Raw genomic sequence first — 130,318 nt, 5'->3', positions numbered from 1 at the left:
TCCTTAAGTTGTGTTACTTGTTGTCCTCAGTTCAACCAATAGTTCTTCTATTTTTTGGCTTGAATTTTAAGATATTTTTTAAAACTTGAGCAGTTCTCAACCCCAGTCTTAAAGTACAGTGATTTGAGTACTTCTCACTTTGTAATTTGAATTATATGCTGTTTGACAGCATGTATCTGAATGTACTTTTCAGCATATGGCTGGGTTGGGAGAGGATTGGTGGGTCTGACAGTTTGGTTTACGCTGGCTAAGAACTATAGTGAGCAAGTGTATTGATAATCCTCGTTACTATCACTGCTCTAAACATGGACTGTGAGAGTTGCTAAACTGGCTAATATTTGCATCTTACTCTGTCATATGCCCTTTTCTGAAAAAATCTATGGGTGCTAGCTGAAAGTTAAGGCTGGCTTGACCTCCATGTAAATAATTATCTGAGATTTCTATGAGATTTCTGGTTACTAGAAATTAAAACTATTCATTTGGACTGCCACCAATCAACTGCTCTTAGCTCTCTTGAGATCTTTGTTTTAGCTGCAGGTTGGCTAAAAGCTATTTGTGTTTCACTGTCTGGCTTTGTTCATTAGAAGTACTTGTTTCTTCAGTAACTTCTGTCTGGGTACATAAAATCTAGCTGCAAATAGAGCTGAGCTGAGGTCATGTGAACGTGGCATCTGCCCAGGAACTTAGCCTGGGGTCCCTACTGGCTGTTGCTGCTACTGCTTAGGCTGAGTAGACTCTTAATTGTTCCTTATGCAAGTGTGTTTTATGTGCTCTGTGCAAACCTTGATATATTTTTGCTCTCACCTGTGTATATGATGTATCTGCTTCCTGGGTTGTGCTGTACCTAGGCATGCTAGACAGGTTTACTGTCTATCATTTTGCTGTGAAGAGTATGGAAGGTCTGACATTTGTGTGGGTAGACTTGAGAGAGGAATCCTGGGGTGATTGCAAAGCACTGAGGAATAAGCAGCTCAGGTCACTGAGTTGCATAAGTCACCTTGGCTCCTTGGTGGTGGGATGATGAGAATAATTCTAGAAGTAATATATCATGTAGTCAGCCTACAGAAAGCCACTGGAGTAGTCTTATGTTTAAAACGTTATCTGAGGGCCTATGGCAGTAGGTAGCAAGGGAACACCTGCAACTGAGACTTCTATCTGTGTGTTCAGGGTATAAAATAGGTGAGGGAGTGATGAAATGTGGCCGAACTCCATCAGTGGAGAGTTTTCCAAGAGCAGAAGGAAAGGGAATGGGATTGAGATGGACCACTCCTGAAAAACCTGTCCTACTGCAGGACTTCCTATGATGGCCTTATCCCAGGCGGTGTCTCCAGCTGCTCTGAGGGATTAACAATCCTTCACCATTGAGTGAACTGACAGGCTGAGCTGGCTGCCCTGTAGCTTGGGGAGGAGAAAGATCTCGGATGGTCAAAGCTGACACACAGTGTATTTTTGATGCCTCATCTGATCATTGGCTGTTATACCAGTGTTTTTCCTGCAGAGGCTAACAAGGGTTTTTAGTGTGAATGGTAGACCTTCTGGTTGATGTATTTGCAGAAGTTATATAGAACTTGAGACGTACAGCTGAGCAGTCACCTTCCAGATTATGAAGGCTACTGTGGACTCTTAATTATTGTAAGCGAAGCTGTCTTATTCGCTCTAGAGAGAAAGGTTTACTAAACGATTGTCTCTAGTCACATTGACTTACTGCCTATGGAAAAACTAATTTGGCATATAACTTCTTGTTGATCATAAGGCTCTAAAGCAGAGCTGACTTGAATAGTGGACTTCAATGGGGAACTAAACTGGTAGTCAGGTTCATCAGGTTCAGCGTGGAGGGAAAGAGTGTGCATTCCTAATGAGTGTATGTTTGAAGGTGCAGAGCCTGACACGGGAGGAACCAGGTGCAGAGGTTTCTCCCTTTCCCAGCTTGCTTTGTCATGGGCACGCTCACCAATGGAAACATGTGGAGCCTATGTGTTTTCTCTTCAGTAGAAAACTTGAGTTCTGGTGGAAGAGGGTAGCCTAATCTAAAAGGCACAATTCAGTTGAAGGGGGAAAAGCCCCTAAGGTTTTTAGGCTTTTTTTGATAAAATATCTTTACGACAAAGCTAGAAAGTTGTCAAGGTATTCTAACAGGAGGACATCACAAACTGCTCGGAGGATAAAAGTCCTTTCTCCAAGTAGATCAAAGTAGCTGCACCAGAATTGCGAAACTGGGAGGTATCAAAATAGTACAGGTTGTCAGACAGGCTCTGCCATCCCTGCTTGCCAGGGCCTGGGCTCTCCTATTTAAGTAATTTCCACAACAAAGTGGACATCCCAGATGGGGAGACAAGAAGACTTGCATATATTTTTAGTGTAAATGGTGTTCTGGTAAGATGGGAATAGCAGTGTTGATGTTAGCGCCTTTAACGTACGTTTTGTTTTAAAGCTTAGAAGTAAGTCCATCTTCTGGGCTGCAGGCAAACCCTGACGTTTGTATTTTGCAGATAAATTCCACAGTGACTACTTGACACTACTGGAAAATGGAAGTGTGTCTTACTGTAGAGCTGTATTTTTACCATGTTTTTCCAGTGTGATACATGAAACAGAAGATCAAATTACCTTTTTGTTTCTATCTGTGTTCTGTAGCTGTGGCTAGAGATGTTGATCTTGTACCCTCAAAGCAGAAATGAAGTCTAGGAAGTAGCTGGGGAGAGGAAGAGGATAGCGCTATGAAACAACTTCACTGAGTTCTGAATCCTGAACTTCTACAATTTCTGGCATTCCTAATTGTTGAATGTAAATAATTACGCCCTTCAAAGAAGGAAAGGGAACTGAATGGATGTGCTATTGGCTCATTTGGTACAGAGTTGTCTTTTGGAATGAGATGTCATAATGTGCTACTACCTGATTTCTGAATGCAGCATACCAGCATCTTATTCACTGCTTATGTTTGGGGTTGCCTTGCAGTAGTCTTGGCAGAAGGTAAAGCACTAGAGAACATTATGCACCACAAATCCCATGCTATTTTTCTTATGTATAGCTTCCCACCAAGAGTGGATCGGATCATGCCTCAGAGTCCAGACCTGAACATGCATTGATCATTAATACTGTTGTATTAGTAGTAGCTCTCTCAAATAGCAACGTGATGTGCTGTATTTGCTAGAGAATGGAGGTAAAGCTAGGAATTTGTTGCTAAAATTGTTCCTGATTTTCTTGATGTTCTTGTACTAGTTCTTTTATATTGGTTTGAGGAACTGGCCTTCGCAATCACATACACTTGCAAAAAGCTATAGCCATATGGTGATTGTATGATAGTCTGTACTCTCACAGCTCTGTTAGCTACAGACTGTATGCTAATACCTCTTGCCTTTTCCCCAACATCCTGATTCTGTTCTGCTTCAGAAGAAAAAAACTTCCTCCATGCGTTTCATCAAGCAAAAGGCAGCCGAACAATTGTTCTGTTACTTCACAGCTCCCTGCCAGTTGTTGGAAGACAAGCAGCAGATGTCTTCCAAAATGCAAAAACAAACCAGGCAGAATGTGATTATCGTAGCATCTTAATGTTAGAGCACAGTTTTTTGGCCTTTACCCCATATCACCTTCCATAAAGAGCTTCAGAAATAGCACTGAAGCCTGTAGTATGAGTATCGGTGTTGTAGGCAAACACTTCCAGATAGCAAATCCTTTACCTGTCTTGAAGAGCAAAATAATATTTTTCAGCCTAGTTACCCAAAGAAAACGGAAATAGACATTCGCTAGTGCTGACACCCCATATTAACACTTGAGCTTTTTTCCCCTCCTTTTTCTTGGAAGTAGCAAGAATTTTTAATTTCAGTACCTTTGATGTAGGTTGAAAAGAATGGACTGATACCTTGGCATTAGACTGTCACTCAGAATTTTGTAGAAGTAAACCAAAGATATGTATGCAACTTTTAACTCTGTGTCCAGAGATGTTTAAGATAAGAGATGCTGTTTTCAGCTCAGGTAGTGGTGCTCTGTCCCTAAGATTGAAATAACCTTGTTGTGCCAGGATGAGCGCAAATGCAGATTTTACTCGTAAAATTGCAGTTTTACTACCGTAACTTACTCAAGGGTAAACTTTTTAGCTCAGTCGACAGTGCCACGTAGCTGTGTTCATACTTGGAGGTGCTTTGCTAGGTCAACGTACTGGTGCATAAGGTAATAAAAAGCTGTGAACATAAGCCAAGTTCCAAACAGACTACTGTTTGGGAATCCGCATCCTGACAATATAGTCTAAGGCTAGGGGGGCCTGTCGGGGGTCTGCCAGTGCAATCCAAAAAGCTACGCTGCCTGGTTACAGTGCTGCCTGCTCCCATTTCTGTGACAGGTACACAGCGTGCTCTTTGGAGCATGAGAGGAAGGAACGAGAGACATGAGAAACGTAACTGAATACTGTTAGGCCTCAGTTTGTTCTCGTTGCTGACTTGTCTGTTTTCGTCACAGACTGTAGCTACTAAGCCAAACATGCTTGGCTCCTGTTTTTGAGCCAATGCCTTAGCAACCTGAGGTGAGCATGACCCGAGGTTTTTTTTTTTTTTTTACCCCAAAGGGCAGTTTATTCTTTGTATTTTGGTCAGACGCTGTTACATGAATAGAAAACGTCAAGTGTCACTGTGGCAGAATCTGAGGGAGCGTTTCAAGCTGTTACGCTTCTCTATTACAAGAAGCTCCATGTTCCTTGCTCTCGGGGATGAAGTCAGAGCTTGTCCCTTCAAAATCCAAGTGATCCCCAAAATAAGTGGTTAAATAATGCCTTCTTTTCAGTGAGAGGAGCATTGTCAGAGGTCTATATCCCTTTCCTGTGGGGAATCCCCACCCCTGTTATTTCTCTCCTGTCAAGACTCTTTTGAAAAAGACAGTTAAGAGATCATTGATAGTCATCTTCATGATATTAGTGTAAATCCAGAAGAGGTTGACAGAAGTCAGAGTTCTGGATTTAAGGTAGCGTTTGTGATCCAAGTATGCTGTAATCCCCTTAAACTAGCCAAAAAAGGCAAGAGCTGACAGATATCTTTCCCACCCTCAAATGCAGCCCAGGAAGCATGTCAGTACCTAAATAACAAAAACCTAAGACATTTCAGTAGCTAAAGCTGTAGTTTATCAAAATTTCTCTTCCCTCAGAGATGAGTCGTTCCTGCTTGGCTCATCCTACAATGAGGTTTGTCAGGCATAAATTAGGTTTTTGCATTGTGATAGTTTAAATCCCTCCCCCCCCCCCCCCCCCGCCCCGCCATGCTCTGTGAAGTTACTCTTGTTTTTAAAGCAGGTGGCTCTGTAACAATTGTAAGCTTGGAAATTAGTTTACTGTTTTAGAAAGTAATCACTCTTGGAGTGGTTCACCAAGGAGGATATTTAACTGAATCCAGCAGCATTGCTTTATTCTCTTCTCTAAATTTTGCAAAGATGAAGAAATGCCCTGGGTGGATCGTTGTGTATGGTTAGGTAGAGCAAAAACAAGTAGGTAACCCCCAAATTTGCAGTACAAATTTCTATTTAATGTCTTTTTTCCAAGACACAGGTATTAGAATGCAAGCAAAATTGTTTACAACAGTGGTCAGGTAGTGTGGTTGAATACAGCTTTAGCAGTCATTGTGTAATCTGGAGCTCTGTGAATCCTTTAAAAACATAGTTAAAGCTTAAGTTGATACATTATGGTCTACTCTTTTTTTCTTCCCTTCTCTTCTTGTCTCTGTCTTTTGCATCCTGCCTTTACAGCCAGCTGCACTTCATTAGCCTCAGTCTTAGGTCTTTGCAAGGAACTGTGAAATCTGAGGAACTCAGATAAGGACACAAGTGGTTAGATGTACTTTATTCTGTGATGCAAGGTGGATGTGAGCTTGCTGATAAAGCAGATGTTACCAGGAGATGCTAGACCCTCTGTACAAATACCCTTGTGAATATGATAAATTTTGGTAATGTTTTAAGTGATGTTATTGTCACCCTTTTGAATTCTGTAGAGATGAAACTTTAATTCTGAGTTAGCGTCTAAAATGTTACCTTTCAGTCTTGCTTCATCAAGGATCAATTTGCTGGCAGTTTGCATATGTGATGCACAGTCAATTGTGAAGGAATTGCATTCTGGTGAAACCAGTTGTCTTCAGCCCCTACAGCTAGCTGAGACACCTCTCTATTTCTGAAAGCTGAGGAAGTGCTGTATCTTTTGTAGCTCAAAAGTGATCAGGCAGGAAAAAAAAAAAAAAAACACTTGAGTCTCTCTCTATATCCTTGTAAAAGGCTAAAAATTCTTATAATCCAGTTTTAGAGCATCAGGCTGCCTGTCAAATTAAACCTGTGATCTGGAATAGCGTCTAGGCCCTGAGGTTGTCTTTGTAGAGCACAGATTCTGTAATCAGCAATTCAAAACCATGATACAAAGCTGAAAATGATCCTAATAAGCTGTATATAGAATAGCTTTCCAATGGCTGAAGCTATGAAATAGCTTTGCTCTTAACTCTGCCAGAAATTGAGTGCTTCTCAAGGGCAGAGAAAATACCAGTCAACTTGCATGCGTCCTGGTGAAAGAGAACGAGCAAGCTACATTTCAGATCAAATAAATAACAGAAAGCTACTTAGGGCAAAAGCTTCCTCTCTTTCATGTGCTGGAAGACTGTCAGAGCTGTGCATGTAAGTGGACCTAAAGAAAACTTTCAGAAGAACTAACTGTAACACTTAAATTATGTTTTTCCTTTTCTGGAAAGATTCTGTGACCTTCTGAACATTTCCTACTGTATTTCCTATCTTCTGTGTGTATGAGAGAAGAAGAAAATATGAATGAGTATGCTGGTTTCAAGTGGTAGGGGATTTTCAAGAGAGACGGAAGGAAGGAGGAGGCAGTAGGTGGGTGAGAAAAAATGAGGCAGAAAAACGCATAGCATCTAAATGAAGCGCTGCATTCTACATGTACAGAGCAGGCCTGGTAAGGCTATGCTACTGGCAGGAAGACCTGTTGTTACCTGTGCTATTAAGACTTCAGTTAGCCTGAGGAGAAGTCTGACTCTGAAGAGCTAGTGTGCTGCTTGACCCCATCGCAAGATAATATTCCGTACCAAATGCTTCAAAGAACGTGAACACAACAGCTTCTGGGGAGAAAAATTGGCAGGAAGGCAAGTAGAAGCAGACTGAGACACGCTTCTAACAAACTGTGCTTAGAAACCAATCTGTTCTTTATTGTTCTCCAATGAAGGGATAGAATATAAATGGTACAGATGGCCTTGAGGCCTGTGATAATACAGTATCTATATCTTTTCCAGTTTGAGGATTAATCTCTTTCATGTTGTTCTTGCAAAAAAAAAAAAGGATGAGAATACATTAAAATTCTGAAAACACACATGTCAAAACCTCAGCTTTGGGAGCAGAAGATTATTTAGGCAGGATAGGAAATGTAGATTTAATTGAAAGAGCAAATTTCATTTTCAGTGCTTTTAAGTTTTGCTTTGCTCGACCAAGATAAAAATCTAAGGTTGGAAGTTCTTAATATTAAATCCCTCCCCCCACCCCAGTAATTCAGTCTGTTCCTAAAGTGCTTGCAAAGTCAAACCTCCCTTGCATGCAGTACACAGAATTTGGAGATTTTTTTGCAGTCATCCTCATAACAGATTTGCTTGTCTAGAACCATAAGAAGTTATACAGGTCTTAAGTGTCATATAAGTGCAGCGTACTGATGAATGAATGGAACATTATCATCCCATTCAATGTAAGAACGAACACAATGTTCTGTTAATAGCCCATATGCGTTCTCACAAAGTTAAATGTTTGAATAAAGGTCGTATATGGAAGCAGGATTGGGTGTTGTGCCATGTACCTTAACCACTCTTCACATCTGCAGAAGGGACCTTTGCTCTAAATATGGTTTCATATTGTACAGTTTGACAATAATTTCTATTTGCCTGCCCTGGAACCTTATTCTGACTAGCCTCATGTATTAGGCAGACCAGAGAGCCAGATTCAGCCATTAAGTAGTTTTGTTCCTCCTGTTTATCTTGTTTCTTTTTTAAAAGAACATCTCATCTCTGCTTTGTCTTGTGTCAAATGTGAAGCAAATAATCACGGGTGAAATTAATCAAAGTAGGTTTAAATGTGATGTGATTTTGTGTGGTAAAAATTGTCTTGAATGTCTGCGTTTTCAGTAGGATGGCTAATAGGGACATCTGCTGGTTGGTACTCTAACAAAATAACTTTGAATCTCACTGAGAACAAGATCTTGCTCTCAAAGAGGTTAATGACTTGATTCAAACTTCCAAACACCCATGACTCCTTCTAAATTATCTGTATAAGCTTCTTCATACTTTATATTAATTCCTGACTTTGTAACAGAACTTATTACTGTAAAAATAGAGGACTGCTTAACTATAAATTTAAGCCCCATTGAAATGACAAATGAGGTGTTTGATCTGGGAATAGTGTTACCATAGGTTAAGCCCCAATCTAAAATTATATTTTGAGGAGGTTTGTCGATAAATCTGTCAGATCATTAAATAGCAATTAGTGTTAAAATTCATTCTTGCAAAGTCTCTGCATTAGTGACATTGATTAAAATCACAGCAAAACAAGCTAAATAGTGTGACATACTAAGATTGTTAATTCTTATCTTTATATTCAAAAACATTTCCGACGTTATTTTAGTTTTCTATTTTTACAATCATTGTGTACTATGTGTAACACCTCACACAAGAACTGTATTCTTGTATGTGTGCCTACTTGCCTGTCTGTATGTCGTATATGTGGCAACTAGTTAAACGTATTTGAAAATTACTGAGAGGTTATACTATATCCACTTGAGTTTGTAACAACCAATTTACGGAATATACTAATAAATGCATATAAACATGCTCCTTGTTTCTGTATGTTGAAAACGTGCAGTTTTCATCCTAAAAGATCACATTATATTAAAGTACTTTACACCTCTACAGTAGTAATCTTATGTAAATTACTGCATAGCGGTCTACAATACTCTGCAGATACGTTCTGCTGGTGCGGCTAATCACAAGTCTGCCGCAAGCCTGTGGCAAAGCAGGCTTGGTCTTGGTTTCAGCGGTGTTTAGAGCAGCATACTTAAAGCAGTAGCCCTGGTCATTCTCTTGTAGTTCCAGTAAGCAGTGGTAGCTACTTGCAGACGTAATGGCAAACATACTATAGACTACAGTTATCTCCTGAGAATCTACTGATCTGACCATATCCAATAACTCTCCTCTCCTCTGCCTCTAATTTCTGTTGTCTCGAACAGCATAGTCCTTTCTGCAGAAAAAGCAGGATGTTACATACTGCCTATGGGCTGCTTTGACCTTTTTGTCTTCTAAACTGTTTTCTACTTTTTTTCCCCTTTTGAGAATTTGGCAAATGAAATGACAGAGATGGATTTCATTACAGGTGTCTTGACTGAAATTATTTATTGCTTAGCTATTAAATGTGGCCACAAATGTCACTGATTTATGGACCCTACTAAACCACAAACATTAGGTGGTGAGTACCAGGGGTGCTGCTATGATGTAGAAGTCATTGTGTGTGGAGGGATCAATTTACTTCTAGCCAAAAGAATGCACAAGAGCAAAGCAATAGTGTTTAATCTTTGCGTGGATCAGAAGTGTTCTGGGCTAATTCCTTTTGTTGGTAATTCATTCTACCTTTCCACCTTTCTGTTTACTATTTTTAGTGGCTGTTGTGTTCTATTACCTATTTTAAAAGGAGGGCAAAGATCATGGACTGTAGCATTTCATAACGGATGGATTTAATTTGCCTGTAGGGAAAGGAGGAAGTTACCTCCTCTTCTCTGAGAAAACTAAGACATGCCTGCAACACTAGGAAACTATAACTTGGCGATATGAGGAATAGAGCTGATGCTGAGTGTTTCCTGCAGGCCGCTGGGGTAGGAGGGAGTCCTGTTATGGTATTGCTTTAAACCTGTGCAGCTTGTCGCTCCTTTGGCTAAACTTGAGCGCTGTCTAATAATTCTGTAATCTGTTGTAATCTTGTTAAGTTCTCCTGGCAAACTGTACTTGGACTATACCAGGAAGTGGCCTTTTATCTGTAGGGTCCAGTTCTGCTTCTCCTTCCCGTGCTGAGTAGTGGTCTGAGTTGCGCACACCAGTGGGAACTCTTGCTTGCATAGCTATGTTGGCAGTGCCCACTGCTGGAAGTGTTGCCCATGTTCTCCGAAGGAGAAACTTGCTGTTGATATAGCTACATCCCTTCTACGTGGCGTCAGTGTGGTTGATAAAGCATTATTTTGTCAGCGTGGGGGTAGGTAGGCTGTTTTTTTACCCCTGTGTAGCATGTTGGCTGTGTGATATACAGTGTAACTATGCCAGTTAAAACTACTGAGCCTGACCTTTTTTGTGTGTGAGGGTCAATAGGCTTCAGCTGACTGTTTCTGAGCAACCTATTGCTGAACGTTAAGGGCAGCAAACCTTGGCCCACTCTGAAGAGATGAGAAAGGATTCATCATAGATTGGCCATTGAATGCTGGATTTGTAGTAAGAAATGCAGTGGAGTGCAGCTTTCCTGCTGATATCCCATCCACTTATCTTGCTCAGCATCAGTACCAGAGCTGGCAGCTCTCGGGTTACCTGGAGAAGAGGGTTCATCAGAGCCCTGGGGAGGTGGCAGAGACAAAGGCCATAGCACCAAGTTGGGACCCTGACAGCTACTGAAGGGGGATGGAGTTGCTTCTAGAGGCTCATCAGTGCCTCAGATAACATTATGCTGTTGTGCAACTTGTTTTTGTTAGTTTTGGATGGTGATAAATGTCTCTGTGCCCCTTGGATGAACAGAATTTTACTTATGGTCCAGAAATGAGGAGAAATGGCCTGTTTTCCTCCTGCATGTGTCTCTGGTTGCTGTTCGTAGCAGTGATGCTTCAAGGTGAGAACACTTCTTGGTAGCTAACTGTTGCATTGAGTTTTACTTTACTCAGATTAGGAGCTGGTGTCCAGATGTGCATCTTAACACAGCTGAGCTTCAGAGGATTCCTTCATCTGTTTTGTTTTACTTTCTCTCACTGATGTATACACAAAATGAATGATACTGTACAGCCAGATCTAAATGCTTTTTGGGAAGCTTTTATTTGTTAGGATTTCTTCTTAGAAAAGTTTGCTTTGAACTCTTAATTAGTCCAGAAAGTCAGTGTGAGTCACTGAAGAGTGCAATACTGCAAAGCACTTGCTGCTTGTGTTGTGCCAGCTGGCATTTGTGCAAGCCTTGTGAATGTTGCAGTCCTTGCCCTTTGCTTACAGAGATGTGTGAATCCATCTAAAGGTAATACAGGCATTCTGGAAAAACTTGATGGGCAAAGTAGAGTGGAACAACAAAAGTATTTTAAAGGATATGTTTCAGTGGATTGTCCTTAGTGAGTGAAAAAAAGTGTCCCCACATATGCAGTTTGGGAATCCTTCACCAAGCAATTGACAGTGTTACTCCAAATATATGTTCATAGATCCTGCAGTTGCCAAATTATGAAGAAAAGCAGCTCAGAATTTTTGAGGTGCCTTTAAAAAAGGGAATCCTGAAAGCATGAATCTGTCAGTGCTGCATTTTGGCTTATATCACAAGTCCTTAACTAGGAGCAGTTTTGACTTCAAACCTCGGTTTTAATTTTAGTTTGGCAGATATGTGACTGTTTAAGTCAATCTCTCTGTGCTTATGAAAGAAATCAGACAAACAGATAATGATATTTATCTCCCCACCACCACCAAAAAATACATTCCTCTTTCTGCTGCTTTTTTTGAAGATACATATTAAGTGGATGTGAAAAACTGAAGTTTTTAGCTGCTCATTTGCCACAAAATAATATTTGTATTTAAATAGCTTCTTCAGAGTTATCATTTAATCCAAAAAACAGACAATATTCTGCAGTATATGGATGATAAAGTATAGTTATAGTGTAAAGTATAGTTTATAGTTATAGCAAATGCTACTTGAAGCGCTAGAAAGAAGGTGTTTTCTGATGATTACTCAGTGCTTAATCTGATGTACTGAACAAATTTGTTATCTAGCTGTAGAATCAGCCAAAGGAAAATACGCTCACATGCTGTTTAATGAACTGTTTGAAGACTATTCAAACGCTCTAAGACCAGTAGAAGATACAGATAGAGTATTGAATGTCACCCTTCAGATTACATTGTCCCAAATTAAAGACATGGTGAGTAAAAATTACTCCATTTTCTAGAGAGGTGCAGAAATCTATGTAGTATCTCTAAACTTTAGAAAATGTGCAGGTATGAGGATGGAAACTTTTGTTGTTTGGAATAGGAAAAGCGACTTACATTTTATTGTGACAACTTCAGTAACGCTTTCCTAGTAAAACAATCTTAATAGGTACTTAACCATTTACAATACTAGGATTTCCATTATATGACTAGAAAACTGACAGCTGCTGAGTTGTTAAAACTTTTGTAGCAACAGTTAAGTATTGATATTGCATCAATACTTAAAGTATTTTTCTTTCTATTAAAAGTAAGTACAAATAGTAAAAGTAAATTTCTTTCTATTTTTTTTAAGAAATTTGGTTCTGCCAGACTTTGCTCTTAAGGCAAAAGAGAAGGTGTATGGAAGAAGGGAAAATCACTTCTGTGACTTCTGAATTACAATTTAAAGGCCTCCACCAGCTTTCAGAGAATCCATTGAACTGAATCTGCTAGCTATTTTGTTTTCTTAAGCTGGCAAAAGGAAATTCTTAAGATACTGGAAGCCTTAAGCAAATGTACTTCTATAACAGGGATTAAAGCTAGGGAGGATGCAGGGGAAAGAATCCTCATATAAGGAGAAAGGGTTGGGATGAGAAAGTTCAAATGTGTAACCCCCCCCGTGCACTGTATGGGCATATGTACCTGTCTGAGAGGTACTGCTTTTGCCTGCCAGTACACTGGCCTATTTTGAGCACTACTTTATGGCTATAAAACAAATGCTGTCTGTATCTAAGATGTTCCTTTATCACCTTCACCTATAAATATTTCTACATGTTTATGCAGGATGAAAGAAACCAAATTTTGACGGCTTGCTTGTGGATTAGACAAAGCTGGCATGATGCATACCTCAAATGGGACAAAGATAAATATGATGGGTTGGATTCTATCAGGATTCCAAGCAGCTTGGTCTGGAGACCAGATATTGTCTTATATAACAAGTGAGTGTAGCTGAAGCTTTGTTAATATTTGGCTAAAGGAGGGAGTAAAAGCAGGACCCACGGAATGTGAACTTTCATCACTTCGCTTTGCATTAACAAGAGGAATGTTTGTTGTCTTAAGATTTATTGTTGATCATCTAAATATTTTGCATTAAAGCCATAGACAGGATTACTTGACTATTGACTGTGTGGCACAGCAAAGCTGTTCAGTGTGACAGAAATTCAGAACATCCTTCTCCCCTGCTGGCAGTTTGAAGTGCTTTCTGCTGAGGCTGCTGAAGAACTCTGGAAGATTGTGTGTTCACAAAATGGTGGTACATGCTCTGCTCTCCCAGACCAGTAGTAAACAGCAGATTATGATAATCTTTGGGTGGATTTTGTATCCCAGCTGTATCCTTTATGAGGTCAAGCACTGATGTTTGGCACTCATCTGAGTAATTATGTATCTGCCCAAAAATGGGTATTACTACCCGTAAATAATAGTTAATAGTGAGTCCCTGATAAAATTCAGTATAAATAACATGATTTCAGAAGCATGCTTTTAATAGTCTGATGAGAGGATTTTTTTTCCGCCACAGTAAGCTGTCACGTATCAGTTTGTCATTTTTCTGTCTCTTTTAGGGCTGATGATGACTTTTCAGAACCAGTGAATACTAATGTTGTGTTGAGATATGATGGAAAAATCACTTGGGATGCACCAGCTATCACAAAGAGCTCATGTGTAGTGGACGTATCTTATTTTCCGTTAGACAACCAGCAGTGCAACGTTACATTTGGGTCCTGGACCTATAATGGTAATCAGGTAGATATCATCAATTCTCTTGATAGTGGTGACCTCTCTGACTTCATAGAAGATGTGGAGTGGGAGATTCATGGCATGCCGGCGATTAAGAACATAGTAACTTATGGCTGCTGCTCTGAGCCTTATCCAGATGTGACGTTCACACTGATTTTGAAGAGGAAGTCGTCTTTCTATATATTTAATCTGCTGCTCCCTTGCGTTTTGATCTCTTTCCAGGCCCCACTGGGATTCTATCTCCCTGTGGACTCTGGGGAGAAAGTGTCTCTGGGTGTTACGGTGGTTCTTGCTCTGACTGTGTTCCAGCTGATGGTTGCAGAGATCATGCCTCCCTCTGAAAATGTGCCTTTGATAGGTGAGCTTTGCACTTTTTTAAACATGACTTACTAATAGCAAGGCTTTATGTCGGGGAAATCATATGTCACTCATGTCTTCTGAAAATATAGATGTACTGTGTTTCTAAAACCTAGTGAAACACATAATGTGCGTGGAATTTTTACAGGTATATTGAAACTCTTAAAGGTTATCTTGTATCTCTTTTATATAATATGTTTGGTAGCTATATCATATTTATTTATTCCGTATAGTTAATACATTTAAAACAATTTCATGACTTCTTGTGGAAGGGGGGAAAAAAAGGTAGGACCAGATTACCAAAAGCAAGTGAGAGAGCTATAAGCACAAGATCATACTCTGTAAAGATCTGTTCCTGTCAGATCCAGACAGTTAGATGACCTGGCTGGGACACTCCAGGGTGACATCTGGCATTTATTACATTGAATTAACGTCTGGGAATCTGTTATGCTGATTTTTAATGCCTTTTTGTTCAGAAGATCCCCATGTGGACTCTGTGGGATAATGAAAGATATATTCAGTGCTGTTCACTCTGTCTTCTGCCAGGATCTTCCTCCTGTCCCTGACTGATCTGCCCCTGTTGGGGTAGGAGGCTGCCTGGCTCCCCTTGTGGGAATTCCAGAGGGCTGGGCACGCTGCCTCCATGCTGGTTTCCCACTTCATTAAGATAGTGCGGATCTTATTTCTGTTCTTGTTACTAAGTTGTGTATGTATATGATGACTACGTGGTATAATGGAGATCAAAAACTGGTCAATGAATAGGACTGCATTGAATGATTTTCCCACACCAGGAACCACCGTTTCCACCCCGAGTGTGGGCTTGCAGCATCTGAGTACCTTCTCTACCCTCCTACTGCACTGTCTAAATTAAGAAGCCAGGACCTAACCCCGGTGTGATTTATGTATATCCTCCTCCTTTTTCTTGACATCCTTCCTAACCCCTTTGAAAACTGGGGTTACATCAAACTCCTCTATGACACATCCTCCTGTTTCATCAATGCCAGCTCTTTTCTCTTTTTAGCTGCTGCTGATTCTGCACTGGCTGAGGACCTGCAGATGCTAAGGAGCAGCAGAGCAGGAGCTGGGAGCTGCATCTTTGCATAGCCGCAAGCCACTGTAGGTTAGCTGGTCAGCTATGTTCCCCTTCCACTGTGAAGGGCAATGGCCGAAGGTCCCAATTGGTGTGCATTGTATTTGTTATCAGTTCCTGGCCAGAATGAGCCTCCTTGTTTGGACTAGCCATGTTAAAACCTGCATAGTCTTGAAGAAAATTCAAACAGGCAATGGAGCTGCTCTCTGCCTGGCTTCTTAGCTGTCTGTGTCCTAGCTGTGTGTGCCAATAACGTGTGGAAATTCATAGGCCTATGTGAATGAAGAGGCATGCATCTGCTGCATGTGGGGTCCATCCTCCAAGAAAGGATTATTGTAACTTTGATTAATACATCAGGAAGCAGGATTTCTAATGTGCCATTTGAAGATATTGATACGGGAAATTTAGAGATCAGGAAAAGTGTCTCCTGATAAACATTGAGTTGCTTTTTGAATGTTTGTGTTTTCTTTTTCAGAAAAGATGGGGTTTGGCCTGCAGATATTTACTGTTTTGGTGCAATGGTCATTCATCTGATAGAGGCATGCCAGTGCCAGAGTATGTTTTTACTTTAATGATCTGTTTTTAAGTGATAAATTCAGGGCCCTCTAAGTACAGAGTATTAGGGTGAGTAAGAAATACGTTTCACTTGCACTTACGTTTAGAATTGTTGTGAGATTTTTATTACTGCCTTAATTATTTTTAAGGATACCTTCTTTAATGTAGCTTTGTTTTATGTTCCAGGAAAGTATTACATAGCAACTATGACTATGATCACCGCTTCCTCTGCACTGACAATCGTTATAATGAACGTCCACCACTGTGGCTCAGAAGCAAAGCCTGTCCCGCAATGGGCCAGGGTGGTCATTTTGGACTATATGTCAAAAATCTTTTTTGTTTATGATGTAGGTGAAAATTGCACAAGTCCACAAAGAAAGAAGGAACAAGAACGTAAGTTAGAAAGGGATGGCAGGTGTCAGAGGAGGCACAAAGCAGGAAGGAGTCACCTTTCCAGTAGAAATGATGACCTCAAGGAGAAGCTGAATGGAAATTCAAATAAAAGCTGCGGAATTCATGGTGAAAATGTTGAGGACGCTGTTGATTGCTGTTCCTGTTACAAAATACTGATAAAAAATATTGAGTATATTGCTAATTGTGTTTGAGACCATAAAGCAAACCGGGCCAAAGGAATTGAGTGGAAAAAGGTAGCAAAAGTGATGGACAGGTTCTTCATGTGGATTTTCTTTATCATGGTGTTTTTTATGAGCATGCTGATCACTGGGAAAGCAGCTTAACTGAAGATCTGAACACACTTGTTTTTGGGAGTGGAAATCTACATGGTTAGTTTGTTTTTGTGGAGCTCTGCAGTGGGTGCTTTTGAGCTCCTTGTATCTCGTATTCTGTAACGATAAACAAATTGCTTCTGTAGGCTAGAACAGTGTAGCAACAGAGGACATCTCTGCAGGTTGTAACTTGGCCAGCCCTTCCTCTCTGCCAGAACAAAACTGGAGTATTAGATCATGGCAGACCCTGGAAATTATCACTTCATGGCACTGTTGTGTTTCCCTCCTTTCTTAGCTTGTCTTCCTAAGTTATCTTTCTGTTTTTGCTCTCTGGTCGTTGTTCCTATCAGTTCATAGACTCTACCTGTCTGTTAGGCCTTTCACTTCTAATGCCATTCAGTTTACTGAATATATGATAGTTACCTGGATTTTTCTCTTAACCGTTTCCTGCTGCTCAATATTACCCCATTGTCACCACAGCTCTGGTAATCCAGATTTCTAGGATTTTTTTTCCTCACCAAGCCACAGGGGCCTCTTTTCCATTCTTTTGCTTCAGTCTCTAAATACGCTGCATCTCTTGCCTTTCCTTGATGTCTCATTCCTCTGGGCATTTATGCAAAGTGGGCCTTTAAATCCTACTTGTGAGACTGCTGAAGCATGGAGCTGTGACTTTTGTCTCTTCTCATTTTATTGACCCTCACCAATGTTCCCCCCATGTGTCCCTTGTCTACTCTTACATTCTCTTTAATACTTAACATTCTTCCAGACAGCTTACAATTTGAGGTCGCTGTGTGCGTTATCTAGCAGAAAAGCATGATCTTACAGGCTCGTTAAAGTAGTGTCATAATCAACGCACTGACTCCTTGCTCAATACCTTTAGCACTTGCGTACACAAGTGCTTGCATCACTGACACCACCACCAATGCTCTCTTCTGTGTGTTAATTTCTCTTAATCTCCTCACACTAACGGAGCTCTGGAAGCTGTCTCACATGGTAAAGTGAGAAGCTAATACCCTGGGCAGATGAATTGCCTTTACAAAGCAAAGATGAATTTTGAAACCATGACATTCTGGATGCAGCGGGAGAGGCAGAATGATGCTGTAACGGATCCCAGTCAAAAGTTCATGTGATAAAGCTCATGTTTATAATTGTTAGAGTTGATAGGGAGCACACCTGTGAAGCTGTAATTTAAGGTAGTGAGGAGTCAAAATGGCAAAGTGATGCCGTTGTTATGCCCAAATTTATTGGAAGGAAGGGATTTAAGGTTGCTATTCTGTAAATGATGCATTGAATGCTTAATGACAGGTTTAGTCTTTTGTATGGAATAACGAAAGCTGAAAGCCTATCTGGATTCTCATAAATAATGCAAAGCTTTGAAGTCCAAGTTCTAATGTAAAGATGAACTGGGTAGCTAGCCAAGAATAAACTCAGCCTGTGGAAAAAGTCTCAAGTGTGTTCCCTGTATATTATCAGTTCCCAGGCAACTGGGGCAGCTTCTGTGAATGGTTCCTTTAGAAAACAAGCTGTTTGTTTTCACTGTGTGGAAAAATGGTCTCACCTATTTATCATGGAGTTCAGGGTTTGAGGAAACTGATTTGTTTTTTTGTGGCCGGAAAAGATGCAGTCCCAAAAGCCTGAGGAATGAAGTATTTATAGATAACATTAAGGTATTCAGAATGTAAGTCTTCAGAATGGAAAACAGATGAGTGAGGGTGTGTTTGTCCAGTGTCTATATGTATGGCATAAAGAGTAGAGAGAGTGTTCACTGTTTCTTCTAGTATAGTGTTCAGATGCATCAAATACAGGAAGTGACTTTGGGGGAGGCTGACTGTACAATGTGTGAGAAAGAGGAACTCCTTGCAACAGGATTTGTGAATGGTAGAAGGTTATATAGATTTAAAGAGTCGGGGGGGGAAAAAGGAAAGAAAAAAAAAATCTATCAGGGATACCACTAAATACAGTCCTGAACTGCTAAAAACTGGGAAAGTATTTTAAGGAATTATGACTGCATGTCTTGTGCTCTTCAGCAAGCATCCACTGGAGACAGGTTCCAGATTTAGTGAGACCTTTGGTCTGACTCAGAATGGCTTTTCTTAAAACTCAGACTGTGCCCACTCCTTTCTTTTCAAAATAAAGTACAGCACATGTGCATATAGTTGTGGACTTTACATGTGTTGAAATCATACTTTGTATTTTCCTAATCTATTTTTGTTGAAGATCTGATAGTGCTAAAGAATTCTCTTCCTTTATAGGAATATGATCAGCTTTGAAAATTATTCACAGCTATTTTATTAATAACTACACTTACTTTTTTATTACTTTCAATTATTCCTTGGATGGCTTCTTTTGTTTGGATAATCAGGCATTCTCAGGCATTTTTCTTCCTTTGTCTCACTTGTTGAATTGTCATCTTGTAACAATCCCTTTCCTGCTTTTACTTTGTAAGGGCTTGATCCAGTAAAGAATGTGAGCGGCAGATGATGGACGTGGTAGAAATTGGCACCTGAATTAGTTGTGAAGTTTCATGCCAGAACCCTCAGGTTCTCAACTTTTGACTTGAACACTTGCAAGAAAAAGGCAGCGTGGTTCTATGTGGCTGTGCCTTAGAGAAGGCTGCCCCAAACTCCATGCTACTGCAGCCATATTGTGGTGGTGTGACATCCATAAAGCTGAAGCTGGGTAGAGGAAGGCAGCAGACACATCGATGCTGCAAAATAGTGCTATATGAGGTTTGCAAACTGAGAGTAAGGAAAAGGAAAAAGTGATGAATAATGAGGTGAAATATGTAAAATTACTCAGCCTTCACTCAGCAACTTTGAATGTTCACTGGAGTGCCTTCTCCCTGTGGTTTAGCTACCTTCTTTCGGCATCCCACTCACTAGGGGGGTGGGGAGCAGGGCAGCTAGGCAGCCTGTGGCTGTGGGTGGGCTGCCAGCAATTCAAACGCAGCTCTTGCCCAGGGGCTGTATCACAGCAGCAGGTCTGTTCTGGGGTAGAAGTTACTGGCTCAGTCAAATTTCCAGCTGTGGAAGGAAGCAAAAAGGGACTGCTAAAGGCAAGATTGCCATCTCACCTGGTGTCAGTCATGTGTCCAAGCCTTGTGATGAAAAGATGGGGCGCCGAGGAGCTGCTGTCACCCCCTGCCTTTAAGCCAGTCCTACGTTCCCCCTCTGCTCAGTTCGCAAAGGTAAATGTCTAGTGTCTCAATTGTATGGAGATATGTCACTTTTACAGTCTTGAAGGCTGGCTGTCTCTGGGCTACTTGATTACTCTAAGTTTCTTCTAGCACTTATGTATATTCAAATCCACTTTCTGTCCAGCTTGCCTACTTCTCCACAAGAAAGTTGAGACGCGCTTTCTCCATAGGAGGTCTGACATGGTTCAGTGGTGTCATGGATCATGGTATTTAAAGGTGTTGTATTGTAGGTTGTGTCCATTTTGTTAAGCCGAGTAATGGTTTAGATGAATGCCAATAGTATATCTGTAGTGAGTGAAACTTTTGTTGCTTTTTATCTACTGTTTGTAGTGTAATTCTCAACAGAACAATGGTGGTGAAACAGTCCATTGCAATGATGTTTCCTCGTGGCTGAAGGATGGGAATTTTTCTTAAACACCAACATCACTCAACTAATAAAGTAAATGGGCCTTTTACCCTTTGAACTCCTAACCAGTAGTGTAGTGCAAATGAGCTCGGGGATCTGGTGTTTGAATATCAGCAAACTTGCCCTTGGCTAAACTGCCCTAATTCTACTTTTGAAAACAGAACCTCTGCAGGGTAGTAAGAACTATCTGCACTATAAAAAGAGCTTTTTCTAAACACCCTGGAGTGTTCAAAATGGAGCGGGTTGGACATTGCACAGCAAAGCTGAACCTGTGTGTGATTCTCAATGGTGCTTCAACCCAAGTAGTCTTGTTGTGGTTAGGAGCCTTACACTGAGACTAGTTTCCTGAGATACTGGCAGTAAACCAGACTCGAGTTCCTGCCTCATGTGCCCGTGCCTGACTTGCGATTGCCTCTGCTCCATTGGCTGTGCTGCTTCAGCAGTTTGTGAGGCTGAAAAGTGGATTGTTAACATAGTTAAGGACTGGGGCCAGCCAGGGTGAGGGGAGCAGAGGTGAAGGGTGATAACGGATCCTTCTGTGTCCTTCATAAGGTGCTGCCTTCCACAGCAAAGCTCCTTGTGAAGACAGTTCCTCACCTAAATCCTGATACCTCTAGGGGTCGTACAAGTGCTGTTTTGGTTGCCTAGGTGCTTCAAGGCTGTTTGTGGGAATTTTTTTATAAATGAGAAAAGTTGCTATTCTTAACCCTAGATGTTCCAGTTCTTTCTCCAAGTGATGTAGACTTTGTGCCTTGTTAGCATGGTATCTTCTGCTGACTTTTTGTTGAAGGTCTAGGTAAAAGAACTGTGTCCTGCAGGACAGTGTAGTAGCTATTGTTCTGAAAGGCAGTTTTATCCCCTGAGAAGATAGGCTTTGGTTTATGCTGTGATCCGGAGGCCAATAGTCTTATAAACAAAACTGATTTGATTTGAATTTAATTTGTCATGTCAGTCCTCAAAGTACTGGGGAATGGAAGTTTTGTAAGTGGTAGAGGCTGTGGGCCTGCACCTGGTCAGGACAGTCTGGCATGCTGCTGAGACCTACCAAAGAATGCATGTTGAAGGCAGGGGGCATTACAGCAGGAGGAACTCGCTTCCTGGGCCAGGTTAGCCGAGATGTGTCAACTTAGTTTGTAACCAGTTTCAAGGAGCTTGGAAGAATGGGGGCTTTGCGCAAACGGTTTACTCTTCCAATGTCTTATTTCTCTGGATTGAACTATCTCCTTCCTGTCTGCATTGCTTCTGAATTCAGCCCTCTTTCTCAGCTAGTCCTTTATGCTCTCTTCTTGTAGTAGAAGAATCCTGTTGTGATGGGTAGGGCCATAATGTAAGGCATAAGAAGCTACTTTAACATCATGGTACTGTTACCTGTCCCCTGTGAATGTGTCACCTTGAGTTCAGTAGCCATGGATGTTGACTGGATAGGGCAACGTCTGTGATATGGAAGAAAGGAAGAAGGAATATTTGCTCTTAGTATTCCTTTACAGCTAATGTGCTCTGCTCATTGCACGCAGATTAGCATGAAAGGATATCCTGTCTGTGAAAGAGGCTGTCTACAGACAGCTAGGCTGAGAAAGGGGAAATCGTTGAAACAGTTCAATAGGTGGATTTCAGAAGATGGACACATTAGTAGATGACGTTTGGGACAGTTGTGAAGAAGCCAGGAGAAATGGAGTGGGATGCATCATAGAGGCTTTCCTGCTTGCTCTGGCTGGTTGCGTGGCTCTGTGCCCCGTCAGACTGCAATCGCCTATTGGAAGATTCCTGAAGTGTGGAGACTGTAAAACTCATATGAGGTAGCAGAGATAATGGGACTGGCAGTTTGGTCCATTTCAAGTGACCCACTTGTTAAATCACAGCCTGGTCCTTGCCCATGTTATAACCTTGCTTCAGGACACCTTGTTTCTAACTGCATCTGTCTCTGCTGCTTGGAGGTGGTACTCCTGAGACCAGCTTGGCTCGCGGTTCCTTCCTTCCCTCAATCCCTGAGGGGCTCGGACCTGCAGATCTCCCTGCATGTGTGAGAAGGGAGCAGGTAATCCTTGAATTTGCCTTGAAGCAGATCTTGCTGAGAAGGCAGAATGGCTGAAGATGCAACCAGGCAGTGTCATAGGTCTAGGCATTTTTGCCTGAATGATGGTTATGGGACCTGCCTGTGATCAGATCAACTCAGAAGCCTACCAAGATGAGCACAGCTTTACATAGGGCAAAATACATTCTGTTCAGCACAATGAAATACACTTGTCTCTTATTACTAGGTAAGTATTCTTCCATATGATCTGGCTCATAGAGGTGGTGATTAGTACAGCTTAGGCCTGGAAATACTAATGAGCAGCAAACAAGGGCTGTGGCTTAGCAGGTCAGCTCAGGGAGCAGACTTCTATTTGTGCAGGAACAAAGCATAAATCACTGTTCATTTCCTTTACGCTGTGGCTGTTATTGTTACATTGCTATTTGGTAGCTTTATTTATTTATTTTATTAAAGAAAAGAACCCAGCCAGGACAACGAGGTAATTATTAACTACTCATATCTGTATGAGTATGGATTTAAAATTATTAAATATGTTAAATCTGCTTTTTAGTAAAAGAATATGTATTAAGGGAACAATTACTAGTCTCAAATTCATGTTCATACATGACATGAGAGATTACAAATGAAAACCTCAAAAGAAAGATGCCTTGCAGAGATGCAGTGGGACCTAAAATTGCTGTCTTTGTGCATGGATAGTAGTGCTTTATCGTAGAAAGGAGAGGGGCAATGGGCAGATTCACAGTGTTTTGGCATGTAGTTTCATTGAGATGCCGTAGGATATTAGAAATGAAGCACCAAAATATTATAGGTCTGGGTCATGGTCCTGCTGATACTAGTGTCCCGAGAGTGGGCCTCAGTCCTGCAAGCGTCCAATGGTTTTCTTGCAGTGACTTGCTCTGGATTCAGGGTGAATACAAGACAGAATGTGGAGTCATACCATATTGTTCCGTTGCCTAATATGTTTAGAGGGTTGCTTGGCCAGGACAGTGTATATCATGTTAATGCCTTCCCTATTTCTTCTGCTTAATGATAACTTTTTATTCAGAATTGATAAGAAACAAAGCATTTATTGAGTTTAGAGAGGTGGCACTTCTAGAAGTAGAGCATTGTGCTAGAATAGCTGAATAGGTGCTTTGGCTAAGTTAGTCTGCAAACAGACTACGTGTACTGTTCGTGCTTTAAATCTGGATCCATTATGACTGCTGGCACTTGTGGGTGCCTAGTGTCTTGGAAGTGAAGCCACTGTTTTGGGGGTGTCCCATTTTGGGTGTATGGAGTTCACCTATAGCTATGCAGTTTTCACGCGTTGACCCTTCAGGTTCATGCAGGTGTAATAGCTGAATAAACAAACACAGACAATTTGTATTACAGAGTTAAAGACTTCTCTTAAAATGAATTGAATCTGCAGGGAAAGGGAATAGAGATGTACTTTAATCCAGAAGAGTTCTCTGTGGGAGAGCAGTGGGAGAGAGTGTTCCACAAAAGAGAGCCTTGTTAGAATCTCATTACCATTTACCTGGTATGTAAGCCTCCTCTATTTTTATTGCTTTTATGGATTGATATCTCACTGTAAGTAATATCTCTCCAAAGAGCCATTTTATCTATGGCAAGTAATTTACTTAATTGCGTGCTATTGAGAGAAAAGGGCTTCATTCTGGTACCAAGTTAAAAGTTCCAAGGTTCACTGCAAAACTGGGTGCAAAAGTATCTTATCAAGGATCTATACAGTCATTTGTAGTTTGCTCTTGTTCCCTTAAATACTGTCCAGCAACTCTAGATCCTGGATGGAATAAGTGGGTTCAGTTTTATGACCTCAATATATAACAAGTATGTTATATTGCACAACTCCTGTGAGGAGATTGATAGTAATTTCTTTCAATTCAAATGATGACTGTAGCTTGCCATGGCTATTATACAGCTTTTATCTTGCTTTTTCTGCTTCAACCTCACTGTCTTAGCACATAATAATCCTCTAGCACTGCTATGGGTTAACTTTTTTGGCCTCTGAATCTCCTAATTACTATTTGTAAATATTCCTGCTGGTAAAGGTCACAAAAATAACTTGACCTCTAGCTCAACCTCTTGGTACATCTCAGTTTATGAAAGGCAGCGTAGAAGTCTGCTGATTAAATTCATTATTCTTCTGAGGGTTTCATCAAAAAGACTATTTTGCCTTTGTAGTTCACTTCCATCTAATTTTTTCATGACATTTGAGGCTTGGGTTAGGAACGTCTAATCACAATCAGATGGTAGGAACAGCTTTGTCAGACCTAAACCTTACTCTGGATTGTTGTATAGGATCCTCCCTGTTCGTGAGACTGGAAACTATGCTGCTGCCTCCCTGCAACTTTCTGCCTTTGCTAGGAACATCTCTGGACTGATGAAATTGGAGCAGAGCCTTTAAAGTAAGACAATAGTGTTTCAGTGCCTAACATTGCACCAGTCGGCATTGAATGTTCACTCTAGCCCCTGTGGACAACTCATGAAAGTGAGCCTTTGAGAGTTTTGCTTCCCAGCTAGGAAATTCACTGCCTTAAACCAACTATTCCTGTTTAAGGGATCCAGTAGTTTGCTGTCGTCCTAAAGCCTCGAGTTGCCCTGCTTCTCATTAGCCTTTGCTCCCATATGCTGTAAGTGCATTGGGCTGTTCCTGCTGCTTCTCCTGGAATTTGTACTAGCAGAGGCCAGTAGGGCAGGCAGAAGTAAGTTAATCCCCAATTCTGTAGAAAGGCCTATTGTATGAACTGTTTGGAGCACAGGTGGGGAGAGGATGTGCAAAAGTGGCTGTTCTGCCTTGTCATTTCTGCACAGTCCTCATCAGCTTACCCATCTTTGCCAAGACGGTTCTGCCATGTTTTCTCACTAGGGATGGCATTGCAGAGGTAACATCGCTGCTTTTCTGGATCTCTTGCAGGATATCTGATGGTTGCCTGCTAATTGAGTTTTTTTTAATTTTGTATTTTCTTTTAATTCCCCTCCCCCCTCACCATGTGGGCAGCAGGATTAAGCCTTTGTCAATGCTGAGAGCCTTGACTCATTTCTAATGTCAAGAGCCAGTGTGCTGTCCAGTTTCTCAGTCTGGGTTTTCCTTGGTGCTTCAAAGAAAGCCACCATGCCAACTGTAAAATGCAACTCATGAGTACAAACTAGACTCCAAAGTACATTTATACCTATACAAATCCTTCAAGAGGCAAGATGCAATCTGTTATGTTAAATGGGGAGAGTCCTCAAATGCTTATGAGTTCACTGAAGATAAGTAACGCTTAATATGTATGTATCTTTTTCCGCCTTTGAAGCGCTTTGTAGGTATTTATGTACTTGCAGCAGTGACTTAGCTAGATGCTAATCTGTATTGTTTTACATCTGGGCAATACAAATAGCATGAATTGCCCAGGACTATGTGGATGCATTATCATACCTGAGTTCAGACGGTGTAGCCAGGGCCTCTGATTGCACTGCATGTACTCTGCCAGGGTGCTCCAACTGCAGCACAGTGCCAGATCCAAGATGTCCCCAGGTGGATCTCCCTTTGCAAGTTCAGCCTGCAGAATTATGCAGAGCATGTAGAGGAGGAATGTGTGCTGTAAAAATCTGCATCTGTTGTATTGGGAAAGACAGACTTCAACTATCTCCCCAAAGTGTGTCTCTTAGCTTGTTTGCTGCATTACTTTTTGGGGCTGAGTATAAATGCAGTGATCAGATGAAATTTAAAGCAGCTTTTCAGGCAGCATGTGGTAGAAGCTGGGGCAGCTTTAGAAATCAAGGGTCCCCAAACAGGATCTAAAGGCAACATCCAAAATTAGTCTTTAAATACATTTGCCTGCCTTCCCTCTCTAGAACATATCTCAAGGGGCGCCTCCAGCTGCTGTATCTCTTCTGTCTTTGTTTGCTCTCTCAGTGCATATCATTTTCCTAAAGCCCAACTTTATGGCTGCTCTGCTCCCTTGTTTCCCGTCTTGGAAATCATTGGCACGGTTTCCCAAGTACTTGATCATGGATAGATGAGATGCCTGACTGAAGCCAGCTTCATTTCACCTTATGCAGAGTTATGATGCATGGTATACTAGATGCATGAGTGCTACTGGGCTCACTATATCCTTTGCATCTGCTTCATCTGTGCAGGTTATATTCCTAACCTGAAACATTTCAGGCATGATCTGAACAGCCTGAACAACTATGGTAACTTTTGTCATTGAATATGCAGCTTGGTTTACAATAAAAATAACTTTCTGCGATATCAGATAAGTATTAAGCTTTAATTGTTCATGTGAGTAGAGTGTGGCTGCTATTTCTCTATACACTAATCTTGAATTACTTTGTGGAAAGTAGCTCTTTCCTCTGTAATTCCTTCCTTAAAATCAATGGCAACAAATATGAATGCTTTCAGAAGTGCTAAAGACCTGATTTTCAAGGGTTCATTGCCCTATACTGAGATTAGCGTCTCAGTTTTTGTTTGTTTTTTTTTGTGTAACCATCAGAATAAGGGCTAAATTTTCAGAACTGCTGATCATCCACTTGTGGATCAGGTAGCATGTCAGAGTGAAACATTGATAGTCTCCCAGTTTATCTCCAAAGATAGATGCTGTTCCCACCTTTTTGGTTTGCTCACTTTGTGCATGTTTTGGAAAATGAAGTTACTTTGTTTCAGGCACAGGAAAGTCACATATAGTTTAACATACAACATGCATGGGCAAAATAGAAGGTTGTCTAATCAAACTGCTTTTTTTTGCTTTTTAGAGGAGACTGTACTTGGAAGGGAGATCTATTGACAGTTGCTAAATAAATGGAAAGTATATTCATCTCAGGAAATCCCCTGAGCTGGAAATAATTGGAGACTAGTAGGGTGCTTGAGCAGAGTAGGTGTAACTTGTGCTGCACCTGTTCTTCCCTGGCCATTGGCATATAGTGGGCTAGATGAGTCCTGCATCTGAATCACCACAGCTGCCCACATGTTCTGATTGGGCAGCTGCTAAAATCACAGCTGGATCTTTTTGGGGTAACATTCTCTGTTACACTATAAACAGCATGGAAGCAAATTAATGCCATGTCCCTGCTTCTTCTACGCTATTAACCTTGGGCTACTTTGAAACATCTTTCCTAGCATTCTCGATAGTAGCAACCAAATTAGATAAAATTAAACTACTTTGTGTTATGGCCTTCCCTCAGCATGTGTAGAAGCACAAGAGTTTTAAGTAAGCAGAATTGTCTCTTTTTTGTCCAACACCTCCCCCCATGCTATATTGGGACAGAATGGCCATCTCTATATGGGCAATGTCCAATCACAATCAAATTTCGCTGCAAACAGTCACTGACAGATAGCAAGCTGTCATCTAATAAGCTGCCAGGGTAACTCTTCTTACCACAGGGGAAGTGTTGGCAGTTCAAACTTGCAAGACCGATTTTACAGGAGCCTGGAGTGAAGGGATAAGGCTGTAGTATGGGGGCTGATGCTATCGCTGCCCAGTGCTGCAGTGCTTGTTCACTCTGTTTGTCCTGCTTGGGATTCAGCTCAAGTGGAAGTGTCTGAACAGCTTTTTGGCAGAAATCTTACAATGATTTGCCCAACTTTGTCACTTGCTAGTTCCTGTATTGTTCTATAATGGTATTGGTTCATCCTTGATGCTGATCCTTGTATATCTTTTAAAAGTTATTTCTAGCTTTCATCAGTTGGAGCCTCGCATGTTTCTGAAAGTATTTCTGAGTCACTAATTGTCCAAAATTTGCTTTCTTACCAGAAGATTGCAATCTGCTTTATTTACCCTCCAGTTATATTAGCTTCTCTCAACCTGTCTCTGATTTTTGATCAATAGATCCTATATCATTCATCCAAAGCTTTTGTCTAGGCTGATCAAAGTGTAAAATTAAAATGCTGAATCACCTTCCTTTTCCTTAGTAGTACCTTGCCTCTGGAAAGGAGGGCCTGTTCCTTGCCTGTTCTCCCTTCTTGCATCCTTCCAAGCTTAATCTACTATTAAATCTCATCTGTCTTTTGGGTTCCTTGTCATTATCTTGATACAAGCAAAACCCCGATTACACTGAATTTCAGTGTTAAAAATATTGGATGGTAATGCTTTAGCTAGCCCTAGCATTTCTGGAGTGAAATAATTAGTTACACAAAGCTACCTTTTGTTCTTTTGTTGACCTCTTGGCAGGTTTTTCCACTGCACATTCACTCTTTTCCTGGTTTTATTAAAACAGTAACTTTCATCTGTTGTTTTGGGGAGGTGTGTTCCCACATGCACTTATGTGTTGGCCTTTCCCTTCAAACATGATGGAAGTAGAAAACTTGCAGGGGACGACATCTGAGACCTCTAAGCCTAGTTCAACCTCCATGTGATTGTCCTACCCCATCATTAGCGTTAATGCTAATTAGCATTAACCCCATCAAAATCCAAGGAAAAGGTTTCTGGAAAAGCACATAGATACAATTTTGTAAGATAATGAGTCTGCGTTCCCCTCCTTTCTACGCACTGTGGGGTTTAAACCCTTTGGAGCTTTTGGTTTTATACAATTTAGGAGTAGGCAGGTAGCAATTATTACTTGGGGAGGGGAAAGTTCTGCTAAGATTAAAATCCTCAGCAGGAAAATATTGAGGAGCTCTAGGAAAGCATGCTAAGCCTGAGTTATAGTAGTGCTTTTAAGTTTATAAGAAGCCATCGCAAGGCTACTCTGAAATAATCTTTCCAGCAGACACATTCTCTTTTTTTCAACATAATGTGTGATGTCAGGATGTTTTAGTTGTGTCGTCTTAGTCTTGCCTTAAATTTCTTAATTCATTGAGTTATGAGTATTTAAGAGTACTATATGCAATTGCTTGTCTTATATTGCACAGACCGTTTTGGGGGTGTTCCTAAGTTTTGCCAAAGTCTGACTCTAAAATGCTCTCCCCTTTTAGCTTTACCAAAGCAAAGAAAACCATCCCCCATTGTCAAAAAAAGTCAAAAAATTTCCCATTATTATGATAAGATCAGAAGAAAATAATTCTGAGAAGTCTAAACTTGACCAGTCAAATCACACCTGAATTTGATGCACAGAGGAGTGAGGCCACAGGAAACACCTTTTGGTTCTCCTTAATTTTTTGTCTGCTGCTTTTCCAAAAGTAATTTAATCTCCACAGTTCACTTCTGCTAGGCCAGCTCCTCCTGCAAGCTTTGCTTTTTATGAGTGAGAAAACATTTCTCAAGTTAACTGGAGTCAAACTTTTAAAGGGTTAGGGGGTGACTGCAGTGTCTGGGAAAGCCCTATCAGTAGGATCCTGCGATGACGACAACAAGAGAAAGCGCGGTCCTTCAGGGGCTGAGCACTTGTGTCCAGGAGCAGCAGCACTATTGCAGGAGGCAGCACTAGGACCTTTCATGGGAAGGGAGAAGGGTAGAATGATTTTACCTGCTCTACTGGCATGAGAGAGCTGCGAGTGCTTGTTCCTGTGCTGCGTTCTTCACAAGCGTGCTTGCCACAGGTCCCTGGGCCTAAGCTTTGAGAAGATGTGTAACAATTATACAAGCAGCAGGGAAGGATCAGAAGAGCAAATGAACAAAGGCCGGTGAAGCAGGCGGCAGAGGAAATACAGCTGGGCTTCTGGCAGGGAATGTGAGCCCTCTCTTTGCCCAGAAGTTACTTTTGGAAAAAAAATCTACTGGCAAGAAGGCATGGGAGTAGCAGAGCTGCTGGTAAATAAAAAGGGCTCATAGCAGGAAGTACTGGAACTGAGCACCAGAAGCCTCATGGAAGAGTTATAGCACCATTACTAAAAGTGGCATTTCAGAATTTCATATGTAACTTGTTTGCCCCACACAGGGTTTTAACATTGCTCATCCACACTCCCCTGCCTGCTCCCCAGCCGGGGAGTTGCTAGTTGTCTGTTCCTGAAGCACCCCTGCCCTCTGCCTTGCCTTGTGGCTCACTGCAGGCTGAGAGGGGAGCAATGTTGGGGATTGTTCTTGGGGAGCGTGGCCGTGCTGTCCGGCTGGGCTGGGTGCTGTGTGTGCTCCCTTGGGCTGCGTGGGCCCTCCTCTCTGAGCTGCAGGGTGCTCGAGTGAGTGGCAGCTTGTCCCCTGGTCAGGAGACTCTGGTAGCACCTGAGACGAGAGGCCCTGCTGTGGCTGTGCTGACGCACAGCTAGTATTTCCCAGGAGATTGCACTGGTACCTTTAAAAAGGTACTTTTCGACCTCAGTTATTATCTTGTTGTGGTTTTCTTGAATGCTGAATTGACCAGACTAGCAAAAAACTTTAATCAGTCTAATGTTGCTAGAATATGGCAGTGCAACCAAACAGGAAAAAAAAAAAAAAGAAAAAGCTACAGTTCTCAAATCCTTGAGCACAGGGGTAATGTTAAATGTTGTAAAAGAATCTCCTGCTTAGTAGTAAAATCTCTCAATATCTGTTGCTCCATTGAATCATCGTGGGGAAGTCCTGCATGCTAAGAGGAAAATCCTCCTGCGTAACCTTGTGGGCTTCCTTGTGAGGAAGGACCTAAGGGAGAGCAGTTCATAGGCTGAGCCCATCAAGTTTCTTGTGTATCTTCTCTTTCCATTGGTGTTTTCCCAGGTTTGTGTTCTCATCTCAGTGCTGACTGTTGCATTTAGTGAAGAGACTCCCACTTGTGCCCTTGCCCCCATGGCAGCATTTCGGAGGTGCAGGCCAGCATTTACAGTGCTCTGGCTATGTGCCTGTCTTAGGGCCCGGGGAGGACAGGGACGAGGCGGCCTTTGCTGCTGTGCAACAAGGTGCTCCGGTGTGGAGAAGTCACGGAGTTCAGCCTGGCCGCTCCACGTGAGGGTTGCGTTCCTCTCCTGAAAGGGGAAGTGATTCACCAGATCGCCCAGCAGTCGGAGCGTGTTCCCAGCCAGAGCCGGGGGCGGCGGAGGCTGCGGCACGCTGCTCAGCTGCCCCCAAGCCCTGGCGACGATTTGGTTGCAGATCTTGGAGGTGCATGGTGTTGCTTGTTCCTGGGGAAGGCAGAGCTGGGTCCCTCCTCTCCTGCGCTGCTGGGGAGCTGCTCCACAGCCCTCCATCTGCAGCTGGCCTGTGCTGGCTCACCCTGCCCTAGGACTATGTAGTGCCCAGCTCACCTGGCACAGGGCTTTCATTTATAAAGCCTGTCATATTCTAGAGATGAAGTGAAAAAATTTTAAAGTCACTGCTCTCCAGGGTGATACAGTGTTAGGTAACTTTCTAACTTCTTTACGTGGGTAATTGCTGTTGCTTTAACTCGAGGAGGAGATTAGGGAGCTTGACTTTGGGAAAGCTATTAATACTCTGGTTGCAAAAGCAAATGGTGGCTAATCCTCATCTTTACATGACTGACTCCCTAAATGTCACAGCCAGAGGGAAGTAGCAAAGCTCACTGAGAAAGTTTTAAAGCTAAAGAAGAATATTTGATCACAAGTAGCTACCTTTTCCCAGCCTTTCCTAGCTTAAGCCTCCCCCCCCTCCCTTTTTGGGCAAATCATTTACTGCAATTTAGTGATCACAACCACATGAAGTTCACTTCCTTGTGCTTAAAAAAAAAAAAAGGGGGGGGGGGAAGAATTAAATGTCTCAGTTTATCTTTCCACACAGATCACGTGGCCGGAGCTGGTTGTAAAAAGTTGAAAAACGAGTTTAAGGTGCGCTAAGTGCCAAGTGCGGTACATTTCCGTATTCTCTCTCCCCTGCATATCATGCACAAAGACACCACAGAAAGACAAGGAAGTTTGCTTTCTCAGGGAGTGGAGTTTTTTTTTTTTTTTAATTTAAAGCAGGAGTTGTTATTCTTGAATCTAATCCTTTAAGACCTCACTGCTGTCTTAGACCCAACCCCAAAAGGAACAGGCTGAGAAAAACTCTTGCTCACCGATACGAAAACCTGAATGTGGAACAGAAATCAGACACCCAGCTTGTAACAACAGTTGGGGAGTGTTTCAGGAAGCTACGCAGGCAGGATACACATCTCAGTTACCCCAGTGAAACAAGTAAATGGTACTTGAGTGCAAAACAAGACCCTTGTGCAGGACATGCTCCATCACTCCAAACAGCGACAGGGTCTCTGCAGCCTCGGGCCAAGCCTTGGTGGCTCAGGGTGCCCTGGCAGTGCCTGCGAGCACGGCCATCAATGCACTCACCGGCCCTCACAGCTGGGCTGGGGAGCAGGCGATCGAGAGGGCTGAGGAACCCCCTGCCCCAGCACTGAGCCCCTGCCTGGGCACTGAACAGGCTGGCATGTTGGGGAGTTCGGCTCCCACCCTTGCACCTCCTAGGCAGAGGTGAGGCACATAGGGGTAGGGTCGGAAGCAGTTGGAAACTCTGAGACAGGAAGATGCCAAACAGGACTTGCTTTGTGTTGCTAATTACCAATAGAGAAACTATAGCTGCTTTGTTTAAATGGCTCCCTTTTTCCTTATGGGGTGCTTGTGCAAGGCTTTCAGCAATTTAGCTTTTCTTGCAAAAGCTGTGGAGAGGAAACGTGCCCCACTTAAAGAGCCACTTTTATTGGCACTTCCAAAGAGATACCACAGTATTTAGAAAATGCTCTCTGATAGCACAGGAAACGTAGCAGGCTTGTGCCTGTTGTCCTCAGACCAGACCCCAGAGTTTCCTGCTTCTGAGCTCTCTAACCTGAACTAACCCTGGCAGCTGGGAAGTGTTTATCTGTTACTTTTGGGCAGCAGCAATGCTCATGAGAGCTGAAGGCATGGTGACACCATGCTTAGCTGAAGTCTTTACTCCTGGTGGGGGTTAAGCTGAAACGCTTATTCATGGGTGAAGTTCTACCCTGTTGCAGGACCCAGCCTGAGGTCTGTGGTCCACTGAAATCCTCCTATGCTTTATATGAAAAACAAGTGAAACCAATGAGACAAAGACATTGCTAATTACAATGTATTGTGAGTACTTTATTTGCAATACAACTGACAACACCCAGTAGAACAGGGTATTGACACGGTCTGGATTCAGGGAAAGCAAGTGACATGTTCTGAATGAGCCTCTGGTGGTACCGGCAGGGAAGAGGAACCCTTGTTCCTGAACCAAGATGCACTTAGTACTGCACCTTTGACGTCTTCAGTAATGATGCCTGTAATGATCTTACTGGTAGTGATGATAGTGGTTACCTTGCTAATATGTGACTGTTCAGTTTCAGAGCTGTTCAGAAAGCATCCCTCTTGCTTCAATATTTGAATACAAAAAAAATTTGAACTTCAGTCACTTTGCATATGTGTATTTGACTGTTCCCATCTCCTGCAGAGAAACAGATTTTCTGTGCTGTATGTGCTATTCAGTATATTCTTTGGCAAAAGAGAAATAAGCTGTAGGACCCAAAGAGACTGATAGAAGGACCCTGAGGAAAGAATTGTGACTGGGGATGGAGTAGGAGGTCTCACACAGGTGAGTTCTGCCTGCTGTCCTCACCATCTACCTGTAAGAGAGCATGTGTAGAGCTAGAGGGACCACCTGGTCTCAGCTAAAGCCAGTTCAGCTTATTTCCATTTTCAGCCCACTTTCTTCCCCTGTGTGTATTCTGGGGAGTGCTGGCTTAATGATTAACATAGTATCTATCAGCAAGAAACCAGATCACCCTTTCTGTGTGTCTCCCTTCAGACCTGCTCAGAGGAAAGGGAAAGCACGAGCCAGCAATGTGCCCTTGTGGCCAAGAAGGCCAATGGGATCCTGGGGTGCATTAGGAAGAGTGTTGCCAGCAGGTCGAGGGAGGTGATCCTGCCCCTCTCCTCAGCCCTGGGGAGGCCACATCTGGAATACTGTGTCCAGTTCTGGGCTCCCCAGTACAAGAGAGACATGACACTCCTGGAGAGAGTCCAGCGGAGGGCTACAAAGAGGATGAGGGGACTGGAGCATCTCTCCTATGAAGAAAGGCCAAGAGAGCTGGGCCTGTTTAGCCTGGAGAAGAGAAGACTGAGGGGATCTCATCAATGTGTACAAGTATCTGAAGGGGGGGGGGTGACAAGGGGATGAGGCCAGTCTCTTCTCAGTGGTGCCCAGTGACAGGGCAAGAGGCAGTGGGCAGAAACTGAACCACAGGCATTTCCATCTAAACCTGAGGAAAACCTTCTTTCCTGTGAGGATGACTGAGCACTGGAAGAGGTTGCCCAGAGAGGTAGTGGAGTCTCCTTCCCTGGAGATATTCAAAACCCGCCTGGATGCGATCCTGGGCAATATGCTCTAGAGGACCCTGTTTGAGCAGGAGGTGTTGGACTAGATGATCTCCAGAGGTCCCTTCCAACCTCAACCATTCTGTACGTAGCCCATGCAGCCGTGTCACTACCCTTCTCAGTGCATAAGATATAAAAGTAAATAGAGACAAATGGAGCTATTTTTCTGCCTTTTGCAGAACTGATGCCTGCTGACCCAGCCAGTGTCCTGAGTTTGACAAGCCAATACTGAGGAAAAACACTAAGCACAGCCAGGTGCATCAATGGAGGCAGACCTGCTCTGTACACACTCCAGAGAGGAGCACTCCAATGGTGAGAGATGTGTGTCCAAATTAAGGGCACAAAACAATCTCTTCCCTGCCACAGCCTGGCACCCAGCCTTATCTGACCAGCTTTCCCTCAGGCCAAAACCTCAAGCTGCCAGCTCATCATCACAGTGTCCCAAATTGTCTGGGTGATATCTGCAATGCTTTTTCCAAGTATGTCTCTGCTAGTAGGTTGTCAACTGCCATATGACTCAGGCTGCAAGTTCAAGTCAGACATACTGCTCTTCCTCACCTTTCATTTTTGTCACGTATGCCAAGCCTGATACACTTTACCCAGTGCTTCTTGGAGCTCATCTGCAGTGTGAGAGCCTTTGGGTGTGCTCCAGGGCTTTCCAGAGCACCGAGCAGTTGTGGGATGGCCAACAGCATCACCAAGACACCACAAGAGGAGAAGTATCTCTGTGGAGCATGGAGCTTTCCTTAGTCCCCTCAAGCCATGGGGCTCAAATGAGGAAAGGAGGAGGTATGGATACAGAGATGGATGGTCGGTCTCTTGGAACCAGTTACTCCAACAGTTTGGGTGATAATGAGAAATTACCCAGCTGATAAGTAGAGGGGTAACCTGATATCAGGAACTTGCCTGAAATCGTTGCTGTCTTCCTAACAATTGTTTCCTAATTATAGAGGCCCAGTGATAGTACTGGTGATCCTTTCCCTGAAAGAGCCAGTAAAAATGATGCCCACAAAGGATGCTGCTTCCTTGTCCTACATAGTACTGGGGCCTCAGAGGTGAATCCTTGACCACATAAACAATGCCACAGGGCAAGATGATCAGGCATTGTCATGCCTTGGTGACATGATCTACGATGAGGTGTTGGTCCTCCCCAACAGGTTGTTTGCTGTGACCTGCAGAGCCGTGTTGAGGAAGCATGGAGCCCTGCGAGCGCTGCGGCTCTCCGCTGTGGCACCGTTGCTGCTTGGGAGGTCACAGGAGGGAAAGGGCCTCCACAATTGCTTGGATCCACGTGGCAACTGCTCAGTATAACTGTGGCCCTCTGCATCCTGCACAAAACCTGGTGGGCCTCTTTCTGCCTGGAGTGAGCTCAAGCCTTGGGGGAATCCTTAGCTTATTCATGTGACTGGAAAGTCCTCCTGGAAGTGACAGCAGCCTAAGAAAGTCAAAGACTAGCTAGATTAAGGATGCCATGTGTATAGTCAGTATGTGTGTGACAAATTTAATGAGTAATCTCTTGCCATTGGATATGGTGCTGAGTGATTGCAAGATATCCTGGTCCACATCCTACAGATTTGTTACAGGATTAAGAACCACTTATTGTAGTTACTTTTTTAAAATTTTGGAACAAAGGAGCTACTAATAAGTGTAGGCTATTTTGCCTCTGACTGGTTTAAATGCAACTCTCTTTCTCTGCTGGTTTGTTTGAGGTCACTTCTGTGGCTTGTGTAGGTTGTTTGCAGTTTTTTCATGCTTCAGTAAGATCCTTTGGCTTACCTGTGGCTTCCCACTTCCCACAAGTGAGCAGATAGCAGACAGTGGTTGAGCTAAAAAAGTACATTGTGACACTGGGAAAATGTACAAAGAGGCTCAAAGTGCAGTCAGACTTGTTCACCTCTGGAAAAAAATTAAATGCGTTTCCTAGTTTAGAAGGGGGGTGGGGGGCAAGCATATTGTGATTCAAAGTGAAACTATGGTCTTGGGCACCCAGACCGCGAAATACAGCTTCAGTGTAGTGACTACCATGCAAACTAGTTGTGTAAAGAAGCAAATAACAGCCAGGCTGAGCATAAACCCACAACCCGAGGAGAGTTTGTGATCCTTGCCACTACAAATGCCCTGGGAAACGATAGTAAGATTTTTTTAATGTGGACAAGAGGACAGGACCCAGGCCCAAATGTGAGGCAAACTGTCAGTGTTGATCTACCCTTGGGATCAAAGGCCAGTGTGGGGAACCCAGTGCTGATGGTGACAAGAAAGTGCTGGGAAGGGAAGCACGGTGCCCTGGAGTGTGGTTCAGAGCATGGGTCTGCATGCAGCGGGTCAGAGCACCCCACTGACCCAGACTGTGTTGGATGTGGGTTGGAAACGCATGGATGTTTGGTGCACATGGGAAAATCTGAGTCCATATGAGCTGTGTTTCCTGCAAAAAAGTTTTCTAAAGAAGAGATTGATTCCTAGATTGAGTCCTTCATTAAGAAATTGAGTCCTTGATTGCTCACCTCCGACATGCAGCATCTGTCAGAGTTTCGCCTGAGTATGGACTGCAAGATAGAGCTTCTGTTGTCTTATATTAGAAAACCAGTGAACTCCAGTTCTGGCCTTCTGGTTGGAAGAAAAATATGTGATCTCATTCATCAGCTTGACAGGAAGTATTTCATATGGAAGTATTTGTACAGGTCAGCCTATGCCAAATTCCTAAAAATGTCCATATTCTCTTTGCTCTTTGGCATCTTGAACACATGAAACTGTGTGATGTAGCCTGCCTTTGTGCCCAGAGAAAAGGGGCTGCTGGAGCCACAAAACAGTGTCTTTTTATTTTTTAACTTACAGCTTCTCCTTGCAGCACTGCTCCTGCCATTTCATTGCCAGGTAGGACTTATCTTAAACTTAGTCAAGTGTGATTCAGCATTTAATTGACACAGTGGAGCATAAAACCTGACTTTGCTGACTTTTAGATGCACAGCAGTGGTAGCTTCTCCTGTTATGAGGTAGGTCTGGGTTTTATTTATTTTACAGGTCAGCATGATGGGTCAATTCCGTGACTGATGTATATAAAAAGGCATGCCGATCTCTATCAGTAGCTGCTAAGGACCTAACAAGAACATAGTTGTAAGATGTTTAACAACAATTACAGAACATATCATGGGTATAACTTTTCAAACATCAAAAATGCATTTTGCATATACTTTGAGCTCTAGGGCTTATATAAATAAGCTGTTGCAATATCAGAATGGTGTTAATACACTTGAATTTCTTGTTAATCTGTTCATGTAGGCACCGTACCACAATTGTGTTAATGTGTGTTGTTTCCAGAAAAAGGTCAAAACTGGTTTTAGTTAGCAAGTTAGGTTGATAACAGCCAGAGAGGTGCATGTCTGCTCTTCAAGATCATCAAGAAATACGTTCAGAAAGGGAAGGGGATCAGCTCGGCAACCTTCTGAGTTTCACAGTGCCCAAGGCCTCAGAATACCTCCTGACATTCCCAAGGCAGCAAGGTCATCTTAAAGACACAATTGCTGTTCACTGTATTGTTTATGTTAATATCCTCAGAATGACTTGCGTGTTAGAACCTTATGATGGGTTAATCATTAATTAAGATTTTATAAAACTGAAATCAGAAACCAGCAATATAGGAAAATGATAAATTCTCTTTTAAAGTGTCTGTTTAAAAAAGAAATAGAATGCGGTGTAGATTCATTTTCATCTTGGATAACCTGGAGGAAGGGGAAGAGGAGAATTCCATGAGAGTGCCGGGGACATTTTTTAGTGTAGCACAATCCTTCAGCTCAAAAATCAAAATGCTTGATTTTTGTGGCTTGTATACCTTAGCTCTGAACACCTGTAAAGAGCCATGGTTTGAGTTTCTTTTTATCCAAAGTGAATGTAGGTGGATGTCTAGTGCTTGGGAACACTGGCAACTAATTGTAGGGAAGACATTAGTCTTCTTATTTGACTTGATGATTTGTCTGACAATTGAAGTCTTAATGTGGCTATATCTCCTTGAAAGCTGTTTTTAGCATCATGTTGGTTATCCATTCCCTGAGCAACATAGATTGACCTCATATAGGAAACGGTTGCTGGGACACACAGACTTACATAAAGAAACAAGCAAAATTAGAGCACTCTCTGTCTCTTTCCCCCTCCACTTTTACCCCGAGTCCTACAAGGAATAAAAAAAAAAAAAAATTTGTTTCCGTTTGCTAGTACTAAAAAAAACTAGGGAAAACTCTCATGATTAGTACCCTTCAGGAAACCCAAGACACATTAAGCACAAAAAAAGTTGCCCTTATTGTAGAGTGAAAAATGATGTACCACGAGAGTAGGTTGCAGATAGTTTGCTTTCCTGTGAAGGTTGTAGAAGATAGTGCAGCATTTGTTCTGGTCTTCTCTTAGCTGGTCTTCTGTTTTCTTTTGATTATTCAGTAGTGCTAGTCCCTGTCTTAATGGCCAAGACCTCTCACTTCTTTTTGTTCTACCTCAGGAGTTTAATTCTGCTCCCTCACACTGCTTTTCTCCCAAGAGTTGGTATTTTCAGCAAATTTTCTTCCAAGGGATTTACACTGAGGAAAAAAACAGGGATTATGGAGGACTGCACATACTGCCAAAAGGTACAGTTTAGCCTTCTATATAAAAAAGGACTTGTGTTTGAAGGCTGAATCATGCAGGGATGAAAACAATATGCCGTTTCCCCTTGATGGGGCACTTCAGTGCCAGCCTATGGTGCTGCAGTTCTGCACCAGGGACATGCAACATGCAACAAAGTGCCCAGGGTTTTGTGCATGGGGTGAATGGAAAGCATGGAGAGACACCAAGCTCTGTTCTTCCATCCACATCCAAGTATAGACTCTGAATTGGATGTGAAAACAAATGTAGGTTGATCCTCGCCCTGCTGGAAGAATGGCGATGCTTGCTGGGCAGGGCTCTGTCCTCAACAGGGGGCAGACGAAGGAGGCATGGGGACAGCACATCTCCCCTTCCCACAGGTGCCCTGCTCCCCCCCCTGCCCCAGCTCTCAGGGAGGAGCCCGAAAGCCCACGCAGTGCGACATCCTCTCCTGGATGACTCAAGCTGGTGGCAGGGTGGTACAATGAAATAACAGTCTCCATTTTTAAAGAATGCTTTATTCACTACATCCTAGAAATGTACCGTAAATGGAGCAAGAACTAAACAAACTCAGAGGCTTCCAACAGTACAGAGAACAGAGATACAATAAAACACCTAAAATATCTGCTCTTTTGAGAATAAGGCACGCTAGTTTTTTTAATATATATATATATTTTTTTTTTTTTCTTTGTATAGTTTGTTCTTAACCTAAAGATGTTCACATTTCAAGTTATTAGACTTACCTCAGTAGTAGTGTACATGAAATGGTTTAGAAACAAGTATAAAAGGCAGAGGCAGGCGGGAGACTCAGAGCTACCTGGCTGGCTGGTGCCCAGGGGCTGCCCGCTCTGGCCAGGGCATGAGGGGCCAGGACACCTCGGGGCTTGCCATGTTACATTAGGGTGTCCTTTCTATTCCTGTCACTGGATAAAAAGTATAGGTAAGGTACGGTGAGAGCGGGAGCAGTGGGTTACTGGCCCAGGGCTGGCGGTGGCGGGGCGCTGGGAAAGGGATCGGCAGGGTCCCCCGTGCTGGACCGTCCTTCCCTGACCCCAGGGTGTTTGTGCAGAGCGGACGCGGCGCTGGGCTGGCCCTCGCCACCAGCCTTTCGTGTCTGGCCACGCGAGGCCTTAGCCAGAGCCCCAACGTGTTTCGGGCAGCCGTTCGTGGCCCCTGGCCGGGCACTGCCTGCCTCCGGCGGGTGCTGCTGCCGGGCGCGTTTCCGAGGCTTCCCGCAGGGCTTTGCCCGTTTCGCCTCCTCTCGCCCTAAAAACGGGCCGGGCCCTTGGGCTAAGGTCTAGGTGCGTTTTCAAAAGCGCTGGAACCCGCAATAAAAGTCTCCTGGAAAGGAGCATGGAGGGACAGAGTCCAATTTAATGGTTAACATCCTCACAGTGCTTTCGATAATCGTTCGATAGGTTTAAATAGAGCTCAGCTTTGCTGACTAAAAGCACCTAAAAAACAACTGCTCAATTTTGAGGCAAGAAAAATACATATCAAAAGGTCACTTAACTGACTCGGACATAATCTGGAAGTGGTTCAGTGGTCAAAATATTTCTTTACATGAAACCTTCAGTTGGTATTTGTACCATAAAAAGGAAATTGTTTACTCACTCCCTGCTTCACATCTCATTTCACTGGAGTTGTGTTTACAGAGCTGATGCACTTCATAAAATGGGCAAGATATTTCTTTAACATTTTACTATATTTTACATTCACTGCACTACTAAATAAAAGCCTTTAAACAGGCCACAAAACACTGCAATAATATATTTACTTCTTAATAAAACAAACTTTTTTATAACATTGAAATAAAATGTTTTTGTTTTGTGGCAAACCACATACCATGTAAATTTGCAACATAAAATGACTTTAAAAATGTATATTTAAAGATATTTACAAGCTCTATTTCTTAAAATCTTTGGGTCTAATCACTCCCATCCCTGATGTGCAGGCATAACCCCAGTTAATGAGAACTGGAATTAAGTGTGGAAGGGAGGGTGGGAGGGAGGCTAGCCCTGTTTTATTAATTCCAATATCACTAACACCCCTAGTACCTCAGAAATTTGTCACGGAACATGATGAAGCTATAGGTAAATAACGCTGTACTTCCTGTTGACAAGAGCACGCTCCGTCTTGCCTACGACAGCATACATTCTCTGTCACTACAACATATACTTCAAAGAATAAAATAAAGAGCATTTAAAAAGAGCCTAGTTTTTATACTGGATGAAGATCTAAGTCAAGACACCGTACGTGAAACATCAGATACTCATTTCTGCATGTGCTCCAAGGCTGAACTTCTAGTAGCTTCAATAAATAGAAAATCCAGTTGTTAAGGAAAACTCAGAACCTTTCCTTTACTTAACGTAAGCCTGCTAATCACACTAGGAAGAAGTCTGTGTGATGAGGCTTTTTTTTTTCCCCAAAAAGGCAATATTAGTTATTTCTCATTCCCAATAATAACAAAGAGACTGTATTAATGCCAGCACAAAAATGCAGAGGTCTTGCACATTTTTCAAATTGCACTTTCCAGTATAATTTTTTAAATAAGATACAGGTTGTTTTTTTTCTTTTAAAAAATTCTAAGGTATGCATTCTTTAAATATTGAATATATTCTTCAAAATATATTGTTTAAACTTTCCCTAGCTGCTCAGGTGGGCTTTTTAATATATAGCTGATATATTATTAAAGGCACTACAAAATAGACATCTCTGGAGTGCAGAAGTTACTAAAAAATAACCTTCATACCACAAATATATTGAAAATAGAATGCTAAAAAAAAGACCATATGCGATCCCACTATAATGCATATAAATGCATGTAAGCAGTGGGCTGAATGCATCGAGGTCCTTTAGAAATGTATGAATACAGGCATGTTAAATTTTAAAAATAGCCTAAAAAAATTAGTGAAAACTTCATGCGTATAAAATGTTTCAAACATATTCTTTAACGTTCTTCACTTTCAGGTTCTGCATCAGTTTGCTGAGTCCAAATGTTATTCTTTTGCAGTAGGTTCTTTCTTCATAAATAGTAAAGTGTTCCTTCAGTGTTTGTTTTTCCTCCAGCCTCTCTCGCTGCCAGTCTCAGTACGTCTGGTAGACGTCGTGGATCGGAACCTGGATGGTGGCGGCCGGAAACGCCTGAGGTATATAGCCGGCATATCCTCCGTAAGCGGCCGCCGCCGCCGCTGCCGCGTTCTTCTGTAGTGTGGCTATCGTCGCCGTCGCTGCGGCAGGCGCCGCGAACGGCACGTAACTTGTCCCGTAAATCCCGGCGGCGGGAATTCTCGGCACGTTGGGAGCCATGGTGTACACCGGCGTTATCGGGCGGCCCTGGGAATAAAACCGAGAGCCTCTTAAGTTCAAAGTGCCACTGTTCACACAGCCTCCACCGAGCAAAAAGTTACCCACCTTCCTGGCAACGTTTCCTTTCAGTTTTTAAGGGGGAGAAGGATACCCATGAGCAGGGATCAGGGGCTTGACTGGTGGAAGGAGCTAAGCTGGGGGCCAAGCTGGTCTGCCGGGGGCTAGCAACACCTTGGGAAAACTCACAGGTGTGCTTGGGCTGTGGGTCCCGGCGCTGGGCAGAGGCGGAGGGTGAAATGAAGGCCCACGGCTGATGCCACATCCCGGTGCACGTAGGGTAAGGCTCGGCACTGCCTTTGACACCCTGCGCGCCTCTGTGTCTTCCTGTCCTGCCCTCACCATGCTTTGTGGCACTCGTTTTCCTTCTGCTCCATTTGCATCCTGCCCCATCACATTTGGCTGCTTGTGCAATTGCTCTGAGCTGCCTTTTGCACAGCCTGCCAGTGTCTCGGCCAACCTCCTCAGCAAAGTGTCCCTCCCCCTGAGCCTTATACCGACTCCTGCTGGCTCTCATACCAAAAATCCCTATTTATAATTCCCACAGCCCTTCCTACACCAGCTTGTTCTTGTCAATCCAGCTAGTCAGGAGTGGTGGTATTTTGAAGCACCCAACTCATGCTGGGCACCGTTGTCCAGACCCTCGTCTGCCCTGGCAGATGGTGCCAGCAGGGCTGTGGTGGAGCTGGAGAGACAAACTGCAAACAGGCTCCTGTTGTCTCGGGGAGAGGGCCAGAGCATGTCTCCCTGCCGGATGCCCGTGCCCCTGGCAGCACTGAAAGCACGGGGCAGCAGCAGAAACACAGGCAGAGCCCCCTTGGGGGCCTGTTGCCACCTCCAGCTCCCTTGCGATGCTGAACGAGTCAGTGGACGTCCGCCCTGCATGCACAGTAATGCACCCCTTGGCCTGGCAATGTAGGGGAAAGAAATTATTGTGTGGTAAACCTTTTGTGGCAAACATCCATTTTGCACATGATGGGCCTCATACAAGGGCATCCCTTACCCTAGACTGGGACTCAGACTCTACTACAATACAAACAGTGCATGTTAAAAGAGCAATGACTTGCAAACGGTTTGTAGCTACGTAATTGCACAGTGTAACTGTAGCCTTATTAGTGCAAACCTTCTCTTTTACATTTTATACTGTCAGTGTAAAATAATGGAATTCCAACTACAGAAGAGGAGTGATTACCTCATAGTCCACCTAACCCCAAAGGTTTGGACATAATATGTGGGTGCGTCCGCCCCAAGCGCTCTGCACTCCCACGAGAGGATTTGGGGCAGACACCTGCCCTGGCTGACTGCTCCTCGCCAGGCACCTGCGCCCGCCCCGGGGGGAACAGCACTGCGGGACAGCCAGCACAGCAGGTTTTCGGGCTGTGGAGAATGAGGCCAGCAGGCTCTGGGGTGACCTCTGCAATTCTGCTTAGACGTGTCCAGATAATGAGAGGTAAAGGTCCAGGGGGCAGGAGCATACAAACCTGAAGCTCAGTAGGCAATGAGGGGGGGGTCTCCAGTCCCATCTACGGAAAAAAAGGTTTTAATATGGCTTTATGGCACTTAAAATGCCATACTTAAAATTTCCACTTGCTGAATGACAAAAATCTCCTAGAACAAGAGATTGTGAAGGAAAGGTTGAAAGTGCGTGCCTTGTTGCTGGACGAGAGCTCTATCACTTTGGGGTCTGTTCTCTCCCTCCCAGGCTGCAGCACCCTGCAGGAAGAGCAATCGTCTGAAGTGCAGATGTCTAAGATATGTCAAATGGGCTGCACTTTAGAAATGCGTCTTCTTCTCCTTTGATATAGAGAATGGTTTGGCTTTGGATACGGGGGGATGGTTTGAATGGAAAGGAGGCTACTCAGATGCAGCTCAGGCATTGGCTCAGCTATCAGATACAACCACTAAGTAGACATCTGAAGTTATGTGAGGTGAATCTCACTAGGTATCTTAGGACAAGGGAAGAGGGAGAAAATAAAGTGTCTCTGTCACAGGAGCATGGCCAGATGTAGGCTTTCCACCCACCCGGCTATGTGGAGCAGGACATGAGCACTGAACCCACCTGGAAGGGGGGAGGCGTTGAGACAGCTGGTATCACAGCTGCAGTGGCGGCGGCCGCAGCGGCTGCCACACTGGCTGGGTCCTGCTGGACGGCAATAGGGTTGATGATGTGCTCGACTGCATGGATTTTGCCATCTTCCATCATCTTGGCCGGCGGGGCAGCCTGAAACATGGAGTACTGGGCCCCAATCGCGGGGATGGCCACTAGGAGAGACCAGATACATAAAGCTGTTTTGGGCAAGAGCCTCCAGAGCTTCAACTCAGAGAGCGAGCAACCCTCCTGCCAGGGTACGCTGGCTCTCCCGCTGCAGTTTTGGGCTGCTCTCGCTGCACCACACAGCTGTACGTGCTGGGCACCTCTTCTTTCTGCGCAACTGGTGGTGCGGCAGCAGAGCCCATGTGAACCATGTGCAGGGATCAGCTTGGTGCCGTGCGCTCTGCCCGTGCATTTCTCACACTCAGCCCTGGGCCCGGGGCCACTCCAGGACGGCCATGCCGATGCCCTGCCAGGCAATGGGCGCTGTGCGCCAGGTCTGTGCAGCCCGGTCTGACCACTGCCATCCTGCAGTTGTAGAAGTTGCAGGCAGCAACTGATCTAGTCTACATATTGTCCTTTGGCCAACGCTGCAAAATATCCACTATTATATCCACTATTATAATTATACTATTACGCCTTTCGCAGGCCTCACTTGATAAAAACATTTTATCTTGTCTTTCTGCTGCAGGATCAATCTGTTTAATGGCACTAAAAAATAAATTGCTCTTAAGAGAATTTCCTCTCAGGCCAAAATAGGACAGCATGAAATAATTAAAGCTTCCAGACAAAGGGAAAGTGCTCTCATCATAATGCCTGTGAGTTCAAAGACAGTGAATTTGTACATGCTCCTAAATGGAGTTTGGTGGCACCGCTTAGGGAAGAACTGTACTTTGCTGAACATTCCCAATAATCATATTTATAATGCCATTTTTGCTTCCTAATGCACATTTCAGTTTTCAGTTCATGAGCCTTTCAGCACTAAGGTTTGTCATAAGGAAAACTGAGTGACTAACAAACGGTGGATTAAGTGGTGATGTTTGCATCTGTGTGAGCTGCAGCCAGTAAATCCCAAGTGAAACCAAATTAGCATGTGGTATTGTTTCGCTGGGACAAAACTTTGCAATTCTGCCTATGAGAATGACAGATCCCAGCAAGCAGTAGTCTCATTTTGGTCACGGAAACTGCAGCAAATGATGATCAAATCCTCTCTTTCAGGCAGAGATTTTCCCACCGATAGCATAATGCTGTTTCCTCCAGTGGAGACCTCTGCATGTGAGCGTTTCCTGTTCTCCTTCATGCCAGTTCCACGTGGTCAGCTCAAACCAATTTTAGCACTGGGTTAATTAACCTGCGTAATTTCTCACTGCAGCAAAGGCCCCATGCTCTGTTCTGCAGTAACTTCTGGCAGAAAAGCGGTAACAGGCAGTTGGGGTATGGGGCGATGTCTCAGAAATCTGCAGAACTTTTTGCGCAGAGAAAGTGTCTCAGCGCATGAAAGTTACTCTAAACAGTTGGAAACCTTGCAAAGTCAGTACATCTCAGCTCTTCCATTCTGGTAACGTGATCTCAGACTAATATCCTTTTAATACAGAGGTAAGGCTGGCAGGTAATAACTTTTACTAGTTCAGCTGATCTGGTTGGAAAAAACAGACCAGGACACTCTGTGATTGGAGTCTGTGCTGAAACTGCACGAGAGGGGCAAGACCAGATGAAAACCTCTGAATCTGAACACGACTGAAGTGTAGAAACATTTAGACTTGAGATTCAGGCCTTTCTTTGGTAGTCTAATGAGTTACATAGGCCTCAGAAATAAATACTCAGTTAAAATAAAGTGTGCATTTCAAAAATCAGTTTCAAGCATCCTTTAGTGATGCTTGGAATTCCTAAAGTGTCTTTACAAATAAGCATAGCGGTAATATTTTCTGATTCTGAGTGGACAGTGTTCTCAGGAAATCTGAAGAGAAAGGTAGAATTATTGGAAATCTTCCTTTGAAAATTGCTGTCGTCTTTTTAACAGTGTTCCTTTTTCTCTAGACCTTTCTTTTCATTTTATCATATCCAGCTGTTATGAAGGGCTCTTCTTTTCACAGCGTTCCTTAGGTGCAAGTTACAGTTTCCACTGCAAGTTATATAGTTTCCATACAGCATGAAGCATGTTCTAATAAACCACTGCAGCTTTGTTCTGACACCACTTAGATTCTGCAGTTATCATTACACGGAGAGAGGAATGGAGAGAGCAGAGGACTTCTCGGCTGGTTGGACATAGCTCGGGAGAGGGGAGAGCTCCCCTGCGGTTTGCTGCGCGGCCGCAAATGGGACCCGGCGCTCTCGGCCTTGCACCTGCAGCAGGGCCGACCCCAGGCTGCCGGTGGGGATGGAGGAGCTCTGTGTTAACCGAGGACTTTCCTGCCATGGGAAATCCCCAGGTCCTTTTCCCAACCTAGTCGCATCTGAGAAATGCTCGAGGCCAGGCTTGTGTGTGCCAGCCGTGGCGTCCCCCTCCCCATGGGCCAGGCCAGCCCAAGCGCGCATACTGACCTGCACCAGGCTTAATGGCCACCGGACTGACGGCGGGTAATTCCAGACTGGGCACCAGCTCGTATCCTTTCTCTTGCTGCTTTCCTTTGCCTTCGTGGTACCTGCTATAAATGCCACGGCCGGCAGAATATCCCCCCAGGTAAGAGCCTCTGGGGCCGGGGGCTCGGTTGCCGGCTGCTCCTCGCCCTCTGCCTCTTACGCTGCCTGCTTGTAATAACAACAGGAAAGAGGGTGATGAATAACATACAGCAACAGCAATGCGGGGAGTACTGACAACACTGAACTGAAACCTGGAGGCATATGCCTAGAAACAGGGCTGCTGAAATTAGTTTGACCTGAATTTTACTGACTCTCATGAAAATAGAGCATTTGGCCTCACCAGAAGCACCAAATGGAGCTATGCAAGTTTTGGTCTTGATATTTCTGACCGTTAAGACATTAAGCATTTATTCATACCACTCTCATGGCCAGTTTTAGGGGTATAACATAGGCTTTATAGTCAGAGGCTCCTCCAGGGGTGATTTCTACGTGGTAGGAACTAGCTTCTTCTCAGCTGTCCTCCAAAGGAGACCTTGCCTCTCAGCTGCCTGTGATAGGGTCCTTCAGAGATCGCCGTCACAAAGCTGAATCTGCCCTTTAACCAACATTGTCCCCTTACTGAATATCTTTTTACTGGTGTCTTTTGTTTTCTCTGCAATTTTATTAGTAAGTGAATATTCTCCATCTCCAGAAATATCGCCTCTATTTGTGTTAGCAACTCCACACGCGTTACGACAGTACTTTGGACATTGTGGTATTAATGCACTCTGTGATGGCCTAATTGTACTTTTAGACTTGTCAGTTAACTCATTTGTAGTTCATTGTAAATACAAATCTGGAAATTGATATATTGATCAGATATATAATATTTGATCAGCCACGGTTAAAAATATTTGTTTTTTTATGTGGGTGCTTAAAGAATATATTCATGGTAAACTGCCTATTGTATGGAAACACACATTAAGGATCTCAGGAAACTATAATTCCTGTAAGTACAGGATAATTATAACACCAGTTATAGCTGCTAGGGCTTTTTTGAATAACTTATTTTTGGTTAATTTGTAATATTTGCAATCCATAACTAATTAAATTAGATGTAACAAATTATTTTGCACTCATATGGCCCCTTCTGCTCGTAGTTCTTAACAGTCTTTAAAGGACGCAGCACTGCTGCCATTTTAATGCAGCGGGCAAATGACGCCTGGAGATTTCCCAGCTAAGGTTTTTCCCATCCAAAGCACTCCCTTTGGATGGCCAGCCTTGGGATGCAGGTTTCCCAGGACCCACCTCCAGGCGAAGGCAAAGGGAGCACCCTTTGCCAGGGCCTCTGATGCTAAGGATCTAGCAGTTTGGAAGGAGGCATCAGAAACTGAAGTCCCTGGACTGTCCATTTGCCCAAAGTTAGCGCAGCACTCATAAAAAGCAGATCACTTTCTTTCCCATCCTGTGCTTAAGTCTTTTAGCTCATTTTCAATGCCTCCATTATACTGGTTTGTACATTAGCAATTTTACTACATAAATACAGTCTGCACAGTCATAAATTAAAATGAGACTGATCATGAATACAGCAAAAGGAACTGTAAAGGAGTGTTTAAGAAAAAAATGAAAATCGTCAGCTGTTATCTGGCTCAGACAGGCTTTGGGCCACCCTTGCCTGAAATCAAACCAGCCCATCACATCCCCTAGCTGTGCTTACTAACCTTTCACAAAGTAATCTCTGTTGGGACCGATCAGGGCATTGTACGGATAGCCATAATACGCTAGTGTGTACGGATCGCAAGAGTAAACATAATTGGGTTGCTGCGTTACTTCGGGGGTTGCTGCTGCCCCTCCTTTGGCTGCTTTCTGGTAGCGAGTATATTGCTCCTTGTCTACTGGCTTGGCCAAGGTAACCTCCAGGCAGGAACCTTCCAGTTCAGCACCATTAAGGTTGTTCATGGCGTGAATGGCGTCTTCCCTGGTTGTAAAGTGCACAAAGGCATAGTCACGTATTTTTTTCACCCGCTCTACGCATCCAGGGTTAAACTGCCCAAAGACTTTTTTAATGGTGTCCTCTGTGGTTTCAATCATTAAATTCCTCACATACAGGATTTTAACAGTCTCCATGACATCTTCATCCACATCTATCTCCGGTTCTGCCCAGTCAACAGCAATTTGATGTCCCCACAGCTGGATCCTTCCAGGCATGAGTTTCCTCCTGGCCATTGCAGCTGCTCGATGGCTCTCGTACTCCACAAAGGCGAAGCCTCTGTTCTTCATCTTGTCGGCCGCGCTCGCATATACGATAACATCCAGAACGCCTTCTGTCACTTTGGCAATCTCTTCCAGGATCTCCTCTCTCTTCTTCATCTTGGGAATGCCTCCAATGAACAGCCGGCAGTTATCCACACTGCAGCAAACCCCGAGCAGCCTCCCGGGGCGGATTTCGTAGTTGTTCAGTTCTCTGACAGCACGCTTGGCCTCATGCTTTTGCGTGTACATCACGAAGGCATAGCCGCGGTTCTTCCCGTCAAAGTCCATCATCAGGCGCATTTCATAGATGCGGCCGACAGATTCAAAGACGGGGACGAGTTCATCTTCATAGACGTCACGGGGGATTTTGCCCACAAAAACTTCGCAGCCGCGAGGAGGGTGCAGGCCCTCCCAGCCGGGAGGGGGACCGCCGTACTTGCGTTGCCCGTTCTCCTGAATCATACTATATCCCGTACGCTCCATGAGTGCCAGCAAAGCGGCCTCGTTAGGTGCACCAGCTACGCCTTCGGGAACTTTAGTAGTGGTCACGTTGGAAGAATCGTTGCTCATCCTTGCAGTGGAGTCCTCAGCAGTCATGATGTCAAAATCATTCAAAGCCTGATAAAACCTAGGCACCGGAGGAGGAAGAAGGAGAACGTAAGTCAGAAACTGTTAGCTACCAGGATCCCACCTGCTCCCTTTTGTCTTCCTGCGGCTGTTCTGTAAGTTCATTTTTCAAGCTGGGAATAAGGCTGCAGAAGAGCAGGAGAATGCACCATACCACCCTGAACGTTTTACTGCAGGGAGAGGTACAGGGAGGGGAGAAGGGGACGAGGACTGTGGCCATGCAGCCTCGATTTAGGTGCATCCCCTCGCTGAGGGAGTGTGAGGGGGGATGCCAAGAGCTGCTGCTGCAGGAGGCTGGAGTTGCATGAACAGCTGCCACCAACCACCCCATATCCTTCCGGGGGCTTGTCTCCTCTTTGATGGGCAGGAAGGAATTAGCACTAGTTGGGAAAGGGGAGATGCTGTTATGGAGCCAGCGTTTCCCACCTTTAGAGCCCTCTTCTCCCTCTAAGTCATTCCTCAGTTGATCTTTCTACTCCTGAACAGCAAAGTGCCAACTCCACAGGGAAAGGTGGGGGATGCACATGAAGCACTAGGTGTGACTCCCTTTTGATACCACCTCCTGGCTTCTGTAGGCTTTCAGAATAGCACTTGAGTGGGAAATAATAAATATATTTTAAATTTGAGGAAATCAATTCTTGTTCTCTTATGCAAAGAGCAAACTGGCAAGCTTCTGAGACGTCCTGCTCTTTGTGGTACAATGTCTAGCATGTTTTGTCTCCTTCATGATTGCAATATGACTTCACAAAAGCTGAAAAGAAGCACTCCCTTACTGCAGGCCACTTGCTTTAGAGCAGTCAGCCATCACAGCCTTGCAAGTCAGCAAGGGAAAGGCAAAATTCTGAAATCTCATTCTGCATTCAAGTACAGGGAGAGGGTGGGAAATATAGAAATACAGAAGAAAGATTAAAATGCTAACTACTACAACTGCAAGATAATGAGATCTCTTTCTGAGCACAACTTAAAAAACACCAGACACTTTGGGATTCTGAGAGTAGTTAATTCATTGATTTTTAAAGCTGGAAAGGACCATCAGACCATTTAATATGAGTGACTGTATATGACACGGACCATTACATTTTATTGTTATTGGCATATTGAGTCCTATAACATTTATCTGAGTAAATCATATCTTCCAGAAGATATCCAGCTTTGATTTTAAGGCAGCAAGAGCTGTAGTCCCTACCACTTCCCTTTATGGCTTGTTTGGTAATCACTCTCTCTGACAAACAAGCAAACCATATTTCTCATGAGAATTTGTCCGGCTTCTGCTTCCAGCTAGGATTACTTGTTCAACCTTTCTCTGCTAGATTAAAGAGTCTTTCAATATCTGTATCTTTGCCTTTTGATGATATTTAAGCTGTTTAATCAAGCCGCAACTCTGTCTTCTTTTTAATAAACCTTTCAGACAGCTCCTGAAGACTTCATCATCAGGCATTTTTTTTCCTCTAAAATTGTTTTCTTGGCTCTTCCCAAAGCACACTCTATTTTTTCACCTTTGCTGCACTCAGGGATAAAATCATGCCTCTCTCTTCTCCCCATTTCTCTTACATAGCCAAGGCCTATTTCTCCACACCTTCTCACTAGCAAACCATACTCAGTTCTTTGTCTGCTCTAACGCTAAATCCTTTTCCGTGGTACCACTTGCTGGTGTATATCCCATGGGAGCATGGGATATACACTTAGGTATATCCCAAGGGGACATGCCTTGCATGTGCTACTCCTAAATGCCAAAACCTTGCATTTGGCCATAGTCCAACTGCCTTTTAAGTGGATCCCACCTACTGAATGCTGCATCATTGTCCTCTCCTCGTTATTATTTACAACCTCATCAACCTTTGCATCATCAACCAGTTTGTTTGCCATGATTTTGTATTTATGATCAGTTTATTAATGGAACTGTCAAAGGGCACTGGCCCCAGAAAAAAAACTCTGCAAACCACCAAGAGAAACACTCCCTGTCTGTGTCTGGCAGGCTTATTTTCTGTAAAAAAGGATGACGCTTCAGCCAGATGTTTTTGTTCCATGTAGTAGAGCAATTCAGTGTGACACAGGTTTCTCTCTGTTCCACAAGGACTCTGAAATGAACCCTTTGTTAGAATAATTTGGCCCTTTTTAACGTACTGGTTGCCACACAGGAAGGTCTATTACACACAGGTAGGGCTCTATTGGTAAAGTAGGTTCAAGTTCACAGAAAGTTGTATACAGAATTTAGGCAGCTAAGTCTGATTTTTATAACCCACAAGACCTGTGTATCTCCTTAGTGAGCTTAGCACCTCAGAATGTTTTCAGGAAAGTCCTTGAGCTGCCCAGAATTGTGCTTGCCTATATCCAGAAATGCCTCTGTCCCAGCCAGGTCAAACACTGTTTTCGGCTCTTAAATGCATTTGGGAATGAGAAACTGGACCTCTCTGAGCCTACATGTATGAAAAGACCCGATCCTGCAGGTGTGTTTGGACCATGATGACTTCTGGTGCACTGATGACTTCTGGTGCAGCGCAGCCATTTTCATTTAAAAATATGGAGAGCAGAGGGGGAGGCAGAGAAGGTGGAGAGACAGTATTAGTGATGGTGATGTCCAGGCAATGTTTTTCCTTTAGAAAATGCCCTTTCTGTGAAGTCAGGTCTTCATGGAAGTGCCTCAGTTACGACAATTTCTTGTTTTAAAATGTTGTTTATAAAAATGTTTCTCTTTGATTGAAATGTTCCCCCTTTTTTATTTTACATCATTAAAAAAATTAAAGCAGATTTTCATTTTTCACTTGACAACGGTGTTCCTAAAAATGTGACTTCATCTTTCCTTAAATGAAAGCAAAGCTTGTTAAACAAACACTTTGCTGAATAATAATTACTACCTTTACACTGGCCACCTGTTGGCAAGAGAATTACTTATCTTCCCAGGTTTAGGTAAGTTTAAAAATGAGTCATTACCATCAGTTTTATGTCAACTTGTAAAATAACAGTCTCTGTATTCAGTGTCTGCATGGATCAGTCACCCGGGCTATGGCCTAGAAAGCAACAGACAGGCACTGGGAGCCTGGAGAGAGGAGAGATGGAGCAAAGCCTCCCCTGCCCCACCAGAAACGTGCTGTTAATTCAGTCTGGGCTTACGGTGGCGGTTCAGGAACTGGCTGTTTTCCAACACTTTTGCACTGCAGCCAAGGCTCCCTGCCTGAGGAAGATGATGTCTAATGGTGAGAGCACTTCAAGCTGCTGCTACGTGCTCATGGCCACTGTAGCTGCAAATACTACTGTACACAATCTGTGCTGGTGAATAATTAAAAATTCTCTGTGAACCTAAAATGCCTTTCATCCCTGTGTAATCTATAGGGAATCTAAATTCATGATCAAATATGCTTAATTTTTTCTGTGCAAGTCCAAAGACCCTGGTTTAATGGATATACGGTATCTAAGACAGTTATAGAGCCAACAGAGTCTTACTTGATTCAGCTAAACACACATTTAATAACATTCACTGCCACATGACAATCAACACCTTCACAACATTCAGATATCATCTACCTTGATGAGAAAAACCACAAGCGTGTCCATTCTGAGAGCCCTCTCCACCTGCTGATACTACTTTATAAACCAGGCTGCCAGAACAACTTAACCGACTCATGTCAAAAAACAATCACTCTCAAGAAAATTGTTTTCAAAATAACCAATTTTTGAAGTGTTCAGCCATACCTATGCATTTTGTTAGTCCACACTAAACTGGTCATGAAAGCTTGCTACCCTGCGTAGCTGGACACAGGGCATCAGTGAATACTGGGAGTTGAGTGGTATTGGTAATGCCAGGCTGATTTGAGTATATCCATAAAGTGCGATTAATGCTGAGAGACGAAGCAAAAGTTTAAGCTATATTAAAATGTACTGCCTTATGAAATATAAGAGCTTGATTTCTAGTCTCTGAAGAGGAAAGTGCACATGATCTCAATGACAAAGATTTGTAAAAGACAGATAGACAAAAGTATTAATTCCTAATCAGAATGGCTGTACTTTGGAGACAGCTAGCTAAGTTTTAAATGACTGCTTATCAGGAGTGCATTAAAACTGTGGTTATTATAGCTATTGCTATATTGTGCATATCATATCTGAAATGCTAAGAACTTAAAACAACAGCAAAAAAGCAAAACAGGCACTGAAGCTCAAACAGTCAAAACAAACTACACTATAATTTAAGAAATAATACCCACCTAATCGCGTTTGTACCCCAAACACCCCATCCTGTGCAGCTCAAAATAGTAATGCAGGAATTTGCCATTGTAGCATCCTGCTGAATTAGGATGGCTTTCACCCCATTCTGAAGGATGTGGAACTGAGGCAGAAAAGGCTCCCGTGGTTTCCCTGGGGAGCCTTGGGTGTTGAAATCAGACCCCAGGAGAGCTGTTCTGGTGTCATACACTCAAAGCCATCTTTCTAAAAAATAGTTATCCTCTATCCTTTTCCCTAATCATTGCCACCTTTTTTAGCCATTTAAAATTTAAGAAATTACTGAAAAACAAACAAATAAAAATTTGGGTCCTTTTAGGGGCTCAGTGGCATCTCAGTTATATTTCTGCAGGATTGTTCATGCCCCCTGAGCAGGCACCAGCGTTCTGGGTGGCCAGGCGCCTTGGCTGCTTTCCGCTGTCCTTTATACCCCCCATGACTAATTACCAGCACATCTGTGTAGATACTGAGGCACCCATCAGTATCCAGGTATAATCAGCATCTAGGAAACTAAAGACGGAGGAGCTTTGTGGCAGGACTTTGACAGGATTTCTCTTTTGGGAGTAAGAGATGTGGGGCTGGGTTTTGTCCATGAGAACCACATCAGCTGGGATGAACAAAAGACTGTGACATAAGGTAATCTGATAAAAAAAGTTCAGAGGAGAAAAATGGGAAGTCATGGGTGAGGGTGTATGTGTGTGTATGTGTGTGTTTTGGAGGTGCAGGTATGTGGAAAAAAGCAGCGGCTCCCACCATTTAGCTCACCCATGCTGTTCATCCTCGTAAACACCTGATAATCACCTTGACTGAATGAATTTATTTTCCATTCTCTGCTCTGTCACCCACCGACTTCGGTATCTGACATACGAGCATAGCCCTGCTTGCCACGGGAGCAGCCCTGTCTGCCGCCTCCTCAGCATCAAACTTGTAGCGGAGGAAAGAAGCTGAACAGGCTGTGAGCGATACACTGAAACACTGAAAGATTTTCTTCAGTAGTGCAAATCACTGTTTAAATGTTCAGTTTGCTTGGTGGTAGTGCTAGCACATAACATACAAACTGGAAGCACTTCGATCTCTGTCAGTCTGTGCCTGGTGAAAGACTTTCTCCCCATAGCGTGATTCCTTTTTCAGCTTGTTTGTCTAACCTTGAACTCCTTCTTATGGCAAACTTCATTAATAAGACTGATCCGAATCTTTGTGTCCAAGCAGTTGAAGCAAATACTCCTAATTTTTCCTGAAACATGATTAGCTTCTTTTTTACTCAGAAAAAGCTGTAAAGATTGTTGGATTTTTCTACACGTTCCCTATCGCATTAAATAGATTCTAACTTCTATCAGGATATTAAAAGCGCGACTCGGAAACCTTTCAGTTCAGCTTAAAGGACTCTCCCTTACTGCCAGGTGAACTTTCAGAAGGACACGTTTCAGTGAAACCATTCAAATTTCACTTCCTCTTTCTTACAAAAGTCTCTTCCCCACTGCCAATCAGTTGTGTGTAAAGAGCACTTGCCCTAAACATTAATTATTTTCTTTTTCATCTTTTTTTCCTTTTACATGACAACTCAGAACAGTAAATGGGAAATGTTGCCAGTGACTGAGCTAAGGCATACCGTGAATGGGTTGGCTAATAAAGGCAGATTCTTTATTAAATGCAGTGCCTCGATTAGCAAAAATGCAAAATGCAAAAATGTAGGGCCAAATTCTGATGCCCCTTATGCCAGGCCAAAGGCAAAGTGAGGTGCAGGCAGCAAAGCAAGGCCCGGGAGCTCCCAGCACTGCGTGCCAGACCTCGATGCCTGGGGGCTCACTGCTTTGATCACGAAAGCAGACCGTGAAACGGGGACTACTGCTGAGAGGGGATGGCCTCTCGGAAACAAAAGTCCCCACCGCTAACCTTCCTCACCGCCCAGTGGGAGCAGGCACCACCAGCCCCCTTCCCCAAGGCTCTCTCGTCCCTCTGTGCCTTTCCTTTTGCCCCCTTCCCATGGCTAAAGCAGTTAGGCCTTTGCATCTTGGGGTGGCCCCTGCTGCTGAGAAGGTTTAAGGCCAAAGAAACCAAATGCCTTCAAGCATATTATGTGGATCTGCACCAGAAGCAACAAAAGAGCAAGCAGAGAAACTCTGGCAGCTGATATCCATGAAGTGGGCACAAAAAAGGTCAGTTACGTGCTGAGAAGAGAGAGAAGTGTAAAAGGCAAATGACTGCATGGTACGAAGTAAGGCAATCCCTGAACTGAACATATACCTGCGTTCCCAGGGCAGTTTCACTGTCTTCTGATGCAAAGAAGGTTAGTCTTTATCCCTTAAAAAAAGTCAGTCCATATAGCATCTTACCCATGGGCTTGTACGACACTCCACATGACCCTAGGACGTTACGCAGCCACCCGCACCGCTGTTGAAATGAGCCCCTCGGCTATGGTGAAACAGCGTTTACAAACGCAAGGCCCACAGTGGCGGTGAGCATGTGTCCACACCCCACATGTGCTCTGTGGAGGATTTTGTCCACGATCGTGTTTAATTCATGCCTCCAGTTTTGCATTACGTTAGATTTAGTGGCACCGTGTGTCCCCCTCTACGGTTGCAGAGCCATGGGCAGTCACAGCCCACGGCTGGGGGCTCACACAAGCGGGAGGCAGCTAGAGACCCCCGTGACACCGCTGGCTCCACGTGACCCTCGGCAGCTGCTCCATGACCAGAGCCTTGTCAGCGTGCGGAGCATCCCTACAGCATTTCTCCAGATCCTCCCCCAAAAGCTGTCTGAGAAGAAGTGGAAGAGCGAGAGGGGTGAGAGGACAGGATGGAGACAACTGCACCTTACCACCACGCTGTACCACTCCTCTCGCCAGAGACTGTTTTAAGTTTTAGGCCAAGTTCTCTTAAACGCTGTCATTTTTCTGTAGACCGTTTCGGGCACTTAGGCTGCAGTGTATACATTCCTACTGAGATTACACAACGGTCCTTCATGAAAATATGCCAACCTGCTTGCTTTGAGAAGCTGCCACAGTTTTGCCTTGTAAGCTGCAACTCCTGTCATTTCAGAAAGGAGGTCAGCCACCAACATTTTAACTAAATGCACTCTGTTGACAGAGTAAAATGTCAGCTACTGTTTTAAGTGTGACCTTTCTACTTCTTTTAGTTAAAATAATAAGGCCAAATAGTAATCCTGCTCCTGACGTTCTGTAGTGGCCCTGAAAGTACTGCTACAGTTAAAGCTTACTATTTTTAAAAGCTGACTCTTTGCTAATGGAAGTTTTAGATGTATAAGATATATAATAATAACAACAACAGCTAACTGTGTGACTTTACCATAAACATCAAATAAGTACAGAAATGCTTTTGCTGAAAACACAATTTGCCTATTTACATATTTCTCAGCTGAACAGCAAAATGAGAGGAACATGTCAATTGAAAATAATGCAGTGGCATAAGTATTGCTTCGAATATAATGTGCAAGTTACTTCTCCTTTCAAATATAACTGCAGTATCATTATACATCTTATCTTTTTTGGCAGGACTCATTCATTTGATATGTTTCATTTGCATAAACGAGCTCCACAAAGCCGGCTTCTTTGGCTTTGTTTAGTAAGGACGTGTCTGTGACCAGCCATGATGCGTATGACTGCAGAAAACAGAGATAGCCTACCACTACTACCGACACAGCCATGGCAGGGAGCTTACATTCAAGGTGCTCCTTCCTAAATTAGTGGTGAAACAGAAAGTCCCACCCCTTTTACAAACCCGCATGACATAGCAATGGGGCCTGTAATGCTCCCTGCCTGCCCTTGTGCTTCCTGCTTTGTCCCCTGGTCGTAAGCAGCTTGGGGACATCCTGCTGCAGGCAGCTTCCCTGCCTTCCCTCCATGTGCCTAAGAGGAGGGGTAAAAAAGGGATCAGATCTTCGGTGGAAAATCCATGCTAAGAGTTTGCCTGACTCTAATTTAATTCATACTTTAAGGGTCAAAGGCTTGATCCCAATGTGGTTTTCAAAAGAGAACAACAAGAGCTGGATCAGAGCCTGGATCCTTACCAAGCTGTCACTTATGAAATGCAGAAGTCCGAAGCTGAATCTTGTCCTGTATGAGGGCAATCATTTCAGCATGGCTTTTTGGCCCGTGACCTTTTCTGAACGCCATTTATATAGGAAAGAGCAGGTTTCTAGGAAAAAAGTCTTTGTTCAGTAGAATGATGGATGATCTCTTTGGACATTTAAGAAAAAAAGGAGTGCTTGAGACCAACAGGCCATGGTAGCTGTCTACAGTGTGTCAGACACATTGCTTTACCCACAGCTGAGCTGGATGAAGAATTTGCCCCAGCCTAGTTTAAACATTTTGAAAAGGTGGGTTTTCCTAATCTGGATCATTTTGGCAAAACGCTATGGAGAACGTGCTTAATGGCATCAGCATATCTGAAGGGGCAGGAACATCTGATGGCAAGAGACCTGATGAGCAGCTTGCGACAGACAACTTGGGAGAGTAATCTCTTAGCTCAGACCAGCCCTGGTGACAACAGCACGTCTGTCCGCTGTGTCGGTTATCCTGCCGCTGGCACAGTGGATTCAGGAAAGTCTAACGCATTACACGTTCTCACAATCGTGTGCGCGCCTGAATTAAGGCACTTGGACCTGTCCAGCTCTTCCCAGGTGGGCTGGGAGAATCCTTTCAGCTCAGGTGTTGCATGTGACCAGGGAGATGCACATGCACCGACATTTGTTGCTCACATCATGCTGCAGGTATGCTCAGGTATGAACACATATAACAGTGGGTCTCTGCCCAGGAGAAGTATTATATTCAACACAGAGAGAAACAATGCAAAGTACCGCAGGGCTAGTAAAGACTCACTTTGAAAACAGGGACTATAATGTTAACAACAACTGAAAGAAGTAGGATGTAGGGCAAAAGCATTTTTTATAAAAGCATCAAAACCACAATTGAGATAGATGGAGAAGAAAACTGAGGGAGAGAGTAAATGAGATGAGAAAATGAGGAAAGAAAACAATGGATGGATGTAGAGGAAGAAAATTCACAGGATTTTGAAGGTTTGTGCAAAGACAGAGGAGCCAGGGACATGACAGAAGTGGCTCACAGCTTTTGGTAAAGTCCAAAGATTATTTCAGCTACCTCTCCTTTAGATAGATTGGCAAGGGAAGAAACAATGCCTGGGAGGATTAAGGTAGAGTAGCAAAGGCCAACACAACAAAATACTAAAGGCTTAGTGCTTATATGAGGAATGGTCATTTAGAAGAGAAGAGCGGTTTAGTATGTTTTGAGGACGTTTTGGTAATGTTACAACACACACATTTTCAGTTTTAACAGATTTTTTTATCAACTGTTTTACATTTTGCAGCTTTGTCTTGGGAAAGGGGAAAGACCTATATAATATACACAGAGGAGGGATTCGCTTTCCTCCTCAGGTTGTGATGGGAGTTTCATGTTAACAATTCAGTGAGGCACACAGCACCAGTGCCATGCTGGAGAGATTTACTTCAAGTGTAATTAGGTAATACTTAATACATTTTAGCTTCTTAGTAGAATATACTCCTGCAATCCACTGCAATATTTAAAAGTAATGTCTTGCTACTATGTCTAGAAAAAATTAGAGCTATTCCCTCCTCTGGGCTAGGCTTTTCCTTCAGTCATAAAAAGTTTTCCAGGACTGTAGGATGCTCTAACCTACTAAAGCCATAGGCTCACTTCTGGAATTCCCATTTCAACTAACAGTGGCTGTAGATATATTGTCCTTGGGACCTCAGCAGGGGTCTTGACACTGGCTTCAGTGGAAGAGTCCATACTTTAAGCTTAAACTTTAAATTTACTCTGGTCAGTTAGTGTTGTTCACCTTATACTGGGTGGGTTAATGTTCTGGCCTTGAGAGGCAGTTTTCAGCACGGAGCTACTGCAGAAGAGGTCCATGCACTAAATTTAAGCCATCTACTAAGGCAAGCCAATTGTCAGTTGCTTAAGTTTGTTCTAGGTGGCTCAAGGATGCTTAAAATGGTTGGTTTCCTTTGAAGCACATGAAAAATGGTTGGTTTCATCTTTTGATAAAGTGTTCTTTGGGATGGTCCTGCTCCTTTCAAAAAGGAAGAAAATGTAAAGAAACAGAAGAGGGTGAGATTTCCATCTAACACTACTCCTGCTGATAGCAATTGTAAGACTCTAACGGCTTCCATGAGGATATATTTCAGCCATTGATGAGCAATATGGAAAATCCCATCTTAAAAGTCTTGCAGAGACAGGTTATGTCCCCCAGGCACTACCCAAGAGCAATGTATTTGGCTAAAAAAATTGCAACAACATTGTTGTAAATATTTTCATCTATGTCTTCCTCCTTTTTACAAGGAAAACACCTGAAAGCATTCTGTACATTAATATCCTGAAATTGTCCAAGTACAAACTTTAATTCCAGTAAGAGAATCGAGTGCTTGATTAGGCAATTGAATACAACTTCAGACTAGGATTTGAAGGTTAAACTTCTTCCTTTCCTTATTTTCATCACTGTCATGAACAGCATTAAGAACCACAGACCTAGTACCTTTAGCTGTACCATACCAGTTCCCTTAGCCATATTAATCTTATGCCACTGTAATTTTGTGTACGATATTAAAATAATAATGGAACTGAAATTATGATTTCTATACAAAACAGCTCACTTTGTATTATGCAAACTTCCCGCCTATCCTATTTTCAACTCTTTCTGCACCCTCTTAAGGCGTATTTTATTTGGAGGGTGATGCTACCAAAAATTCGACTTGCATTATCCATAGGCATTATCAACGTAGAGGAATGAACATTCACAAGAAGGAGGCACTTGAACCATCCGTTCTCCTGGCCTGGAAATTACTAAAACAGTACTCAAGTAAAAGAATCTAAATTTGGAAAATGACAAGCCAGATAATAAAGTAAGAAAACTTTCTGAAGCCTAGGTTTTTACCTCATGCCATTGTTTTTTGATGATCACAAGCAAGAATTCTGTTCGTGCATAAACGGTTTTCTCATGGCAAGAATGAAGTGACAGTGGCCAAAAAGTTACCCATACGTCAAAGCACCACAAGCACAGACCATCCTACAGTCATCCTACAGTTGTCATTTTTCCTGCTTTTACATGTGTCAATGGATTATGTATTTCTTGAGTGCTTTTCATTTACTGCAGTGCCAAACCAGCCATCTTAGTTTAAACCACTTCTGAAGAAAGTGTGGGTAAGTGTAACCCAGTCTCCTCCCTTATTTTATACTGCTCTTTGCCGCAAGTCATTCAGAACTTTGTCCCAACAAGTGGTGTAAGCTGTGTGTTATACAGTTGATTTGCCCCAGCTCTGTCTTTTACACTGTGCAGCTCAAAATCATTATATAACTCTTAACTCTTTCAATAGGACCAGTTGCTGGCTGGGTCTGACGTTATCATCCTGCAAGATATTGAAGCCACACGTTAAGGAAAGCTGAGAAGATGGGGAATGGGCTGTGTACTCCTTATCAGCTTTCCAAATCAGGAAACATAACCCTTCGCTTCCCCCCAAATTCCCATATTTCAGTCTAGTCAAAGTCTATTATTAACACTGTCAGGCAGGAAAATGCGTGACACTTAAATAAAGTGCAGTGTAATCATTCAATATGGAACAAGCATTTCCTATTGTAGACGAGTCTTATTTAACGGGAAAATTCTTTTACAGAGCGTTTTCCATGAATGCAATGAAATAGTGTTCTGTGCAGAGGTTCTCATGCAGATAAGTGTGCCCTCTTCCCTAGTCGTCTGCTTTAAAAAAACATCCATTCTAGGAAAGGAAGAAGAGCTTCATATAGGCTGGACTATGAGGAGCTTGCAAGCTTTTACCATAAAAAAGACAGGAAAAAGGATCTTTTGCAATTTAGCACCGAAAACAAAAGCAGGCTCCTCTTTTAATTATTATATAGGAAAGATGAGGCATTCACCTATCTCACTTCTTACCTCTTGGAAGATATATCTTATATATAAACACAGGGATGTAATTCTATCATTGAAAATGTCTACAAAACATTTTGTTGAACTCTGTGGCGTAGGGATATGTGTGCATGTGCTTGTGATTTTTTTGTGTGTTTCTGTCATGTAGACCACTGTCCATCTGTCTGTCTGTCTGTCTATCTATCTGTGTAAACATTACATTAAAATGTTCCACCTAATAGTGCAATCAAAAGTGTCTAAAAGGGGTCCATAGACTACAGTTCCATTTTCAGCCTTTCTGATCTCATTTTTTCAGCTAATTCCTATAGAAATTCTAGAATTAAACATAACACATACTGCCACTTAATACAAAGTCTACCTGCTTAGTTGATTTTACAACAATAAAGCATGGTTTAAGACTTTTCAGTTCACACTAATCTTTGGCACTACTTTTATTGCCACATTCTCGGTTTCGTATTTACCACGTGAACGCTACAACAAGAGAGGGGCCCAACACGCAACTCTGATTTCAGCAGGAGGGAGCGATTTAAGGGAAAGCTGAAAGTGGCCTAACTTGTTTCCTCCCCCTCAGGTCACAGAAATGAAAATCAGCATAAAGCAAACCACAACTGCGATGTGAATGTGCACTGTTGAAAGTACATTAAACTCAAAACATTTGGCTTAGTCAGTGACTGCATGTTTTTTTCTTTGTGCACTGACATTTGACCCTTTTTATAATATGCACCTTGCACCACTGAAACCCAGTTAGTTATTTATTAAACTCAGGTACCAATGGCTGACTTGTACATATCATGCTTTTAACTGCCTAGTGTTGCCTGTGAGCGGAGAAGAGGGGGATGAAAGGCAATCTTCTTTGCTGTGAAATTCTGTCATATCGGCAGAACGAAGCTGCAAAGTGCAGCAATTTGTGTCTGACCTCTGATCTAAGAAGTTTGTATAAACCTTTGAACCCTTGGATTGAAATCGAGAAACAAGGTTTACAAGTACAAGGAAGAGATTTCCAGTACTTGTTACCTCTGCCCAGGGTTAATATTATAAATTAAAAAAATGTTTAACCAAGGCAGGGACTCTCTCAGGAGGCAACGTTCCTGTGTTGGGCTAATTCAAGAGCATCTAAGCCAAGTGAAATTACAGTTCAGATGGAAATACCTGTGATTTGGAAATGAAATTTCTGTGCGTTTCGGAAAAACAATGGGATTTGAGACAGATGTTATTTGAAGTTCACTTTCTGCTGAACTGAACCGGGACTTTTTTTTTTATTAAAAGCTGAAGACAGAAGAAAAGCAATATTTGAATCAGTATAATTTCTTCAACAAGGAATGGAACTGAAATGCAGAATTAAATAGATATTCTTAAAAAGACTAGCAAAATGTCTCCTCCTTTGTTAACTTTATTTATTTTTATCCAACACGTTATCTAATCTAAGTTATGAAGTGCAGAAATATATGAGAAACCCATGGAAAAATAATCAAACCAATAGCATTACAATAAGCTTCTGATAGATGGTCATATGGTCTTGTCTCGATGAGCAAAAAGGACATGTTTTGCAGTCATCTTTCATCTTACATTAACTGTGTTAATTTAACTGAAAAATTCTCTTAACTCTTTCAGATACCAGACAAGGTCTTAGGTGCCACATCATCAGCTAGCATGCACTAACATGGGTCACTGTGCATTGCCCTGAGTGTAAAGGCCTTCAAAGTTCAACCGAGATAAATTTGATTGAAAAATACACCCTTTCTGCAACCAAGCCTATCAGGCCGTGAAGCGTTGTAAAGGGTGGCAGGTACTCTTTGCCGCGACGTTCCTCGTGTACTCTGGACACTGGCTGTCCTGCACGGCAGGTTTGGATGCGCAAAGAGTGCAGGATCGCACTTGAAACGTGCATTTCAGAGCACAACTACTATCCCACCTAGCTTAGACCAGTACACCATTGTATACAATTACTGCATCGGATCTTCCTTTGAATTAACAATCTTCCCATTGGTTTAAATCAGAACATAACTGAACCTTAGTTCTAAAAATTTTCCTCTCTTTTTTTTTTTAGAGATATTAGATTCAATTGCTTTCTTTCCAGATTTAAGTTCAAACTTCACTACTGTTGTTAATACTGATCCCAATAAATAAATAAATAAATAAATAAGTAAACAAGGGTGAACAGATTAACATCACATGTCCTATGTCATGTACAAGCCTTAAGCGTTCCACATGCTTTTTAAGTAGACTGTGAATAGATTGTTATCAGAACCTCATTCTCTTAAAATACTGTCAAATATTCAACATACAGAATGAGCTATATAGACTCATTTCTATTACTGAGAATTAATATCCCTGCTTGCTCAGCCTTCCTCGCCACCCTCAATCTACAAGCCCCAAATTCTGTATCTAAAGCTGATAATCCACTTTTAAGGCTTGATTTTGATGTCAATTCCTTGAGTAAGAGCAGAACAAAACCCAAGTCAGCACAAAAGGCAATGGCGGAAGCAGGTCAATACAAAATAAAACATAAGATGGCTGTTAAATGCCTGTCTTTCACCTCATTAATTTAGGACAGTAGACAGAACCTCGCTGAAACTGATTTTATTTGTTTTCTTCTGTCTAAGTAGTTTAAGTGGCTAAACATATCAGTATTTTAGTTTTAACAGTCCTGACATTTGCTTTGTTACTTGCCAGGCAAATTCTTTTAGGTACTCATTTGTCGAGCTCATAGTTCAAGTTTAGAAGTAGTTGTTTCCTTCTTACACCACTCTTTAAGACCCTCTGATGGAAGGAAAAACCCAAATGTGCTTCCTTGACAATGACATACTTTCAGTCTCAACTACCTGATAAATGAAAACCAAATAAAAAATCCCTACAGAACAAACAATATTTCCCTTACCTCTCCAATCCCGCAATCCAAGTGCGACAGGTTAACAGTACTAAGCACCTTTGCTTGAGCAACCTTGCTTCCTAACTGCAAGAACTGTGTAACCTGGTTATACAGTTTATGCATCGCTTTATTGGTCAGCGAGCGTTAGCCATTTAAATTCCTTGGGAGTCATTTGTTAAGGGCTCTTAGACCGAGGCTAAGTGGGTGGGACAGAAGGGAAAGGGGATGTTAGCGCTGCCAGACGCCGAGAGCTCTCAAAAGCAGCTTGAAAATTAATAGAAAACCATCTGTAACTAATGGATTTTTGGAGGGCTGGGTCAAACCTTAAGGGAAGAAAAGAAAAGGGAAACTTTGCCATTTTCACGAGGAGGAGGAGTTTGAACAGAAAGATTTCATTCAAAATTCAAAACTTGCAAAAAAGGGAGTGAAACATGTACAAACAACTCCTTCCTAGCACAAGGCGTTGTGCAAATAGCTTGAGTTACTCACAACAGATAAGATAAGAAAGGGGCATATTTTGCTCGATGGCGTGAGGTTTTCAGCAAAATCTTTTGCTTTATACACACTTGGCAAAATTATTTTAGGTTGCGTTTAATGGATTTACCTTTGGCTGCAATGAAAATCACCTACGTGAGAGGTAGGTTTACCAAGCTCAGAGGCACCCGGATTGCAGGAATAATTCAGCTGGGGCTGAATACCTGCTGGGTGCTGTTTCAGTTGCAAACACGGAACTCAGATGTGTTTGCTTGAAAGGAAAAAAAAAAAAATTGGTGGAGAAGTAAAAGCAAAGGGGTGGTAAAACATGATTCACGACAGTAGAAATGGTTTGTACATAACAACGGTACATTAGGCCCCAGCAGCACTTAGGCAAAGCAAACAACACACCTTGTCGAGCAGTCGAGAGAAGGAACCGGACTGAAACACGCTCGGGATGATGGATTTGGCAGTTCAGCAGGCAGTAAGTATGACCAGCCAGCGGGAAAAGAGGGAACAGGGCAGGCTTTGGGAGCGGATTGATTTCTCAGAAAGGACACTATCCAGAGATGGTGAAAAACAAACAGCGTAATGCAGAAACAAAACAACGGCAGGTTACAGTCCTCGCTCAAGCTGGCTCTAGAAAGCTCTTCCACCATAGCGTTATCAGTTTTTCAGAATGATGGCTCGAAAGATACTCGGGACCGCTACGACAAGGCTTCGTGAGAGCTGTTTCTGCAGAGGTTTCAAGGGTACGTTAAGCTGCAGAACTCTCAAGGGGCCACAAGCAGATTCCTTTCGGGTAGTTTTACCTAGAAATTAGGGCTTGGCCTGATCGCTGTTTGAGTTTGGCACAGTGGAAGAGTTTGAAAGTTCTATGAATTCTCATTAAAAGGAACATAATTATAGCGCACCCTCATTTAACCATATCTGATTGTAGCAAACAGAAAATTAAAATCTGCCTGGCCAAAATATTTAATTTAACATGCACACACACACACACACACCCCCTACGTACCTACCGATCTACCTATATATCTATCAGTGATTTTTAACAGTAGATTCACAATTTGGTTGCTTTCTGGCATATCTATTCCTTTCTTCTTTTTCTTTTTCTTTGCAAAAGTAAAGCCCAGTCCTAGAGACCACCAGCAAACAGGCGGTTTTGATCCTGGTTTTCAGTCAGCGCACTGGAAGAGAGTACTCCAGGAGGTATCACGGTGTGCTTGCCTTCTCCTTGCCCTTTTCTCCAGGCATCAGGCTGCAGCTGGACACAGGGCACTGGGCCAAGTGGATTTTTACTCTGACCAGGTACTGGTAATCTCATGTTTCTGTTTCAAATTGAGTTCCTAAAGGCATCTTAGCAAGAGCAGTAAATGTGGCAGCGCCCCATGGACCACAGCAAGGACCATGGCCCCGTCCGCGCTGTACGCCGGGGCGGGAGGAGCAGGGGGAACCGAACCACTGCCTGGTGAGGAGTGCAGGTAGGGGAGCGAGCGCCAGGCAGCCCCGGCGCCTGCTTGCTGGCATTGCCGGGGGGGACGGGAGGTGTGAGCGCAGGGGATGACTCTGCAGAAAAGCAATGTCAGTTTGTAATAGCCGGTGCTTCACAGTGATTTGTTCTTGCTCTCAAAGAGGTTTAATCTGGGCATGCAAAACTTAGAGGCATCCTTATGCTACAGATTCAGAAGCTGCTTAACAGAGAGCAGGAAAAGAGGAGTCAAAGGATATAGAGACTAGAGTTCAAAAAAAAAAAAAAAACCACGCCAAGGTGGAGAGAGAAATTTGGAGGATGGCAGAGATTGTTGTAAAGGAAGTATCTTTGTGGTGGTCCTGAGATTGAACGGGAAAGGCAGCTCTTTTAACTACAACGCAAGTCTGAATGGTGATTGTAATCAGCCTACTCCGACTTTTTAGACTTACTTATCCTCAGTAATGTGGCCATAGTGTGTTAGGCACTGTACAAACACCTGCAGCCTGGATCCTGGTCCCCAAATGCCTGCAGCCCGAGTCTACTGTATGAGTCTTTTATCTTCAGCATTCCTCTCTGCAAATGTTAACTCCTTAGGTACGAGAACGCTGCCGTGCTACTACTTTGCATGTGAAGAAGATGTAGCATGTCAATTAAATATTTTGCCTAAGACTGTAAAAGGAATCAGTCTCAAATCGGGGGTTAAAATCTAGGAGATTCTGCCAAAATTAGAGCCATGCCTCAATCCCACTGACTATATAGGAAAGTAAGTAAGTATAAAATATTTAGCTGATATAAGCTCACAGAACTCCCCTCAACAAAATCAATTAATGTTTTAAAGTTAGGATCCTTATCTTTACTTTGCATTTTTCTGTTGGAAAACAAATTACTCTTAACTTTTAACTCTAAGCATTACAGAGTGAATCTAATCAGCTACGACCATGCATGCACCTGAATGCACAGGGAAGAGTATTCTAGAGTAAATGGAAAGAAAATGCACCGATGCTAGTAAGCAGATGGGCTAATACATCATGCACTTATTTTTAGAAGGATCTTTAATACATCATTTGAATTAGGATCACCTAGGCAGCCAGCTTGGCTTTCACTTTGTACTTTCACTTTTAGCTCCAGCTTGTTGTTAGTTTCCAGGATATGCCCTGATTATTGTTTAGAACAACTAAATGTCAGCAGATCAAGTTGCTACACGGTATTCTGAGGTGCTATTATCCCCAACAGCAGAATTTGAAAATGTATTATTGTGTCTTGCAGGCTCTGTTTTTACAGGGAGCCTAAGAAAACTGGGCAGAATCCTACAAGGCATCATCTGTCTGCCCTCTGGCTTTCCCAGCGTTGGGCACCTGCCTCCCTTTGGTTTCACACGCACTCTGTTTGTAATGTTTATATGGCTTTTTATAATGACTTCTATATAATGGGAGGGATACACCTAGGGTGGAGCAGAAAAGTTTTAATAGTAAGCCATCCAAGCACCAGGAAGGGTAGACTCAGTATGCATGTGCGCACACACACACACTTCTCTCCTCATACAGCACCCTCTGAACTTGTGTATGAATATAAATACATACTTTCTCCTAATACATAGCTTGACTGCAATGATGAAGTGTCACCCTCTTCTATGATACCAAAAATAAATATTTAGCTATTTGCTCTTTGATGATGATGAGCTAAGTAGCGACCAAAGCCTAAGAGATGTGAATGGGAACAGTGCAGAGAAAAGCCCATGCAGTCTAGTCCATGCAGTCTAGACAGCCCATACAGTCTAGTTTCCCATTTTACTATCTCCCATTTCCTTCTATTCTTTCCTGTAGTGCGATTACATGAAAAAGATTTTCCTAAATAATTTCCTCCTGAACACGGGGATAAAAAATAGCTGGAAATTAAGATGAAAAGAAAAGGAGTGATTCACTAGACTGTGCTAATGCATTTCACATGAGGAGCTGCTCCCTGCTGCAGAAAAGGCTGTCAAGGAGACTGTATGCTTCCTGTCATCTGTTACTTTTCTGGAAATAAGATAGATGTTCTTACCTCTGCTTCTAGGGTGCATTAGGTCCCACATTAGGAAAAGCACTGATAAAGAATTGGCTCTGGTTTCTGAGATATTTACAAAGATCAAAGCCAAATGCTCTGGGAGATCCGGAGGCTGATCACAGCCTCATCATTTTCCTGAGGATCACTACCTGAAGGACGGTTAGTATTTCTGATGGTTGTCGTAGGAAATAGGATTTCAGGAGGTATTGCAGTGGGGCAGCTTGGCATCATGTGACCGGGTCGTTGCAGACACAGCAGAAAGTGAAAGGGGAAGGAAAAGTAAGGAGTGAGGAGTGGGTTGGCCTTTATGGCTCCATTTGTTCTTCGGAAACTACTGACAGATCGCAGTGGAATGACAAGGGAAGGTACCAGGTAAAACATTTCGCCTACAGACCACATGAATTTCAGAGAGAGCTGCAAAATCTCTGATCTCAGCCTCAGAAAGTCTTTACATTTTATCAGTATATGCACTTACGCGCTCTTCCTCAGCCAAAATACTATTAGGTCCTCATAATGTAGCACTGACAGCCTTTTTTATTTCTTTCCTTTCCTTTCTTTCTCTTTTTAACAAAACCATTTTGTGTTCAGTGGAACAGGTTCCTACATGTTTGTAGAACCATTTTATTGCCTATTTGAATGTTTAAAGAGACAACATCAATTTATTTTGATGAATAACATGTTCTCTTACACCTGTTCTTATACAATGCCAGTTAATAGTACAATTCTTCATTTCCTGGCTTTCTTAAAATTGATACAGCCCACAAATTGATAAAATTCTTTAGAGACTATACAGCCTGTAATAGGTACCACTATCATATGGAACACACAAACAAACACATATAATTATATACCTCAAAGCAGTTTTGCTACACAGCCTATAGTCTCATGAGGTTTTCAAAGATATTCAGGCACCTAAATACACATTAAGAGCCAATGCAGTTTTTAAAGGTTCTCTACAGAGGATTCCCAATAACTGCCCTTGCAGGGGGCATCTATTCCCCTTCTGCTCAGTCAGGCCCTGCCACATCCTATTCTTTAACCTTTAAAGGACAAAGTTATAAACATGAGCATGGAGGCCCACCAGGGGAAAACAGGCACTGCTTTTAACTGGGGGTTTTCCCTGAATAAAAACTGCAGAATTAGGTCCTGGAAGTGCTCTCAAATGTAATGTCAGCCCACATCAACCTCCCAAATTCCTTGAGAGCAGCAGTGCTGCATCCCACTGCTGCCAGGACAAGGTGGTGCATGGTTGCTGGTGAGGCGGGGTGTGAAGTAAGCTGAGTTTGGTGAAGTTGGGGGTTGGTTTCCTTTTGGGGTCTGCAGAGCAGAGAAGGCCATGAAAGCAGCCTTCTCACAGAGCTGTAAAGGTGGCCAAGGGCACAGCGGTCTTTCCCCTTTTATTTTTTAATCTCAGGTTTCTCTGGTTCATGGGGGTTGTCCTGATAACCTTAACCGTTGCTAGACAAAGTTTTGGATTTATTTTAGCAAACAGTTTAATTGTCACTCTGTAATGAAAGTCAACACAGGATTTTCCCAGGGCGTAGACTAAGTTTCCCCATGTACAATTTTGTGCTTTCATTTAAACCTGGGAGAAGGTGTTAGATCCCAACATTTAAGCAGACAGATATGGAACGAACCCTGTCTAGGTTCATATATTTCAATTAGGACACAAAAAAGATGAAAAACAGCAAAGCCCAAAGTGTTTTTTTAAATGGCCACAGCCATTACATTTCTGTAGGATGTTTACTTTCCATTAAAATAAATACAGGGTGGGTTCTGGATAGACATATCTACAAGGGAGGCTAACATGATGATTGCTTTTGAATGCCTGGGCAAATAAAAGTCTATGGGAAAAAGGGTTTAACACTCACCAGCTTAATTTGGCTGCTGAAGACCAGTATTTCACAGCACAGCTCCACAAACATTTTGAATCGGTGCTGCCAGTTCCAGGTCCTGCTCCTTCCTCCCCAGAGCCACCCCTGTGCACCACTTGGCTCGTGCTGCCACAAGCGTTCGTGTGGCTGCACTATAAGCCCAGGTGAGGAAATGACCCTGGGAGCGGGTGTTAGCCTGAACCCCGATGGGGCATGCAGCAACGCTTGTGCTGGCAGAAGAGAAGGGCGATGGTGGCACTGGTTCTTTGGGCAGCATTGCTAGCTTCGAGTATTTGTAGAAGCATTGGCACTGGGGAAATTCATGGCAAAAGAAGGGAAAGATTTCTTTGAAAGACTTCTGAATCTAGTTTTATAGCATAGCTCCTGCTCTGGAGAAGCCGATGAGTTTTCACAGGAGGTAGATGAAGGCCCTGTTAGTAACACCAAGGAGCTCACTGAACCATCTAGAGAGATGAGAGGGTAGAATAACAAACTGTTACTTTTTAAAAGTGTGGATACAGCCAGTGAATTTTAGTGCTCCAGATCTCAGGAGGCTGCAGGGGCTGTAGTGCAGCAGTACTGGCTCTGGGAGCTGCGAGAGCCCGCAGGGGCCAGCTGGAGCCAAGGGGGGCTGCTGGCCACCACCTAGTGCGGGCAAGGACATCCAGCCGCGCGAGCTACCAACGTCCCCGTTTGTCTTTGCCCATAAAAAGTTCCCAGGAATTTACATTCTCGCCATTTCCCTCCTGGGCCTTTTGGCAACGGAGATCATGTGTTTTGGGGTTTTGTGGTATACGTTTGCAAGAGGGAGGATGGAGACCGTGAAATTCATGTTTACAAGAGTCTGAAATTAGACTTGCAGAATCCAGGTATGAAAATGACCATGGTTAGCATATGTAACCTTCATTTCCTCTCTTCCAGCAACTGCCCTGCTCTTTAACAGCTTATAATAAATGAAAATATTAAGAGAAAAGAACTTTGCCCCCAGCTAACAGGTATTATCTCTGGTCATGGCATAATCTTATCTATTTTAGTTACTAATGTCTTATTGAAAACAAGACAATATCCATCACTCGGAAATCATTTATAAAAGGAGGTTGTCAGATACGGGAAATAGTTTCCTCCAGAAATAAAGATTTATTCTTCTGCTTCCCAGTAATATGAAGGGAAAATTTGGACTAGAGGAGACTGAATGAGTTGCAGGGGCGTGTTTACTACCTCCATTAATTCCTGTGTCTGTTACATTATTTTTTATTACACATTCCCAGCTGACATGTTACAGAATATTGATTACCAAGTTTTGATTTGTCAGGATTACAAAATGCAGCTATTTATGATTCAAGCAGGGTCTGAACTGCTATTGTTCATGCAAGCGGGAGAAAAGGCGTCATTATTTAAGAAGTCTCTAAGTCTTAAATAGACTAAGTTTCGTATCAGTGCTACGCTGCCAGAATAGGTGGGACTAGACTTTATCTATACAGTAAAAAGGTGTGTCCGGGTTGAGAGATATCCTGATGCCATAGGCAGGGCCATCTGCTCTCTCCCTGCAGCCGAGCGCAGAGGTGTTTGCGCCAGGCCGTGCTCCCCTCTTACCCACCTCGCCTCACTGCCCGGGCTCCTCTGCCACCCAGATTTGCACCCTGTCTCCTGCTCTCCGCTTATGACCATCTTTCTAGTGAGGCAAGGTTTAGGTTGCATGGATGGATGGATCTGCCTCTATACTGGTAGTTTTTCCACCAAACCTGTTATATTATAGGCAAGCCCTAAAGCTAGAGCTATACTGAGCCACTTTCCTGGTGCAGAAATACCAGTATAACAGACACTGTTCTCGGTATGAATTTTGCAACCCTGTGGTAAAACCACCCACCGTAACCAAACAAGCCCGAAGAGTAAAAGAGCACTTTCGCCTCCGTGGCTGCACCTGCGCGGGGGCCCGCTGCCGGCGCAGGGTCTGCCGGCAGCGGTCACACCGCTGCCTGCCAGAGCTGCTCCAGGTCACCCTGCAGCGCAGAGCTGGCCTAATTAAACTTGAAAGTGCTCAGGGACTGTGTTAAGGCAGCAGCAGCAAAACCCCACAATAAGGTAGTTTTTTTACAGGGCTACCCTTCTGCTATAAAACACGTCTCTCTCAGAGAAAAACCTTGGAGCACTGATGACATAACTCACTCCTACCGACACTTGACAAGATAAAACAGGCAAAGCATCTGTGATTGCAAGGACCATAATAACGGAAATGTTTAGGAATGAGAAGAATGGTCTGAATGGGTGTAATTATTAAAGACATTAGTAAAATTGTTCTTTCCCTTCCTTATTTCAGAAATTGCTTCTGCACTGACCTAGGATCTGTTGCTCAGTTTGAAAGACCAAGAGGCAGGAGCTGCCCACGGTGGGCAAATCCACCTTGTTTAGGGGGAAGGAAAAGCCTCCAGCTAAAAGACTTGTGTGCTGGGCTGTACTTGGGAGCACACTCTGGCATGTTTTATTTATTAGTAGAGGTGCACCTGATGGGAACTACCATCCTCAATTATTAGACATAAATAATGTTCAACATGCTTCTGAAATGTTAACTGTTTGCAAGGAAGCATCTGCAATTAAACAGGAAATGGCAGCTTGTCAGTGAGTTAACCAGGTGACAGATGACTAATTCCTCAAAGATACTGCCTTTTTTGAAAAAGCAGTTAAAATCTTCTCAGGAACTTTAAAAGGTCAGTGACTCTTTACCCCTTACCCTTTACGCTTTTCAACAACATCCACGGCGAACTTTTAAAGGAAACATATTTAGTGGGAAAAATGCAAATAGGCTGCATTTAAAGAAAGGTAAGCGTTTTACCAGCTATGCAGAGAAAGAGCTGCTGCAGTTGCTGCACAGCTTAAGACGGTTGAAATCTGACCTTCCTATGGCTGTGTGCTATCACTAGAGCACCACTGGAGGTGAGCAGAGACTTACACTTGAAGACGTTTCCCATCCCGCTATGCTGCTGGAGACTGTTCCAAAAGAAGGATGGCGTTTTTGTGCAGTTTGTCCCAATTTTACCCAATTTGATTCAGTACAAAATGATTTAGCACAGAAGCGCTGAATATGAAAATGTATATTAATTGTATAAATTAATTGTATAAATTAAATGTATATTATTAGTATGCATTGTAATCTAAATAAACAATTTAATGTAGCAACAGCCAGGTTGCCACCTGTCTGTCACCTGTCAAAATGCTTAGACTTCTATGTCACCCTTAAGGTCTGAACACCTCTCACATATATTAAATTTTAAAAAATCTTTTCTATCTGTAGAAGAAATTATTTGTTTCTTTATACTTAGAGGTGTATGTGAAGAGCTGACTGAAAACTTTTTGGTGTATAATTTATCTGAATGAGTCTAATTTGCTCTTAGTGCCTCATCACCATTTTTGACCTGAACAGTGTTACATCGGAGATTTAATTTGATTCTCACATATGTTTCAAAGTATCAAATCAGTGGTACATGCAAAATAGTGCATTCCAGAAAGAATAAATAAAAGAATCAGGAGGTGAAGGTTCCCTTGATTTGTTCTTTGGCCTTTGTCTCTTCAAGAAAAATCTTTTTCAGAGGATGTGCCACAAGACTGATGAAGAGTAGTAAGGTTATACTGAGGCTTTAGAATGCTTTTGTGTCATTACAATGGAAATTCTTTGGAAATTCTCAATTATTTTGGGAACAATTGCTGTTAAAAATGAAACCTAAGTGGATTAAAATTGCCTTGCACATGATTTCCTAAGTACATTGATGATGCCAGCAAAGGAAAGGTCATTTCCTTATGTAATCACTCAGATATGCCATTTCAGAGAGAAAAAAAAATGCATTATTTTGAATTCTTACATTTTCACCTGAAAAGGCCATATGATACAGGTGAAAAGGTTACTTTGGTCTGTTATTGATCTCTTTAGAAGATTAAACACAACGCTAAAAAGCGACCGTTGAGTACAACATGATGGTTGCTGTGCACGTCTGTAGCGCAGAAGAACGCTTGTGACCTAGATCAAGGGAAGAATTAACGTTTTGGCTTGTACAAGCAAGAGGAGGCCAGACTGTAGCTAGTGAGACACGCATGGCTTACGCTGCAGTTTGACATGACCCACGAGAGCCCGCTGTAAGCGCTAGCTATCACGCAGGCCAGCTCAGTGTTTCCCGCTCCTTGTGTCACTCCCTGCACTTTCACAGCAAGCTCAACCAGGTATGTTCTCATCTTACGCTTTATTTCAAAAGCGGCTCATGCTCAGGAACAGGTTGGCCATTCCTGTCCTAGAGGTAACTCTGATAACACACCATCTTTTGCTGTGAATCATTTCCCCATGAATCTAACAGTGGTCTGAGGGTCATGCTTCCTACCATGCGGGTCTCCGTTAAATTGGAAGGTGGTAAATTTTAGACTAATGAAGGAAGTTATCTATCATGAAACTTACTGCTGCAAGATATAACTGAGAACTAGAGCCTCCAAAATGACTGCCCATTTCTAACGAAGATATTCAGTTGTATTCAGAACATATTCAGCTTCAAGAAGGAAACAAGACTGTAAACTGCCATGTTTAAGACATAGGATAGTCTCTTGTACTGTACAATTTGGCAGTCGGTGTGATTGGTGTGATTGATGTGATTGGTGTATTTGCTGATTAGGAGGACAGATAACTTTGGAACGAGGCTGTTCCATAATTATCTCTTCTTACACTGTGCTTTAGGGCAGCTATTCCTGGTACCTGCACAGGAGAGTAAAACGGATCAGTCACTAACCAAGTTCTCTTTAGCATATTCTGTGCCCATATGAAATATAACCATAACCATAATATAACCCTAGGAAACAATTACAGAATAAGGCTACTAACCTCAAGGGCACTCCCCAGTAGATGGGTGACAGTAGACTTACGCACCCCGCGGGGCTGTTGCATGGGCTGGAGTACTGGCGAGAACAGATCAGCTAAGCTGCGGTGTGCACGGGACAACTGTTTCTGTTTTGTGCCAAAATGCCCAACCTGTCTGCAGCTTTGAAATCTTAATTGAAGAAGGGACTTCTTAGGTCACAGGGAAACAACGGAACAAATTATCAACAGAACTGGAATCATTACAACCTCCAGCAACAACCAGAGCTGATAAAAGGGCATTTACGAAAGGTTCCTCCCTGAGTACACTATGATCGTGTTTCATCAAGAGCAACCAACTTCTCTCCTACCTCAACTGGCCAAAGGTCATCACGTCAAAGTGAACAAAGTCCAGTAGTAACTAATAGTTAAATCCTAAAGCCACTTCAGCTCACCACGAGTAGTCCAGAAATAAAGCTTCTGCGAAATGCAAAACTCATAGATATAAACTATTTTAAGAATTTAAACTTGGAAGGGGAGGGAGTGCATTTCTATACAGAAGATCAGCAGTATTTGCTGTGTAACAGAATAAACAGGCAATAAAGAGACCTCATGTTGTCTTTGCCTAGGAATTAATTTCCCTATTTGAATATGATTCCTAGCACTTGCACACTCTTCCTTTTTTTGATCAATGCTTGGTATTCTCAGCCCCGTTTCCTAAAAATAACCGCACAGCCCAAACACTCGAGGCCTGTGAAATCATTCTGTGCCTGCCACCCCCATTTCCCCTGTTAACAACTTCTGAATCTGCCAGCTAATTGCAGCCAAGCGTCACACAGGTGGACAGATGTCTCGAAGATTTTAAGTTCATATAGCTTTATGGAAATCAGGACTAAATAGGAGAGAAGACTTAAATTTGTATCCAACTGAGAGAGAGGCAGTTATAACTCAGCTTTTCCCCCACTCCAAGGGGCAGTGGCGAGCAGGCGGGTCAGCGCGGACACGATGCCGCGTAGCTCCGAACAGCCCGGAACCTGCTCAGCCAAGCACGAAGAGGATGCAGAAAGCAGCAAGGGAGAAATGCAGAAGCTTTGGGGATGGGAGGAGTTGGAAATATATAATAGAGCTGTAATTATTACGCATTCCTACGGCAATACTGTAGAAAAACAGACTTAAGCTCTGCTGTTCACAGATCATCAGGTTATAATGATGTTAAATCCTGCAGTCCTTGTCTGTCAAATTCACACTGAGATAAGTAGGGAATAAGCATGCTCAAGAGTCTTTGAAAATTGTATAAGTATTTAGGTATTGGCTTGGGGAGGTCTGACTTTAAATACCCGTACCTTGAAATTGCAACAGGTACAAACCAAAAACTCTATCTATCGGACACAAACTTTAATGATTAATTGGCCCAACTACTAGAAATCTTATGAGCATAATTATGTAAAAAAGTTATACAATTACATTCTAATTCTGTGTAAAAATCAAACTTCCTAGACTATACTACATTTTCATTTCATTAAGCCATGTAACTTTTTACAAATTAACCTAGACCCTAAAAAGGGTTCTTTTTTCTTCAGAAACACTGTATTTAGGCTTCATTAAATTTACTGCAGTTACAAATATAAAGTTACTGGGATGTCACAGAAGAAGTAAGGAAAACATTTAAAGGTGTGTCCTGCAGCAGAAAGATTAGAAAAAATAGGATTTTTGCACTCTTGGAATGGGGAGATATGTATGAAAAATCCTGGCTGCTGCTTTTGCTTTTTTCAGTTCATTAGTGGAAGCATTGGCTCCAGAGAGAGCTGCTTTCCCTCCTTCCCTCCTTTTCTAGGAAGAGCACAATGCACAGAAAGAACACAATGGTTTGAATGAGAAATTGTTTTTCTCTTATCTTTTTCCATCTTTCAGTTGCTCTTTATAACAGTGGTTAATTTTAAGGCAATAGTAACAAAGACGACATATACAGAAAGAATTGACCTTCTAATAAAGCAAGAAAGAAACATCCAGGATAGACTGAAATCTGCAGCCAATGATGTCCTTTAATGAAGATGGTATAATGGAACAATCCAGCTAGTTGTCTACCAATGGTTTGGAAACCCCTGGAAGCTATGAAAAAAGCTATTGTGCATTTATTTCAGCAAAGGGAAAGATCAGTTTATTTATTATCCCATTATGGGTGTTTGTTTCTAATGTTCTTACACTCAAAAGCAGTGGAAGCACCAAAACAATGTATTGTTTAATATCAAACAACGTTCTTGTTTCTCATCAGAACAGGGAAGCCAACACTTGCTCAACTGTACGGTCAGAATGAACACATTACAACTATAAATTTAGACTTGACTTATCAAAGAAAATAAGGAACTGTATGAAAGCAGGAAAGAATATAATAAGGTAAAAGAGAACCCATCACTATCTGTCAAAGAGTTTCTCTAATTGGCCTGTCAAGTTGAAAGCACAATGTTTTACAAATCCAAGTATGAGTTTTTAGCTCAAAGAGAGAAACTGTCATCTGGTGATTCTGGTTTGGGGAATATAAGTAGGTTTCATTGCTGTGGCAGAGTCACGTACAGGACCCTCAGCAGAAGTAGCCAGAATATGGGCTGCCGCCTGAGCGTCTCACATTTCAGATGAGCTTTCCGCAGTCCTGGCTGCTTTGGAGTAGTTCTTTCTCTCTTCTGAACACTTCTGATTTTAATCATGAATATTTTCTACCAAAAGTGTGTTTTGGTTAAAAACAAAATCTCAATCAGCCATAACACAAACCCATTTTGTGCTTGTCTCTGTGGAGGAACTGCAAATAACCCCTTCTGAAGGGAGACCACATTTATTTATACGAGGAAAACAGGAGAGAGAGATGCAGGTTGGATTGCACTGTTGCAGACGGAGAGTCCCACAAAGCACCCTGGAAGGGCACAGAGCTTGAGGCAGCCTGGGGGTGTCTGCACCCCTAATGCAGGGCACATTTGAGCTACCTGGACCAGGCCAATTAGACTCATTGAAACCTGCAGTTTAATCAAGCCTCATTGGTTCCATGTGGAGGAAGGGCTAGACTGCTACCTGTGTTGCAACTCTATTAAACCTGGAGAAGGAGCACAGAGGAGGGTGCATGTACCCTTCCCATTTTGGGGAAATGTGCTGGGTTTTGATTCCTGGAGCAGCTTAGAGCAGCCCTGTGTGCTGTGCATACATCTACACTGTGTGATAGCTCCGTTCTCCAGCTCATCCTCTGTCCTGCTGGGCCTCTGTGCTGCATAAGTGTTTGCTTGCTTCTGGGGCCTCTTTTGGACAGAACCAACAAGTTCTTCCTGAAACAAAGCCCAAATGTGGCTCCAGGGCCAGACAAAAGGGACCAGCCTGAATCAGGTTTGGCTGCCTTGTCAGATGCAGCACAGTCTCCCAACAGCACCCCTGCACTGCACCCACAAGTGCCCCTGCATGCCTCCATGCTGCACCCGAACACCCACGCTCAGCTTCATGGCACCGCTCTGCTAGTCTTCAGAGGCTGAGGGGAAAAGAAAAGCACATGAAAAATAATAAGTACATCTTAGGACTAGGAGGGTCATCACAGGGACTAGAGAAGACCCAGGACAAGTGTCACATGGACACAGCCAATCTGCGCTGGCAGGGTTAGCTAGACATGACGGCATTGCAGTGTCTGTCCTTAGGCCCAGGCAGCACTCACCGGCCACGCAGGAGTAATCTGCAAGTGACTGTGGGATCTGCTAAAGCCTGAAAGCTAAGGAGTGATCTTGGATGTTACAACTCTCTCCTCACTTCTCTTTCCTCTAACACCCGCAGTGGGGGAAAGGATGAAGTGATACAGATCTTTGCTCAGCCAGGACTCCCTGCCTTGCTAACGCCTCTCTGCTACAACGGTTCCCACGCCACTGTACTACTGCCGTGGGAGAGGGAGGCAGTAGCAGAGGCCTCAGTTTGAATCAACAGGTTCTCTCATACCCTCAAGCCTTGCAGGCCTCGTGCCGGCTGCACGTGGTCCAAGCAGTATCTGATACCATGGGATAAATTGTCCACTGTCTACACTTTGTTTTCCCATAAATAACACAGCACAGTCAGCACATGTAAGCGAAAACTGCTGGTTACAAAAGATACTCTAAAAACAAATAATGTCCAGTAGGCTAAATAAACTTGGAAATTTGAGGTGCAAGGCAGACATGTTTGGCTTCCATATCTCCAGAGGACCTTGTGTGATTCTACTGAAACCTGCCAGGAAAATGCTACCCTAGGCTGAGGTGAGAAAAAAACTTATTTTTACTCTGATTGCTTTCATTCTGATTACTTGAAATAGTTGTCTGAATCTTAAGCATATAGCAAAAAGGTGGTTCAGTTCTAACTGTGAAGAAATCAACCCAGCAAAAGCAAGAAAAAGCATGGAGAAGCACTTGACCGAAGACTGCCTGCCCGCCTCCTCACATGGACATTTGCAGCGGAAGTGCTTAACAAAAACCCTGGCAAATGAAAATGGAGCCTTACCTCAGGCAGAGAGAGGCAACTAGAGGAGTGAGGGATACTCCATGGCACAGCCTACTGCTGAGAGCGTCAAATCACTGCCCAACGCGAATGAAATACGAGGCTATTATACCCAGCTCGCACAGAAAACATCCTGCTGGTAGCAAGTGAATGGGAAAGTCGTATTTTACAATCAGATTTTAACAAGGGGATTATGCTTTGCAGATGATAGGCTGTACAAAAGAAACAGGCTATTTTTAAAAGTCAAGCCAAATGCTCTGGGGTAGCTAGAAGAGAACCATCTAAAAAGTAGCCGACAGCACAGCTGTGTTTATGGGAACCTGGTCTATTCAACCACAGCATAGTTGGCTCATAGATTTTGAGCACAAGTAATGATTTAATATCTTGACCCAAGCAAGAACTGGAACACTTCGAGAAAAGATTTTGGCAAGGTTATATTTAATGAGTCAGAGTGTCCTGCTATCTGATCACGTTTGACACGTTTGGAGTTATTTTAACTGCAATATAATAAGATGAGAAACTAAGTTTTGATGCTTCCCCTTCAGTATTAATCCATTCAACACTGGCAATGTTTTTGCACTGAGAGTCGTTTCCCCTAGAAAGGCACAATTCCTGCTTCTCCACTGAACCTACTTGGTAACTGGCTCGTCTCCCCTTATGACTCAGATATGGAGCCACCGGAAGAAAGGAGCCTTCCTGTGAAAGCAAATCCTTGACACCAAGGTGAAACCTGTAGCTTCATCTTGCCCAATTCCTGTGGGTTGCACCTGCCTCATGACACCTGGAGTCACACATGGGTCTGCAGGTCTCCTGCCATTTTCTGCTGGTTTTCCTTTCTTTTAGGCCCATGGGAAGTGGGTGGGCAGTGTCACATCTTCCTGGTGTGAAGGAAGCATGTTCTTTTTTACATAAGCAACCAGAGGAATGAACAAGAAATAAAGCACGCTCATGAAGCAGAAATAAACTCTGTTTGAAAGCTGACTCAAGCAGATGATCCAGTCTGGTACATTTGTTTTGATGATGCAAAATGCTACTCTTTAAATATTTTTTTATAAGCAAATAGAAAAATCTATTGTATGTAAAAATACTGCCAGTGTAACATGCTTATTTGAGGTCTCAAGAAGCTGCCCTCATAGCTAAAATATTTCACATATTTCACAAACTGCTTAATTAGAAAAGTTTTTTTTTAATTAAATAAAAGTTAGATGTGAAATGGCCAAATGCCAGTTGTGGAGCTATACGCAAAGGCTCACTTCAGTCATGATCTCTAATATCGAAGCTCCACCTGCAGTTATTAGAATATGTAACATTAACTGTCTTATAGACTCAAGGTGGATTAACAAGGAGAAGCAGCAGGTGGCTGCATTCATTCAGTTGTTTGCAAATCTGTTTATCCAATCCTTGCAGAAGCCCCCCTTACACAAACTTACAGATCTTCCATATTAACAGTCTGAAGGACACAGAGATATTTTCATTTTTTTCACTTCCTTTAAAAAAGGCTTGCCTGCTGTCTCATCATAGAAAGTATTCCATAAGCTAAAAGAATCCTTTTTTTCCTAATCTTTTTTTTAAATGACTGAACTTCACTCCCAAAAACATAATATTAACTATACATAATTTGTGTAACTATAGCTCTGGAAAACCTGAGTTTAAACAAAATAGCAAACGCCCTTGAACCCAATTGGAAAAGCAGACATATAAAAGAGCAGACATAGATCCTATCTCCAGGATTTTGGCATACTCATACAATTCTGCACCTAAAATACTGTACAAATTTGACTCCTTCAAAAAAATCCTTGTTTAAGAAAAATGCTTATCCAGTATATTCAAGAACAAAACTACCTGGCCTCAAAGTTCAGCACTATGTTAAACTTAAATGTCAGTTAATAACTTGGCAAGCAGAGCAATCATGGACTCTGGACATAGAGTCTAGTAAGACTGCTGGAGATCTCCACACACCCACAGCTTAGGGAGAGCTGCAGTCCTCTGAAATGCTCTTGGTGTGTTAACACAGTGCTGCTTCAGTTCATCAGGAGGCATGCCAATAGTGCTCCCCACCTCCAAATGGGAAGGAAAGGGGAAAAACTCATGAAAGTATGAGTTCAGAATATTGCTAACGTCCACAATAAATTCTCAGATTTGCACATCAGACATTTTGACCAAGAGCAGTAATTATGCATACTGCTTTTGAGAGAATTCCTACTTACCTTCTTCTTTTTAACATAATTCTTTAGTTTTTCATAAAACAATTCTCTAGTTAGACTCCAAAACAAGCAAGGTGTCTACACAAGTGAAAGCACTTTAAATCACACCTATATTAACACAATTACAATGTGTTTAAAGTCATACACGTGCTGGCTGGGGCAAACCCTACATGCCTCTCGCACGATGCAGACACAGGTCACAGTAACCTCCCTGACATTACAGTTAATGCACAGGAGAGCTCTCACTAAGCTTTTACGCTACCTTGAAGACACTCCCAAGTAATTCAAGGATTTATTTATTGAAACTTCCTTGTATGAAACGCAAATGAATAGCAGAGCTAAGCCTACAGTATTAAATGGGCAGAAATTGAAAAGATAGAGTTTGCATTTTTTCTTTCCTTAACCAGATTTCATTGCAATGCCTTCCCCCTGTTCTTCCAGAGTGGAGAGATGTCATCATTAAGTTTAAGACAAGGCTCTCTAGGTATCCTGTTTCTGCTTACAAAAAGCTGCTCACCATTCTGTTTGTCTTTTTCTTCAAGTAACCAAAAAGAAACAAAGTCTGCATCCAAAAAAGTCTTCTATCTCTGTGCAGAAAGCAGTCACTTCGAAAAGTGCACAAATGCAGATCTGTACATTACTGCGGCTATTGATAGCCATAGAATTTGTATCCAACATCAGCATTAACTCACTAGCCATTTAAATAAAATATTTTGCAGCAGAAAATAGGTTACTACCTAGAGTGAAAAAAACTTAGCATACAGAACAACACCATCTCAAACAACTGTGCCAGGCTCAAGTTTTAACATGGGCTATCTGTAATTATGGTGGTAGTATAGAGTCACAAATACACTTCTCTATTCAGTCTCATGGCAAAATACATGTATATACTACTTACAATGGGAAAGCAAAAGAATACTTCCCCAGTTAGGTATATTTTTTTCACTTGTTCTGATTAATTAAACTGCTATATTCCCAGCAGAGAGCCACTGACAATATTTCTTTGCAATTTGCAAGTACGGTACTCTTCTCTCTCTATAACTTTATGCACTGACTTCCTTTTAATACTTTCTTTTACTCTTTTGGCTGAGGAAAGCATTGAACTCCTTTAAAAGCCCATCTAGTTGGGTTTTGGAGTTTCGCAGCCACAGTCACACCTCTACGCACTCCCCCATTCAGAACAGAAAACAATGAGGCCAGGAACTCCCACAGCTGACCTCCAGCTTCCTGGGATCACTTTTCGTCTCATGGGCCTTTATTCGCAGGGCAAAAGTCTTGTTGAGGGGAGGATGGGAAGAATGCTTTAAAGAATTTCCAGTACAAAATGGACCAGGAGAATCTCCATTGATTTTAGTCAAGGGTAAGAGCCCATGAGGGCTTTGCGGAAAAGGAATTTAGCCAGTTGAGCCTGTCAAAATAATTTTCTGTTGGATTTACTGACCATTTATTTCATCTCTAGATTGCTCTGTAAAAAGAACAGAGCACACTGCCTATGAGTATCTGGAAGTCCTTCCCCCTCAAGTGTAATACATCTGATATTTTGGTATACAGATGATATTACAGGATACTGAACCTTAAGGTATTCTGGAAATCAAAAGATGAAGGAAAGGGAGAAACCAAGAAGACATGGTTGTTCAAGGCCTTTATATCGATCCTCAGCCCTGTCATCTCGGATTTCCATCTGGATGACGCTGCTCTAACACGGGGTGTGACAAGCCTTCAATGCAAGCAACTCTTTTCAACTTCCAGATACCTCAACAACAGCTTGCCACTCTTGCTGCTCTCTAATTTCTCTTTTTCTACTGCTCTTCTCATTTGTGTCTATGTTTTTGCTCCTTTCGGTGGTATTTTTGCACAGGGTTGTCTTGGGACACTGGGTGCCTAAAGGCCTATTACTAAGCATAGCCTGATGAAGCCCCATTGGTATGCGGTAAGTAAAAGTAAAGTAGTTCCCAAGAATAACATTAGCAGGAAAAAACACTATGCTAGGTATCAAGATTTTAGTTATCAGTCCCACTAATCAACACCAACAGATTGAGTAATTCCGCTAAATTCAACTTGAGGCTGACTATCCACGTCCATAACTTTCCAGTGTCACATCCTTAGTCTCATTTTTGTTTAGAAAGTCAGCTGTCTATGCAGAGCTAACTACAGATGTGGTTTGAGCATCTCTGAGAGCAGCTGAAGTAGACCAATGTAGTAGAAGACCAATGAAGTAGAAGGCCAATGGCTGCCCTGAGTAGTGCTTGTGTGTGGAAACATTAACAAAAGTGCCATAAACTAGGTTAGAAAAAGCCTTTTCTATGCATGTCAGAATGTTTACCCAGCAATTTTGGCTTTAAAGTGTACGTAGTTTTTCAGGTGAAAGTATTCTGTTCAGTAAACTTAGCATGATCCCAGCTGACAGTCTGTCTAAGGGCTGTACTTGGAGGAAAGAGGTACACTTTTACTGGAGACGGTTATGAAAATACATCACTGCTCTAGTGCCAGAGTATTTGTCTGTTAGGAGGTGGGAAGGACTAGAATCAGGAACAGTTCTTCAGAAAGGATGAAAAGGCAGTAATGGCTTCACATCTGCAGAATATGGTTTCCTTCACTCAGCCACTAAAGATTTTAGTTTGAACAACGTGGATTTATTAAGCCAAATGTTCATTAGATACAAGAGAGGCAATCCGAGGAACTCTCAGACTTGATTTATTCCAAATATGAAAATTAAATGGCACTGCAACTTTTGTACAGTGCCTTTTCCTTTTGTTCTCTTAGCCTGCGAGCTGCAGTAAAACTCTCTGAAGAAGAGCAGTAAGTTCACATAAGTCAGGTTATTGTAGTATGAGAAGCAAAACTTCATTTATTTAGCCATTTTTCAAATTATTTCTTCTAAAATGATTAGTTATTATTTCTACTTCTACCTTATAGTATCTAAACAAATTTTCACCACATTGTAATATTGATTGATATTGACAGCTGTTACGAAATGTTGGAAGTAAAGGGAAACTGTGACCAAGCACTGGGAAGGGGAGGGCAGGGCTGACAGTCATTTGGATAGATATGTTTAATCATCAACTATATACTGCACTCTGATCTGAGCAACAGACCTTGGATGAGATTAAAAGTTATTCTAAAAGTTATTACTGAAGGCAACAAATTGCATAAAGAAGCATTCTCAGTGAAAGAGCACTTTGCAGATAAGAAAAACTAAATCAAGATCTATGCATTCATTTCTCATTGACATCATTGGGAACTGCATATACATGCACCCAGCACAAAATAATTTTGGTAATTAAAATAATTAAAGTTACTTCATTTCACAGAAATTATATTTCATATTCAGTTGCAATACATGGATTAACATTGAGCTCATTATTTTAGCAAAACTGAAGAGCTGAGATTTCAATGTGTCCTAAGCACTTATGCTCAGCTGGAAATGTGCAAGGATAAATTTATATGTCTATAATCACTGTCTTTTGCTCTTTACCTGATCATTTCATTCACCCCAACAGAAAGAGGGAAGACAGCTTATTGTGACAAAGATAGCTTCTGCAACTGGCAACAAAAAGGTATATAGTTCCCCTCAGGAAACCATTGCTTCTACAAAAGGCAAAAATCTCCCAGTAAAACTCACATTTCTGCCTTAGGGAAATGAACTAATTAAATGCTAATGTTTTAAATTGCTCACAAAGAAATGTGAATGAGCTATGCCAGTCACATGGGCATTGTACAAGAGGACAGCGATGGAAAAGCTTTTCCATCATTCAGGGAGAGAAAAACACAGAGCTGCATTCTAGCAGAAGAAACACGATGACTTTCAGAGACCGCAGAGAAACTTGCTCCTCATTTCAAGTCCAAAGCATTTGCAGTTGCCTATCTAGGCAGTTATCTAGGTGTCATGTGCCTGCTGTGTCAAGTGAAAAACATAATGATTACAAATGTCTCCACTCGGGGTAGTCTCTTCTGCAGAGAGGTCCAATGGAAGTGATGACTTTGATACCAACAAAACTAAGACCGAAGTAACATGTCTTACACAAGTGATTCTTTGTCACCTTCCTTGTTATGGGGCATTAAGGAAAGTGATTACGACATACAACCTGTGATGTGATCCCTACTACACAAACAAGCACAATAAATAAATGAAGGCCACTGGAAAGAACGCTCGAATGCTGGAGGTCCCGGAAGGCGCAGCCCAAACACTACTTTTGGCAGAAGGGAACGAGCTGGAGAAGCCTCCTCCAGCTACAAGCTCCCTTTCCTCAGTCTGAGGGTAGCAGGGACCAAGGCTGCTGAGTTCGTGGCTGTCTGCTGCGTAACCACACCGGGGTACACTAAGCTGGGCAGGCAGTGAGCCGGCATGCGTGACCACCATGTCACATCACCAGCTGCAGGGGCCACCGTGTCTCTTCAGGGTCTCTTTCCGACCTGATCACTGCCAGGATGTGCAGTGGTGCCAACATTCAAAGCCCCGCAGCCCTGCAGGTGAGAAGATGGCAGAGTTGGGCCATTTCTCTTATTATCCTTCTAAACTTCTGGTTGGGATTTTTTATTTGGCAGCATTGTTTTTTGCCATACAGGCACTGGTCACCTCTACTGAGGGAGCATCACTCCTTCCCAAAGTATCCATTCCTTTTATGATATATCCCTTTGCTATGGCTATTTCTGGTTCAATGACAAATACCTTTTTTCTTTCCCATGGAGGGGTATCACAGTGCCACTTTGGAAAAGCATCTCTGTGAGATCTCTGCAGGATCCATGATATTTTATTTTGCGTAGGTCCAGCAATAATGTCTCTGTCACAGGAACTCCCTTTAAGGATGAAGAGAGTTTGTTTTTAACCAGCAACTCTGTGAACAGCCCCGGCTGAGCATCATGCTTGGTCTTTTCCATCTCATAGACCCAGAAAAATATTCAGCAGGCCAAGCTGACCTTCATGATACCTATGCAACCCTGCTGCTCTCAGCATATTTACACAGGCTTAACTAACTGAAACTTGAAAAGCAATTCTGCTGAAAATGCAGCACATGATATAAAATCTGCTCGCTTCATTTTAGCAAATATTAATATATTATTGTTTGCTGAAACGATTTAAATTGTTCATAATTTATAGATTATCAGATCATCTAACAGCATAAATGAAGAAAGTGCCTCAAAACCAGTAACAATAGAGATCTGCTGAGTAAGACATTTCCATTAGCACACAGTCAGCTCTCAGACGAGAAATACACTTTAAGAAAATTTGTTCAGATATTTGAGGAAGCAGCTACTGGAATCTGATTAGACAGTTGTCCTGAGGAGAGTTCTTCTTCAGATGAGATGTTTGCAACGAGCACTTCCGTAATTCATCCATGGGAAAGACAAAGGTAGTTTGCAAGAAGATAAAAGGTTTTCCTATATCTTTTACAAATTTTAGCTATGCTACTCCTTTTTATGAAGCAAATGTCTTATTCAGTTATCATGCTGACTACACCGGCCGTCTGATTTACAGGCATATCACTTCCCGCTGCCGCGATCATGCCATGCTTTTAAAGGCTGCAGTTTCAGCATGTTCAGGGGCAATGGGGACTGTTAAAAATTTTCCCTTTAATTTGACAGTACTGTTGATATCTCAGTAATAATCTCTCAGGCAAAATTAAAACTATTGCAAGAGCAACAACTATATGAATTGTAATTGCGTCCTAAAGTATGGGTTGCGTCTTTTTCTCAGTTAATTTTAAATTGTTTTTCCTTAACTGCTTGATTCAAAGGTAGAAAGGGGCTGGAGCTGCACTGACTCAAGTCCTCTGTAGTGTAAACAGGACTCAAAGACTGAACAGATTTTTGTCAACAAAATCTTATTCCTTCCATCTAAGCCACAAAAATCTTGCATACAGTCACCAGCTAGAACCATAGCTTTGTATGAAAATAGACAAGATAACATTGTCATCACTGTCTTTTGTTTTCAATTTTAGGGTTTTTTTATTTCTGTCTCTGTAAGCTCTGAGATAAGATTTGAAATCTTTAATTACTGCAAAGGAAACTTCCATATCAGCCCAATTTACTGTCAAATACTGGAATCACCATTCCTGGGAAGAGAACACAAGAATCAGACATCAGCTATGACACACATGAAAAATCACATGTGGGCCCATAGCAATAATGTACTTTAGTGCTAAGAAATCACTCAAAGAGTGAAACTACGGCGTGAGCTTTACCAAAATTTTTCTTGAATCATATTTCTTTAGCAGATTTCACAAGCAGAAGCTTGTGGGAATCCAGTTACTTTTTTCTTCAGTAATTTTTTCCTACGTTTTGCTCTAGGACTTTTAGTACTAAGAATGAAAGCCACATTTAGCTTAGACTGCCTTTAGTAAAGTAAATGTGTTATCACACTTTAGCATCACCTAACACCACTGAGCGTTTACTAAGCATAAATAGCATATAATGTGCAAGCCCAGAAAGTAAACAGTCAAGAAAAGCTATGTCACATCAGAGAGGTATTAAAACAAGCTGCAAGCATGGCTAGGACCTGACACTGACTCTTCAGAAGAAGAAACTGGAAGCATCAAATTATAATAAAAAGTCTCCCTTTCTAGCATTATATTTTGCATCTCTGCACACGAAACATACTGTACATAAATGATGAATATTGTATATGTCAAGTCATTTCATATTCATTACACAGAGCGATCTGCGAAAACTCCCCTTCAGGATTACTTGACAGCCACCTGGGATGTCCTAGATGATTTTTGGGGAGTTACCATATGTACTTAGATAAAAACATGTCCAAACTAGCAAGTTTCACCCAGAAGCTGGTTCCTGCATGAACGAGTCAGCTTCCACAGTGTGATAGAAACTTTTAGTCACTGAGCAAACTTAAAACAATTATTTGAATCTATTCGGCTTCACCTCTCTCAGTGGGATATGTGAAGTATCTTACAAGGAGCTTAAATCTTGATTTTTTTTGCTTTGCCCGCTCTCTTGGAACACAGGTATTATGAGGCAAAAATACTGAAAAATTTTGTCACTTTGCCTGCCTTTGCAAAGCTGGTTGAAAAATCAACAAATGTTTTTCAGCTCAAGTCAGTAACCCACCTCTGTTGCAATAACTAGATTACACATTTTCATTACATACTCTGAGTCCTGCTCTTACCCCTCAGTTAGACAATGAGCAGCTGGTCTGAATTCTGTTAGAAAACCATGAATGAGATGTTTTCAGATGTAACTTTTCATGATTTTTTTTTTAAATGAAGAAACAACAAAATCAAAACAACTCGCTGTTAATGGCTCCATGTTTTTGATGACACCAGGCAGTCAATTACAATTGACAAAAGCAGACTACGAAGAGCAACACTAACCCCTCCGCCAACTTTCGGATATCTACCGCACGAACCTTCGGCAAACCTCATAACTGAGCACCGTTGCTCGGTTGCTTTGCAAACGCACAAAAACTAAAGTTGGAGACGGTACCTGCCAAGTGCGCGGAGGGCTCCTGTGCGTGCTGGCCGGCGCCGGGCTCCCGTGGCTCCCTCCCCCGGGCAGCCGCGCGCCCTTGGTGGCCACGGCCGGCTGCGCGCGGTCAATGTTTTACCAACCCGCCGTCCCACCCTCCGTGCAAACACCACGCGGAGACTGCAGCGCGGCGGTCACACGGGCGTAGCGTGGCGGCGCGAGCCGAGAGGAGGAAGCCCCATTCCCACTCCCTCCGCCTTCCATGCAGAAAACAAAGCACAACACACCGAAAAAAAAAAAAAAGGAAACTTCTTAAGAGGGGGATATTGGGAAACATGCCATGGGAAAAAAAGCTACATAACTGGTGCTATTAATAGATAATTCGTGGCAAGTAAGTCACGATAACCTTTGTCCGTATTGTTGTGACTCTGCCTGCAAGCCGAGGCGTGCCTGACGGAGACCTGAGAGGGAGCAGCCAGGATATGGAGTACAGGCGTTTGCAAATAAATCTTCGGGGTAGGAGAACAGCCATTCAAACGACAGCTAAAAACTTCAAAAACAAAACTGACACCAAAACAGCCTTTCACGGTACTCTGAAAGCACGTGATGAAGTAAGGCGAAGGGAGGAGCCTCAGCGCAAAGATGAGCGCAGTGAAGGACGGAGGAGCACTCTGAGGGTTTGCCTCGTGGCGCGCAGCGCCGTCCCTGCCTTTCGGCTTCTCAGGGGCTCCTCCAAGTTAAAATGCTACCAGCATTAACCAGAGCTTTCACATTCCCACCGAGTTAACAATTACAAGCAGGGGACAGCAGAAACAGGCTGGCAGCAGCGCACAGCGCTGGCGAGGTGCCGCTGCTGGTCCCGACGAGGCGAGGACGAGGCTCTGACTGGGAAACGGCTCAGGGGCTGCTTCCAGCCTGCGAGACCCTTTGCCGACCCGCCACACAGACGTGTGCCCACAGAGGAGCAACGAGAAAATCTAGGCTACCTTGGGGGGAGGCCCATTTCTGTGATCCTGTCTTGGCTGTGGTGGTCCTGTTTTGAGGAGGATTGGTCATTTTTTGTCTAATCTGGGTTCTGTGACTTGAGGAGTATGTATTCTAATGGCACATATTTAAGAAGAAATTCCACTTCATCGATTGCAGATTAGCTACAATAACCTGCCGTGTAGGACCTCAAGGACCGATTCCACACTCAAAGTTCAGGCTTGACTGTTCTAGATTTTGTCCAGCCTTGTGCGAGCTGGGGACTTTCCCGCCTCGCTCCGCCACGCCGGGCTGATGGACGCTAGCTGAGTCTGGCTGGGTTGTGGGGATTGCCTCTGTCTGCTGGCTCCACTGCCGTGTCCTCCCCACGGATGGCTTTTACCGTACAAGTTTTATGGCATTCGGACAGGGTCAAATGGAGATTTGCCTGCCTAACACTGCCCATTTTAAGGCAGTCCTACCTGCAACAAAGCTGCAGTGTCAGGACCCTGAAAATAGAAGGGAGCAGGGCTCCTGATGAAATTTTGTTAGCAAGCAGGGCCCCAGGTGGACCTGCAGGGGCTGGTGTGCAGAAGGAGACTCTCACACGCTTGGTATTTGAGGCCAGCTCAGCAGCCTGGGACACCAGGGACGACAGGCTCTTGGCGTGCGCGGAGAAGGCATATGGACTTCCCCACAGCTGCTGGCTATACTCCTGCTGCCTTCAGACAACCTGCAAGACCTGGCAGTGTCTCCTGCATGTGCCTTAGTAATTTCCAACTGTCCGCTTGTATTCCCTCTAGATAAAAACCTCACAGCTGCTTAAAAGCATCTGCTCGCAACCTGTGAGGAAGAGTGCTGTGACTAATGCACAGAGGAGGGAGAGACCAACCCTCCTCTGCCAGCTTTTCCTCAGGCTTGGGGCACAATGCTTGCCAAATCATGTTGGCCTCTCCGTGCCTCACTTATTCCCAGTTACAAGCGGAGATAATAACAACCTCCTACTCCACAATGCTGCTCGCAGTCTTAATTGTCCCTGTCGTGTTTTCCTCATGCAAAAAGAGGGGTCTGTGAGCAAACTCTTATTTAAAAGAGCTTATCTGAGCTTGAGGCCCTGCCTAACTTGCTCTGTGGGAGCAGGAGCTGCTCATAGTAGTGCTGCTCCACCTTGCAACAGGAGCTACTCACGGAGCGGGACTGATTAAGCAGGTGAGGTGGGGGAGAGGCAGAGATGCTGCCTCCCTCCTGTCTGTATCAGGACTTCACTCCAGATCTCAGATGCCTTCCCAACAAAACCTCCAGTGGAGAGACTTCTCTTCTGTGAAGAGAAGTGTCTGCTTTCGACAGCTTGGCTTTCTCTGACTGCAGAAGCGTTTCAACAGAGGATTCTGAAATAGCACAACATACTCATTTGGATTAGATCGAGATTTTATCACCCTAGTGTTTCATTCAGTAACACTGCTGGCTACGTCTCCAGCAAGGTTGAAAACTGAGACTGCAATAGAAAGATTTGGAGGTGGAAGAGTGGAACACTGGCACTTAGGTTATATTGGGCCAGCTTGACTGTGGTTTGCCTGGTAGTGTAGACCAGGTTGTCACTCACTGCCTGTTAAGGGAAATTTCTCCAAATACTCACTATTCCAACATGCTAATACTTCTGCAATGCATGTTAGCATGGTGCAGGCCTGAGAGCCAGCCAAAATGTGTTTAGTCTTGACCTGTTGAGGCCAAAGGACTTCAGGGAAATTCATTTGTCAGTCATAGCTGACAGGTGCAGTTACAGCAGAAAAAGGAAGGCTCTACTATGGTAGAATGGAAGTAGTATAACTTCACTCTGGTCAAATAGGACAGTGGATAACTTAATGGGTCCTTCCACTAAATCTATCTGTTTAGACAAGCTGATATAATACCATAGAAGCCAAACCTTGATTTCATTGTGACACAAGCAATAAGAAACAAAAAAGATTATTTTTCCTACCTACCTGTGTATAGCTGAGTTGTGAAAACTCAGTCTTTTATTCACATAGGCTTGCGTAACCTTTTGTCTGCTTTCAAGAAATTAACCTCAGAATGAAAAGCATCCAAAATCAATGAGTTTTACCTTTATTTGGAACGAAGAAATAGTAGTAGTAATACTTTTATAAGCTGTGCATCTGAAAGCAAGTCATGAAGAGGAATGACTGAATTAAGTATCCCTGTGAGGCATTTCTCAGGAAGTGTTAAAACCTTTGGTTCTTTGTAGACTGGGATAGGCTGAGATAAAATAATTTCCCAAAGGCCACACAGCAAGACAGTACTAAACCTGGAAGCAGAAGTGCAGAAGACTTCTTTCCAACCTGAGTTTAATATGTGTCTCTTTATTTTCTGTTTTCAAAGAAGAGTTTTTCACAATGTTAGAGTTATTGCAAGTATTCAGAGGGAGGCAAATGCTCTTCAGGAGGCTGAGGGTGTCCCTGTGCCGTCTGTTCCAAAGTTCTCCCTTCCATGCTTACGCAGATAACCAAGGGGAGGTTTCTGATTAACGTACCAATGACACAAGGAACTGTGACCCACAGAAACTTGGCATTTCGTTCTCTTCTCAGTTGCAACCTTTGTCACAGAGCATAGGTTTCAAGGGCAACTGAACACTTGGATATTTACTTACTGCAAATGGAGGAGGTGCTGGGTTATATAGCATACAAACTATAAAGTCAAATGTTCATTTAGTACAGAAAATGTGTATTTCCAGGCTGGTTTGGGAGCAACAGGAGGAAAAGATATAAATATTAAAAGCGAAAAAGCACCTAAAATGCACAGGCGTTTGGACAAAGCATTTTCAGTGGAATATCAATTTGCTTACAAAGTGCTAGCAACTCTAACAACAAATAGATCAGGCAACAAAACTAAAACCTAGGGATCACAGAACAGAAGGGGAAATTTTTGTTCTGCACTACGTAGTGAATCTTAAGCAAGGTTTAATTTTATTCCAGTTCTCTCTCAACAGATTTCTTCCTGCATGGCAACACTCGCTTTGGTAAACACTACAGGCAGATCCAGAGTGGCTACTACAGAAGCTTTGAAAATTTCATATTCCCAGTAAAGGACCTCTGGTATGTGAGTACTCAGGGCTGTGGGGAATATGTTTTGACCCATCCCTAAGCAGCATTTTGAAATCACCTCCCCAGTAAACACTGGAACACTACTGATGACCTCCAAAAGAAGCTACATCCCTTCCTCAGCAGAAGGACTACCAACTACCTGCTGTAAAAGAAACAGATGGGAGGGGAAAAAAAATTGTCTGAACGTCTTGGAAGATCCTTATTGTTCAGGAAAACAGCAGAGACATGAGGTGTGAATTGAGAGCACTCTTAGCAGTGGCCTGAAGGTGGCACACGTGTGGACACCTCTTCAGCTGTGGCTTTAGCTGGGCACCTAGGTTCTTGGAAATATTATCAGTGGTGCAAGACCTGCAGCCCTACGGTACCTATTCTTCACTTTGGTCGACAATACAGTATCTTGTGCTGAGCTTTTAGAGCAAAGCACCTACTGCAGAATGGGTCCTCAGCACCAGGCAGACAAAGTGCTCCTCCAGATGATAAGAGGAAGGAGATAGCAAGCAGACTGTTTACAAAATGCCTTTGCTAGCTGATCCCCAGTGCTAGTGGTTTCACTGGGCAGAGTTTCAGTCACCGCTGCATTGGAGGGAATAGACCTTCCAAAATACACAAGGTATGTAAGAAGACATGCTCATGGTTCACAGAGATATTGAATGCTAAAAGGAAAGAATATATGCCATTTGCAAGCAGTTTCCATAGAGCTGATTTGTTAAATACCTGGCTAACAGAATGAGCAATGCTTCCACAAAATCACATAATGCCAGGCTATAAAACACTCTAGGAGAAGAGAATTTATTTTAAAAGAGAAGTATATCTTGTTCACTTTCTTATTTGCAACTGTTTTACAAAAATGGAATTTCAAAACCTTATCATCCAAAGCTTTCTTGAGAACTGCCTATTTTGACTTCATCTGTGCTTTGTATGAACACACTATGCTAGTGATTTAGCAACTTCATACCACAGACAAATATTTCAAAATATTCCCTTCTTTGTAGCTGTTCAACCGCTTTTACATGTCTTGCTGCATTGCATGATGCCACCCACAGTCACACTTAGCAAAGGGTTGTATTGGAAAAGCGATAGTTTAAAATCACAGATGTGCGTTCACCATGGGTTTGATTTTAGTACAAAACTCCTCCGCTAAGTTGCTCCTGGGTTTACCCTTGATTTAACAACTATAGGAGAAGGAGAATCCCATTTTCAAACTGGGAAGGTGCTGGCTTTGTCAGACCCCGTAGTGCGTTCCTCCCCAAGCAGGCAAGGAGGGTGGCTGGTTTGTGTGTTCAAGGGGCGCCCCAGGGCGTCACCGAGAGCGCACTGCCTGCCTGTGCAGACCCTGAGCCTAGCAGCAGGCGGGGAGGGCGGCATGGGGCCCCAGTGCCCTCAGGAGAACTGGTGACACCAGATGTGCCTGGCAGGCATGTCTGCTGCCAGCCTGCCACCGGCAGAGCGCGAGGTCCTGCGGTGCTAGCCTGACGTAAGCCGGTGTGCACACCACGGCTACTTTTACAAGGTGTCAGTTCCCCGGTCTAGGAGGAATGCAGCTTGCCGGGCAGCGCAGGAGGCAGATGGGCAGATGGGTGCACTTCGCACCAGCAGAAACACATCAGTCTATAGCTTAAGAAAAAAGGAAGACTGCTAAGGCTGTAATGCTTCTGTCATTGGAGAGAAACAGGGTAAATTTGGCCTCTTGTTACTTTGATGGTAGAGAAAAGATGTATCCACCTCCTCGTTGTCCTGCTACTTTGCGGGTTCTGGTGGCAGAACGTAACAATGTCTGCAGCACCTTGTTTCCTGGGAGATGTGACAGAAAAGTACCCAGGGTAAAAATTTCCCCAGCAAAACCAGAGCGCGTTTCAAGTGCAATAGAAGATAATACTACTTCAGGGGGAAGGCCAGAGCACGTTGAACCGCATTTTTGGAAGAGCTTGCCTCTCACTTTAGACACCCAAATAAGCATGGACAGAAAGCTGAACCCCATAGGCTATCTGGCCACAGCTGTGACTACTGGTGTCACAGAGAAGAGAGCAATTTTATAAATCAGACCGTTTCTAAGTAACATTACTATGCCATTGGCACTACATAAGTGCTCCCCTGGCCCAAGAGAAGCTCCAAGCTCCGAAGAGGAGCAGGATTCCCATTCGGAGCAGGGCTCCGCAGTGGGACATCAAGAAGTCGCTCAAAGCTCAAGCCCTACAAACACATGTTTTCCTAGTCGACCTCAGGCTTTTAAGTGCCATATAACCTGCAGTGAGGAGCCCAGAAAACGTAAGGATTGCCTAGCAGCAGGTACTATTTACTACACAAAAGTGCTGCCACGCACAAAGAATAGACAGACAGAAGTGTTTCAGGGCTGAACTGTTTTTCTGTGCAGATTTCTATGACTGTTGCTTAGAAAATGAAAAAGTTTGAAAAATTAAATACCCCTGATGTCACTATAGTGTTTTTTACTGTTTTACTCCTTTTAAGGATAGTAGTAGGAAAAGAGATTTCTTCCATTTACATTTCAGCTTGGACATTCCTAATTATTTTGTTAAATGCATTGTATTATGTATATGAGTTAAATAATTGTAAGCCGCAGCTTGCTACAGGACATTTTTCTTCCGTAGGTCCTTTCATATGAGAATACAATTGCTTATTTTTATACAGGAAAACGCTTATATTAAAACCTATGATCTATCTGTCTGTCTGTCTATCTATATATCAAGACACTTTAGGTTTTAGAACGCTTTGGGAGATCTGATGGGTATGTGGGGCTGCAAAATGTAAGAATTTTAAATAAATGGATACGAACGTATTACTGTTTCATTCTACTTTATCAGGCTTTAATATTGGGACTGAAGCTAACCTGTAGCCATTTTAGCAGTGAGCAGTCTACTTCTTAGCATCATCCTTAGCACCTAATGTTAAATTTGGACAAATATTTGCTGTTTAATTCCGCTCCAAACATTTTATTACATGAAACATCTCTGTAACACTCAGCAACTGCAGCTAGTTGCTTTAAATGAGCCCGAGTAGATAAGTAACATTTCTATTTAAAAATAATGCTTAAGAAGGTAGTGCATATGGAGATTTTTATAGCCAAATGGAAAAGCTAAGACTGAATCGTCCTTTCCAGCAAGTAGTGAGCCTGGGACATGTTCTCTGCTAAGTACGTGAATGAAATATTTTCTGTTCTTACTTGCTATACTGAGAATCTCAGAGGCGATACAAATAAATCTCCTAAGGACTGTACTTAAATATTTGGAATCAAGCTATTATTTAGGTTTTAATTATCTTACTGTAACTGAATGTTCCTCCTCAGCTTCAATACACAGATGTCTTTTACAGCATATCCAACTTATTACCAAATTAAAGGTGCTAAAGGAAAGAGCATTTGTAGAGTCTGTCACAAGGACGTTGTGAGTGTCCACCCTTTGGGATGAGTGAGATGAAGGCCTGAAGGGGTGTGCACGAGCACAGCGCTTCCCTTCCTTGGTGGTTTTTCTATTGTCTGTCCTCAAGAGGTGTCCAGCTGCCTCTTGCCTCTTTAGGGGGACCCTGAGGCAGAGGGGAGCTGCCTGAAACAGAAACGCCGCTCGAAGGGAGGATGGCACCAGGAGGCGGTGTGTGGCTAAGAGGTGGCTGGAGCTGGACGGGCAACTGCAGAAATACCAGGAAGAGAGAGGGAGGCAGAAGGGAGGCAGGGTCTTGACAAGTGACTGAAAAGAAATTAATAGAGAATCACAGAGATTAGTAGAAGTGGCTGAGGAGGAATGTGAGCTGTAAACTGCTTACAGGGCAAGTGAGAGCTGGAAAGTAAGAAGGGGAAGAGCTAGGAAATCATCTGGAGTGCAGAACAGATCAGAGGAAGTTCACAGTTTCTGAAGGGAAGGAAAAAGATGGGCAGGAGCACTCCAGCTGCCAGGGCACATTAAGGTGTTTTGGAGGGAAGACTAATGAGACATAATGTTTGTGAGAAAGGAGAAAAAATATGATGTACAAGGAGAAAATGAGGGTTTAATGGGTATTGGAAAGAGAAGGCAGTAAGTATAGCATTTATTGGGTTTAAAGAAGTCAGAATGAATCAGGTAAAATAATAATGTACTTGGCAGGAAATATGCATATCTGACAGGAGAGCTAGTGTTTTGGGTGAAGGAAGATTGGTAGGTCAAAAATACATGTGTGACAGAGCTGGTCACAGGACAGCTGGGAGGATGTTAGCCACACAGAGGCAGATGGAGAGTATGAAAAAAACAGTGTGATGAGAGCACAGAGGTTTAAAGATCAGAAAAGAAGTGATGCCTAAGGAAGATCTGATCAGCCAAGGGGCCATTTTCATGGCCAGGATAACCCACAAAGTGAGGCCGAGAAGGCAGAAGACGAATGGGTCCGTGGGACACCGAAGGGCAGCTGGCTTGGCTGAGAAATGGGAGATTGCCAGGACAGCAGGAGAGAGCGCAAAGTGCAAAATCTAGGGAGGAAAACGACAGGGGAGCAGGCTGCCTGCAAACGGTTGACCAGAGCAAGCAAATTTAAGGCGAAGGGACAAGAGGACACAGGAGCAAGAGGGGAAAAGCCTGACAGCCTCCTGCCAGCAAACTGTGGTGAAGCATTGGAAAAGGGGGCTGCTGCTGAAGGGGAGCTGGGGACGGCTGCGCAGAGAACCCAGGGTGAACGGAGGAGTGGGAAATGCAGAGTAACAGTTCAAAAAGAAAAATGAAGCAATCTACTTTTCCCATTTATGATAAAAATAGCCCCAAGCAGATTTTTTTACTTATTAAAAAGCTTCACATAAAACAAGCCTAGGAGAACCAGCAATAGCTGCTGTATAATAGCTACATCACCTGTGTATATCAAATATGTTGCTAAACTCGTTTTTTCGTAAGGACTAAAACCAGATATCATTTACCCCTATGCACACATAACCAGTTATACTTTATGCTTGTAGTGTTCCAGGCTATTGTATGGAAGCTGAAGAAGCGAATAATAACACAATGTTCTCTACCAGAAAACTGCAGCATTTAGCCAGTGTATCAGTTTCCCAGTAAAGTCTTATGGTATTTCTATTTTTCAGATCTTCCATTAAAGCTCAAAGGGACTCACTGAATCTTTTTTTCCATGCAAAGAAAGGATTGAAAAGAAACTCTGTAACGCCTACTCTGGCAAGCACATTGACACATTTCCGGAGATCACTGGTAAATTGCAACTTCTACAAGAAATAATCTGTGCATTACAACTCTCCTGAGGACCATATCATGGTTAGTGCTGAAAATGCTGATTCAAACTCCCATGTTATAAAACGCATCTTGCTTCTGCAAATTTTTAGAATTCAAAAATCTTTCACAGATTCTGCAAAATTCACATTGTAATCTTTCAGGTTAGACAAACACTTGTATTTTGGTAGCTGACATATAGAACCCTGTCCTACTGATTATTATGAAATTGGGAGTTATGGAACACTTGTATTCCAGGGAGAAAAGTACTGTCTATTTGTAAATACAGATGCAGTCATTTGTGGGTGACTGCGTCTCAGCCTTACCTGCAGGCTAGAATTCAGATTTGAGGCTTGGATTTGATTTACATGAAAACTGGAATTGCACAGTTTGCTCTTACTACCCTTTGCACAAGATGGAGGAACTCTCAGGAGTGGCTTAGTCTTGCAAGGCTTCTGCTTTGTTAGAAGAAAATCCCTCTGAGGGCAACAGTTTGCATTTCAGTTGAGCTGCATCTGCGCTGGAACCAGATCTTTGGCCTTGCAGGTTGAAAATGGCCCCCTAACCAGTGGGGATCTAAGCACCTGAAATGAAAGGATGTATTTGATTTAACACAGCTCAGTTTATTCCATGTGGATATGGGGTTATTTCTGCAGAGCACTGCAGTTCTGTCTGTGCTGTGCACTTCTAGCTGGGTCTCTATTGTGGGTGTCCATCAGCCATGGAGAGGATTTTTTTTTCTTTACACAGGGGAATAACTGGACTGAAGTCTTTGTTCTGAAATAATATACACTCAGAGAACTACATGAATATTACAGACCATTGTGAGGAGAAATGGCAAATCGTATTCTAATAATTTGCAGCACGCCAGCCATCACTGGATTATGAGGAGTATCTTGAAAGACACTGTGGGAATGAGCGCCAGGCAGCTGTCTAACAGTCATCAAACACTAAATAAAATATCAAATCCCGAAACTAAACGAATTGTTAGCATTCTAGCAATGTCCACAAGTATGAGAACGGTATTGCAAACCTGAACACAGGATTGTTGATGATTAATTGCACTTGCCTTTATCTTTTCCAACTTATCATCTGACTCTAAACACAAACTTGATGGATATTTTGAAATAAACCTGGATTATTATGAAGTGATAGTCAGTATTTCATATTAAAGTTACATATTTGTGTGTTTTAAATAGTACTGATGGCTTACATTTGTGCAGCTGTTCCCTTAATGGAGTCCCAGCTCACTTGCTTAAGTAAAAAAATGAAGATAGTATTTTCACCCCCTTTGATATACAGTCAGCTCAGAAGGAGTACACAGTGTGAAATGATTAAAGTCAGAAATTAAAATAATACTTGATTCTACTAAGGCTACTGTGGGTATTCTGGGAGACAGAATGCATTTATCTAATCTCACACATTTAACAGACTACTTATAAAAAATGCAGGGATGACGACGCTTGGGAAACTGAGCATCTTGGCAGCTTAGTAAGATTTCTTCTTACTGAACTACAGCACTCCTTTAAGAGCAACTCCAGAAAACACCATTAATCCTAGGAAAAGCTAGAAAACTCTAATCTATTTCATTATTAAAATAGAAAATGGATCTAGATCATGAATAGCGTTTCCATACACTTACCCGTTACTCAGGCAGGAAGTGGGGAACATAACTGACTGAAACTGAATAATCTGGAGAATGAGAATAGGTCCAGTACAACAAAAGAGTGAGTCTGCTATTTGGGGCCTGTCCTAGGCTACACCTGTAAATTTCCCGTTTGTCAGTGATTTCTACTTTCCTAAAAAGAGTAATTTATGTCCTGGTAGAAATTTTGAAAAGTATTATTGCAGTGTTTTGGCCAGAGCTATGGTGCACAACCAGCATGAGTGCTGCTTAGGCTGCTGTATCATGCTGCCACTGCCTTCGATTGGCCTCGTTTCTCTCTCCAAGCTTATGTCCAGGCTGAGGTGCTAACTGTTCAAGACCAGGACTCGACAGCCTCATGCAATGCTGGAATTTCTTGCAGTCCTCCCCCTGCATTAGTTTCAACCTTGGCTGGGAGGATTCAGAGAAAACCATTCCCAGGAAGTGGCAAGCAGCTGCAGAGCGCCCCTCTGCACGAACTGGCATGAGCTGTAACTGTATCACCTTTAGGGAAAAGGTAAGATATTTCTTCATGCCACGCTTCTTCCAGTAGCGAAGGCAATGGCATGTTGGAACAACGTCACTCCTAGATACAAACAAGTGAGGGCACCCTTGCTGAAACAAATAAACAAATATTTGAAACAGAGAAAGAGGAGTTTAATCTTTTGAGTTTGCTGCTATTCTTCACGAGTGCATTTGACACTTAGATGCTATTTGGATGGACACTACAATTCATTTATTGATTGAATCCCAGTTACTGAGCCAATTTATAGTTCTTGAGTGATGCAACTTTGCTGATAGCTTGAACAGAATTTCACTTGCTTGCGGTAAAGTAAATTGTCAGCGCCAATCGACATTTCCTTATGGCACTAAATCCTGTATGCATACATTCCACAAAAAAATGTGCACCAGACATAGTTGTTATGAATATAAGCCTTGTGGGATCACACTGTGTATTAGCCTGAAATTCCAGGATATGAATCAGTCTGTGGACTGTGGTGCGGAGCCTGCAGTGATCTTTTGCAAAAAATAGCACGTGGATTAACACTCGCTGAAACTTCATTTTCATCGGTGTATTAGTCAACATTTTGGGTATTAACATCTTGCTGATTGTATTCTTTGTTAAGGAACGGAAAGGAAACCGCTAGCTCCTAACTCCTTTGGTGTACAGCTCTCCCACCCACGATACTGTATCTCTGAGCTGACTACAAAGAGCGGGGGAAAGGAGGAGAGTCGGTTTTAAAATTCCAGAACTGTACCCAAGAATTAGCACTGTTTAAACAAAGCTCGCTCCGTCCTGATGTTACTTGTGATGTGGCTGATTAGCAGGAGCTCTGCGAGCTTCTGGGGTCCTGCAAGCGCAGAAGCTGCTGGTATTTGCAGGGGGTTTATTTCTCATCAGGAAACACGCTAACAAGTCCCATGTCTTGGGGTAGCACCACTGTCAAGCCCGCCTCAGTGCCATCTGGGACAAGCAAATACATGACTGGTTAGTCCTCAAGGCACTCGTCATTTTATACATAACTGGAAAAGGAGGCAAGAGGGTTTTGTTGCCTTAAATCTACTAAAATGCCTCTACTGCCAGATGAAGTCTTTAGGCCTGTATGAAGTACTGTAGCAAATCCAACTTAAGCATGAAAAGAAAGAAAATAAATGATATTCCAGGGAAGGTGAATGAAATTCTGCCTGCCTCGTTAAAATGCATACCCTCGTGAAACATCTTTCTAGAAATTAAACTTTCTGCTGATTTTATTCCAGCTGAGTGAAAGAGGAATCAGTCTCTCTAAAAGAAAGTTTCGCCCCTTCCATATTATTCTGGACATTCTGTAAAAATCTGTGTCTCAAATGGCTTTTTTTTCCCCCATGTGACTAAGATGTGGGAGCAATATACAAGTTAAATGTGCCACATTTCTAATCTGAAGGAAAATGATATGCTGCTCAGTCATGCAAATTAACATATCCGTCACAATTCAGAGTTCTCCAGCATATCAGATTATGACTTGAGACAGCTTCTTTTACCCTAACGAGTCTGCATTCTTCATTGATGCAAATTAGCATAGTTCCTCTACAGTCAAGGTAGCTGTGCTATTTCAGACATATTTCTTATACCATGCTTATCATTACAGCATCTAAGTGCTTTACAGTAGGGCTTTAAGCAATGTGACTAATACCAGGAATAACTTGCTTTATCCCTACTGAGACAAGAATTAAAAATGCTATAGGAGTTGATGCAACTTAAAGAGATGCAGATACTATTTTTAAAAACCAAGTCTGTACTGCAGGCAGTGCCGCTCTGTACAGATCTCAAACAGAAGTCAATATGAAAACATACCTTAACTCCCTGCAGCCACAGAAAGGAAACTCATGGCATATGACTACATACATTGGTGCACACATTTGACTCCAATCCTCATGCCTTTGTGCACTCATGCATTTGTGTATGCATGTGTGCACTAAAACGTGCAGTGCCACTTTTATTGCTTTTTTAAAAATTATTTTTCATAAGCAGTGGGAATGGCAGAATGACGTCTTTTTCTGATTTCATTGCCTATATTTCTAGCAATATACTACATCACAACATATGACACTCAGATTATGAACCTATAAACCTATAAAGCACAGTGGATCAGAATCAGTTGGTCGTATTCTCCTCTCACCACAACTGTAAAGTTAGTTTAAGGCAACATATTGCACCGGTGAAATAAGTTCTAACGAAGTGCTTATCATTGCTGCTGTATAACAGAGGGGGATAAATAATGGTATTTGGGGGTATTTTTGGTGGTATGAAGATAGGTAAGTTAATTTAAACTACTGGATATAATGTTTCCTGCAATATGTACTCAGGCACAAGGGCAATACAAGCGTCACTATATTCTTGTGAAGGGTGCTACACGCATTCGGAGGATGAAGGAAGAACTTGGGGTCATTTATTAATCTAGAAACTGTATAAATTATTTTAGTTTCATAAAAGAAAGCTCAGAGCTCACTTCTGAGTCTTCCTAAGCCCAAAAAGTGGCAAAAGGAGACAGGGGGCCCAGAGCTTCAAGAAGGTGCGTTCAGATAAGTCCACCTTCTCAGACTAGCTTAACGGAGTTAAACAGCCTAATTTATATAACTGGGAGAAAGTGAGTAACAGCACATTTGGGTAGCACGGCTTCAGATACCTTAGCCTACCTCTTAAAGGATGCCCAGCCAACAGACCTCCTCACATGATGCTACTCCTACTGCTGAGCCCTACTGCCTTCTTCTGTGTCCAGCACCTATAGCCATAGTATAGCCATGGGAGTGACCTGCTTCCCATGGGTGCTGTGGAAGCACAGCTCCCTGCATTGCCTTCTCCTCCAGCACAGGTGCAGATGGAAAGACAAGAGCACTGTGAATTTTTTCATTTTCATTTCATTTTTCCAAACACATTTCATGCTTGTCCAGAATACTAGCTTGAAATTCATTCACCATCCAAATAAAAACATAAAAACAGCGTTACTATTTCTGATCTCCTCAGTGTCCATGTATCCCTGTAACCTGTCTCCAGCAATGACCATAAGCTGAGGCCTACAGAAGAACATGACAAGCATATACGATCTTTTCTCCAAGTGTTCTTCCAGCTTCCAACCATTTTCAGCTCAGAGAACTACTTGAGCCTGATCTAGTTTGTCCAGTGGATCTCCCTTCCAAGTAATCCCTCAGTGTACCCTGAACACATGTAAACTTTTTGCAATCATCACATCCTTTTGCAAGGAGTTTCACAGATCTGATATTTGATGTGTGAAGAAATATCTCCCTTTCTTTGAACCTGGCTCCTAGCAGCTTTGTTTGAAGGCTGCTAGCTCTTGTATGGGAAGAGAGAGAAAGAGCAGCCCACTGTTACCCACCCTCTCCATGCCACTCCGGATGGTATAAACCTGGATCAGCAACCCCCCCACAGTGGTCTCTCTTCCAGGCTGAAGGTTTAGGGCCTACTCAGCCAGAAGTTGTGTATCACACATATGTTTTGGCTCCTCATTTCCAAGGGATTAGGGAAATTAGTAAACTGTTCTTGCTGCCCAGGCTCACTGCACATGCTCACCACAAAACTTCGGCCCAAATTCACTGGCTGCCTATAGAACATACGAAATATCATATTCACACAAAGCTCAGTGTGGGCCCATGATCCCATATATTGAATGGCCTACATGGCTACGCTCCAGTAAGAAACGTAGAAATCCACCCTCCTGCTTTGATAATCAGTGTCGTACCCACATACAACACAGTGCTCCTGACATAATTGTCTGACCTTGAAAATCCAGCACCTGCCATCCCTGGGCACTACTGCAGGCCCTCCACTGCAGGCGTGCTCATGCAGAGAACTCAGACTGCTAAAATAAAGCATGTATAGTCCACAGAACTGAACGGACGTTTGGAGAAAATAGGGTTTTGTCTTGATCCAGTCTCAAATTTAGTCTAGTTCTCATAAATTTTACATACTATCTTCTCCTTGGATGTTGGATTTATTGAGTCTTTGCCATTTCGCTGCCAGCTCTCACACACCCCATCTACTTGATGATCTTTCCAAAGACACCTTTTTTACTGGCTTGATTCTATATAAGTGCTGAATTCCCATAATTGCTGTCATGCTGGTACTTTGTGAGGTAGCAAGAATTTTGCTTTATTTGGTGTGTTTTGGGCTACTGAAGCTAAGCATTTTTTAGATGCACTCTTCAGCTTTTAATTATACTACCTGACATCCTGTCTGTCTTCCGCGACATCATTCTGCCAGATTTTCACTTGGTGTCGTGTTTCACTTTTGGTTAACTCTAACAGATAGCCAGAAAGTAAGGTTTTTCAGTGGTGTGAAAGTCACCAACACTGTGAGCGTTTATATATTGTTATCTGCAAATGTCTGCAAATGATGCTACAGAGATAAACAACTCAACTAACTTGACTCTGTGAGTTTTTCAATTGCTCTCTGAAAGCTGAAAGTTCAGGATGAGATCAGATAGTGGATTTTTTTTTTTTTAAACCTGGCTTCCTAAGGAACAACTTCTAATATACTTCATGTTTTTCCTATATTATCTTCTCTCATTAAGTGATCTGCAATGGAAATTGTGCCTGATCATGCAGGTCCTGTTCATACAACACATTTCTAATTGATTTTACAGCCACTCATTAATTAGAAGGAATTATTTAAAAAATTATTTTATGTTTAGCTAGAACATGATGAAATATGATTTCAATCATGCACCTGTCATTTGCATGTGGAGCATATGGTTTCATGGTTTTCCTTCAATGTGAGGTTTTGTTTTTTTTTTACAGTAAGGGCGGCTCATCATAACCACATCTCAAAAACCAGCTTGGCCAGTCATATTCCTCCCAGCTCTGTGTGTATTAAGATACCATAGGAGTGCGTTTTGCTCTTCTCACTACACAGCCCTTCCAGGCATCTGCTCCCCTGCCGAGGCACAGTGATACAGCTTCTGAGATTTATCTGGAATGCACTGGCATCCTAATGGGAAGCATTTGGAGCCAGGAACGAATATGTGGAGAATGCAGGGACAAATGTATCAAATAGCTCTAGTTAACTGGCACTCAGGCAAGCTCAAAGTAAAGCTGCAAAATCGGCTGAAAGTGGTAGATGTGGAGGGCTCACCTTAGTGAAATTTTAAAGAAAGTTAAATAGAAGATGCTGGTATTATTCCAGGCATATTTATTTATTTTTACTATTAGCTAGTGTTTTGAGACATTATGAAGCAAGTTAAGCTGAGAACATGGGCCAAAAATAACTCCACAAGGTGAATATATGTTCATGAAAAATAAGGATCTGTTTTACTTAATTGCAATTCTCTGGTCCTTCTCCTTGGGCTTTTCAAGAAGAAATCAACTTAAGGAATCAGAACAGCCCTGAAGAGGTCCTATCCTTGAGCTGAGTTGATCAGTGTCATTCCCACTGGCACAGGCATTTCAAAGAACATACAGTGGCAGACAAATCAGAAGATTTGCTCCCGAAAAAGTTTAACAAACTGATACCGCTGCTAGCCATCGCTCCTGGTCTCCGGCAATTACTGCCAGCACTGCTGTTGTTTTCTCCAGAGCCCTGCCTTAAGGGCTGGTCTAAACGCTCAGCAGAGCTCTGCAGGATCTCTGCCAAAAGAAACTGTCCAAGAAACAGGCTGCATCAGGGAGTCATTCAAGTACACGTGCCGTGTAAGATTTGCACGGCCACGGTCCCAATCCTGTGGCAGAGCGCAGGCTGGCTCCCGCAGACCCTGGGTGACGGGCCCCTAGCATTTGAATTATACGCCGTATTGTCTCTTTTGATTTTGGGAAATAGGGAGTAAAAGGATAAAAGCCACTGAACTCTTATCACATCAATCTGGATTTAATCGGCCCATCTAGACTTTAATTCTGTCTCAAGTTAATAAACACGTTTAGCATAGGCAAGCATTCTCTTGTGCTTTTTTTTTTACAGGTGTCTGTCTCCCACTTTGTATTAACCACTCCTTTCCTTATTTGGTTTCACACCCCAGAGGAGCAATGGCCCCAAGGCCACAAGCATTTCTGTCCCAATCTCACCTGCCCTGCAGCAGTGACCCCGTGCTTCCTGGGTTAAGACACGTATGCTGGTGGAGTACTCTTTCTTCTGGATTCAAATGACTAAGATCAAAAGTTCAGTAGGTTCAATCCTTGCTCTTTCCTCTCAGTCCATTAAAGTACTTCTTTGTTCCAGTGACCTGCCTGGTCTTCAATGGTCCTATCGAACCCATGAGAAGATTCTCAGCGATCTTATAGCTGCGCTGATTTGTGTGAGCACAAACTGAAGCATTGCTTTGGCTGGAGAACAGGCAACGGGCGCTAGCAAAAGATCATAAAACAATGTTTTGGAGCCAGCAAGTTACCATTAAAGAATGCTGCCCACTTATGCAGAAAAACTGGGTGCCAGCTGTTCGCCTACCCTGTTATTCAAGTTCTGCAGCCTACAGCGAAAGGCTCCCAGAATTAGCTTTCAGAATCTGATTGTGAGACACCTCCAATGTCTGAAATGGGTTTGCCTTGGGGTTGTTAAATACCTGCTCCATGTGATTGGGCTAATTAAAAGTTTTTAGCCAAACAAATCCTTGTTTGTGAAGGTATAAAAGCTAAGAGGATTAGATGTTTCCATGTTAGTTAAACTAGAAAGAACTGAGAAACAAAGTTGTTGCTGTTAATTTTTAAGTGTTACCCTCGTATTTGTGGGTGAAATTAGTGGATAACAAAATTAATCTATGAAAGAAAAAGTCTCAGATGACAGTTAAATCAGCAGGTATATTCTGTGGGAAAAAAAGTCTTCCTTAAATTTAATATTGCCATGTAACAGGAGAATACTTTGTCCTACATACAGAAAGCTTTGCTGTTTTGAAAACCAACTTTAGGTAAAACAGTTTGGTCTCCAGAATTCTTTCTGTAAAGGTAATGTGCATAATGTATGCTATTCTATAAGTTTGCCACCTTATTCCACTGGCTATATTGGTATATATAAAAAGCATCAAAAACTGGTTAAGGACAACATAATTCCAAACTAGAATTGTCTACTACTAAACTGATAAAGTGTCCAACTCCCAATAATACTGTACTGACCAGCTATGAAGGCAGTGATTTTCAGTGACTTTCCACCTTATCCTCCACGGGGGGTTTCAGTTATACAAAATCAGTTTGTTTTATGTTTCCATGGGAGTCAGAAGTCAACTGCTCAGTCCCACTGATAATGAACTGCTTGTAACAGCATCCCCTATATGGATAGATTAAGGCAAAATGGAATTTAGATCCACAGCATATTTGTGCCTAACAAATGTTCCCTCCCTACCAAAAAAACAACAAAAATAGAACAGTAGAGCCTCTAGACTCTTCCTCCCCTCTGAGAACACACTCTTGTCTTTTTCCCGCTCAGAAATTCTTGACTTTTTCCCAGGAAGACTGTTCAGTTTGGCAGCAGCCAGCAGCTCTCAACATCAGCATCTGTTGTTTCCTGTCATTTTGCCTTCTTTCACTGCTTCTTCCTGGCCAGAGATCCCAAAGATTGTAGGTTCTTATCTTGATCATTCCCCTGTAGAAGCCTCATTCTATAACACTTGCTTATGCTGGTAGGCACTAATTATACTTTTATTTGAATGGAAATACTTTGCTTGGGGACATAATAAGCACACACCTGATTTTGGAGGCTCTGAAAGAAGTATGTGGTGCTGATCAGTGCCAATAAGGAAGGTGGAGATGTAAAAAGCATCTCTATAGAAGTCAATTAAATAGTGTCAGTGAGCTGAAAAGTAATTGTATTATTTAATTGTTAGAACAGTCCCTGACCACACTTTTGGCCTGCGCCATTAAAACACCACTCCCCCAAACCAGAGGGCAAATGCCACTCTCCCTGGCACAGGCATGAGCTATGGCTCATCCCCAGTGTGCAGTCCGGGACAGCCACACAGCTTTGGTGAGGAAGGCAGCATCCTCCTCCGGGGGCAGCCAGCTGCAGCGCCAGGAGACAACTCTGGGCATGTTTAATTTACTAGCAGAGATGTAGCCAATGGGGAACAAAGATAGAAAACTAAACTCTTTAACAACCAAAATAAAGAAATCTTTTACATCAGGAAATACTGAGGAAGATGATCAAATAATTAGCACTGTAACAAGTTTGTACTGCCCGCAGCTAGAAGAACTGCTCTCTATGGAAGCAGGAATGTGGTTGATCCTGCAAAATCATGATAAGGGATCTACACCTAACATTTTTGGTCTGCATATGTCACAGGTATGTTAGCAGGGAGCTCAAAGAGGGCAGAGAGCATTCAGGATTAAACTCCGGTGTCAAACCTCTCTATTTGAAACAGCTGAGAATGGTTTGGCCACCTAGTGCTAATGCCACCTCCTTGGAGGCCACCTCTAGTGCTAATGCCACCTCTTTACTCCTTCTGGGAAGGTGAAAATATCAGGACTAGAAGTGTGTGAATAACTGCCCTTCCCCACACCCCTGCTCACAAATTGATCCTGAAAAGAACAACAGATTCTTACTCCTGGCTTTCCTTGACAAAATAGAAATTCAATTTCAATTTGAATATTTTTTTATGTAGTGCTTTAATAACACTTCCTACAATTTTTACAAAATGTACTCCAAATTGAAAAGTGAAAATATTTTTCTTTTTTTTAATTTTTATTTTTAAACAGATCAGATTATTTTCTAAAATTAATCCAAATTTTCAATTAGTTTTATTAAACTCAGGTATTCATTTTTTGGTAACTGGGCTGTCTGCCCATTTCTTCCCCAACTGGGGTCCTGACAACCTTGCATGTTGTAAGGAAAAAAGCACAGGTATGGATTTATATTTTGATGTTTCATCACACGTGTGGGCTGATACTGGCTCTAGGCACGAAATACAACTTTAGTATATATCTTGCTGATCTAGTAGAAGGACTAAATAGCACATCTCCCAGGCCTTTTGCAGAAGGATGATTCAAGCAGACTGTAGGTTCCTAGGCCGCTGCATAAAAGCACTTTGATCACGCATGTATAATAGCATAAATAGATGAATAATAGCAACTGCATTTTCAGGCCCACCCACATTTCATTGTATTTTCGAAAATCACGTAACACCTACACACGATGCTTGGGTAAGACTGACAAACACAGAGTACAAGGAAATCAGCATATTGTTTGCTGTGTGTGGATCTCAGGAGGAAATAATAGCTGGGATTTCTTTCTTCTTTTTTTCTTTTAGGAAAAAAACCTGAGAAAACAGCAGGCAGGTGGTAAACACCATTAGCTGCCATGGGATTTCCAAAGCGGTAAGTCCTTGCACAAGTTCGCGTGGAATTGGACTTGGAGTGGAAGACAGCTGGCTTATTCTGAAATATTGCTGTCTGGCTTTCGACTGAGGCTGAGGTAGGCTCTAGCACACGCCACGACCTTGCTGCTTTTGAGAACTGAAAGAATATTGCCCTTGACTTGAATGGAAGCGGGATCAAGCCCTACCCAGAAAGTTTCATATGCTACGTGTCGTATGTGTATGCCAGCATTATGCAACGGAGTGAAAAATGAAAACCTGTCAGGCACATAACTGGTGCACTCAAGGACATACTGTTATTTGTTTTGCAGCTTTGCCACTCTAACAGGGAATAACAATGTACCATTGATAGCTGCCATGATAAAGTCAACCAGAACGCCTCATTTTTTAAACTTTCAGAACATGATCTAAACTTTTGAGGGAAATGGCTTGCTTGGCCTCAAGGTTTTATTTTAAAAACAAATTAAACTGAGAGAAAGCACTCACATTTTCCAACTTTCTCCCCCTTCCAGATGCCTCTACTTTTCCCTTCCTTTGTCCCCCTAGCTGACACAGCTACAGAAAAGAACCAGAATGAATTCACCTCTCATTTCCTTTATTATTTATTATTTTCACCCAAGTAGGTAGGTATTGTAAGTCGCCAACCTTTGCTTTCTGGAAATTCTTTGGTGTATTACTGCATAGCAGAGTGGTGTGACAAGGATAAAGAGATTAGAAGTAATTTCATACAACTCCTTCTTCTGTCAAAATCTGCAGAGGGCTTTCACTTGTAACTCCAAGTGTTGCTGGAATTCTTCATTAAAAACTTTCAATATATGGGCAGGAAATCTCTAAGCACTAAGACACAAAGTAGGCAAAACAGAGGGAGAAAAGGTCAGAATATTAAAAGTAAACCGTAAGTCCAAACAGAGAAAGAATATAAAGAATGGGAACTGCTTAACTGCAACAATAATAATGCATATTACCTCCATGGGGGTTGATGCCAATTCAGCTTTGAAAGCCAGGAAACCATGAGCTGATTTTCACTAGTTTCAAGTAATTAGGCATAAGCAGTTCAGACGCGGGCTCTCCTTGTCGCCATTAGACAGCTGAGCCTATGAGCTGATGCTGGATGCTCACTACTGCAGGTTGCAACTCCTAACAGAATTCAGGCTGTGCTTTTACTGCACATTGTACCACCAAAGCGCACATACAGCCTCTACATGCTTTTGCCAGCATAGTTTGTTTGGGACCTCCACCTCCCAATGAAACAAACTCTCTCAGTGGGAAGGCATTTTGCCAGGGTAGCTGTGGATGCACAGGTGAGGTAGTCAGGTATGACCCCTAGTTTTGTCAGTGTGGGAAAAGAGGGGGCAGACCAGGGAGAAGGAGGAATGAAAGAGGATCTGATCAACACAGCTGGGCCAGCAGAAGCTTGTACTGTAGACCCGACCAAAGCTTTGGATATGAAAAGGAGCAGGCTTGCATTATTTCTGAATATCCCATAAAATGAACAAGGGTTTGGGCAGACATGAAATTAGAAGACCCATCCTGCACTCCTTGCAAAGTTATCGTCATGTGTTATAAAGGTCCTCCTCAGAGCCAGAGACCTTGTGGAAGAACAGAGAAAGTGTCCGTGTGTGGGCACACGTGTGTGAATGCCAGGACGTACTGCTACCATGCCAGGTTATGAAAAGAGTTTAAAACTTGTGTCACCTATTTGAGGTGTGTAAACTCTTCCATTTTGTCCCTTTTTCTGCTTGTAAATCATCCACCCACTAGTTCGCGTGAGCCTGTTCACAATTTGGGCTTGCTGCAGTGTGAGCCGCTGCGTTTCAGCCCACTTGGGAACTGTTTGTTTTGCATTATCGCCCACCGTTTGCTCTGTGTCTGTGAGGTTGCTCTGGGTTTTCTCTTCCCGACTTTTGACTTCAAGCCTGTTGAACAAGGACTGCCTTTCCCGTCCATGTTTGTGGCACTTGGTACAAAGGGGATCTTCCATTTGTGAACTTCTGCGTTAGAATTATATATTAAAAGAATGGATCTTTGCCAGTATTTACCCCAGCTCAGACATTTAACACATTCAGGTTTTGATCCTGCACCTTTCAAGTCACTCAGGCTTTTGTCATGGACCATTTCGGGTCTGGTCTAGGGGGTGGGAACAGCTTCCCTGCAACGCTGTGCCGCAGTCCTAGGCCTAGCTGAAGGCAAAGTGCAGCCCATGACAAAGCAGAGACAGTACTGTACAGCAGGCACCTCTCAATCCGCAATCACTTAATCGCTGTCTCATAATGACTCAGGATTTCATGCACACATGTTGTGTCCCAACCTCACTCAATACCCTTAACCTGTTTATATAGAAGAGCACGAACAGCGCTTGCCTTCGCTGTTCAACTCAAACAAGTTTAGACTCAGTCTGCCCCACTCCATCCCCCCTCGCTAACCTCGTTTGTTCATGCCAAGCAAATATGCAAAACCTGCACGGCAGGGGCAATCTGAGCAGCGCTGACGCTGCTTTAGGCACACTTCTGCCAGCACACTCGCAAGCATTTAGGGAGGTGTAGAGAGTACACTTTGTTTTTTAGGTTCCCTGCCCCAAAGTAGTCACACCTACGGTGCGTGTGGTGTATGTTACAAAGACACAAGAGCAATGGTCATGTTCCCACTGTCCCGTTCTTGCCTTCAAACAAGTTAACTTTAGGTAACTCTAATTTACAATAATAACCCACCAGGAAAAAGAGACTCAAAGCGCCTAGTAGCATAAGGCATATTTCTACATTTGATTCCTGCCTTTAAGACTCATTTTAATTAAACAGATCTCTAGAATAGGTATGATGTGGCAGTCAGCTCTATGCTGGCCGTGTTCCCTAAGCTAGGTAACGTCTGCGGAAGGATTACCATGGGTAATAACCCCGTCTGGATTTGGATCCATCCACCCCCTCCTTTTACTGCACCAGGCTCAAATCCTCCCTTCTCATCTTCAGTAACTTCTCACAGCACTGCCCTTACTATTTGTTTTCTCTAATCCCTTCCTTCTTTATAGTCCTATCTTTTTTTATCATCCTAAGGACACTAGCCGCATCTCTCTTTTGCACAGGCTGTTTGCCCTGTGGCAGCTGTGTCAGTGGCAGCGGTCGCCGCTGGAGACACTGGCCATTGCCCCTACGTGGCCGGAGCCCATCAGCTCTTCATGTCCACCAGCCAGGGGGCTCATGGGACCATTTCATCCAGCCTGATCCAGATGCAGATTAAGCATTTTAAGTGACACATCTGAAGCAGATAAGGGGTGAGTTCTGTGAACCTTCTTCAAAAATCTCTGAATGCTGATAGCATGCTATGAAATTACCGCTAAGCCTAACAGTCTCAGCCAAACAGCTGTAAAGGTTACCTGATTAACGCTGACATGTGCCCAGCAGAATCATTCTTTTACTATGAGGATTTATAATTTATTTTACTCACGTAATTGGGCCTATTGGAAAAGGACGACAGAGGGTGGGCGACTCTCGCGCGGGAGGATCCTACGCTCGGTTCCATCGTACTTTAGCCAACGGATGTGCCATGATTTGGATGAAAACACGGACACAGGCAGCTATAACCCAGGACCCCCCTTCCCAGTTCGAAGCCTCTGGGTGGTTCAGAGCGACAACGCTGCTCCTTGGGGTGGCCTCGCCGGGCTCAGCGAGAGGCGGGCGGGCTGGGGCGTTCCCTCCTGCCTGGCCCCCACGGCGGCCCGAAAAAGGAACCGCGCTGCACATGACTCCTGCGCGCTGCCGGCCGAGTCCCTTCAACCAAGCAGCGCGGCGTACAGATGGCCACCGACTGCATGTTCCTTATTTTGGGGTGGGAACATTTCCTGGTCTGCAGTTGACTTGCAGAAGCAAAGAGCGCCTACAGCTGCAAGAGATCGCACCGGGAAACGCACTTTGAAAATGAGAGTCTTGAACAAAGTTCCCAAGTTTTCTGGAAAACAGAGTCACAGGCTGGGCAGCACAAGTGATTCATGTTGCTAATGGAAATGGGAAAAAAAGTAAGGGAGATAGATAGCTTATTTTGCCCCAAAGCAAACATTTCGTTTATGGAATCTCTACCCTGCTTATTGTTAAATTTAGTCACATTTTTAAATGAAATATCATTCTGAAGTGAAAAAAGGAGTTATTTCGGAAATATGGAAATAATACTTCAACTTTCTTTAAAATATTTATATTTGTTCACTCAAAATAACCTGTTAAATCTGACATAAATCTACACCTAAATCTTGTTAATCCTAAAGCATCTTTCTCAGTGAAGATGACATTTATCTAAAAAGTTCACCTGTACCCAACTGTGGCACTCTAAACCATGCACTCAAAACTACGGTAAGTTTCTTAACTTACATTCAATGCCCCAAATTTTTAATAAATGAATCCCTAAGGGTTGTTGTGCAGATTAACTCATTACTGTTCAGGAAGTATTTAAATACTAGAGATGGACACCACAAAAAAGCCTAAGAAACAATAATAATTCTCCCTTCAGAACAAAACAATTCAAGAGCATGCAGCATTTATACCCACAACAGCAAGGAAAAAAATAAACATAAAATAAATTGCTCACTAAATGACCCCCTTGCCTTTCATACCTGGTATAAGGCAAGAGTCCTGCAATAGAAAGAATAGCATTGACTCTTACAAAAAAAGAAAAACCTAATAAAAGCCATAATAATACATACTAGAAGGCAAATTAAGGTGGTACAGACAATAAATCTGGCACTAGCTAAATTACACACTTAATATTTTTCCTGCACAGGGTATCCCTGTACACTGCTTCCTAAGCTTTTATCTTTTTTTTTTTTTTGAAGCAAATTGAAAAACAAAACTAAATTCCATCATGTGTCATCCTAGTGACGTGTGTGTCACAAGGAGGAGTGGCACATGAGATTTACCACACGGACTTCTGCTACTGGAAGGAACTAAATAAATCACAGAAACAGGACAACAGCACAGCACAGCATTTGCTGGCAGCCGTGGGGTACTGGGAGGATACAGGACCTGGCGGGGGGTTGTCCCAGTGTCTAAATGGAAATGTGGTGCCTCTGGTCCCCCTTCCATCCAAGTTATCTCATCAAATCCCTCTTTCTGCCAGCCCTGACTCCGAGGCAGCTTTTCCAGGCAGATTGGCTTGTTCCCACACCTGCCCCCACCACAGCCCCAGTGTCCCTCTTCTCCGTCTTCCCTTTCCTTGGCTCCTCCATCCAACCTGCTCTTCACAGCCCCAACACCCAGTGTCTGTTTCTCGGCTCCCTTTGCCTTCAGGTGGCCTGAACCCTGCTCTCAAATTCAGACACAGAGAGCCTAGCACCCTAGTACTGCAACTGCAGTTAAAATCTTGCTCAGAGTGGAGCGCTCTTAGCATGAACAGCAGCATTTTCTGGTACTTGGATGTTAGAAGTTGAAGAAGTCTCCACTAAGCACATGGAAACTGTGGTTCTCAGAGGTTTATACGCTTAAATCTGGGTAGCACTGTGCAAAAGCCACTTCCCTGTTGAATGTCAAGGCACCGCTGTAGGATGCTCCAGAAAAAGGGGTTACAAAAATGCGAAAAAGCAAATTCTCGCACTCTGATTTGCAGAAATGGCCAAGTCATTTTAGCTTCAGTGACCCCCTAGCCTCTATCCGGACAAATGCAGAATAATGCACATGCCTGAGGTAGACATTTTTGCCATGCACAGTTTCAATCAAAGGAGTTAAAGCTTTGCAAAATTATGAGCAAATTAAAATAGCTTCGTACTAGAAAATGCAGAGCAACCTTATTAACCAGAGCTGGTCTGCCTTTTCTCTCTTCTTTTTAAATCCACTTACATGATGGGAGCTTTTTGATGTGAAAGTCTCATGCACTCACAGCAGTCCCAGCCATGGATCTCTGCAGGCAACGTTGTGTGCACAGCTATTTCAGGAGGTGACGACAGCAGTTCTATCTACTTCTCCAAACTAAAGCTACAGGCACCTTTAGCAGTGCATGTCAAACTGCTTTTCTAAAAGTCACAATTACACCACACATGCCAAGCAGAGACCCAGGCCTTGCCACAGCCGGGATAACTGGGAGCTCGCAGCCCTTCTCCAGCCTTGGTGTGTCCCAGCAGACACTGCTCCCCCGCTGGCAGCAGGCCCCACAGGTCCCACTGGGGTGCAAATTCCCCACCGCTGGCTCCTGAGCAGCCTCCCCACCTGCCCACCATCGTCTGTACCCTTTATAATGGTTGTACCTTTTATAATGGCTGTGCAATTGCTCAACTCCACAACTACTTGGCCCCAGGGTTGTGGACTGCAGAAGGCAGTCTAGGAGAGGGGAGATGAGTCAGGGAGCACCAAGTTTAGGCCAGGTGTCCAGTTGGTTGTCACCTTCCTTCATCCCTTCAAACAAACAAACAGAAATGGCCCAAAAGAATTTTAAGCCAGACCAGATCCTGCTGACAGACACCACAACCCAATGGCACGTTCGGCTGTAACGGCAGAGGCCAAGGTCAGCATTTGGGGGCATACAACGGCTATCCACAGCAGCCAGAAACAACACACCTGACCATACCATCAGTAACTTGTCCATGCCATTTCCTGTGGTAGGGCAGGGACTTGAACTCAGGTTTCCTAAGCCTTAAACTTAGTGTTCTTCCTGCAAAACCAGTCATGCCTACACTTTTCTTCATATTCTTCTTGTTTGGCTTGTTCTATACCCTATTGTGTATATACATACAATAGTCTGTGGGAATTCAGAGGAAACCTTTTTAATTGTGATCGATATTTGCAAGAGCTTGGAGAATATAGTGATTTTTGGCACTAGTTACTTTCCAGATAAGGGTTAATGCTAAATTAACAAACTGGTATTCTTTGTTTAAAACAGGCCACATTTCAAAATGGAGGCAGCTTTCAGATTTCTGCACAAAGACTGTGCTTTGATTTGGAAATAGGGAAGCACAGCAAGGGTTGCAACACCCGCGTCATTAGCTTGTCGTCTTATTGTGTATGCAAGCACAGCTTAAGAAACAGATAAGATTAGATGAGGAGGAAATGTGATAGAAATGGCTCAGGTTTGGAGCTGTAGAAGGAGCAGTAAAATGTGGCTCTTCTCAGATTGCTGAGGTTATAGTGTATGTTTTCGGGGACAAGAAGCCAGTGGCACCTTATCAGAGAAGAGAAGGAAGCTAACTAAGCCCTTTCTGCATTTTGGTGTTGTGGCTGGAACCCGGATTTGAACAGTGTAGAAACAAAGCAAAATAAAAGCCTGGTTCCGTCACCTCACGTGGCATTCGGAGTTCCCAGCCTTGGAGGGAGGGTTCTTCCCACCCCCTTTGCCTTGGTACCAGCAGCTCTTCATCCCGCTATGCAGCGCTTTGAACTGGCTTATATATGCGCTGGCCCTCCACAGGCCGCAGCCCAGCAACCCTTTCTTTGCTTCGGTACAAACATCTGTCTTGCTCCAGGACCTAGGAACACCAGTGGTAGGTCGCACCTCAGTGATGTGCCCGGATGGAACAAGAGAAGAGCTCGCTGGCCCCAGAAACAAACACTCACGCCGGAAGGAAAAGGCAGACAGAAAGATGGGGAAGCAGTGAGTCAGCAATAGACGTTGCAGGCAAGCTGCAGCAGCGCACAGTATGGATGGAGCCCACCAAAGAGTTTCAATCCTGTGGTTTTGAATCTTGAACTCAGACTAAAACTTGCGCAATGTCGACAACGCAGCTTAACTAACCGTCTTTGCACTGACCGGAGCTCTGGCAACGGTTGGTCCAACCCATTTGTGGGTATGCCTCGGACATGGCTACACATGTGTGGGCAGATAGCCGTGTTATCTGCCCTGTAGTAGCATGATTATAGCTCCCAAACTACAGCAGGATCCTTTCTGATTAGCTTGGAGTATGAAAAGAAAGAACATACAGTTGCCTGCATGTTAAAAATATGAAGGTGGATCCAAAGATACAACAAATTTACACCCTAGCTTACAGCATGCTAACTCCCCAGTGCAGACAAGCCGTGAGTACCCACAGTATTCACAGTCAGCTACGCTCTGTAACTGCAGATTTTCATTCCTGCCAGTATGAGGTTTTATTACAAGTCCGACCTACTATTTCACAAAAAGTTTATGGATATATGCCATTTTTCATAAAAATAAGTTTATTACGCTGCCCTTACGTAAGTGGCTTCTACAGTCAGCAGTTTTGCTTTCACTTTCTTTAGGGTCCCCATATTTTTACATAACTTCTTTAATTTAAAAAAACTTGTGTCTTCTGGAAAAACATAAAGAGGGAGACGTGCTTCTTGCTAGAGGCAGGTGCATTCCTATTATCTCTTGTACACATGCGGTACGCTCTTTAACAGTCTGTCTCCTACAGCTCGTCTTAAGAGTGGATTTCTAGTGTTCTACAAGGGGAGACAAAAATATATATTTCCTACATAGTGGTGGGGAAAGTAAGGTACAGTGAGGCAAACTGACTCACTCAAGGTTGCCCTCCCTAAACCAGAAACAAAGCTGGTAGCTGAGCATTGATAGCTGAGGGCCGGTGCTTTGTGAATTAAAAGTCCAGTACTCTGAGATGGGTTTGTGCTGGTACTAGCTGTGCATACACGGGGAAGCCTCCATCTGTTTGGAGGAAGCAAGGTTATCACTAAACCACTGCAAAGTTAAAACCCCAAAGCCTCGTTCTCTTCGCATGTACAGGTTACCAGGATACTTTTACTGACCTCAGTGAAGTCAGTGATCACTGCCACCAGCGTAAATGAAAGGCCACTGTTTGCACAAGGAAGCAAGAGAAATAATTTGATCCTTCACTTTTTCTGACTCTGCGACCTACACATGGAAAACGCGGGTTCATGGCTCAGATTTCAGCCTCCTCCCTGAAGCCGTGAGCTGATGCTGGATGAGGCTCAGCGCTCCGCTGCACTGCTCTAACACTTGGACCAGCACAAACAACCTTCCCACAACAGCCCCACAGGTTGCTTCTGACTTTTGCTGCCCAGGACCAAAAAGGATGGCAAATAACACACACACACATCTGAAATCCCTGCCATGTTTTAATCGTGCCTCTCCGCCTGTTAGTACACCAGCACCGATTCATCTTTGGGAGACTGCAGGACACACAAAGCCACAGTTAAACTCCAAACAACGCATTAGGTGTAGCAGAAGCAGCCCTGGAGCTGCGCTGTGAGGAAACCAGCTACTTTCCCTGCGCTTTTATCATTTTGATGAGAAAGCTATCAGCCAAGGCCACGAGCACCTCCAGTTTAGTAATATTTAACTGCACTTACTTAGAGCTTCTGGCAATTCCTTGCACATCCCTCAGAGCTGTAGGTTTTGTAAAGTGCCCTATATATCAACCATACAGCGAGCTGATAAACTTTCTCAAGGCAGGTGGCCCTGCAGCAAGCATGACTAGTTCCTTCCTGATACAGATATCTTCTACAGGAATTTCTAAGGAATTTTCTTACTTAGGCTTATAGGGTTAGCAGGCAGTAAAAAATAGTACGGTTTGTCAGTCTGCTTTACAGCTTAACCAAGAATGGCAGCTTGGAGAGGAACACCTGCAGAAAAAAAAGATGTTTTTCAAGAGGAATAAAACTGAGCATGGGCAGACATGTTCTTTGGTCTTCACAGCACCTCCAATAAGGACCTGCAAATACTGGTGGGAAAACACAGGTCGGAGGAAAGGACCAAGGAGTATATGAGGAGGGGCTCCAGGGGCTGCAACCCAACTCATTGCAATGCAGGGAGGAGCAGAGCAGTCACAGACTCATATTCCAAGAGCCACTGCCCATCGTGGGCCAGGTTCCCTTGATTGCACTCAACAGGAGGCAAAGCACCCATGCGGTATACCGGATGCTCGTTGCCACCCCTATGGTATTTGGGAAGATTTATTCTGCGCACGTACAGTCTGACCTGTGATTCACGCAGGTAAGTTGATACTTGGTACTTTGGGATGCACGTGGAAGCCTTTTTTGTTTATTATTGCTCAATACAATTAGCTTCCATGAAAATTACTTTTTCGTTTTCTTCCTGCAGGACAAAGGTGACCTGTTCAGCTCACTGTGAGCCCAGTGTGATCCACCACTCACTAAAACTCACTAGTGTCACCTACTCGCTAAGCGTGCCTGTTTGTAAGGAAAACACAGCTCTCTCACTAAGGGGCACAGCAAAAAGCAGCTCACTAGCTTGCATCAATCTCCCTTTTAAATTGTGTTTAACACTTCAGCCTTGAGGCTGAATTCAGACTTTCCACCCAGTCTAGCTGTCGGAGTGTCCTCAGAAGAGCAATGAGGGTGAGTCAGCCAGTCTGCCCAGAGGAAGCCCTTCGAACCTGACTGTGCCCCAGGCAAAGCTTGCTCCTGGTGCCCGGGGCGGGGGGGGGCAAGGGGGTTGTGCAGCACCACAACATACATCTGCAGCTGCCTTGGACCGGATGCTCAGCATAAACAGAAAAGTTTGTCAGCAGCATCTGCTCTCCCTGTTTACTTCATAAACACTGAGTAAGACACAACCGACATAGCAACAACTATAGGTGCATTCAGGTCACCCTCGTCCAACCTGAGGCACCTCCTTCTTCCCTTCAGTCTGCTAAATGCACATTTAGGAAGTCTGATAAGGTGGGTCATTTTCTGCCCCACTTCACGAGGACAAGAAGCAAAGGCCAGAGACTGGCTTCAAGAGCTGCAGATCGTACTGCAATCCCAACAGTCTGAATATACCCACCCATGAAATATTTTCCTGCTTGCAGCATTACATAGTCCCACGTCCCTGTGAGCTTCATGCACCTTATTAGTGCTATCTTTAATAGGAATTCTAATGACAGTGAAATGCTCCCTATGAGGAGAAGCATGCACATTAGCATGTGGGTGCTTGTGCACAAAAGCATGAACTTTGGTGAAACTGCAGCATCCATAGCCAGCAGAGATTTTACTGCCAGAAGTGTGCACATGATGTGGACATGGCCTAAAGTCATGTTAATAACTTGAGTATTTCATTAATAGAAGAGCTTAACATGCTCTTTTGTTGTAAAAATATCTAAAGTACATGGCCCTGCCTGCATATTTATGTCTGTCTCTACTCTGCCTCCATGCCTTGGGTGCCATTTTCCCAGATTCGGCCCTTTGCCCATCCCAAGCCTTAGGAGTCCCCGCAGTTGCATGCCAAAGGCCGTCTGCCCACTGCTCAAACCCCTGCGCCTTCATTCGTCATCTTGTCTCCAGAGCACACCACACTCCAGCTTTAAAGACCTCAGTCAGCCACGGTATCTCTAAATCTCCTTCCCTATAGGCCCCCAAACCTCCTTCTGGCTTCAACCAAAACCCTTTTAAGCCGTAACGAGAGCTTCTCCTTCTCAGGTATTCCCTGACTGGGATCAGACTGTATTCAGTGGGTCAGCCTGTTCCTTGTTCACTCTCTTCTGCCACTTTCAACCTCTCTCTCCTACTCCTCCTCTTTCCAGGGATGCTTACTTTTTATTCTCTCTCTTCCCTGCACTGCAGTCACCTGCCATTGACCCAGTTCTTCCACCTTCCTCTTTTGGTTTTGATTCTCCATTTTTTTCCCACAGGCTTCCTTCTGGCTGTTGCTGACTTATGCTGATGACCCATATCACCCTCTTATCATGTTTTGTCCATCTCACCTATTCCCTTCCCGTGCTGCCCTGATTCTTCCCTTTTACTAATAAAAAGACTATTTATTTGACGTGCGCTGCTCAGGCTCCTAGCTCTCTGCTGCTGAATTTTCCCTGCTCTAGCCTTCAAGTGGTCTTATTCAGCATTATCCATTAGCCTCCCCCATTATGTCCTGCCATTCAGCCTTTCTGTGATTTCCACTCCATCAGCCCTGATGACTTCTGTTTTGCTTTTAACCCTCTTCTTTCTACCAAATTTAATTGCAAATTCTCTCTATGCTTCAATAGCCTTCATTTTGTCTTCCAATCAATATCCATTCCCAGCTGACACCCCTCACCCACTTTTTCTGGTATCTTCTGAAAGCCTGGCCGTCATTTCCAGCGCAACACGGATAAAACAGAGTCCTTAACACCATCACCTCGAAGGGTTCATGAAATCTCCTTTCTCTTCCACTGTCAGTGACAGCTGTTGTCCTGCTGATGGAGCTGGGCATCATTTTTATTTAGGCAGGCTTGCTTCAAAGGTACAGCTAAGATGTGAGATGTTTTCTGTAAACACATATTGCCTATGCTATCTATCCTCATAGCTAAAACTCTTCTCTGGGGTCTGACTCTCACATTATCTTGATAATGGCTATATCCTTTCCTCTGGCTTTCATAACTGCAATCTTTATTCAGTTTCATCTTCCAAATGCAATAGCATTGCAAAGGTCATTTTCATAGCCTATTGCTTTGGGCATGCCACTCATTTTTATGCTTCTGCTTACCAGCTGTCCATTCTCTAACAAATAAAATATTAGGTGTCCTTATACACACGGCTTGCGCAGGCAGACAGAACTGAATGACGAATGCTCTTGCAGCTCTTGAATGCCCACACTGTATTTCCCAGCAAGTACCTTCTCTGTTTTCTCTCATACTTTCTCCCTGGAAGGACCGCCCCTGCTCACAACCACAAAGAAATTTCACTAATCTCTTAAATTCCTTCTTAAAACTCTCTTTGCCTCCATGCTGCTGAAACTGCACAGCAAGTCAGGCTGCCCAAGTGCTGTGGCTGCTTTGTACCCAGCTGACCAGTCTCTCACCATTTCCGTGTGCTCCATCCTTGCGTTTTACCCATGTGTTGTCTCTCGTCTTGCATTTCATACGTGAACCCCATGCAACAGTGACAGTCCTTCCACTCTCTCCACGCACGCACAGTAGCAGCACCCCGACCAAGAATCCTAGCACTATGACAGTGTAATAATTAATGATGACTCCAGTTTTCCTGAACCTATGCTCTTGACTTGTGCGGTTGATTTTAGCAAGCTTCTATGATAAGAGATAAAAATATAAAGGCAGAAGTTCATTTTATTGCAAAACAGAACTCAAGCATGTCCATTAGTTACTCAGAGGCCAAAAAATGAATACAGACCCTGCAATATATCATTTGGGACAGTGCTTCTATAGAATAAATTCTCTTATGGGACTGGATGGCCCTTATATACGCCAACAGCACAGAGAGCATTTTATTTTTCAATGGCTGGTTAAGCCTTGCCCACTTTGGAAATATCTAAAAGTTACTGCTGTCTCATGACTCTTTTGTATCACGCTGTAGATGATTCTCATGCATTTGCAGTTTCTTTCCATCTCTTGCCAAATAAGTCCATCTGTGCTGATTTTGTCTCTGCTTTATGACCTAGCTAGGTAAAAGATAACATCCAGGCTGTAAATATATTTTGTAAAATACAATTTTTTTTTTTTAATAACTCTCTTCTTTTCAAATGAAAGCTTGCTTGGGATCATGGCAAATCAAAGTCTGGAAAGGACAAGAAAATGCCCTCAAATATCAGGTAGTCAGCTTTGCAGTTATTAAGAAGTTGCTTTGCTCTGTTGAGTTTACTGTGTCACCAAAACCCTAACAGCCGTAACTACACAAAGCCTACATTGTCTCAACAAGGCTACTGAGAAGATGTGCCTGATCTTGGCAAGAGCTAGGTGTACCCAGAAGCATTTTATTGAAAAAGAAAACAATAACAGAAAGAAATATTATTTTAGGCCTCTTACTGGAAAAGATAAAGGTTAGAGTCCTTCCTCCTACTAAAGCAGCATTCAGTAATACCCTGTTCATAGGATACATTTCAGAAATTAAAAAATTTCACTTTAAATCCCCATATGAAACAGATTTCAAAGCAACTTTACTGCAAAATAAGGAAGGGATACTCAGATCTACGGGTTTAGGTCACTGCTAATTTGGAGGTCTAAACTTCCTGACTAAGGAGGTAACTGCATACACTAATACATACCCCTGGAGATAGTCCTTTCATAGTTAGCCTATCAGATTTACTTCCTTGCTATGAAGCAAACCTGATCTTTACTTGCACTGAAGTCATTGATTTCTGTTCTTCTCAACAGAAACAGGATTTGGCATACCTGGCACCTTAGAGATCTATTGCTTTTCATTCACAGAGTGTACATTTTCCCCCTATTAAATTTCTCAATAAATCAGAGCAATCTTGATTTGCGAAATCATACAGAGCTGATCAGGGCCAGCAGTCTGAATGAAAAAAGTCAAGACTAAAGTACTGCTTCACCTGTAAGTGTCATGTAACCTCTGCTGGAGTTTGTCATTCTAACAGTACTGCGTGCTCCTATGGAAAACTAACCCTGGCACGCGTACCCTGGTTCAGAGTAATCCTCGGATCTTCTTCTCTAGGTGCTCTTTAAAGAAATAGCATATTAATAAATTTTGAATATGTCATTACCCAACCCAACAAATATGACTTCAGTGTACACTTACAAAACGATAAAAATCAACTTCACTGGTTGTGAGAGCCAGTAATAAGACCTATGATGGTAGACGTAAGAACGGCCATCTACATTCCTATGATTAGATACTTTCATCAGCTATCAACAAAGTCTACTTCTGAGCTCATTTCCAGGTTTTTTCTCTTAGCTGTCTTAATTCTGATGGAGAAAAATAGCAGGCAATGAAAAAATTCTAATGAGCAAAAGCAAATCCCTCTGCCTTCTATCAGATGCTCTCACAGCTTTTGTGGAAGAGTTTCTAACCTTTTCTAGAGCAATAACCAAGGAGTGAATAGGCAGTGCCATGTGCAGAAAGCCAGGCTTGGATACCAAGATACCTAAATGTGGGCAGCCACAAAAGCAGGTCCTGGGGCTGGGAGCGCTCTGCACCAGCAGGCCCTGCGCTGACGCCTGCCCAGCCAAAGCCTAGTGGGTTCAGGCCACACAGGTCCAAGGCTTCAGGTCAAATTGCCATTGAGACAGTATTCCCTGAAGGCTTTGCCCTCTCTGCTGCTTATATTAAATACTTTTATTCCAAGGTTTTCAACATTTTTTAATCTGGTTTATTGAATGCAGCACATTCCTTTACTTTCTAAAACTTCAAACAAAGATTTCTCATCCTGGGACACTGCAGGAATACAGAGAAATGATTAGGAACTGTATTTACATGCCAACCAATTCTAAATATTTCCTTAACAATACGTAACTTGCAGAGCTTGTGCATTTTGTTCTGTGTCTCAGAAAACGAGGGTATCTGAAAGCACAAGCGAAAGCCCCGTTCTCACCTCACACTGACTGAAGTCAGGAGCACATGCCTTAAAGTCAGTGAAGATGCACTGGTTTAAAATAGGTCAGGAGAAAAATTTGTCCCAGGAAGACAATACATCGGGGGGGTGAGGGAGAGAAACAGAGAGAGCAAGAATGAATGTACGAAAAAAGCATTTGTCTCTTCATTTATCTTCCAGACAGTAGTTTTGTTAGCCTTTTAGTAATTTTGGTATGAGTCTGCTGGACACCATCTCGCTGTGTAATTCTGGCCTTATCTCAGTTTCCTTTCAGATGTGTGTTGTCTTCCAGTTTTTCAACTTTATACCAGGCTCTGCTTAATACCACGGGTGACCTCTCACCCCCACGCTCTGGCACCTGCAGCGCGCAGAAATGTGGAGCATATCCCTCTGGCAATCCCCCTGGCAGTCGTCCTGAGCACAGCAACTTGCTGCATCTTTGTTGCGAAAGACATGTATTTCCCCCTTTCACTTCATGTGAACTCGGCTCAACTGGTAGAGAATAATTGCAGGCTTGTCCAAATTATCATTTGCAAAGTCTAGAAGGCTCATAAAGGCACCAATATTCAATTTGCACTTTTGCACTAGCCTCAGGCCCTTAATTTCAGCCCGGTCTTATTCTCCTGCCCTCTGTGAGATCAGCTCAGTTGAGCTGATAAAATTTAGGAGGGATTGGCAGATCTGTTATGTTCCAACCCATCGTTAACTCTTATAATACTTTGGCTTTAGCCCAACATTTTATTTTAAATTCCTAAAGACAAATGAGCTGTGTAATTTTCCCTCCAAAAAACCCAGCCATTCCTTTTAACATGAATAGAGAGCCCCCAGTATTTCTCATCTAATCACGCATACCTCAGACTGAAGAAGCTTGACCAAGCTTCTGGGCTCAGTATGTGAAAATATGCAATCAATACACTTATTTTAAATGGTCATCAGAAACTTTTCCAAGATAAGATCCCACTCTTATGCCAACAGTCTATAACAGACTTCCAGACAGCAGCCTAGCTGAGAACCCATTTGTCATTCTCAGAGTTGTGTCACAACTCCGTGCTCGGCACAAACTACAGTGTTTTAAAAGTTGAAGAAACTATTCAAACAGCTATTCAAACAAAATTTACTCCAAAGCCATTAGAAACATCATGTTGTAATTTTTGTTTGACAGGGAGATACATATTCCTTTTAAATTAAACTTTTGAACCTATAAATCATTTCTCACTCTGTTCTTACTTAATATTTGCTTCTGCCTCTTATCTGTCATCTTTTCCCAGAATTACGATTACAAGGCGTTAGAAATCCACCACTTGGAAAGAATCACCAGAACTTCAGAATCTCTGCAGTCCACTTGGTTAGGCTTCCCCCCCGCCTCAAATGTTTTAAAAAGTATTTTTGGAGCCAACTTCTATCCTACTACGTTGTCAACCCAATCACAGGAGAGTAACCCCTCAAATATGGGCATAGGAATAGCAGAGCAAACCCAAAAAAAAAAAAAAAAAAAAAGATGGTACCTACCTGGAGCCGCGGTGCGCCCGGAGCCAGCCTCCGCGCCTAGCACCATTCACAGGCAAAGACAAAGTTTGCGGGCAGCCACCGAGCGCATTTTCTTCTCTACCACGCTGCTGACCGAGGGGAGTTGAGCAACTCCTCACAGGGCTGCTGCTGCCGGGAGCAACAGCTCGCTGAGCCTTATCCACCCCCCCGCCCCGCCGCCCGCCTTGGCTCGCTTTTTTTTTTTTTTTTTTTTTAAAGAGTTTTTGAGCACTAAAGTGTGGAGAGGAAAACTCGCAATTAGTACCGGCTAAGCTGAAGCCCCTGGCTCTGCCTGCCCTGCCGGCGCATTCCTGCGCGCGGGGCGGCGCACGGCGCACGGCGCGCAGCCCCGCGCACGGGCCGGGCCGAGCCGAGCCGAGCCGAGCCGGGCCGAGCCGAGCCGAGCCGGGCCGGGCCGGGCCGAGCGGGCGCTCAGCAGCTCTCGGCGGGCCGCAGGGGCGCTCGGGCTCTCATCGCCGCGCTGGGGTTTTCCCCCTCCGCTCGCTCTCCGCCTCCTCCCTCGCTCTCTGCGCTCACAGTAGCAAGGTTGCCTCTTGACTACTCCCTGCCTTAAACTCACCAAACCAGATTTTTACTCCCAACACCTTCCCGTAAATCTGAACTGAAATTTTACCCTGCTCGCTGAGCCTTTGCTGGCCGAGGGCCAGTACAGCATTCCTGTTGTTTTAGGAGGGCAGATTAAAAAAAAAAAAAGAGAGAGAGCGAGCAAGACAGAAAAGAAAGGAAAGAGAGAGAAACCTGTGCGATGCAAAGGCTGGAAGAAGGTAAACTTTCAGACCGGCTTTACTACCAGTTCTGGGGGAGGGAACGATTCCCTTTTATCTTTAAAGGGCTAAAAAAGTGATTTCCAGTGTCAGTCAAGAAAAAATATCCTCCTCACTCATCTACATTCTTCAGGTGGATGGAGATTTGAAAAGAAAATAAACCGATCGTACTCACCTGTAGGATAGCATCGCTGGGGTTAGCATAGCGAGGAGAGAAGCCTACAAGTTTTGTCTGATCCAGTTACCCCAAAACAGTGGTAATGCTTGTTAAAGAAGTACCACATTTTATCCTTTTCTGACCTAAAGTTACATCTGGTCTCTAGAAAAGGAACACCAGAGAAACTAGTTTAAAAAAAAAAACCCAAACCAAACCAAAAAAAAAAAAACCAGCCAAGCCTTCTTTTAACCTCCATGTGATCTCTGACCGTTCTCTGTAATGCTTAAAGAAACAATGAGGCAAGTCTGTAAACTTTCTCGCCCCCTTTTACATTACCTGCCTGTGCCTGGCTACGGGCTTTGAAGTATCAAAGCAAAGCACAATACCTGTTTATAGTAAATGGAACCAACCAACAGCAATCTAATTCAGACTTGTGACTAAACAAACTGGAACAGGAAGCACACACCATCGGATTTTTTTGTGAAGTAGTAATTCCTGCTTGCATTGTCATCCAACAGGAAAAAAAAAAAAGGTTTCAGCTTCTCTCTTCAGTGACTTTTGGTCGAATGCAGGTCATTTTTTGTTGGAAAGCTTCATGCAGGCAATGTTTAATCATGGATATGCAAATACCTAACAAAACAATATTTAGATTCAGTAGTGATCTAAAGATCTTTCTCATCGGTTTGTTTGCTTGTGGAGGATGTTTCTGCAGCTGCTTTTTTTTTTTCCCCTGAAATTAACTTCTATAATTCATGACTGGACATAGTATCTTAATCCACCATATTTGGACACAGCAAGCCACCACAAACAGTAGATTAGCAATCCTGAAAGTTAAATCTTTAAAGAATAGATAATATTGCAGGTTAAAGCTATTGGTATAAATTAATTCTTCAGTGATTTTAAAAAGAAATACTCAGAGTTGAGCGTACACTGCTTTATTACTGTTACATAATTACATTTTTTGAAGGCAGTTTGTCTGCCTAAATATCTATTTATCTAGTTGTATTCAATTTTCTGGTAGAGAAGAACCACATAGTTCTTACCTAAGCAAATCTCAGAACTCCTGAAGAAAGTTTACCTTCAGGGAGAAACTGAAGAATCAAACTCCTATTGGTATAACAACATCAAATAGCCAAATATTGCACTGTTCAAGTTAGCAGTGTATTCTCTTCAAATTGTCATAATTCAAAAGTTGGGATATAACTCCAGTTTCAGCAAATGTCTAAAGCATAACTCTTTCAGAACTTAGCAGTACTAATGAGCAAATAATCAGGGAGGGAAATTGTCATCAAATATTTGAATTGAAATCTGAATTCAACAGTAGCTGCAAGCATTTCATGCGTTTAAATTCTTTAAGAAAAAGTAGTCAGGCAACGCAAATGCTGAGGGTCTTAGTGGTATAAGAATCTCTTAAGTATGCTAGCATTGCCTTTCTTAAAACACGGCCCATTCGTCCATGGGAGTAAGAATTTTAGATAGTATCTTCATCTGAAAAGTTTGCCAATCTACTGCCCAGGAAAATGGTCTCATGTAGAGACTGGTTATGCTCCATTTGCGCCATTTAGAGGAGCAAAACTGGCATTACTGGCAGAAGTACTTCTTTGCCAACATGCACTGGATCGCTTCATCTAAATGATAGCCTTTGTCTATACTAGAAGAAGTAGTATAGAAAATGGAATAGAAATATGGATGTATTGTCCTGTGTATCCAGGAAGTGGCTATACTACCTAAAGCTGTGCTTGCAGTATGCCACTAAAAGTGTAGCTCTGCCTATTTTACCGACTTTTCATTGGTGCATATCACTAATGGATCTCACCTCTGTTTGATGTACCTATGCCTGAGGAAGGCTAGGGGAATCTCAGGTGAAATGCTGAAAAACAAAGCAAAAACCCACTCCTTCCTCCTATTCTAACAGCTGTCCCAGTTACTATTTATACTGTAGCTATCCTGTGACTGGTTACAGAAGTGATCAGTCTATTCAGAATTTGATATCATCTCCGAAAGCTAATTCATGTCTGTCTTTTCAGTGGAGGGCTCAGGCAGGTTTGCTTTGAAGGTACTGAAGATAGAGAAGAGTCTGACATCTGTCTTGGTGCGGTTCAGCTCCGGGTAAGGAATGCTGCAGAATGTGGGGAGTCCAGTTTGAGCCAACGCCAGCCAATAGGTCCTCCGACAAGTAAAAACATCTAACATCGTGCGCTGTGTTTCTGTGTGACAGGCACTTCTCATTGACGCACGGGGGACTGCAACGG

The 130,318-nt window shown here is 43.0% G+C and overlaps 2 protein-coding genes across 22 annotated transcripts; one reads left to right on the top strand and one right to left on the bottom strand.

Annotated features, from left to right (window-relative positions):
- Window positions 1-10,470: 10,470 nt before the first annotated feature.
- On the top strand, window positions 10,471-18,070 carry CHRNA9 (cholinergic receptor nicotinic alpha 9 subunit). Its single transcript, XM_009673397.2, is given in 5 exon segments — window positions 10,471-10,863; window positions 11,994-12,139; window positions 12,969-13,123; window positions 13,745-14,277; window positions 16,108-18,070. Coding segments are annotated over 5 exon segments (1,503 nt in total). The 5' UTR covers window positions 10,471-10,745; the 3' UTR covers window positions 16,659-18,070.
- A 22,954-nt stretch (window positions 18,071-41,024) lies between these two features.
- RBM47 (RNA binding motif protein 47) lies at window positions 41,025-128,326 on the bottom strand. Of its 21 annotated transcripts, none has more exons than XM_068943075.1 (7): window positions 89,771-89,874; window positions 87,003-87,130; window positions 48,769-49,928; window positions 47,030-47,236; window positions 44,456-44,658; window positions 43,878-43,919; window positions 41,025-42,366 (listed from the first exon to the last, which is right to left on the bottom strand). In XM_068943075.1, exons 2-7 carry the CDS (start codon window positions 87,050-87,052, stop codon window positions 42,118-42,120), a joined length of 1,911 nt encoding a protein of 636 aa, XP_068799176.1. In that variant the 5' UTR covers window positions 87,053-87,130; window positions 89,771-89,874; the 3' UTR covers window positions 41,025-42,117. The 21 variants fall into 21 exon arrangements, with proteins under 21 accessions (XP_068799176.1, XP_068799177.1, XP_068799178.1 ...); XM_068943076.1 differs by having other exon boundaries at window positions 47,030-47,233; XM_068943077.1 differs by lacking the exons at window positions 87,003-87,130; window positions 89,771-89,874 and adding an exon at window positions 128,085-128,243.
- Between the last annotated feature and the right edge of the window lie 1,992 nt (window positions 128,327-130,318).

Source organism: Struthio camelus, chromosome 4 (assembly GCF_040807025.1).
Source record: "Struthio camelus isolate bStrCam1 chromosome 4, bStrCam1.hap1, whole genome shotgun sequence".
Lineage (NCBI taxonomy): Eukaryota > Metazoa > Chordata > Aves > Struthioniformes > Struthionidae > Struthio > Struthio camelus.
The sequence above is the reverse complement of the archived record's forward strand: the minus strand, read 5'-3'. Positions and strand labels throughout refer to the sequence as shown.

Bases quoted from the DNA above. Each gene is read 5' to 3' on its own strand.
- RBM47 (XM_068943075.1), bottom strand. From the start codon at position 87,052: ATGCTTTTCCAAAGTGGCACTGTGATACCCCTCCATGGGAAAGAAAAA. The intron at 47,237-48,768 runs GTTAGTAAGCAC...TGTTATTACAAG, and splicing joins CAGAGATTACTTTGTGAAAG to CAGGCAGCGTAAGAGGCAGA. The intron at 43,920-44,455 runs GTGGGTTCAGTG...TTTTTTCCGTAG, and splicing joins CAACGCCTCCCCCCTTCCAG to ATGGGACTGGAGACCCCCCC.